The sequence below is a fragment of the Asterias amurensis genome, chromosome 22 (genome assembly GCF_032118995.1).
Source record: "Asterias amurensis chromosome 22, ASM3211899v1".
Lineage (NCBI taxonomy): Eukaryota > Metazoa > Echinodermata > Asteroidea > Forcipulatida > Asteriidae > Asterias > Asterias amurensis.
In genome coordinates this window covers 13,083,517-13,227,695 of record NC_092669.1, presented here as the reverse complement: position 1 = coordinate 13,227,695, position 144,179 = coordinate 13,083,517, and the positions used below count along the sequence as shown (strand labels likewise).

Genomic DNA, 144,179 nt, shown 5'->3' with positions numbered 1-144,179 from the left:
AAAAAATATATTCATTGAAAAAAAAGCCCGGACTTATAAAAACCTTCAGCTATACTTTTGATTCATTCTGGAACTAAAAATGCTAGAGAAACAGAATTTGTACCTAAATCATCCTGGCATATCCCTGCATACGAATTTCAAAGTTTTAGGGCGGCTTCCAGAGTTCTTGATACCGAAAATGACAAGTATGCAGCTATGCTCCGAAACGAACTCAACAAGCCTCACTACGGGATTTTTGTGCACAAAGAAAAACAAAAGTTCGACGGATAAATTTGACCCCAAATCATTACTCATTCTTAACAAGTTTAGCACCACTTGAATGACAGTTTCAAGGGCTTTCCTCTCGTATTACACTTAGTGCTATGGTGATTTTCAAAGCGAGGCTAGAGGTCAGGGAGTGGAACCGACACACCCCCGAGATGTAAGGCATTTAAAGCATGATACACACGGCACGTGATGAACATTGGAGAAAAAAAATATATTCATTGAACAAAAAGACCGGACTTATGAAAACCTTCAGCTATACTTTTGATTCATTCTGGAACTAAAAATGCTAGAGAAACAGAATTTGTACCTAAATCATCCTGGCATATCCCTGCATACGAATTTCAAAGTTTTAGGGCGGCTTCCAGAGTTCTTGATACCGAAAATGACAAGTATGCAGCTATGCTCCGAAACGAACTCAACAAGCCTCACTACGGGATTTTTGTGCACAAAGAAAATCAAAAGTTTGACGGATAAATTTGACCCCAAATCATTACTCAATCTTAACAAGTTTAGCACCACTGGAATGACAATTTCAAGGGCTTTCCTCTCGTACTAAACTTAGTGCTATGGTGATTTTCAAAACGAAGATAGAGGTCAGGGAATGTAACCGACACACCCCCGAGATGTAAGCCATTTTAATGCATGATACACACGGCACGTGGTGAGCATTGGAAAAAAAAATATATAATCAATGAAAAAAAGCCTGGACTTATAAATACCTTCAGCTATACTTTTGATTCATTCTGGAACTAAAAATGCTAGAGAAACAGAATTTGTACCTTAATCATCCTGGCATATCCCTGCATACGAATTACAAATTTTTAGGGCGGCTTCCAGAGTTATTGATGCCGAAAACGACAAGTAGGCAGCTGTGCTCCGAAACGAACTCAACAAGCCTCACTACGGGATTTTTGTGCACAAAGAAAATCAAAAGTTCGACGGAAAAATGTGATGCAAAATCATCACTCAAACTTAACAAGTTTAGCACCACTGGAATGACAATTTCAAGGGCTTTCCTCTCGTACTAAACTTAGTGCTCTGGTGATTTTCAAAGCGAGGCTAGAGGTCAGGGAGTGGAACCGACACACCCCCGATATGTAAGGCAATTAATGCATGATACACACGGCACGTGGTGAACATTGGAGAAAAAAAATATATTTATTGAACAAAAAGCCTGGACTTATAAAAACCTTCAGCTATACTTTTGATTAATTCTGGAACTAAAAATGCTAGAAAAACAAAAATTTTACCTAAATCATCCTGGCATGTCCCTGCATACGAATTTCACAGTACTAGGGCGGCTTCCAGAGGTCTTGATGCCGAAAATGACAAGTAGGCAGCTGTGCTCCGAAACAAACTCAACAAGCCTCACTGCGGGATTTCTGTGCACAAAGAAAATCAAAAGTTCGAAGGATAAATTTGACCCCAAATCATTACTCAATCTTAACAAGTTTAGCACCACTGGAATGACAATTTCAAGGGCTTTGCTCTCGTACTAAACTTAGTGCTATGGTGATTTTTAAAGCGAGACTAGAGGTCAGGGAGTGGAACCGACACACCCCCGAGATGTAAGGCATTTAATGCATGATACACACGGCACGTGGTGAACATTGGAGAAAAAAATATATTCAATGAAAAAAAGCCCGGACTTATAAAAACCTTCAGCTATACTTTTGATTCATTCTGGAACTAAAAATGCTAGAGAAACGGAATTTGTACCTAAATCATCCTGGCATATCCCTGCATACGAATTTCAAAGTTTTAGGGCGGCTTCCAGAGTTCTTGATACCGAAAATGACAAGTATGCAGCTATGCTCCAAAACAAACTCAACAAGCCTCACTACGGGATTTTTGTGTACAAAGAAAATGAAAAGTTCGACGTACAATTTTGACCCCAAATCATTACTCAATCTTAACAAGTTTAGCACCACTGGAAAGACAATTTCACGGGCTTTCCTCTCGTACTAAACTTAGTGCTATGGTGATTTTCAAAACGAAGCTAGAGGTCAGGGAATGTAACCGACACACCCCCGAGATGTAAGGCAATTAATGCATGATACACACGGCATGTGATGAACATTGGAGAAAAAAAACCTATTCAATAAAAAAAAGCCCGGACTTATAAAAACCTTCAGCTATACTTTTGATTCATTCTGGAACTAAAAATGCTAGAGAAACAGAATTTGTACCTAAATCATCCTGGCATATCCCTGCATACGAATTTCAAAGTTTTAGGGCGGCTTCCCGAGTTCTTGATGCCGAAAATGACAAGTATGCAGCTATACTCCGAAACGAACTCAAAAAGCCTCACTACGGGATTTTTGTGCACAAAGAAAAACAAAAGTTCGACGGATAAATTTGACCCCAAATCATTACTCAATCTTAACAAGTTTAGCACCACTGGAATGACAATTTCAAGGGCTTTCCTCTCGTACTAAACTTACTGCTATGGAGATTTTCAAAGCGAGGCTAGAGGTCAGGGAGTGGAACCGACACACCCCCGATATGTAAGGCAATTAATGCATGATACACACGGCACGTGGTGAACATTGGCGAAAAAAATATATTCATTGAAAAAAAAGCCCGGACTTATAAAAACCTTCAGCTATACTTTTGATTCATTCTGGAACTAAAAATGCTAGAGAAACAGAATTTGTACCTAAATCATCCTGGCATATCCCTGCATACGAATTTCAAAGTTCTAGGGCGGCTTCCAGAGTTCTTGATGCCGAAAATGACAAGTATGCAGCTATGCTCCGAAACGAACTCAACAAGCCTCACTACGGGATTTTTGTGCACAAAGAAAATCAAACGTTCGACGGATAAATTTAACCCCAAATCATTACTCAATCTTAACAAGTTTAGCACCAGTGGAATGAAAATTTCACGGGCTTTCCTCTCGTACTAAACTTAGTGCTATGGTGATTTTCAAAACGAAGCTAGAGGTCAGGGAATGTAACCGACACACCCCCGAGATGTAAGGCAATTAATGCATGTTACACACGGCACGTGATGAACATTGGAGAAAAAAAACATATTCAATGAAAAAAAGCCCGGACTTATAAAAACCTTCAGCTATACTTTTGATTCATTCTGGATTAAAAATGCTAGAGAAACAGAATTTGTACCTAAATCATCCTGGCATATCCCTGCATACGAATTTCAAAGTTTTAGGGCGGCTTCCAGAAGTCTTGATACCGAAAATGACAAGTAGGCAGCTATGCTCCGAAACGAACTCAACAAGCCTAACTACGGGATTTTTGTGCACAAAGAAAAACAAACGTTCGACGGATAAATTTGACCCCAAATCATTACTCAATCTTGACAAGTTTAGCACCACTGGAATGACAATTTCAAGGGCTTTCCTCTCGTACTAAACTTAGTGCTATGGTGATTTTCAAAGCGAGACTAGAGGTCAGGGAGTGGAACCGACACACCCCCGAGATGTAAGCCATTTTAATGCATGATACACACGGCACGTGGTGAACATTGGAGAAAAAAAATATATTCAATGAAAAAAAAGCCCGGACTTATAAAAACCTTCAGCTATACTTTTGATTCATTCTGGAACTAAAAATGCTAGAGAAACATAATTTGTACCTAAATCATCCTGGCATATCCATGCATACGAATTTCACAGTTTTAGGGCGGCTTCCAGAGTTCTTGATGCCGAAAATGACAAGTAGGCAGCTATGCTCCGAAACGAACTCAACAAGCCTCACTACGGGATTTTTGTGCACAAAGAAAAACAAAAGTTCGACGGATAAATTTGACCCCAAATCATTACTCAATCTTAATAAGTTTAGCACCACTGGAATGACAATTTCAAGGGCTTTCCTCTCGTACTAAACTTAGTGCTATGGTGATTTTCAAAGCGAGGCTAGAGGTCAGGGAGTGGAACCGACACACCCCCGAAATGTAAGGCATTTAATGCATGATACACACGGCACGTGGTGAACATTGGAGAAAAAAAAAAATATTCATTGAAAAAAAAGCCCGGACTTATTAAAACCTTTAGCTATACTTTTGATTCTTTCTGGAACTAAAAATGCTAGAGAAACAGAATTTGTACCTAAATCATCCTGGCATATCCCTGCATACGAATTTCAAAGTTTTAGGGCGGCTTCCAGAGTTCTTGATACCGAAAAGGACAAGTAGGCAGCTGTGCTCCGAAACGAACTCAAAAAGCCTCACTACGGGATTTTTGTGCACAAAGACAGTCAAAAGTTTGACGGATAAATTTGACCCCAAATCATTACTCAATCTTAACAAGTTTAGCACCACTGGAATGACAATTTCAAGGGCTTTCCTCTCGTACTAAACTTACTGCTATGGAGATTTTCAAAGCGAGGCTAGAGGTCAGGGAGTGGAACCGACACACCCCCGCGATGTAAGGCATTTAATGCATGATACACACGGCACGAGGTGAACATTGGAGAGAAACAAATATATTCATTGAAAAAAAGCCTGGACTCATATTCCTTCGAGGACGAGCGTGGGGTAATTGTGTGCCCACGTTCGTCCTGGAAAACAAATAAAATACGCAACATCGGGGTCGACCCAGGGAAGCTAAAACGAACGCAACCTTAATTTGCACTAGGTACGTCACAATGCTAACTTAAAACGAGGCGATGGGCGCAGCCACTGCTAGTGATCGGGAACGTGCGCCCATAGCCTAATTTTGGGTAAGATTTATGGCGTCATGGGATGAGTAAGTATTAAGAGAGGCGTATTGCGGATGTGACAGGAGTGTACTGTTGCGAATAAAAACAGGGGCCCAGTCTAACTGATAGCTATGGGTGCGTTCGCAGCTTCCCTGGGTCGACCCCGGTGTGTTGCGTTTTTTTTTTTCCAGGACGAATGTGGGTAATTATCTGCACACGTTCGTCCTGGGAAAAAATACGCCAAACCCCGGGGTCGACCGGGGGAAGCTAAACGAACGCACCCTATTGTATCAAATTGATCACAGCAGACAGGCAGTAGACCACGTACAAAGCTTTACGCGCTCGCCCGAGTATGCGGAAGGTTAATGAGCAGCGCCCTCCGACGGTCGCCCTCCTTTAGGATTAAGCGATTAATGTCTTGTTCCTGGTATCGTTGTTGTAGATTTCCCGACCAGAATGTAAAAGTCTGCAGACTATTTAGAAGGAGATAGAGTCTGCTGCACGGTGACTATTGATAATGATGTTGACGATTAACTTCGTTTCCATGGGTGAATGATTTCTTGTAAAACACAAACAGTTATCAATTGTATGTTTTGATTTATTTAAATTTATAAAATGGAGGCCAGAAAGAAAGCAACATATGGAGGTTATAAATCGAACAAAAAACATGAGAATCATGTGATTGGAAACACACGTGAAGGTGAGTCCGCCCCGCCGGCCACGAACTCAGACCGAGTCAGACTGAGTAGTGAGTCAAGTCAAGTGAGCACTGACCATGACAGTGACACTAGTGACATCCCTAGTGACAGTGACACTGACTCACTGAGTGACATCCCTAGTGACAGTGACACTGACTCACTGAGTGACTGATACTGTTTGTTACAATTACATGTACAAGGATAGTAGTAGCTCTCTATTATAACTTAAGTAACTGAGTGATAATGACTATTTAGTTCAGTTTGTGCAAGTATTAATAATATTGGTAAGTATTAGTATACACATATCCAAATTGACTGGCAATGACTCATGAGGTAACTAGTGTACGTCTATTCCCGAGCCGAGGGACTTTGTTGAGTGACCAGAACTTCCGAAGAGCGACCTATTTCCCGAGGCCCCTCTTCTGGATCTGGTCACTCGCATGCCTGAGAGGGAATAGAGGTACACTAGTTAATACCGAATTATTATACCAGTCAATATGTGTTTTATAACAGAGCTCGAAGTTTTGTAGTTGCTGTTCACGGTTCAAGTCAAGAGAGGGCGCTGTAACCGGGCACTATTTTCAAAGAGTAGTGCCCGCTAGTTCCCACAAAACACGCACGCGCGATTAATAGACTATTAGTTCATCCCACGTGACCGTGTTTCAGCTGACCAGAATACAGAACGAGCAAGAGGTGTGTTTTAATTAGATTTAGGTTGACATTTCTCACGACAAAACCAAGTCATGCTTTTTTTCTGCAGAACTTCAGAAGGGTAGCCTACCTTTTTTGTATTTAAGAACAACCTTTTTTCTAACTATTTTTTTTTAAGGGGAGGGGGCATGGTGGCCCTTGATGATCTTATTCTCAATCAAGTATTGTTTGAACCTTTGCATGATCATGATGGTGTCGATAAATAGGAAGAAAATGTCTAAATATTATGTCAACCACACTCAACTATTTCTTGTATTGCATTTTTAGTATTCAATGTTCCGACTTCTTTAAATTGTTCCATGTTTGCCACTTTGTAATGTATTTCGTTTTTGATTGAATCACAGGGCAAGGTTATGCAGATAAAAGGAAACGTAAAATTGTGAGCTGTTATAAAAAACTGATGCGTAAAACAAGACTGAGTGAAGCACATGTTGATAATGAACACCCATCGAAGCAACCTTCCATGAACCAAACAGAGGAGAAAGATAAAGAGAAAACAACCCATTACAGAAAGTGAGTACGGCTTTTGTCTTGAGTTAGTTTTACTTTAATGTGTGACAATACATTTTTTTTCTTCTATTATTTTGTATATGGTGCTGTCAGCGACAGAGTTTGGGTTCAAATCCCAGTCATGACGCTTGTGTCCTTGAGCAAGGCATCCAATCATAACTGCCTTGTACAAAGTTGGGAAGGTAGTAGTGCATTCTGCTCTACCAGCCAGGCTCCTAGTGGATGATACCAAAGCCTTCATCATTACAGACTGTGAAGGGGGTTACCCTGTTTCAGCCCCAGGAGTAGGTGGCAACATGCCCCTGGTGGCAGTAGCCCTCTCCTAGTGCATTCTGCTCTACCAGCCAGCCTCCATAGTGTTAGCCAGAGGGGTGTCTGGGTGTCTTTTGGACACCCTGTTTTTAATTTGGACACCCTGTTTCATCTGTCATTTACATGTAAATTTATTGTAGGTGAACAATTTGGACACCCAGTTTTAAAATTTCCAGCAAATTTGGACACCCTTTTACCAAATCCTGGCTAAAACCTTGCCAGCCTCCTAGTGGATGATACCCATGCCTACATCCTTACGGGCTGTGACAGAAGTAACCCTGTTTCAGCTCCATTATTTGTGTTGTGCCCCCAGCACAGTTGATTTGGGTTGGTAGCCCAAATCAGTTTTTAAAAGTGAAGCCTAATTAGCACTCACCTTATGTGCCTGTTGGGAATAATATTATAATAAAAGAAAAGAAAAAAAAATGAGCATCAGGACCAGAGTTTCATCTTTGAAAGGGCAAGGTTAGTTTCATTTTGCAAAGGGCACTTCCATTATAAAAAATCTAAAAGTCTATGGGACAACAAGGCCAAGACCGGGGGCATCGCAGGCCATGGCCTGATGGCCTCCATATGGCCTCCATGTAATTCCAGGCCTGAAGCATTCTGATTGATATTGTGTCTGTTTTGTTTTATGTTTCAAGAAGCGAACAGAGAAGGAACACACAAAGCGTTTATAACAAAGACAAGATGCAGAGAGGAGGACGCAGGAAACAAAGTGAAGAAATAAAGAAAGGATTCAATCGCTACAGTGATACAGAGAGAATACGACAGAAACAAGTTCAAGAACATCATAAACAATTACAAGTAAGCTCAAACTGTTTAGGCAAAGGTTTCGCCAATCTACAATCTAAAAAAGACGTCTGGGTACTGCACGTCGGCAAACGATGCATTATCACACGGTGCCGTTTCTAGTCAAACTAAGACAAATCATGCGATACACTCTAAACCAATGAAAAGGCAGAATATTAATTGTATGGGGTGTTAGAAATGTGAATATTCTTTTGTCAATATATTTTATTTATTTTATTTTTTTTTTTTCAGGAGAAGGCTGCAAGACGGAAATCGCGGGAGGAAGCTTTAAAGAAACATAGAGAGAAAAAGGAAGCAACGCACAAGAAGTTGAGTAAACGGACAGCGAGAGGCCAGCCTGTTATCAAATATCAAATGGAATACTTATTACAAAAGATACAATCACAAAGTCAATGATACCAAAATACTAGATACCTATGGGCCTATTTTCTAAATACCAATATTTCACTGCAGGCCTATAGCTTATTTATTGGGTCATATTCTGGCATCATAGGGACCTACTGCATCTTAAAGCATAAAATCACAACCCAAAGATTGTCCAAATTTAGATTTCAGTTTCGGGCCTATTCAAATATAAATATTACCCAAAATAGAGCTTATTTATTGGTTGAAGTTATATCAAAGGCATCAGCAGGCCTATTATGTGTCATTTTAGAGCAAGAAACAGCATCTCAAAAATTTATCAAAATTTTGATTAAACTGAACATTTTACACAGAATATAACTTGCGAACCACAGAAAATATTTACTTAGCAGAAATTTGATAGAACAACTTGTAACCGGTTTTCAGTAGAAAAGTGATAATCAAATTCTACGCAAAAAGAATGTGATCAAATAATGATTAACTGTGAAATATGTTTGTTGTGGATGTATTTTTCGAGTATTGTTTATAATGATACATTTGCCTATTATTTTTGATTGGTCTTTTCTGTAGACTTGGAACTGGATCGGAACATACAGAGACCCAATTAAAACCACATCAGTAATTTACAAGTTTCAATAATATGGAGGTTGATAATAGTTTATTTTAATTATTTCAAAAAAATGATAAATAAAAGTCATAAAATCTGCCTCAGAATCCATCCAATTGAAGTGTTTATTAATTTTGTGTGGTTTTGAACTTGTTTTTGTTTCAACTTGTAATAATTCTTGTTACTATGTAGAAAAATGCAATGGGTCTTGCACTTTGAATCAAAATTCATTCAAAATCATTTACAAAAATTGTTTGTATTTTTATGTTGTCATCATGAATTTGAAAGAATAGGACATTGGTAAACCCTTGCATTTTATCTCGAAATTCATCCAAAAAATAAATAGTTTGGTTTTCTTTCATAAAGCACAATCGCAGTATTAAAGGCTTGAGATAACACTGTCTAAGTGGTTGTTTTTAATAACTAAGGCATCTCAAAAGTTGAATCCAGCTATTATTTTAATATATAACTCTTGAAGTTTGAAAATTCTGACACAAAAATGAAAACATTCCGGTGCAGTGTCACCCTTTTTAATGAGGGTCACATGATCGACTTATCCCAACCTATTACCCTACCCCATCTTAGACACCTTTAAGATAAATGAATGCAAATGGTTAACCCTTTTTGAGGGGAGAATGGTCATCAAAATTCATCGAAAATTATACTTCACTCGAGACATAAGCCTTCAAAATATATTGAATGTTTGAAAACAAAAATTTAGAGTTAAAAAAAAACACTTAAAACTTGCACAATATGGGCGTACAACTTTTTCTTTTTTAATTGTGTCCTACAAACTCAACGCTGCGGGCGCTGTCTTCAATTTATGTCAATATTATTGTCCAACGCTTCGACCACACAACACTGGTAATTGCTGTTCTCAACATGTGCATTAAATAAACCTGTGAAAATAATTTGAGCTCAACCGGTCGTCGAAGTTGCGAGGTAATAATAAAAGAATTAAAACCCTTGAAACACGAAGTTTTGTGCTTTCAGATGCTTCATTTCGAGACCTCAAATTCTAAATCTGAGGTCACGAAATCAAATTTTGTGGAAATTCTTTATCGAAAACTACGTTCCTTCAGAGGGAACCTCTCCCCACTAATCGTTTACCAACAAAGATTTTATGCCAATAATTATTTTGAGTAATTACCAATAGTGTCCACTGCCTTTAAATAACTTCCCATTAATATTACGGCATCCATTTTACTTCTGCTGAAGAATTTATTGGTTGTATATTTTGTAAATAAAATGTTTTTAATACACATTTATTTCAGTCAATAAGTTTATATATTGGCCTATGTATCGGTTACAAAAACTATCTCAATGCAGTGGTTTGTGGCCAACCTGTTTTTCTCCACAGCCTCCATTATACCTATTTTGAAAACATCTTACCTTTGGTCTTGTATTCTTTAAATGCCCGTAATTAGTTGCATCATGCGAATTGCTCTCTAATCCTACGCGTTTCCCTGCATCCTGCATTATAATGCATTACGAGTGCCACTTTTACGGTCCGGTTATCCATCCTTTTATAAAACATCTTCTGTCCTCATACTCGGTTTATAGTGCCTGCCCATACTACAACCACAATCTTTGGTTCATAGCCACCTTGGCCCTAGAGCTGCTAAGTACAAAACTTTTGCTTAGCATACATTTTTTCCCTTGCTAACAGGAGTTCCAACCAAATTTCCACGTGGTTTTCAGGCGTGTGGTTTCAACTTTGACCTCATTCATTTCACATAGACATACGCTGTCAAATTCTATTGCGGACTTGACAGTAGTGACTATATTTTGGGCATCTACACGTTTATCATTAATGATTATCATTGTATCAAATGCAATTACTCGATCTAGCGGCAGGTCAGACTGCATTGAGCTGCTATATTATATTATAAGCACAAATTTTGGTGCTTAGCAGCTCTATGAAACTGGGCCATGTCCTTGCGGATAAGACAGGCGCCCGACGGGGTGCTGTCTTCATTTTCGTGTAAATTATTTCTTTCACTTTTAATGTGTGAGTTTCATTGATAAATATTGTTAATAATTATTGTAAAATATATTTGTTTTATTTGATGTATTTTTCGGGTTAACCTGATGACCTATCTCCAAGCTTTTAGTAAAAAGAACAACAAACTAACAAAGTTTGGTCATTAATTTTAGGAGAACTTATTATTACAGTTTGTTTATTACAATTTGTTATTTTTCCTAATATTTTGATCGGTAATTTTCTGTAGGAACTGGATCTGTAACAGCTAGACAGATACCAAAATAAAATCACAACGGTATTATAGCAATTTCAATTGAGGTGTACTTTAAAATATTTACCGAAAATAAAAGTTAAAAGTTATGCCTCAAAATCCATCCAATTGTAGTGTTCATTTGATCGGTGTGACTTGGTATTTTTATCATTTCGTATGCCCCATTTATCAATGGTCTCAGCAACTTAGCTTAACTAAGACAAATTCACTCCTAAGCCTTGCATTTTGAATCGGTATCTACCAAAATTAAATTACAAAAATGCTATTTTGTCATCATGAATTTGAAAGGGGGCACAAGGGTTTAAAGTGGCCGAAAACTAGTTTTCTATAGATCCTAAATAATTGCCTCCTAAATAATTGCCTCGAGTTCACTCTAGCTAAAAATCGTTACTTTCCCCCAGGGTTCATTATTGTTTTTCTTTCTTTCCCTTTTTTTTGGGGGGGGGGGGGAGGGGGGGGCATGGATGTTTCCCAAAAATATTTGTTAAACCCCGTTTCAAAGACCACAAGGAATATTATTTTAAAGGGTGATTTTTATTAAGATTCAATAATATGTTTTAGAGATCCAAACTTTCATTGATTAAAAAGGGCATTCAATTTTTCTCAGAAAGTCATAGGTTTTTGTTTTAGTTTTCCAGCTGTTTTAATTCACTGCATCGAATTACTTTCAAAGTCTTTAAACAATTTCCCCACTCGGATTCATGTTGTATGGATAACACGTAGCCCTTTTTAAGGGGAGGGGTGATTAAAGTTCATCAAGAATCCTTTAAAATTACTTTTAGTTTCTTTAAACAAAAATTTGAGTCATTAAAACACTTTAAAATTCACAATAATATTATGGGCGAACAACTTTTTTTCTTTTGCCAACCACAAACTGAATTATTTGTTCAACGCTGGGGGCGCTGTCTTTAATTAGTGGTCAACATTTTGTCCAACTCTGATGGTGCTGTCTTAGGAACACGTTGCCTCGTATCGGTCGAGTTGGCCTTTGAAAAGCGTTTGTAACTATTTGTTATAAAATTCATACTCTCTTAATGTAAACGAGTGAAAAAGCACTCTTTGAAGAGCCATGAATGACAACTCTTTCTCGAGTGGTCTTCCACTCTTTTAGATTGAAGTTTGCATCTTCTTGAGTGATTTTTCACTCTGTCTTGAGTGAAACCTCTCTAAAAGAGTGAAATAACCACCACTCTTTTTGAAGAGCCATATAAGGGACAGCTCGAAATGCAAAGAGTGGTGTTTTTCACTCTTTTACATTAAAAGAGTATGGTTATAAAGATGTTGTAAAAGTAGAATACAATGATCTACAAAAAATATATACCTCAAAATTTTACCTCGACGACTTACACGGTCGACATGGCCGACCGTGTTAGTTCGCAAAGTTAAAGGAAAACCACGCAGTTTCGAGGCAACCTTGTGTGGATCATTGTATTCTACTTTTACAACATCTTTATAACCAAAATGCATTTTATAGACCAACTCGTCCGATCCAAGGCAACGTGTGTTCCTTTAATTTTCGTGACATTAGCCTATTATTATTCTTTCACTCTAAAAGTGTGAGTTTTCATTGATTAAATGACTATTAATTGTGAATTCATTTCACCTGCGGCACATTAACTTTTGAAGCTAGAAGTCCAAACTGAAACACACCAAAAATTAGCCTTGCGCCGACGAATGCGGATAGTGTACGGGGGCATCGTGTCGTGCGATGAAGATACACACATTTTTATACAGCGGCGGTCTTCGGAGTGAATAATTCGACTGCCTTGAGCAAGGCTATCTAGAAATCAGAATTTTGTGAGGGAAAGGGTAAACCAAATAGTTTTACCCGCCGGCTCCCCCGCCTTCCCCACTCTCCAAAAAAAATCGACTTACTTCAAAAGTAAATTTAAATAATTTCCCACTCGGTAACCCTTTCTGGAGACTGGAGAGGGTGGTCAAAATTCATACGAAAATCATACATTTTTGTATCTTTCTTACCAGTTCTGTAGTGTTCCTTTATTCTGTCGCATCCGATCCGTCACAAGCTGCTCTCCTTGAATAATTCCCTTCCTATGTCGAGTTTCTGTTTAGAGGCAATCTTGATATTGTCCAACACGATTTCGATTTGGCGGCAGAGTAAAAACTGCTCGATATTACCAGCTTTTGATTAACTCATGTGCGTTATCTGATTCATCTTTCGCCCGAGTTTCGTTGCAAAATGTTCTCAAACTTCTAGTCAATATTCTGTTGGAACTTTTGAAAAAGAATTTCCACTTGTGTCTTGTATTTGAATGTCATACCGTTTTACTTCACTTGTGTAAAAAAAAAATGAACGGCTCAGTGGTGAACAAATCTGGCCTGAATAATTCTTTGCTACAGCACACTTGAGTAAACAAGAATGGATCAAACCAATGGAATGTGCGCGAAAATGCACTGGGATTTTTAACAACCGCCCAACCAACATACCAAGCAATGACGAAAGCGTATTGATTTATTTATTAAGTACATCTGGGTTGTTGATAATCGTGAATTAAAAGATTTGTTTTTACAATGTTTAGTAGTTTCTAAAAAAGTTCCTAGCTTATAGGTTATGTAGGTAACCGTCTACAGAACTTTGGATTTGTTTAAACGAATATTTTAATTCACACTGCTTTATATAGTTGTCCTCCCAAAAAGAACAACACAAAATAATAATAATATCCAGGGTAAAAGACATTTTGTCGTTATTTTTTGACAAAAATGTTGAGTATAGGGAATGATAAAACCCACAATAACGGCTTGAACTACACGAATGTCGGCGTATTTCAGTACAAAATTAGTCACCTTTTAATCAGCATTGTTTGAACAATCAAAACATTTTGTATTGGTTTTACTTGCCGTTTTTTTTATGGCACTGCAATTTTTTATTTTTGTGTTATGAGTTTTTACTCTTTTTATAAGCAAGGTCTGGGAGGGCACATTTTTTTTTATAAACTTTTTTTTATAAACTTTATTTCACTTTTTCCTTTCGGAGGACGGCCTCCTTGTTAACATAATAACTATATTGTCCGAAGAATTAAAACAAATAAACAAATAAATAACAGACAAATAAATGAAAAACTCCAGATACATCTAATTTCTTTTCCTTATATTATTTGCCAATAAAATAGCTTTTTTATTGAAATGTCCCTATTACCCACACACCATAACGAGTGGCACCTCTACTTTAAATCGGTATGCATACATAACACTACGAACTGAAGCACAAATCAGTTACTTAAATCACTTTGAAAGAATGTTATGGCACATAGTCTACACCTCAAGAAGTTACATACAGGATTTGGAATTACTGCATTACTACCAAACTCAACTACCAACTGCTGCGTAAAATATCCACTAATGGTTCTCACAACTTCATGACATATAGGAGTAATACGTACCAACTTATTCTATAAAAGAACGAATCAATTAAAGAAATACTCGTCATAATTGTTTTGGGTCATTTTAAAGTGCAAATTATTGCTTTGAATTTGCTTAGCTAAAATACAATAGCCGACAATGCCTTCTGGATAGTAGTTGACAAACGTTGCTAAAGCACCCTTTTTTTACACTAATTTAATATTAAGCGATGCCAAACCCATTAAATGATGGGTTGGGATGGTACTTCATTTATTTAGTGATTCAATTAAGAATTTAGTGATTCAATTAAGAATTCTTAATTGTACTTTAATTCAAGAAAATGTGGTTGTTTTCTCCAACTAATGAGAAGTTAATAATGAGAAATTACATGAAAGTTTCAACATAAACCAGCCGAATGTTGGTTTCTTGTTTTGTATAGGTGTGACTTGGTTAACTGTTTTTTAATTAAGGTGGTTCGACCAATTACAATACTGATTAAAAATCACACATTCTCGATCTATCTCATGAAAACAATAACAAACGACTTGAAATTGCAAAATATTGAAGTAATTATTCGAGAAAGGTTTGATTTTAAAATAGCAACAACCTTGTTCATTTTCTAGAGATATACAAGTTACAATCACAATATCTGCAACAAACTTATTGTTCATTCACAAAACAACATTTATGGCAGGAAAACTCAATAACTCAAATTAGCAAAACTATAATCTATCAGTTCTATTACATATTGCACGCACACCAAAATATTGAACAAAAAAACTAAAATAACAAACTGTGCTAGATTAATATTACTGTTAATACAAATCAAAATCAAAATCCAAGACGATGTGAGTGAAATGAGTCAATAGAAATCAGGGCTCAATTTATAGAGTTGCTTAAGCAGAAAAAGTAGCTAAGCACAACAGTTTATTACCAGAACAAGGTTACCGGCCAAACTACCATGTCACATGTACAATTTGTGATTGGTATCCTGTTCATTTATGCTTAGTAAGCAGTAAGCATAATTTTCTGGCTGGTAACTGTATTCTGGTAAGCATGATATTGTTCTGCTTAGCTATTTTTTATGCTTAAGCAACTCTATGAAATTGGGCAAAGTAAAGAGGACAGCATGTATAAGACCTCATAGTGGATACGAGTGGGTAAAGTAAGGTTGTGATGAACTAACTGTGCGCTTGTAAAACAAACACAACTAGCATGTCTGTATCTGACATTTTAAAACTTTTCATAATTTTATCCAGATTGTAATGCCCGTAAGTCAAAGGTTGAATGTTGTATAAATCAACAAGGATTTCAAAAGTTGTGCTTTGTCTTGATTATGGTCCATAATGAGCACAAACAAGCAAAACAAAACAACATTTTGAACAGTTGGGTAGAGACTTCTACTTGAGACATCAACCCAACATGAGAGGCATGAGGATCTTTACATAATCAATAATGCTATGATTTGACATCAGGGCCGAATTCCATAGACCTGCCTAGGCAAACAAAAATATTGCTTACACATTATTTTTTTTGAGCAAACATTAGCCAGATAATAGTAACAGATTTTACATGAGAAATTGCATCTTGGCTGGTACACTTTTTTCCTGTAAGCATATTTTTGTTGTGCTTAGCTATTTTTCGTGTTACTAACAGCTATATGAAATTGGGCCAGTTCACCTTAGTGTACAACGTGAGTTTCTGATTGTAATAACTATACACTGTATTATCTCAGTATTCAACTTCTGTATCTCTATATATTCAAGTTCAATTTAGAAAATGAAAGAAAAGTAAAAGCAGATTGTTAAGAACAACATTAGTTGCTTTTCTTTAAGCATTGCAATAAAATATTAAAATATTAAAATCAACCACTAAGATAAATTAAAAGCAAACACAAATCTATTAAAAACAAAACGACTCTACAAATTATCTATTCATCAAATAAAAAGAAAACAAAATACACTCTCACTAGTCATATCAATTACCAGCCAATTTTAGGAAATCCTAGAACACTTCAAAGCTTTGAGGAGAAACATACATGGGTTACTCAAGTGCACAAAATGATTGTCAGCCAATAAGTACTGCATAATAATTAACAGAAGTGCCATAAATCAACAAAACATTTCATTGAATTTCAGTCAATTGAGGACCATGGATTTCAAAAAACCTGTGCACAAATATCTGTGAAATGTTCTATTAATTATTTAAAAATTGGCGGATAACTGATAAGAATGTTATTGGTAAATATTTCAAAATTTTAGCTACATATAAATGCTTTGATAAACTATAATCTAGCCAATTTATAACTATGTTATCATACAATATGTGCAGAAAGAAAAAAACTTAACCAAAAGGCTAACCACACACGTCCTAACAAATTGACATTTATGCCAATGAACAGCACTGCATAATTAAATGTACTGATACATATTAATAGGAATTATGACCTAGGCTTAAACGCTTTATGAAAGAGTAACTAAACATGGTTAATACTGGTATCACATAATCCAAAGAAAAACAAAACTGGTTAAATATATCTCAAAACAATCAAATTAAAAACTCACAAATGAAAGTAAAAAAAAACAAAAACACTGCAGACTAACTTTTAAAAAACCCAAACCATTTTTGAATGTTAATGTTAATGATTAACCAACCAGACATTTCATATAAACATCATGTGCGCGTTTAGTGTTTGTTTCTATTAGTGCCACAACGCAAATTACAAGACAAGTCAACCTAGAATCGGAGACTTTTGGACAGTCCTTTTTAGCAGTTTTCCCACAACTAAGAGCCGCAAAAAAAAAACTTATGCCTGCCGTTGCCAGCGCCTCAAAATTCTCTAATGAATTCTTAATCCTACCCATTCTAGCTTACAATTAGCTGCATTTTATTGCCATACAGTAAACATCAAGTCAGGCTGAATGCCCATAACCTACATGTTGTACTAATAAGCAAAACATAACTTTAAAAACTATTGTGAGTTTAAGTGAGTAAATATGCAAATATTTTGGCCTTTAAACTGTATTTACGTTACTCTACATTATAAACATGTATAAGTACACTTCACGGCACAGTGTGCAATCTATTGCTAAATTATTTTCCTTCTGAATCAAAATTGTGTCACATTTGAAAATAAAGCACATACTTCACAATGTAGCTCTTTGGTTTTGAATTTAGAGGTATTTTAAAGTTACGTCGAAGCAGAAATAACTGCACCTGTCAGAGAGTTGATCAAACTGACTGAATGATTCAACTATTTCGAAAAGTATTTGGGTTAAACTGATGGACACATTTCTAAGAAGGAAAATAATGCTTATGAAGGATGTTTAACATGTATCTATGGAAACTGTTATAAAGGCATCTAAACTAAAACCATTGATAAATAGTCAACACATAGATAAACACACAAATTGAAGTTAAAACACAGGAATTAAGTCCATTTTAAAGTGTGATAATATTAGGTGGTTATAAAGAGTAGTTGCAACAATCCTTTGAATAAAACATAAACTCAAAGCACATTAGTTAGGCTCGGCTTTTAAAACATCATTCACCGTAGGCAAAACACTAAATCAACATTATAATACACCTATAACGCCCACTTCACTAACGCTCATAACCTGACACCTCAAATGCCCAGTCAGTCCAAACTACAAAATCATCTAAAACTCACTCAAAAACAAAACTGATATCAAAAGCATGGAATGAAAATATTGTTATAATAATTGGTAAATTACACCACTTCAGAGTCAAAATATTAAATAATTAGTTTATGAAATAATAATACCAACACTTCACTACCCTGATCTCTTTAAATAGTATCCATATTTAGACATACATCTATAGTGGACATTTATAGTAAAGCTTTGGATTAATTCATGCATATTAAAAACTGTTCCAACCTTCTTCAACAGAATTGAGATGAAACAAAACAGGTTTCAGGAAACTGGGGGGGGGGTGGATGTCATCAAAGAGCAAGTTCAAGTACGCACATTAAGTGGCACTCACTCGAACGACTCGTTTGGAAGCCAAGTCAACCGTCGGTACCATGGTACTCAACACTCCTTTGCTTTCCGCAATTTCGCTAGTCACTGGTTCCCCACTGCGCTTTACACATGTTACAACGGAACAGACTATTGGAACCAGTGACGAAACCATGGGCTCGAGGCTGGTTCCAAATGGTCGACCACAGTAGTCAACCAACGGACGACCAGCCTGGGTTTGAGTCAAGATAGTCAAACTTTAGTTAACCATGGTGCACACAGGAACTTACTCAAAGTATGTATGGACCATTCCTTGAATAAGAACGAGTGTTACTTACTACTATTTGACTGGGGGAGGTACAAGATCATTATGGCATATGAAGTAACAGCCATTTAGAATTTATGAATGATAGGTGTTGCTACCCTCAGAGATGGGGAGGGAGGGGGGGGGGTAAGATATCAGAGGTATAAAGGATCGTCCATAAAGAGGAGTAACAAGTTTCACCTCCATCTGAACAATCTCACAAGACTTCATCAGATACAAAGATCTTCATTCAATCTAAAATCCTAAAATCTATAAAATACTGTTCATAAAATATTCCATTAATGGTAGAAGCACCAACCAACGTTTATGAAATGTGCAGACTTATTAAAAAAAAACTTCCTCTAAAGTTAACTCTAATTATTAGATATTTATAAATCAAGATGACCATGTACTGCATATCATTCTACACTCTAGATACTTAGTGTATGTACATTTGCCTCAGATTAGTATATCGGACGGCACTAGACTAGGATGGACTTGGCTACCCTGTATGCCATCTTGGATTCAAAGTCAACATTCTGATGTCAAAATCAACACTAGCGTGTCCGAAACAGCGACTTTGGCTACAGCTAGATCAGCGAGTCTCCAAGTGTTGAAGAATAGGCAGACACGCGTGACTTAGCCGTAGCTGTAGCCGTAGTCCTGTTTTCGGAAACAACCCTAGCCAGAAAAGGGGGCAGCTATGACTAGATCAGTTCGTCTGTCTATGTTGAAGAATAGCCAGATGCACATGATCTAGCCGTAGCTGTAGCCGCTGTTTAGACACAGCCTTAGATCAGCCACAACTGATTTGACCTGTGCCTCACTTTGAATAAAATGCGGCAGCCATGGCGGGAAAGACACTGAGAGTCGGGAACCAAGAAAGTTTCTATCATTTCCAAATCTAGAAGAGACAGCAAAAAACATCAAAGTGTCTAGCAAAAATAGTCCATCTCTATACAACCAATCTTAATATTAACTTTATACGATCACAGCTTTAGAATTTACTTGTTAACATTAATAAAGCTATGTACTTAAATGTATCACTGCACTACTGAGTTTGGGTGCCGTATATTGCACTAACTGGCTACAGTTAGTCTATTATTAGAACAAGTCTTGCATACTTCAATCCAAAACCACTATGCTATCAGCAGAATCTAAAACGTTGCATGGTGCTAGTAAACTAAAGCAGAATCTCTTTTGAGAAGTGTTGGTTCTGAAATAAAACCGGTGGTTGGTGACTCACCTGAAGACGATCAGAGCATACTGATCAAAACATTGAGTCGGTAACTACTGGTTCTATTCAGAATCAACAGTAATCAAATAATAAGAGATTTACACATGACGCTACTGCAAATCTTACCTAAACAATGGTATCTCAATATCAAACAGAATTATAACCTGTAAGAGAATTTTACCCAGTATTTTTTTTAATTTTGTCTATTAGTTTTTGCTCAATAGGCCTATTGCAATGCAAAACCCGCAGCGCAACTGCACGCGCCTCTGCTGTCTGCCATTTTGGGTGTCAAAAACGTGAACAAAAGGATGGTACATGTGTTTACACACCTCCGAACAATGCGCGTCTGCCTTTTGGGGGAAGTCCATTCCTTTTGTGCATTTTTTGACAGCAAAATGGCGGACAGAAGACATGCGTGTATGTGCGCTGCGGTTGTGCATAGGGTCTTTACAGGGGGATGTTTATTGTGATTTGTAGTCGATTGAGGATTGAAGCATGAAGGTACGACACATTATGATATATTTTACACTAAACTCAAATAGTTGCATCACTCCAAAAGGGAGATCACAAACATTCAGCACACATTGCTGGACAAATGACACATCTAAATTTAGCTAAACACACAGCGCTTAAAGGCAACCAACCTCAAACCACAAACGATTCATTGCAATTATACCATTATCAAGTCCTTTGTCATAAAAATAGTATTTTTTTTTTCATCTACAAATGTACAATGCTCTAGTGTCACCACTGGATAAATTTACTTAGCAAGATCTACAAGTATTTGTCTTTGTATCAATTCACTATTCATTGGTTAATTCTACATCTGATATTATTATACAAGGGGAAGTAGTTTATAACAACTGGTCCCCAAAATACCAGTACTTATATACTGTACATTATTCCATTCTCTACAAGTCAAGTATATTACAACTGGGGTGGTTACGATAGAACTTTACAAAAAATCCATTGGTATTGATACGTATTGACAATTAGATACAAGACAAGTACAATCACCATGTATATAATGCTGACATGGAACTAAAATATCAGTCATAAAACAGGATTAAAATCAAAGCAACTACAACTTTAAAACCTACTAGGGACTACACAGGCACAGTATTATTCTTGGATTATTATAACTTCAAACATGCAACACCAAATTGTACCAATAAAACAAGTTTAAACAATAACTTGTCCAATGCACATCAACCTTTATATACTGTTTAAATATGAAACATTTAAAATGGAAACAAAGTCTTCAATGCTAATGTGAATTAACCTTGTGTACATCAAACACATCAAATTCATATTCAAAAAGCTCAGACAACAACTAAAAATACACCACATGCAGTAAAGTTAAAGTCTAGGTACAACATAACCTAAGATTACAAACAGTTAGCAAATCTTTCTGTCTTCAAATTTCTGTTCTTCAAACAATAAGATATTATTCCTCCGTGGAAATACATCTCATAGAATCCATAAAAACATCAACCATCAATAAACTATCTACTAGAAACACCGTACATGGTTTCTATCCTTAACATCGGACTGATTTTTACTTCACACAAAACGGTATCCACTGTAGCCATTATAAAAAATTACGCACACAATTACATATCGGACACAACATGCATTTTCCCAATCGATTTACTGGGAAAACTGCGAGGCAAACTCCCTCAACTTAAAATATGAACAAAATGTGGCAGATTTGACTGCTTTTAGTGATTTTGTATCATGCCTCTTTATTCATCATAAAAAGTATTGCAGATTTACACGGGACACGAACGTAGTATTTAAGAATCTTCCTCGTGTGTCAATATTTCTCATATCATTCAATAATGACATGAGAATTATATAAACCCATTCATATCATGTCACCCAAGTAAGAATGACTTTGTTTAAACTCCAATATCAACTAATTATAGCTACACCTGCTTCACCCTTTAATTGATTGGTTTTTAGAGACCCTCTTACCATGACACACTGACCAGTAATTGCCTTTAAAGACTATTAGGGAAATTCATAATGTATACGAAGTTGATTTACATTAATGCATAGTTTGCATATCACCCGTTTTTGCATCTATCAGTCCATTTTACGCCCTCAACGCTGAGGGGACATTCCTACATATGGAGTTGAGCAAATTTGTCTCGCAAGGCAACAAGTCAATCGGCAGAGAACCCTTGGTACAAGTACTGGTACGGATGTGTCTTGGTTGGGCTTAAGGGATACGTACTGTAAATGTTACCAGATGGTGAGCGTAGGTAGACAGGTCTGTTGTACTGAGGGTGGTAATGAGCTGGGGGCGGGGCCATACCAGCAGGGTGGTAGGTGGTTGAAGCTGATGGGATCGTTGGTGAATGAAGAACAGCTTGATGTGGAATATGAGAAGGTAAGGAAGATTTATAATGAATATGTGGGCCTGGGGGTGGGAGAGTTGTAGTCACTGGGGAATTAATCCCCGGTGTAGAGCCATAAGAGTAGATATATTGACCGTTAGATTGAGCCGTACCAACATGATGGGATTGAGTCGTCTTAGGTTTATGACTGGGACTACTATGCTGTTGGAAATACGGTGGAAGGGTTACTGTAGGTGATGTATAGACAGGGATACCACCATGTAAATCAACTCTCTCATGCTGTGACCTCTGTACCTGTGATACCATTGGCTCAGCCCGCGTTGACCTTTGACTTCTTGATGTTTGTTGCTGGGCTGATAACGTCAAGGTACTCGGTCGTTGGCGATGGTGTGCCGGGCTCCGATGTAACGCTGGAAGAGTCGTACCACCGACGTTCTTATTACAACTCTTCTGTGGTTGCATTGTGGGTAACGCATCAACTTCCAGGGGAGGAAGATTAATAAAAGCAATAGCTGAATCTGAACAATGATGAGCCGGTCGTTCTTTCTTTAAAGCCGAGACTAAATCTCTACCTTGAGCTTTCCTTAATGGATGTAAGACTTCTTCTTGACTGTCACTGTGTACTTCTTTCTTTACTCGTTCTTGAAACCTAACAGTCCCACTTTCAGGTATGTTTACAATAACTTGAGGTTCCTTTCTACTACTTAAACCCTCTGACGTATCTCTATGATATAGATTCTTTCTACCATACCCTGTCTCTGTATTACCATTAGTAGACGCCGGATGGGGGCTCCCGTCCGGTGTGTCTCCAATAGTCACACAGCTCACCACGTTCTGTCTCTGTAGCTTCTCCAAGTCAATCTTGAGTGGCGAGACTCCGAGTGATGAATCACATGATGATGAGGAAGAGGAGGCGTAGGGATGAGGTTGCTGAGGAGATGGACTTAAGATGCTATTGGTGCTACTTAAAGAGCAGGAGTGTGTGATAGTGTTATCATTGCAGGCTTTACACATCTTATCTTCACATCTAAGACAAGGAAAGCAGTTTAGAAACAATTAGACTTCATGGTTACTTAGTAAGTAGGAGTGTGTGATAGTGTTATCATTGCAGGCTTTACACATCTTATCTTCAAATCTAAGACAAGACTTCATGGTTACTTTCATGGATTTAAAAGGGGCGTTTTTTTTTACCACATCCCTTATCTCATGCCTTACATACTATTTAAAGAGGACTGGGACCAATTTCATAGAGCTGCTTTAACACAAAAAGTAGCTAAGTACTTACCAAGATAAGGTTACCAGCCAAACTGGTGTGTCACATGTACAATTTGTAACTGGTATCCTACTCATTTCTGCTAAGCAGAAAATTCTTAAGCAATGTTTTCTGCTTAAGCAGCTTTATGAAATTGGGCAGTGAAAAGTTTGTTACATACCATTTAGCAATATCTAGAGAGAAGTGAAAATCTGAATACATACCCTTTAGTCAGCTTCTCTGGTTCATCTTCACTATCGCTACTTATTGTAATAACACTAGGTACCGGACTAGGAGAGTCTGGTATTACTATCGGTTCACGCTTAGCAGAATAAGAATCATCTGTCTTGAGGTTAGCAGCCTCCTGTTTAGTACTGCGATTGAACCTTGTACTTTCTTGGGTTGTTGAGGCTTTAGTTGATGTAGATGGAGGTTGGGTGATAGTTGAAGGAGGGGAACTACCTCGGACTCGCTTTGACTTCTGAGGGGATAAACTGCTGCTAAATGCTGCAGTATGTGTCCTATAATCAGAAAACAAACAATCAAGGAATAAGCTTGAGGGGATAAACTGCTGCTAAATGCTGCAGTATGTGTCCTATAATCAGAAAACAAACAATCAAAGAATAAGCTTCAAGTCCATTTTAATATCAAGTAGGATTTGAACCATTGCATGGTGGAAATACGATAGAGTAAAGGTTGTGGTCAAGATTATCATTACATGGTGTTACCGCAAACTTTTACTATAATATCAACCATTGGATTCAACTCGATGTTTCAGAGCATACTGATCCAGTTGAAGCCAATGGTTCTTTTTAGAACCACCCCAACTAATTTAGAGTTTATCTTTACAAGGTAATACCGCTATAAACCTTTACTATATTGTTTTAATATTGTTTTCTCAACACAGTAATATGGGAAGATTAACTAGACTCCTACACAGTGCCTCAGGTTCAAAACTAACATCAACTGTGTAAATAAAAACTCATCATATAGGAATTACGATGCAGTTATACCATATTTGATATACAAAGATTGTATAATTCCAGTTGAACGGCTGGAGAGAGAGACTACATCTGACTCATACACCATATGCTGATCCAAATAGTTATTTATAGCCACACTAACTTCTTCTGGTTCAAATCTAAAGGAAGTCGGTAATTTCTCACCGTCATGAAACGGCAGAAGTCATGTAAAAACTTAATTTATTTGTAAAAAGTCATACCTCTATAAATTGTGGTTTTTTAGCTTTGGAACTTGAGAAGCCTGTCTTAAAGATGCAATCTTAATTTTTTTCAGGCAATGTGATTTCCCTAAGGTCCACACTATGCATGGACGACTTGTGCCGTAATCTTGACTATTGATTGCTATAGTCGAGTCACGACTGACTTGTGCCGTAATCTCGACTATTGATTGCTATAGTCGAGTCACGACTGACTTGTGCCGTAATCTTGACTATTGATTGCTAGAGTCGAGTCACGACTGACTTGTGCCGTAATCTTGACTATTGATTGCTATAGTCGAGTCACGACTGACTTGTGCCGTAATCTTGACTATTGATTGCTATAGTCGAGTCGCGACTACCTTTTCAACTACTCAGTTAATCGTACCGCCACAACTACTACAACAAATAGTTGCGACTACTAAAAAATGGTCACGACTACCTGCTTGGTGAACCAGTTGTGTCGCTCATGACTATTTACGACAACATAATTTACATACAAAACACTATCAGACATCAGTGACACAATCCTTCAATCCTTTTAGCTTGAATTTTTCTATATTACACCTGCGGCAAACATTGCCACAATGCATCTTGAGAATGATAAATTACTTGTGACTAGTGTAAGACTAGTGGATTAGTAAATAGTAAATTTCACTAGTCGCGCTCAGGCCAAGTTCACACTTACTTCTGCCCTCCCTGCTTGCGAGCCAATCTGGTATGTGAGCTCCTCGCTGTGGATTGCGGTAGATTAGAACTCCACTGGGATTGTTGCAAAGCATGCTGGGGAGTCAAGGGCATTATGGGATGGAAATGACCTCCATATTGTGACCTCTGTAAAACAAAGATAGAAACAACAGAGATTAAGGTCATTGTTTTTATTAACGTTGCACAACAGACATGATATCATGTCCTGCAGCTGATTTCACAAAACGCTTGGATTAACCCGCTATCGTTAGAACGATTAACCTTTCCTATTTTAGGATGGGTTCAATACGTAGTTCAGCAAAAGAAGTACGCAACAAAACAAAAAACAACTGAACTGTGGATGCTGATGCTGAACCGGGATGCTATGAAGACGAGCATCAGAGTTTCCCGAGATGGTGTTGGCTGAAGACAACGTCTCGCTCAACTAATACTACATTGTGTCCAAAGGTCTATGGATAAGGAACTTAAGCCGTCCCAAGTCCTAAGATTAATTAATCCTAAGTTAGGAAGAGTTTGGTGAAATTGCATCTTACCTCAACTACATGATCATAAATGCCTTCTACATCCATATGAAACATAGCAGGACTTGGTTCGGCTGATATAAAGGTAGGATCATCAGAAGGTCTCCATGACATTGCTGCTGCTGGCACATACTGCCGTCTGTTAACAAAGAAAACATTGTCACATTGTCACAACTGTCATTCACAATGATAGAAGACTTTCCACTATAGCCAAGTTCATGCAAGAACTATTGCTGACCATAGTTTGACTTACATTGCCCTGAATTCTGTCTATCAATGCTAGTAAACTATTTGGAACCAACCTACGGGGTAGTCGCATCGCTGGTTACCAACAGCCGTTTTCATAGCACAGCCCAGAGTAGACCAGGTATAACAAAGTTATCACGTGCGATAAGTCAAAAGTTGTGTTCATGACATGACTACAGTAGCTTGCACTTCAACTTCTGTGCGCAGTAGAAATTTGAAAATGACTCATAGGGTGCCCTTTACCAAGGAGAAAATGAAAATGCCTTGATGCCCTTGCCCTTTTAAAAACGAAGCATACAGGCATGTGACTCAAATAATTGTTGAGTTCAAGAGGATAATTGACTGACCTCCAAGTTTCTGCAAGAGGTTGTGTCTCCGGAATGACAGGCTGTTGTGCTATAGCGGTTGCCCCTTGTTGCCATGGTGATAGAAACATCTGCCCACTGGAGGGCCATGATTGGACAGGACCATTCTGAGAGAGAAAAAAAAACATTAGGTGATGAGACCCAAATCGTTAGCAAAGAAACATTGATATGACACACACACTGCAATCAAAGCCTACATCTCTTTTGATTTTGTAATTTACTATAAATTAATCTTTGTAATGGCCTTTTGACTATGTTCTTTCTCTGTGACGTTTGATACTCCCTATCATCAGCTGTGTCTCAGATCAACGCACAGTGGATTATATGTTGATTTATTATGGGGGAAAGCTGTGCTGGGCCGCACAATGTATTTTGCTCAGAGTACTGGGCAAAAATTGCGAGTCCTTGGCAGGACCGCCAACCGCGGCTACGCCACCGATAGTGTGATAAGAGTTTTAGAAAGCTATATAGTAGACCTACCCTGAGTAGAACAGTTTGATTCTGAGCGACTCCAGCTGGTCCAGGCCATCCTGGCTGTGCTGTTCCATTATTCATTGACATTGGTAATGCAATGGGCTGTAAAGAGTGAGTAGGACCACCGGCTTGATGATGCTGACCAACGACTACTGATCCGTTGTGATGACCATTCAAACCAGAGTTCTAAATCAAAATAAATACATCATTAGTGTGTATTGCATAATAACAGAGTTACAACATTAAATACAGATTTACTTTCAGTCAAAAAGCTTTGTTTATTTTTAGTCTTTAAACATTGATTTTATCCATGAAACAAATTTGTGCACAGTTGACTCTTGATGAGAAGTACAGTGCCCAATTTCAAGGCTCTGCTAATACTGCAAAGAATGGGTCTTTATGTCAAGCAGACGTTATGTGTTAGCACGGAGTTCTTGCTTGTGGGCATACGTACTCCACGTTACTAGGCATTCTGGGCAGACATTCGGTACTCGACAGTAAGGGAGACAGGTGACCATAAATGAAACGGGCCCCCAGGTCAGTTTGGGGACCTGGTATCGAAAGACAGTTGTATTTTTGTTTGTACAAAGAATCAAATGATCACAATACAATGGTTAAGACTGATGGCTATTGTTGGATTGCTTTAATATCAAACTCAACAGTTGCCATGACAATTTGTGGTCTTACCTGTGTAAACACTTGATGTTGTATTGTTAGTGACTGATGTTGTGGAGTTTGTGTTACTATGGGAACACTATTCTCAACTCTCAAAGGGTACATCTGTAACGACTAAAAAAAGAAATGAAACTAGATTAAAGCCATTGGACCCTTTCGGTAAACAGTGTTGTCCAAGGCCCAGACTTTGTGTACCACAACTTCTACATCAAATAACAAACCTGTGAAACTTTAGGCTCAATCGGTCATCGGAGTCAGAGAAAACAACGGAAAAACCCGCCCTAGTTTCCGAGCGTTTCGCCGTGTCATGACATGTGTTTAAAATAAATCCGTAATTCTCGTTAACGAGAATTTATATTGTTTTGCTGTTTCCTCAAAAAGTAAAGCATTTCATGGAATAATATTTCAAGAGAAGTCTTTCACCATTGCCTTCTGTAAAGTTATGTGTAAATCTGTGAACTTTTATTTTTTTTTTCTGAACCGAACAGGTCCAATGGCTTTAATATGGAATTCACCTAAGGAAGGTTAGCTTTTTGTTGTATACAGCTACCTTTAAAGGAATATTACAGAATTGGTAAGAAAACAAATTGTGAAGATCAAAGATTCACATAAAACTTACACGCTCTAATGATGACATAGTAGAAAATATCCCTTGAAATATTTCAGTCTGAAATGTCATATTTGATGAGAAATAAATAATCTAGTTTTGTGTTTGGAGTTCATCGCTCAGCGAGCGTTTTATTCATGTGTTTTTTTGGCATAGATGCAATGCAAAACGTGTAATCAGTTGTTCACTATTCTCTGGTGACCCAGAGGGCCGATCGATCACAAACTGCTACAGGTTTGTCAGTTTATGTATAAATAAATAAAGTGACTTGTTAGCAAAAACCAATTCTGTAATGTTCCTTTAAACAAATCCTGTTTTACTTTGTGTTCCATATTTGGAAGTTTGCCCTAGATTCTAGAATGTTCTAGTTTGAACATTAACTCTATGACTAATTCAGGAAGTATGTGTAAGTGTAATGTAAGATAAATCACAATCATGTACATGTGACATTGATAAGAACTAGGGGCTACATCGGTCATGGATTTACCTGGTATCAAAATGTATACAAGAGGGCTAAAGTTAAGAGCATCGAATTCAAACTCTGGTGTTTCTGATCAGCAGAGTGTGGATTGGAGTCTTAGTCATGACATGTGTATCCTTAAGCAAGACACTTAACCATTGCTTTGTCCTTGGGATTGGTCCTGTGTGTTGTGCACCGTACGTAAAACAACCCAGTGCAGTTATGGCAAAGAGAATGGGTTAGTCCCAGTGTTCCTGGTTTGATTGGCAGCATATTGCACCACAGCACCTTGTAAACCATTACATGGTTCTATGTAAAAGGAGTAGGTCTCATAATGCTGGAAATAACTGTATGCTAAAGCGCCTCGAGCGTCAATGAGTGATTGATAACAAGCTAAACAACAAGCCACTATTATTATTATTATTATAGCAAACTCTTGTCACCATAGTGGATTGTACACGTTACGTAACTTACATGACTTTGTGTCAAGGCAATCAGTATTGCTTCCACATGTTTGACAGTAATTAATATAAAGATTGTAGCACAGACTGTAGCAGTGAAGTGTAGTGAGATTGGAAAGAGTAATTTTATCTGTCGTTTCCTTCTAAGTGTGACTTTCCTCAACATCACACTCTTAGATTCAGTCATTGGAAATTTAATTAGCTCAGTTTTAATTACTTTACTCTTTAGAGAGGCAATCATTTTCACATACATTTTTCGATAGACACCTTTTTTTAATGTATCTATTTTTAGTACAGTAGCGGAACTGCAGCAACTGGACGAGACTGAAAAAAGCTCTGAGCGTAGCTTTGTTTATTGCATGCTACATGTAGCCCGCTGCATACAGTCTGATAACCACATTGCCATCAGTGCAAACAAGACAAGGTACCATACAATTTGCGCGTATTCAGTTTATAGTTGTGACGTATACATGAAGTGGTGTTGTTATAGCATTCACATTGGACTTTTAGCGGCAATGATAAGTTACCATGGCTGCAAGGAAGTTTTCCGCAACCTCTTTCGACCTGTTAGTTTTACATCACGGTCACGGTAAATTGACAGGGAGGTCAGTTTACCATGCGTCCCCATTGGATTTAATCTTATAATTCTACAGAAAAGTTACGATATTCTAAAAAAAGTGTAATGGATACACAAATTTAGCTGCATTTGAGAGGGTCAAACTGTTTAACAGTAGAGGTAGCTAGCTATGACACCAATGACCTCTAAACAGGAAGTCCATCTTACAACTTACATCAAAATAACTGCCACCTGGGAATAACTTGACACACTATTGACACCTCAAAGTACACACCACCCCTATCTAGTAATGGATAATCCCTATCTCACTAGGAAAGTATAGGTGTTTGGGGCTATGGACTGATTAAGTAGGACTTGTTTTGGGGGTGGCTGTTTTAAAGGATTTGGGTGTTGTGTTTAAAGCGGATATGTGCAACAGCCCCTAAAAGCAGATGGCTTTCTAAGTCAAAGTTGAGTCATTGGAAGGAAGTGCAGAAAGTTCAGCACAACTCACTTTTTCAGATCTAGTTTGGGAATATTCAAAGCGTCTCCTTTCTACATTTCAGAACTACAGCAAGGTTTCCTTGGCAATAAGCCATTTGCAAGTTAGATTTGAATATTGTCCAATACATTGATGTGCTTGATCACAAGTCACCCTTAAGTTACATTTGTATTACTCAGACTATCCAGACAGTTGCTATGTCACATGATTTGAGGCAAGCTTTTGCTTTTTAATTAAGACATGGTGAACACTTATCAGGATTCTGAATGGGTGTATGAAGCAATGGAACCATGGTTGCTGTACAAACTCTTGCCCCGAACCATTTGAGATAGCAACTGTCTTGACAGTCTTAAGGAATTCAAATATAAGTGGAATATTGAAACTAAGCAAGTCCTTGCACATGACATTATTCAAATCTAACATGCAAATTGCTTTCATGTTGTTTATGAATGCTATATCTAGGTATGTCTCTTTTGTACATCCAAGAGCTATAGCAAGGCTTACTTAACAATTATTTTACAATGACCTTTGACCTCCTTACCTGTTGAAATGGATCTGGTCTGGGGTACTGACTCCCTCCTTGTTGCTGCTGTACATTTTGTGATACTCTCTGTGCAATTTGTGGTGGCTGATACGGAATGTAAGGACCAGACTGAAGATGATATTGAAGAAATGGGAACTCATTTCCTTGAGGTCTTACAGACGTCGTAATTGTCTGAGATGTACCCTATTTAAAGGAAATTATTTAATGTGGTTAAAGGAAATTAATCAATGTGGTTAAATGAGATAGAAATAATGATGACAGGGTACGACAAAAAGGTAGTTGCAGGAATACGAAGAAAGTACAAAAGTAAGACCAGATTAAAGGCAAAGAATACTTTTGATTTCTGGAACTGATTTTTTTTATTATGAACAAATGTAGATGTATAAAACAAAACTTACATTGCGTTTTTGAGATAAGGCCGAAAAATTTGGGACATAAAAATTGATATATTTTTACAACAAAAAACGTAACTTTGGAGTGAAATGTTTCTAAGAATGCTTTATGCTATCGAAAGTTGCTGTAGGCTTCAAACAAGAAGTTGTTATTGCCATTAAGTTTAAGAGTGATTACCAAGCGTATACAATGTCAGGACATAAATGCTCATTCGAAGACTTAAGCCCGGTTCATACTTTCTACGATTGCAAAGCAAATTTTAGCGTCACATTGCTGTTTTCGCTGCAAATTTTTCGCAAAAGAGTTGAACACATTTCAACTGCTGCAAATTATTTTTTGCAAATCTTTTGCGTCAATATTCGCTTCGCATTCGAGGGAAGTATGAAACAGAAGTAAGAAAGATGTGAAGAGTTACCTGATTCTGCAGAGCAGCATTAAGCTGATTGTTGAATGCAATATTCAAATTGCCTGTACTAGATGTAACTGGCATCACACCAGCGAAGCTGGCTGGAATACCTGATGTATTCGCATCGTAGATCTGACCTGGTCTCTTACAAACCTCCATGCTACGAACACTCGACTTCACACTAAATCGGGGGAAAAACACAAAAAAATTGTTAGGTTTGACAAACCTGATAATGATATTTGAATAAAGGAATAAAAGATTAGGCAATGAGGTGTTAAGCGGCCGTTTAAAACAGCAGGGTCTTGGCCATGAAGGGGAGGTCCTTTATCAACAGCCACGACCCTGCAAGGTCTTAAACGAAAGATAAAGACTGAGTCACCACTCTTTTATTCTCATTCATAATAAAGTAGGAAAATCTGTAAAACAAATCAAGCAATTTCCAATTAATAGGATTGGGTTTTTACATTAAGTACTGGCATGTATTCAGGCCTGATACTTCACGGAGGCAACGGAGACAATTGCCTCCGTTGCCCCTTGTCATTGCCTTGGTGCCCTTGAAATGCTCCAGTAGAAATTTACAATTTCCTCATAGGGTGCCCTTTTCCAGAGAGAAATTGCCTTACTGCCCTTGCCCTTTCAAAAACGAAGCATACAGCCCTATGTATTGATTGTGTTAGGTGTAGAATAACCCCATGCGTAAGCTCCCGGGTCATGCCTATATTCAAACACTTTTTTCTGCATTTATATCATCTGTTTAAACACCCCATATGATGCCCCCTCGACCAATCAGAATGAATAAACTGTCTCGGGTTATTATGAATACAGAATGATGACTGAATGTAGAATTTTATGCATTCCTTGATAGACTGCATTTTCAACAGCTTATTTTCTTTCAAAAAATTTGTAGGAAAATAAGTGCAAAAAAAACCCAGAATTGATGTGTTGCTTACTTTCTGCAGTGAGCATACTCAGCAAGATGTCCAAGTGTTACAAACGCATGATTGATTGCTTCTAATGGTGTGATCCTCTTATCAGGATCAATCGTCAACATCTTCTTTAATAGGTCCACAAATTCACGTCTGCAGAAGATAAATGTCAATAACACATTAGTAAATTAATGCTGAATGTAACCAAAGGCATAAAATGAAATATTTTATCTACAAGAGAGCAGGACCCAGATTCATGGCTCTGCTTACCGTCAGCAAAGAATCGGCGCTTGTGGAAGCAGGGAATTCTGTGTATTCGTCAAGTGTGTTTCAATGGTTAGCAGGTAATTTTGTCTTGTGCGCATGCCTACTCCACGTTACTAGGCATTCTACTCACACAAGGCTAGCTCAGAAATGCTTGCACATAAGCGGAGAATGGTGAATGATTGTAAGCGCATAATTAGGCAGTATGCAGAGCCATGAACTTGTGCAACAAGATGTTTAATCTTAGAAGAGTTTGCGGTCATGGTGTTACCGCAAACTCTTCTATATCTTATCTCCACCATGCAAAGTTTCAAATCCTACTTATGTTTAATCTTAGATGAACAGGTCTGATACTTCACTGAGGCAACAAAGGTCATTGCCTCTACGCCCCCCTGGTCATTGCCTTGGTGCCCTTGAAATGCTCCAGTAGAAACTGATACTTCATGGAGGCAACGAAGGCGATTGCCTCCATGCCCCCCTGGTCATTGCGTTGGTGCCCTTGAAATGCTCCAGTAGAAACTGATACTTCATGGAGGCAACGAAGGCGATTGCCTCCATGCCCCCCTGGTCATTGCGTTGGTGCCCTTGAAATGCTCCAGTAGAAACTGATACTTCATAGAGGCAACAAAGGCGATTGCCTCCATGCCCCCCTGGTCATTGTCTTGGTGCCCTTGAAATGCTCAAGTAGAAACTGATACTTCACAGAGGCAACGAAGGCGATTGCCTCCATGCCCCCCTGGTCATTGTCTTGGTGCCCTTGAAATGCTCAAGTAGAAACTGATACTTCACAGAGGCAACGAAAGCAATTGCCTCCATACCCCCTGGTCATTGCCTTGGTGCCCTTGATATGCTCAAGTAGAAATGTAAAGTTTCCTCATAGAAGAGAATGCCAGTGCTCTTGTACATTCAAAAACGAAGCAAACTGGTGTGTAACAATTTGATTTATTTTAATCTCAGATGAACATACGCAAGATGTGTACCTACCTATCAGCCTTTTCAGCTAGTAATTCCGTTCCTTCAAGATCGGATGGGAAGTTAACAGCAGCAATATCATCCAGACAGTTGAACATGTACTTCCTCGCTTCCTTTGCTTTAGTCCCAGTTTCAGATTCATGCTCATTGGTTTCCTAAGGAAATAAAACCAGAATCAACAAAAATGGTTAACGTTACAAAAGTACAAAAGCAGATGTGAAAAAAGAATTTGCCTTCATGCCCCCTGGTCAATGCCTTGGTGCCCTTGAAATGCTCCAGTAGAAGTTAAAAATTTTCTCATAGGGTGCCTTTACCATGGAGAAAATGCCTTGGTGCCCTTGCCCTTTCAAAAACAAATCATGCAGGCCTGTACATATGTTGCATAGAAAACCATGACAACATCCCCTAAATAAGTAATTGATGACACCATTTTGAGGCATCCCTGATGAACCTGGTAAAACATCTGGAATTCTCAACTCTAGTTGATGAACTTGATTGAAGGAAGATGTGACTGACAGACAAGATAGCCATAAACCCCCGTCCCATACAACTCACTTTATTGAACCAATACGGATATCTTTAGCTTTAACCTGGACTTCACAAACTAACGTAATTATGAATAGATGAAGGTTGCAGTATGCATAATGCTATGGTTTCTAGCTCGTTACTGGGCATATGTCTGAGTTTGCACTTGGATATGTTGATTAATGTTGACAAGATAAGATGACTGTAATTTGTGTCAAGGCATTGGCAATATCCTGCTACTATCTTATCTTAATAGACACTCAGTAAAATGAGAAAACAACAAATGGCTACCTACTGCTTTGAAAAGCGAGTACCAGGGGTCAATTCCCCTTATGTAGGAGAGCAAAATGCTACACAAAATGTATCAGTTGCTATTCAAAAACCACCATTTGCTACTCAGCATTAGCATTTAGTGTGCACAAAAATAAGTTCAGTGTATATTTTTTTTCTGCTATTCAATTTTGCTCGCCACCATCCAAACCTGGAGTACCATTGACACTTGTTTATCCTACCAGTGGTTATTTAATTATGCATTGACAATGAAATCGACACTACTTGACCTTTGACCAGAACAATCCTTGGGTCAGATACACAATTGTACTTCCCAAATTTCAAGTTTGTAAGATCAACGATGGTAGGTAGGGAACGATTTATTCCAGCATATTTGCACAGCAAAATATTCAGACAACAAATTTAGGGCACGCTGAATGGTATTGAGAAGCAAATGATGATTTTTGAGCAGTTACTCAAACATTTTGTCTACATTTAGCATTTTGATCTGCTATACAAGGAAGATTGTTGGCGTAGGGCTAGAGAACTATAGTACTTTCTTATTTTGGTTTGCAGTTCAAATCTATAGCCAAATAATTTAGGAAGAGATAGTTCCTTTAAAGCTTTGCACTATTAGCTACATAACGACATGAAAGACACACAACCTAAATACCAAAAGGAACAGATAGTTCCTTTAAAGCTATGGACTTTTAGCTACATGTTGATGAGTCATAACACACAGGATGGATGTGGCAGGTTATAAATGGATCATACGATCCATAAGAACATGTACATTACAGTCAACCCACAACTAACCACTAGTAAACTGACTTTGACAACTCAACAGTTTGTACACCATACAAGCATGAAATTGTTATCAACTGGCCTCCTGGTAATTACAGTCCTGAAACAATACATATTAAATAATTTCATAGACCCTATTCACAATGCCAAGAGCACATACACGCATGTCTCCTGTATGTAATTTTGGGTGTCAAAACATGCACAAAAGGATGGTACACAGGTGCACGCACCTCAGCACAATGCGCGTCTACCAGTCCTACCTTTTTGGGAGAGTCCATTCCATTTGAGCATGTTTTGACATAGAAAATGGCTGACAAGAGATAACAATAATAATAAGACTTGTAATGCGCACGTATCCACCCTGCTGGGTGTACAAGGCATATGTGCGCTGCGTGTTGTGCAAGTGGGTCTATTAGACTGTTTAATTGTAGAGGAATAAGACTTCTTGATGTACCTTAATCCTCCAGAGAGGGAAGTTTGTATCATGATCTCTCTTGAAGAATCGAGATGTTTTAGTTGCAGAACTCAGAAGATTCTCAGCTGGTAGGCCCTGGGTTTGTGTAATGTATCGAATCTGAAAAAAGAAAGAAAAAAGTTTGGGTTGTTATATATTCTACACTCAATCTACTTACAGTAATTAACCATTAAGTGATCTTTGTTAACCTCTGGTGAACTTTATTTTAACACCTGTTGAGATTAATTGAAATGAGTAAGTTCCTGTGGGAATGTATTTAACTACAAAAGTTATGTACTGAGTAAACAAGTGTGCTTCAAAGAAGTAGTCAAATTGTATTCAAATATGTAATTGGCAGTGAATCTAAGTGCCAAGAATATGTCCCAATTTCATGGCTCTGCTTCTCTGCTTACCTTAAGCAAAGAAACTGCGCTTACGGAAGCTGGGGATTCTGTGCTTACGTCAAGCGCATTTCACGGGTAAGCAAGAAATTTGGCTTGTGCGTACTCCACGTTTCTAGGCATTCTCTGCTTACACAACTAGCGCAGAAATTCAGCCCTTGCACGTAAGCAGAGAATGGTGATTGTAAGCGCAGAACTCATCAGTAAGCAGAGCAATGAAATCGCTGGGCCCTGATTGTTGATGAGAGTATGTCTAGCTGACATTGTGTATGATGTCATCATTACCTAGCACTTACTAAATTCTACGAGATGATGTTGTTGTTGTTGTTGTTCTTTTATCTAAGCTTGACACTAGATATAAATGCACTGAATGTGCAGATATTGATGCTAATTTCAGCCTGTTAGGATGTAAAGCTAAGTAGGATTTGAAACTTTGCATGGTTGAGATAAGATATAGAAGATGTAAAGCTACTTTAATCTCATCATTCTTACTGTCCTTGGAGCAGGAAAAGGAAGCAATTTGCAAACGACCTGCATAGCCTCAAAGAAAACACAAACCTTGCAAATTCAGCTATTCCTATACTAACTAAAAGCTTCCCATCACATAAAAGGCCAGCCATGCAATTCAGAGAACTAGAATTATTATAGGGTCAAAGTTTTACTGTCCATTTACAACTTAAGTCCTTTTTGAACCATGGCTTCAGCTTTGACATCGGTTTCGGACTCGGCTTGTTTATTGACCTTACACCTAAAACAAGTCAGTCTTGTGTGATAATGAATTCATTACAGACAAGATTTCACTGAAAGCCACATAGCTTGTCAAAAAACATGACAAAAGTAGTTTCAAAATACTAAGTAAATGCATTATATTGGATATTAATCAAAATTCTGGTTTAGCAGGCACAATTTCAACCAGTTTGTCTCATACAGTGAAACATAACAAACAGTCGACTACAGAAACAAGAAATGTTTAAAGGGCTTTTGGTCAATCCCATGACATTTCAAGTCCTACAAATTGTCTAACCACAAACCACCAGGCTACGCATTGTCTCTCCGTTGAACAATGGTCTGATCCTTAGGTAACCTATGACCCTGATAAGAACAACAAACAATTCAGATAATAATAACCCTGGTCCCAAGGACAGGATCAATGCTTGCAGATGAACTGTTCAACATACACACTATAGCCTACTTGAACTGTTATACCATACACACTATAACCTACTTACAATGGGTTTAAAACAGTCAAAACTTCGGCATTGTACCAGATCAAGAGATGACCAGAAGTTCAGCATAAACTCCATCAGTTTACAACATCTCTAATTGTGTTTGGGGTGTTTTTTAAACTTAATAGCATCTTCGTTGATCGGTGATGGTATGTTTTATTAAAAACTACAGAATGAAAATGAAATCAACAAGAAGTTACTATAAATACTAAATAGTAAACCAAGAAGGTACAACTGAAGCATATAGGCCGGCTGTCAGATAATACAACATAAAGCCAATAAGCATTGAAGTACAATAGGGAGTAGACACTACACCTCCAGCCCCCCCCCCCTTCCCATAATCCAGGGGTGTCAATCAATAATGGTATGACAATGAGATCAACACTCCATGCTTAATATGTGGACTCACTGGTTACCAACCATTGTAATACCATTATAGCTCCATTATAATGCACTGGTAACCAACACCATGCATGTACCTCATAGGTGTATTAGACCGTATCCGAATTGACATCTACAGCTAGGGCTATGGCTGTTGTTAAGGGTGTTGCTAAGGACGTCTTATCCATCAAAGCTGTAGCCTTAGGTGTAGCAGGCAATTTGGATACGGCAATATTATAAAAATGAAATGTTCAGTGTATTACCTGATCATATTCCGATGCTCCAGGGTATAATGGCCAACCTAAGAACAATTCTGCCACAACGCAACCCAATGACCACATATCAATAGCTTCACAGAATGGTAGACCAAGAATAATCTCTGGAGCTCTGAAGACAAAATTAGAATACAAATGAAAAGAATTAAAATTAAGAAATTGACAAAATTAAATCATTGCGCAGCTCAAATAGCACTGAGAACATCAGGAACAAATATTAGAGGCTGGATAAAAATGATTAAAAGATACACAACAAAGAAAACAACTTGAATCAAAAGTAAGAAATTAACAAAACAAAATTTACATCTTTTTAATTCATTTTCCATCTACACATTTCTTTTATAAGAAAACTGGCATTGGCTGACAGTTCATAATGCTTCATGTTGCCAAGCAAATTACCTTTTTAAATTTATTGTTTAAGTTTTATCAATGTTTGTTCACAAATCTTGTGCTTGTGAAGCTGGTATTTTTATAACTCTCAGGCCTGATACTTCACGGAGGCAATGAAGGTGATTGCCTTCATGCCCCCTGGTCATTGCCTTGATGCCCTTGAAATGCTGCAGAAGAAATTTACAATTTCCTCACAGGTGCCCTTTACCAAGGACAAAATGCCTTGATGCCCTTGCCCTTTCATAACGAAGCATACAGGCCTGAACTCTTGTACATGTATGACACCCCAAAAAAATGTTTCTCAAAAGCCCAGTGTAGTGTCTAGCCTGCCAGAAAGGCACTGGAATAAGAAAGGCCACTCCATTTCCTAACAAAGGTTACATGCAAGGTTACATGGTCTACACATTGTATGTACATATACAACAGTTTGTTATTGGATTCTAAACAGCCAAAGGGAAGGTCATAAGTGGCTGCAGAGAGAGACTAGCCTTGTTCATTAACATATCCCATAATAAGAGCAGGATACACTGTTAGCATCCTAGGTCGATCAACATAGACCCCTATCAATTACAATATCCTTCCTTTGTGTTTCTCAGCCCCTGGGACCGTTGTTATCCACTCCATGACAAGGTTATTATTGTTGTAAAGTTGCCCATTTTTACAGGTGTGTATTGTCTTCAATACAGCAGGTGATCGGAGAACCAATTAGCTTCAATTCAATGGTTACAAATGTTGTTTTTATGTCTGGAACTTCATTCACAATTCACCAAAGTCTCTAGTTTGAGTCTATTTTGTAACCTAGTCTGACCAAAGTTTTAGCCAAATTTGCTAGAAATTCAAAAACTGGGTGTCTCAAATTGTTCACCTACAATACTGTTCATGTAAATGACAGATAAAACAAGGTGTCCAAATATATAAACAGAGCACAGCCAGACACTCCCTCTCTGGCTAAGGCTGTGTCTGAAACGGCGACTTCGGCTAAAGCTACGGCTAGATCGTGCATGTCTGCCTATTCTTCAACACAAAGTTCCTAACAGACGTACTGATCTAGGCGTAGATATAGCTGAAGTTGCCGTTTCGGACACAGCCATAGAGATGTACATGAAAGTAACTAACCTGTAATATCTGCTTTGTAGGTAGGTAGAACAAACAGCTTTCGATACATGACTTGCAGAACCAAAATCAATGACTTTAACTCTGTATGGTTGTCTTGCTGGATCTAACAGCATTATATTCTCAGGTTTCAAATCAGCATGGATCAATCCTAGCGTCTTTAACTTCAGTAATGCTACCAGAACTTGTTGTAGTACAGGACGGATGTGCTTCAAAGGGAGCGGTCGAAACTTACTCTGTTTCAAGAAGTCATACAGGTTCTGTTCAAGAAGCTCGAAAACTAAACATGTATGATTCTTATGTTGGAAACACTCATAAGCACGGACAAAGTTAAATTCATCAGCGTTCTCTGCACTTAATCTGGAGAGAATACTAACTTCAATCTGTCCTTGCCGTGCATAGGATGGGTGGTTCTTTAGAATCTTAATCGCTACGATCTCATTAGTACCACGCTTCCAACATTTGACGACTTGACCAAATGTACCTCGGCCGAGAAACTCCAAGACTTCATAGCGATTGGTCAAGGAGCAGAGGACCTCATGTTGAACTAACTGATAATCGCCCTCTCCTCCTGACGAACTCTTAGATGTTGTTGACTTCACTTTGTTATTGTTATTCTTACTGGTATTAACATGTTGTTGTCTTGTTTGTTTCTGCTCATGGCCGTGGTGGTTATCCAACTGCTCGTCACTTTTCCTCTTCATTCTGCACTTCTGATAGGTATCCAATAACTTAATAGTGGATGCCCTGATGACGTTCTGTGTTCTACTGGCGTTGTTGTTATTTACCAGCGTATAGTTGACTCCATTAGGGACAATGGAATGGGTTAATGGTACCGTACACAGTGTACTAGTAGACAAACCAGTGTGTGAATTGGTCAGGATCACGTCATTGTTGTTGAGATTATTTGTATTCTCCACAACGGATTTCTTGATGGAGTAAAATGCACTGATCTGAGAACCAAACTGTAACCTTGCATTCGATGTCATACCTATGAAGATAAACAAACAAACAAACAAACACTAATTAGGAAAGACAGTATCAATATATTGGGGGCACAACCATGTCTTTTGTGGGAGTGTTGGCTCTGAAAAGAGCAAGTGTGGTTTCGTCGATTCAAACAGTATACTCTGCTCGTCTTCAGAAGAAAAGCACTAATTAGTTGAATGTAATGAATTGCCGTCCAGAGAATTCTGTTTACAATCTGTTGTGATCAATACACGTTGGAAACAATGAGGCAATTACCACTTTAGTTGGATGACATGTTTAATCTGCCTGAATATTGTGTACCTCTGTGATGTGCAACTTCATAACAATAGAACTTGCTGCTATTTATGTAGGCAAACAAACAAACAAACAAACAAAATAGTCAACAGTCCGAGTCATCAGAGTCCAAATGAACAAATCAGTTTGGAAAACTTCTAATAAGAGGAAGTTCAGGTCATGTCAAGGTAACTTGTGGATAGGGATTGTTTAAGAAACTGTGTAAAGCATTGTAAGTTGAGTGTATAGTTTAGTTCTGATGTAGGGTGAGTTGATATGAATAAGGAAGCTAAACGTGACTCATGCTGGCCACATGGTGCATACATTAGGGACAAGATTCTACCAATTCTTTTACTCTTATACTACAAAGACCTGTCGTCTTCATTTTTGAAAGGGCAAGGGCACAAAAGCATTTTCTCATCGCTTAGGGAGGAAATTGTAAATTTCTACTGGAGCATTTCAAGGGCACCAAGGCAATGACAACGGAGCATCAACTGGGGGGCATGGAAACAATCGCCTTCGTTGCCTCTGTGTATAAGGCCTGATGTACATGTTAGCTGATGTATACAAACATCTTTTAGTACTGTACAGCAACTTTGAAGTATTCACAAAATCAGTCATTGGATTTATAAACAAAATCTATGTTCTACAACTTTAACCAAATACACTGAACAGCTTTGGCTATTGTAACCAGTGCACAGTTAGCACACTTAACATTTACCATTAAATTTGAATATAGTTTGTAAGTGTGTTCAGTGTGCAACTTTCCACCATTGGCAACTTGAACTAATTATGATGTTATGGTTTACAAAGCATCAGTACACAAACAGAAAGACAGTTAGGCCTACACATATAAACGCTCAACAACCATTTGATTCTCAATGTACATGTATACCTTTTGTATCTACATGTATTTGTACATCTGTACAGCACTGCTGCTATGCATTGCTGACTCAATTGTCTGTAGGGAGTTCCCACATTGACCCATATACAGAAGGTTGCACCGCTACATGTATGACAACAAACTGTCTACAATTAAAACTAATAAACAGAATCAACAGTAATCATTTATGAATGATGCAATTAGTTTTTTTTTAGACTTCTGGTGACAATGACTGTATGACTGTTATTGTTTCATGAAGTGCAAAAGCATCTGATGCAATTAAGATCTGAAATTACCATCAACTTCTTACTCAAGTAAACCTATGAAGGGAATCACATTTCATAATGCCACATTAAAGGGCCTTTTATCAAGGCCCCAAGTCATTGATTCTCTAACATTTAACATGGCAAATGTACATGTACTATACAGTATCATGCATTTGCAAGGTGAATGGTAAGCTTCTAAAAGAAGAAATGATGTGTTGTTTCTTATTTTTAAATTCCTTTCTCATTTTCTTATTTTGCATCAAGATGAATAACATCACTACAGCAACCAATCTTGTTTCTAGACAAAAACAATATAATCCATACAATGGCACCTCAAGTTGGTTTGGGCCTCCGCCTACCAAATGACTGGCAGGCAAACTATTAACAATTGACTGGCAGGGTGGCCATGGCAACAGCTATAGATGATTCCTGCTTCATGATGTCTTATATAGCAACCATACTAAAAGTAAACAACTGATGACCACTTCCGACAACATGTTTTAAATACCTTGAAAATCTGAGGGGTAAATCTTTAAAAAACTATTGATCTGGCTATAATCCTCTAATTTCCATTAGATTGAAGGTGACTTGGATAGTTAGCATTTTTATGTCATCCATGATTTGTCATTTTGTGACCCATCCAAAATGTAGTTCTGTTGGACGCAAACTTCAATCCTCGCGCCAACGTCAGCTTCTACTGATCATGGTAACTTGATAGCCTGATTTCAATTTGTGCTCCCAGGTTAAAGCCTGTGCACCAGATATTTCACTCAAATTTCAAGCTTAGCGCCAATTTGTTTTTGTCATAAACATTTTGTTTCTGACCAGCTTTTACTGCATGCCCATTAATTGTCAAACCACAAATCAAAAGTCGTTCTAGCAACTTTATATTTTACATCATACTTTTTCGAAAAGAATCATTGAGAATTTAAAAGGGACCTTTATTTTTTTAATTAGGTCCGAAACAAAAGTCCATAAGGCAATGTCCAGGGACTGGGCAAGAAAGCGTGACCCTATGGGTCATTTTTATAGAGTGTAGTTCATGTAGAGTCAAGCTTGACGAAATGTAGCGCGCAAACTTCATTCGCATGCGCAAATTTGCCGCACTATTAAGTTTGCGATCCCGTCTTGAAGATTGCCCAACAGTTTCAATCAAAAGTGTATGGACATGAAGAACATATCATCCCTGATCATGAACACTCACGAGTTTCGGCTTCTTATATCAGGTAAAATTATTAACAAACATTGCTAAAATTGCGTTTGATTGTTTTAGACTAGAAGCAGAGTGAAACGAATACACAGACACATTCCCACCACTAACAGGGCTAATTTGTATCAAAAAAGTTGTTTTCATTGAATTTGTATTGCCAGCGAGTGCCACCAGATGTTGTAAATGTAACATCTTGCTTGATGGTTTTTATTTTTACAGTGCGACCCTTTCTTTTCTAAATTCTACCCTTCCTCAGCAACAACATTTTAGCAAAAGTTGTAAGCTGTAGCTACCAATTGGCAGTGAGATGGCCTTAGAAATAAAGGAATCCAGAAAGCTTGCTTTGCCCATCTATGCTCTGCCATTGTATGTTAAGTCTGGTCACAACATAACAGCATACTAAACATTACATGTACATGTACGCACACACGTAGTTAACGTACACAGTGATGTGTACATGATAATCTATTTAATTTTACATTTTTATAAAAATAATAACAAGTAATTCACAATGCGTTTTCATGTTAATATTTATCAAATTAATCAATGATTCATAAGAATTGAGGTAGTTTAATTCATCCAGATATATAAAGTGTTTCAATACCTTTGATTTGTCCCAGATTTAAAGCATTTTTGTTGCATTTTCCTGGTGGAGATAGAGTTCCAATTCACAGTCACGAGGGTTCAGGAATTCAGCAACACACAGCACTCAGCCAACAATCAGACAATGAACCTCACCACACGTTTATCATGTCCTCCAAAATGATCAAGGCGGTTTCTCTCTTAAAATTCACCAAATCACCGAAAATTTGCCCCGGCTTGGTGGTTCAATATCTAAATAGTTCTCCAGGCGTAGATTGTCGGGGGAGGTGGAGTATTTCGGGGCATTTTGTGTTGTTTTTTCTCCCCATGTCGCGCCATTTTCTTTAACGATCTTCTTTCATCATGTCTCGTAATCAGCAGACAAAAATGCAACATCGCCACAGCTGCGCAATGACGTCATGGAATGATCCATTTGCATTTATAGGGATATCCAAACACCATTCACCTACTTCTGCCATCGTTGTTTATCACGACGGGGATGGTAGACTACCCCGTGTTTGGGGGAAGAAAATAGAAGTTTAATGTGATTAATTTGCTGTCTCGACAAAAATTAAAATAAAAAAATCCTTTCTGCAGTTCCTTAATCAATAACCAATAAATGTACAACAACTCGTAAACAAGACCGAGGCCTAGCGCCACCCATGGACGCCAACAAAAGCTACAAACACTGGTTGTATTAGTACTAGGTTATTAAATTTGTGTCCATTAAAAGGACCACATATTTAAATAACAGGTGAAAAGAGTTTAAAAAACAGCAGAAAAACATGGACAATCAAAGGAACGTAATAAAATTAATATTTAGATTATTTCCTATGATAATACTTTTTTGCAAAATAATTTAATATTGCGTCATTTGTACGGTGCTTTATTTACAAAAATGTTTTAAATCTGATAATTAAAATTTTACCCGCTAAAAACACCAAATTACACTGAACTTCTTAACTCAGTAAAAAGCACTCAAATTTCGTTTGCCGCAAATACGGCGTATGCATTATAAATCCCCTCTGATTATTCACCCCTCCTTTAACAATGAAGGTTGCCCCGCAACAGCCTCTAAAAATACACGTGGAGCGAATTCGCGTAAAATGAATTATTCATGAGTAACAGGAAAACACAAAGAGATTTTGTTGAATATTTAGTGTTGTCGGAAACTACAAAGACAAACGGCTACTGAGAAATGATGGCTACGTCATGAATGTGTAAACTGATTTGCAAACAGGTGGGCAAGTTTGCTGTATCGGCATTTATAAAAGGGTGGCGCGTGTGATGTGGTGAGAGTGACAAAGGATTGTTACATGTGGTTTAATAACATTGTACTTCGGAAGTGAGGCGAAGTGCGAGTTCGACCGGTTCCCATTTAACAAGTTAAAATTCCAGGCAGTTGAACTTGAAAAAAAGAAAGTGGCAGGGGAAGTTTCTTTGATGCGATTCAGTCGATTTTATTTATTCTGAAACCACACAGGTTTTGTTGGTCCTTTCTCTAACAATGAGCACAGCGCCGGTTTGGCAGGGATGATGACGGGATTGACGGTGTGGCAGGGGATTCTTAGGAATTGTATCCCCAAAAAACTAATGTTCGCTTATTGGTTTTATATTATCACAATCTGCTTTTCATTATTTTGTTGAAGATGATGCCTTGGTTGAGTTTCATTCATCATTCATGTAACCGCTTCGAAATCATAAGTCTCATAACTAAGGTGATGGGGGTGGCCGATCAGACGCCCCCCCCCCCCCCCCAACCGCCCCGGGCCCCCTCCCAACAAAAAGAGTTTTGTTGTCTTTAAATCGTAATTTTAAACAGTAGGTCCATTCCATGGGATCCTTACAAAGGTTGCGATTAGGCCCCCTTAATGACAGCTCAAAATAATAAAACGAGAGATATTTATAAAAGGGAGAGAAAGAAATGGCAGAAACAGCTAGCCATGCATATTATATAATTGATAAAATTGTATATGATGGAAATTTCAACACAAGGGCGAAAACAAAGCTTCCTTTCACTCTCTTTTTGTCATTTGTTTCAGGTAAAATTAAACAAAACAAGAGGCGTAAGCTTTAGAAATATATTTGTTGTTTTTAAACTAAGTTAGAGATAAAAAAATACCTTAAAAATGCATACTTTTACGGGCGTACAACTTTTTCTTATCTCCCAAACCCTCAATTACTTGTTCAACGCGGAGGGCGCTGTCTTCAATTTATGGCACTATTTGTTTCGACCGAGAGGGCGCTGTCTTATATTTCGTGTAATTATTTGTTTCAATCGAGAGAGGGCGCTGTGTTCCCCAATCTTGTGAGTTGAAGCTAGCCGTAATTTGGGCCGTAATTTTCAGGGCCAGCTAGCCAGCTGAATATTTTTTTCCTAGCATGGATGAGGCACGTGGTTGACGGTCGTTAACGGTTGTTCTGTAGTTTCTTATCGCGATGTTGAGATAGCGCCCCCATATTAATACTAACTATACGGTGAAATTTTTATCCTAGTCGTCTGCTCGAGAAAGGTAAGAAAACTTCATTTTTTCCAGTGATTGCTCGGTTTTCGAGTCTCAAAATAACAATTATATCATAGTCAATGGATTTCCTAGTCAATACCTGTAATAATTTACTGCTGCAGCAGTACTTTTTTTACGAAAAGAAGTCATTCTGGAGCGGAAAAAAACTTTTCAAAGAATAGAACTTAGAAGTGCTCCAAAGCACAGACTACAGGCATCTTCTTTGATGGTGTGATCATGGAGGTCTATTTCTACCTCAATGCTGTGAACATTCTGTTTCTATTTCTACCTGCCATGTTGGTCTGACTAACTCGGGATCATGATATACCAAAAATAGCGTGCACAAACAATAATAATAATATAGCATGACTGTACATGGCTTCGATAGTTAATAAATGTAAGCAAATTGAGAATCCGACCATTTCATTTCAAAGTTCAAAGTATATCATGATGAAGTTATAAGACCCCTAACTGGGGCGCTAGATTCCTTTATGCAAAATTTTGACATTATCGGTCAATAATGACGTTAATGACATTTGGTATTAATGACCGTGGGGATGAGCTTTGAGGTGACACTTAGTTGTGATAATGACCCTCCTCCCCTTAGCCTTGTGTTCTATAGCAAGCACCCTTCCCTTGTTTACAGGTTTCCTTAGGCTTGCAAGCTACACTCAGTCAGTGAGTGAGTTCACTTATTAGGCATGCTTGGAGACAATTAGCCCGAAGGTCGTTGGTTCAAATCCCTCTCTAGTCAACCCCAAATCAAAATACATAAGGATAATTATTTAAATGTCACGATTTGTCCGTTTTGCAGGAGAAGCATCACAATATGGTGAGTTACAGCTGCCATTGACCGCCAGGAAACTTGGAGATGTCTTTGGTTCTTTAGAGGCAGAGAAAGACAATCTAGGAATCTAGGAGTATTCCATCTACAGACAACACTGGATCAGGTAAAACTCATTCCAACATAAATCAGTCCTACTTATCTTTAAATTGCTTATTAACAGCTTGTCAAATATATTCCCTTGTAAACAAAGAAACAAACAAACAAACAAACAAACAAACTAACAAAAAACAAACAAACAAACAAAGTATCAAACAAGCACCCAAAGAAATTTACACTTAAACACTACAGTGCATCAAACTAATACAATGTACAATTTTTGTTTTTCTCCTGGACAGGCTTGTCAATTTTGCTGATGGCTCAGAGGCAGTGAAGAGAAGAACCAAGACTTCATCAACCAAGCTTTCACAACTGACGAAGCAGACATAGCAACTGATGTTGTCTAAAGAAACATAGCAAAGTAACTCAATACAGACTAATGGCTCAGACAGCAATGAAGAGAAGAACGTAGACTTCATCAACCAAGCTTACACAACCGACGAAGCAGACATAGCAACTGATGTTGTCTAAAGAAACATAGCAAAGTAACTCAATGCAGGGTGAATAAAATCACCCTCTCCATCAAATTATTGTCAAGTGATGTTTAATTACGCAAGGTGGAAGTAAATAATTTTTTATAAAACAATCTAGAACTATATTCCAGAATTCTAAGCAAATAAAAGTGAACATTTCTGAAAAGTTATTCAAAAGATGTAGGCAACGCCATCAGCTTTGCTGCAAAAGAAATTAACTTTATATAATTATTATTTGATGTTTTTAATTATGCAAGGTAGAAGAGCAATGTATAAAAAACAAAGGTGATGGTTTTGAAGAAAATGTTATATTTTAAAGCAATTCTATGTACACAAGTTTTTATATCAATAATCTCAAACACAGTTTGGACGATACAATTTGTTAGGGTAGTACATGGTTATATAAGGTGGAATCCCTGCAAGAATGCTAAACAATGTGGCATTGGTTGATTGTAAAACACAAAATTAATGTTAAAACAATTCATTGAATACCTCACAAAAACATTTTAATAAAAATGGGAATTATGTTTAAAAAAGTAGATGTAAATAATATATGACACTATTATTCAAACAACGAAATTCATTTGAAAACAATTTATTTGAATGATTATAATTGATTTATATTGATTCTAATTGAGTATTCAAATCATCACTGTAATGTTTAGCTCCTACATTATTATTATTCTTAAACATTTCATAAGTTGTATTATAGCTTAAAAACATGTGTCTGATAGAAATAAAGATTCTTTTATGTAAAACCAAAACAACTGTCTTTTTGTTTAAAAAAAATAATAATAATTAAGCAGTGTACAGGGCATGAGATGTAAATTTATTGTTCAGATTCATAATTCGGTGACCAAAATGTACAATTCATTGACAAACAAGTGTCTAACAAACTCTCAGTTTTAATAAACACAGCCTGTTAAAGTCTTAACAACTTTTTTGCCACTCTGTCCTTTATTCTCTTATTATACTCAAACAGGGTGCTTGAAAACAATGAGGGCACTATTTATGAAGATGCACCCAATTTACGGATCCTCCAATACAATATAAAGCCCTGTGGGGGTGGGCCGGGGTGGGGGATAAGAACTAGGGGTGCTCAAGCTTACAAAGAGCAGTATACGGTTTTTATGATTTTTTTCTTTTTTTTCTTTTGTGGGACAGGAATGCCCGCATTACGGTACTTAAACAAGTAGTAACTATCTCATCTGCAATAAGTTAGCAAATAATATTTCAGATCATGCAGAAGGAAAGTATGCAGTATATCAGACTGAAAGTGCGTCAAACAACTGCCACCTGCTGAAGCTTTCTTAACAACCAAGCCTTGCTTGACGGTAGTTGATGCACTATTTGGCAGTTTCTTATGAACAGAGGGCGCTATAACACTTCAGTGGTGAATATCTAGCCGTATATTGGGCCAAAATTGTCATCTGCGGGTTTTGGGGCCAGAGAGTCGACTGTGCATATTTTTCCTAGGACAGATAAGGCACGTGTTTAAAACAACCGTCAACTGTTGCTTGGCTTTAACCATAGTAAGGAATAGTTTAACCATGGAGGAAAATCAAACCCACAAAGATCGTATAGGGACGCGTAGAGGCGCTTTACCCACCAACATAAAACCTGTAAGCAGAAACACTTGCTGAATATATCAATGGCATCTTCTTATCGATCTTGTGCTTTTATTATCAAAGAACTTAATATCAAAGAATTCAGCATTGGTTGACGGTAGTAAACGGTTGTGCTTGCTCAGTGTCTTATCGCGAAATCGATATAGCGCCCTCTATTACATACAGTTTCTTGTCGCGAAATCGATATAGCGCCCTCTAATTAGAGGGCGCTATACACCAAGCTGAAGCTAGCCGCGAATTCTCAGCCGCGAATTCCCAGCCGCGAATGCCAGCCGCGAATTCTCAATTTACGGCCGAAAAGTCCAGCCGCTAATTCGAGTCGCCGCGGCAGCCGCGCTTTTCCCGTTTCACGAAGCGACAACATTTCCTAAGCTGTTCACCCACACTTTAGCCACTGTTTGTTTAGTTTATGGTTTGGTAAATTCATGGCAATTTTGAATATTGGTTTTGTAAAATTTCGTTCATTATAACAAAATGGAGGCCAAATTAGGGTAAGATAATTGATTGTTTAATGCTTTATTCGATCCATCAATCTTTAATAGTAACGTAGTCGACTCTCTCTGCATTTGTTTTGAAAAAGAAAATCGTTAAACCAAAATACCGTACGTAATTAACAAATAATTTAATCATTAAGACCATTTCATAACACATCTAAATATTCCGTTGAGCTAATTAGAACAACAAATTTGTTCCTAGTTTTACCATTTAATATATTGTTTGGGGTTTGTCTCTTTTGAAGGGAATTTTTACTAACTAAATCAACGTACTTAGTCACTTTAAAACAAAATGTACCTCACATAATTAACAAATGGTTACTTTTTAGTGTTTAATCATTAAGACCATTTCATAACACATTGAAATATTCCGTTGCAGCTAATTACACCAATTAATTAGTTCTTAAATAAAACACTTTATATGTTGTGGGTTTTGTCTCATTTGAAGTGAGTTTTTATCAAAGAAATAACGTAAGTAGTCACTTTAAAACAAAATGTACCTTACATAATTAAAAAATAATTAATTTTGAGTGTTTAATCATTAAGACCATTTCATAACACATTGAAATATTCCGTTGCAGCTAATTAGACCATGTAATTAGTTCTTAAATAAAACACTTTATAAGTTGTGGGTTTTGTCTCATTTGAAGGGAATTTTTAATCAAAGAAATAACGTAAGTAGTCACTTTAAAACAAAATGTACCTTACATAATTAACAAATAATTAATTTTGAGTGTTTAATCATTAAGACCATTTCATAACACATTGAAATATTCCGTTGCAGCTAATTAGACCAACGAATAAGTTCTTAAATAAACCACTTTATATGTTGTGGGTTTTGTCTAATTTGAAGTGAATTTTTATCAAAGAAATAACGTAAGTAGTCACTTTAAAACAAAATGTACCTTACATAATTAACAAATAATTAATTTTGAGTGTTTAATCATTAAGACCATTTCATAACACATTGAAATATTCCGTTGCAGCTAATTAGACCATGTAATTAGTTCTTAAATAAAACACTTTATAAGTTGTGGGTTTTGTCTCATTTGAAGGGAATTTTTAATCAAAGAAATAACGTAAGTAGTCACTTTAAAACAAAATGTACCTCACATAATTAACAAATAGTTACTTTTTAGTGTTTAATCATTAAGACCATTTCATAACACATTGAAATATTCCGTTGCAGCTAATTAGACCAACGAATAAGTTCTTAAATAAACCACTTTATATGTTGTGGGTTTTGTCTAATTTGAAGTGAATTTTTATCAAAGAAATAACGTAAGTAGTCACTTTAAAACAAAATGTACCTTACATAATTAACAAATAATTAATTTTGAGTGTTTAATCATTAAGACCATTTCATAACACATTGAAATATTCCGTTGCAGCTAATTAGACCATGTAATTAGTTCTTAAATAAAACACTTTATAAGTTGTGGGTTTTGTCTCATTTGAAGGGAATTTTTAATCAAAGAAATAACGTACTTAGTCACTTTAAAACAAAATGTACCTCACATAATTAACAAATGGTTACTTTTTAGTGTTTAATCATTAAGACCATTTCATAACACATTGAAATATTCCGTTGCAGCTAATTACACCAATTAATTAGTTCTTAAATAAAACACTTTATATGTTGTGGGTTTTGTCTCATTTGAAGTGAGTTTTTATCAAAGAAATAACGTAAGTAGTCACTTTAAAACAAAATGTACCTTACATAATTAAAAAATAATTAATTTTGAGTGTTTAATCATTAAGACCATTTCATAACACATTGAAATATTCCGTTGCAGCTAATTAGACCATGTAATTAGTTCTTAAATAAAACACTTTATAAGTTGTGGGTTTTGTCTCATTTGAAGGGAATTTTTAATCAAAGAAATAACGTAAGTAGTCACTTTAAAACAAAATGTACCTTACATAATTAACAAATAATTAATTTTGAGTGTTTAATCATTAAGACCATTTCATAACACATTGAAATATTCCGTTGCAGCTAATTAGACCAACGAATAAGTTCTTAAATAAACCACTTTATATGTTGTGGGTTTTGTCTAATTTGAAGTGAATTTTTATCAAAGAAATAACGTAAGTAGTCACTTTAAAACAAAATGTACCTTACATAATTAACAAATAATTAATTTTGAGTGTTTAATCATTAAGACCATTTCATAACACATTGAAATATTCCGTTGCAGCTAATTAGACCATGTAATTAGTTCTTAAATAAAACACTTTATAAGTTGTGGGTTTTGTCTCATTTGAAGGGAATTTTTAATCAAAGAAATAACGTAAGTAGTCACTTTAAAACAAAATGTACCTCACATAATTAACAAATAGTTACTTTTTAGTGTTTAATCATTAAGACCATTTCATAACACATTGAAATATTCCGTTGCAGCTAATTAGACCAACGAATAAGTTCTTAAATAAACCACTTTATATGTTGTGGGTTTTGTCTAATTTGAAGTGAATTTTTATCAAAGAAATAACGTAAGTAGTCACTTTAAAACAAAATGTACCTTACATAATTAACAAATAATTAATTTTGAGTGTTTAATCATTAAGACCATTTCATAACACATTGAAATATTCCGTTGCAGCTAATTAGACCATGTAATTAGTTCTTAAATAAAACACTTTATAAGTTGTGGGTTTTGTCTCATTTGAAGGGAATTTTTAATCAAAGAAATAACGTAAGTAGTCACTTTAAAACAAAATGTACCTCACATAATTAACAAATAGTTACTTTTTAGTGTTTAATCATTAAGAACATTTCATAACACATTGAAATATTCCGTTGCAGCTAATTAGACCAACGAATAAGTTCTTAAATAAACCACTTTATATGTTGTGGGTTTTGTCTAATTTGAAGTGAATTTTTATCAAAGAAATAACGTAAGTAGTCACTTTAAAACAAAATGTACCTTACATAATTAACAAATAATTAATTTTGAGTGTTTAATCATTAAGACCATTTCATAACACATTGAAATATTCCGTTGCAGCTAATTAGACCAACGAATAAGTTCTTAAATAAACCACTTTATATGTTGTGGGTTTTGTCTAATTTGAAGTGTACTATGTGAGGTACATTTTGTTTTAAAGTGACTACTTACGTTATTTCTTTGATAAAAATTCCTTTCAAATGGGACAAAACCCACAACATATAAATTGGTTTAATTAGGCACCAATTAGATGGTGTAATTAGCTGCAACGGAATATTTCGATGTGTTATAAAATGGTCTTTATAATTAAACACTAAAAAGTAACAATTTGTCAATTTGTGAGGTACAATTTGTTTTAAAGTGACTACTTATTATTTTTTAGTCTAAAAATTCCCTTCAAATGAGACAAAACCCACAACATATAAAGTGGTTTAATTAGGCACCAATTAGATGGTGTAATTAGCTGCAACGGAATATTTCGATGTGTTATAACATGGTCTTAATAACTAAACACTAAAAAGTAACAATTTGTTAATTATGTGAGGTACATTTTGTTTTAAAGTGACTAGTTACGTTATTTTTTAGTCTAAAAATTCCCTTCAAATGAGACAAAACCCACAACATATAAATTGGTTTATTTAAGAACTAATTAGATGTGTTATGAAATGGTCTTAATAATTAAACACTGTTCTTAATAATTTAACACTAAAAAGTAACAATTTGTCAATTATGTGAGGTACAATTTGTTTTAAAGTGACTACTTATTATTTTTTAGTCTAAAAATTCCCTTCAAATGGGACAAAACCCACAACATATAAATTGGTTTAATTAGGCACCAATTAGATGGTGTAATTAGCTGCAACGGAATATTTCGATGTGTTATAAAATGGTCTTAAAGATTAAACACTAAAAATAAACTATTTGTTAATTATGTGAGGTACATTTTGTTTTAAAGTGACTACTTACGTTATTTCTTTGATAAAAATTCCTTTCAAATGAGACAAAACCCACAACATATAAAGAGGTTTAATTATGCACCAATTAGATGGTGTAATAAGCTGCAACGGAATATTTTAATGTGTTATGAAATGGTCTTGATGATTAAACACTAAAAAGTAACCATTTGTTAATTATGTGAGGTACATTTTGTTTTAAAGTGACTACTTATTATTTTTTAGTCTAAAAATTCCCTTCAAATGGGACAAAACCCTCAACATATAAATTGGTTTAATTAGGCACCAATTAGATGGTGTAATTAGCTGCAACGGAATATTTCGATGTGTTATAAAATGGTCTTAAAGATTAAACACTAAAAATAAACTATTTGTTAATTATGTGAGGTACATTTTGTTTTAAAGTGACTACTTACGTTATTTCTTTGATAAAAATTCCCTTCAAATGAGACAAAACCCACAACATATAAAGAGGTTTAATTATGCACCAATTAGATGGTGTAATAAGCTGCAACGGAATATTTTAATGTGTTATGAAATGGTCTTGATGATTAAACACTAAAAAGTAACCATTTGTTAATTATGTGAGGTACATTTTGTTTTAAAGTGACTACTTACGTTATTTCTTTGATAAAAATTCCCTTCAAATGAGACAAAACCCACAACATATAAAGAGGTTTAATTATGCACCAATTAGATAGTGTAATAAGCTGCAACGGAATATTTTAATGTGTTATGAAATGGTCTTGATGATTAAACACTAAAAAGTAACCATTTGTTAATTATGTGAGGTACATTTTGTTTTAAAGTGACTACTTATTATTTTTTAGTCTAAAAATTCCCTTCAAATGGGACAAAACCCTCAACATATAAATTGGTTTAATTAGGCACCAATTAGATGGTGTAATTAGCTGCAACGGAGTATTTCGATGTGTTATGAAATGGTCTTAATAATTAAACACTAAAAAGTAACAATTTGTCAATTATGTGAGGTACAATTTGTTTTAAAGTGACTACTTATTATTTTTTAGTTTAAAAATTTCCTTCAAATGGGACGAAACCCACAACATATAAATTGGTTTATTTAGGCACCAATTAGATGGTGTAATTAGCTGCAACGGAATATTTCGACGTGTTATAAAATGTTCTTAATAATTAAACACTAAAAATAAACTATTTGTTATTAATGAGAGGTACATTTTGTTTTAAAGTGACTACTTACGTTATTTTTTAGTCTAAAAATTCCCTTCAAATGAGACAAAACCCACAACATATAAAGTGGTTTAATTAGGCACCAATTAGATGGTGTAATTAGCTGCAACGGACTATTTCGATGTGTTATGTAATGGTCTTAATGATTAAACACTAAAAAGTAACTATTTGTTAATTATGTGAGGTACATTTTGTTGTAAAGTAACTACTTACGTTATTTCGTTGATAAAAAGCAAATGAGACAAAACCCACAGCATATAAAGTGGTTTAATTAGGCACCAATTAGTTGGTGTAATTAGCTGCAACGAAATATTTCGATGTGTTATGAAAGGGTCTTAATGATTAAGCAAAACAAAATTAACAATTTCGTTAACTATGTGAGGTATAATTTGTTTCAAAGTGACTACTTATGTTGTTGTTTTTTTGTGATAGTCCTATTCAAAAGAGACAAAACCCATACCCTTTAAATGGGTGTCATTATGATTAATTAGATGGTGTAATTAGCTGCAACGGAATATTTCGGTGTGTTATGAAATGGTCTTAATGATTAAACACTAAAATTTAATTTTTTGTTAATTATGCGAGGTAAATTGCGTTTTAAAGTGACTACTTTTGCTATTAACAAAAAACACAAAATAAATGTAATTAGGAACTAATTAGATGGCCTAGTAAAGCTGCAATGGAATATTAATTTAGTGTCTAAAAGATTTAACACTAAATTTATTATCTGTGGATCATATTAGGTAGATTTTGTTCAATGCAATGTTTATTATTTTATTTTATTTTCAAAACAACTGATATTCAGAAAGTCGATATGTAACCAATATAGTTTGATGGATCGACTAAAGCATTAAAAATTCAATTAGCTTAACCTAATTTGGCCTACATTTTGTTATTATGACCAAAATTTTACAAAACCAACGTTCAAAATTGCCATGATTTTACAAAATTTAAGAAATAGTGGCTTATGTGGATGAACAACTTAGGAAATCCTGTCGCTTCGTGAAACTACTTTGGTAATGAAATTCGCGGCTGGCGTGGAGGCTCGAATTAGCGGCTGGACTTTTCGGCCGTAAATTGAGAATTCGCGGCTGGTATTCGCGGCTGGGAATTCGCGGCTGAGAATTCGCGGCTAGCTTCAGCTTGGTCGCTATACAGTCGACGACGGAAGAATGTAGTCTGGTTCCCAGACCCCAAAATGTCCGACTAGTAACAAGAGACGTTAAAGAATCTTTGGTCAGGGAACCAGACTACGAAGAATAATGTTTTGGTAATCTTCGGCAATAGAGGGCGGTCTAACAAAATGGCGGGTACACCAAAAAAATTAGCACTGTAAGAATAATAAGAAAACGAAAAACGATCGGAATTTGGCTCCCTTAACTCATTGATTTCTACATCATTTTACCATATTATTATTATTGACAAGATAGTTGCTTTGTTGTTGACTTTGATGAATGAAAGTGGACCTTGATTGGACAGCATGTAAATGGCATGTTTGCAGACTTACTTCGTTCGAGATTCGTGGTAAGATAGTTTTAAAGTTTTTAACTTTGCAACAAATCATCATTTTGTGCATCTGAATTCACTTTTCAGTGATCATGCCTTAACTTGTTTTGTACAAAATTGTAGTGTGGGATATGCTATACTATAATCTATATATGTAACAATTAAATAAAATAGCAAAATTGCAAAAGTTGTGCTCTTTTTCATTGGATGGATGGATTGAATTGATGGATGCAAAAGTTGAAAATGAAAGTCCTGCTGCTGGCTACTGTGCAGTTGGCGCAGTGTGGACTGTGGGACTGGGATTGAATTGATATTTAAAAAGGAAAGTCTATAGTATGGTAAACATAGACAGTTCCTAAAGATCCCCTTTTTGTAAAAATGAGTGAAAAAGTGGTGGCGCCATAATAGGGAAAGTTATCCAAGTTTAATTTAAATTAACCAATCAGAACTTCACTCAGCAGGGTTGTCCAGTATGTCCAGAGTCAGAGAGACGGACATATTCAAGCAAGAGATGTAAAAACACAGCCAGAGAGATTCATTTTAACTTCAAGACGTCTCATCAAAGAGAGCAAGCACAAGAAATGTGATGTTGGCTGTGTACACTGAATGTGATCGTCCAGCAAGCCAAGCATAAGGAAATCAGCAACATGCATCTAACCTTGCTTGTGATGTCACTGGTGGTGACATCATGGACGTGGGTTGTCATGGTTACTGGTACCTCAGCATCAGGTAGGTTATGTTAACAAAATATTGTTGTCCTTTGTTATTGTGATGGTTATGCATATTATTTACTCTTAGAACTCTATGAGGTTTGTTTTGCTATCCTCTCCACGAACGATTCATGGAGACGAGACAAGAACGAAGCTCATAGGAGTACAATGTACTTTTGTTTATTCTACTTCAATTCAAATTTATAATCTCATCTCATTTGATATTCTCATTTTGATTTTGTAAACTTTTTTTGATGTAACAAAACAAATTCAGCTTTTTTTACAACCAGGTTCTCAAAAAAACAGAATCTATCCAGCAGTATTAAGTACTACTACGTACTAGATACACACATGGTGTAACTGTAAACCAAATTATACATTGATACCTCACCATGCAATGCCTTTAATCCCATACAGGTAATTGAAGTTTAAAATAAAATAAAACATTGATTGTGATTATTTCTTGTTCTACAGATTTGCTTGAAGTCGTTCCGTCATCAATCTCTGTGAATTCAGATCATGAGATGATCATCTCACAAAGTTTGGCGTCGTCCAAAGGTTCGTCAACTCCAGCTTTAATTCCTAGCAACGCAGCTTTCTTGCCTACTCAATCATCTGCTATGCTTTATAGTAAATCAGTACTTTCATCTATTAATCCTACCATGTCATCAAAGATGATGACATCATCATTATCAGCCCCACCAGGAACAGACCGCTCATCTTTTAGCCGCCAACCAAAGAACTTGGCACAGTTTTTAAGTACAGAACTTGGTTCTGTTCAGTCGTCAGAAATTAATATATTTGCAACGCCAATGGAATCGGTTATGAACACAGTTACTATGAGCACAACGCATTCAAGTATTCAGCTCAATGATCCATTAACACCAAACCCAACTCCATCTCTGAAAGCGTTCACGTCCAATGAGTTTCATCATCAGGACCCGTCACTTTTTCAAACTGATGGCCTTTTTCCAAGTTTCTCAGACTTTACATCAACTTCTAGGATGGGTTTGAGCTTAGATCACGCCAGTGAATCTCAAATGATCTCCAGTCCCAACTTCAAAACACCAAGTTTGTTTACTTCAGTCATTGATGATCAAATGCAGACTTTGTCGTCAGATATTAGAGTCACGCTTGATAACAGCTTGTTATACAACCAATCAAGTACAATTCTTAAGACTACTGAATATCTCAGCTCAGGTTTGTCTCAACCACCAACGTTAATGACCCAAGTTGATGATGTAGTTGCTATGGCAACAGACATACAGTCATTGATGACTCGTACCATAGAGCAAAGTTTATATGAGACTCTAGTCTCAAGCATGATGAACCAAATTGCAAGTACCGAATCGTTTCTTTATTTATCAACAAACCAAGCATGGCGTGTTTCTGAAATGAGCAAAGTTATGGAAACTACACAGTCTGTGTTGTTTTCATCACAACTAAATGCAAGTAGGGGAATCCCCTCATTAGATACAATGACATCATTGAATCATTTGAAGACTCCTTCATTAAGTCTTTTAACGGAGGGCAGCATTGTTGCATCCCTCCCAACAGAGTTCAATAGTTTGCCAACCCATACTCCATCATCCTCTTTCATTGCTCAAAGTGCTACTAATCAAAGCTTTATTTCATTGCTTTCAGCTAGTAATGCAATAACACAGACCCCATTGCTAACTTCATTGAGTTTATCTAGTAGTATGCAAGTAACAACTTCTTCCCAATATGCTTTGTATCAATTCAATCTTTCTCAATCAAGCAGTTCATTTCAATCTGGCGCTGTAGATGCATCGTTTGTTAGTTCATTAATCACTAATCCCTCTGGTATACAATCCTCGATAATGACCCCTATCCAGTCTCTTATATCCCACCATTATTCAACTGGAACCACGACCCCATCAATTCACTTTGGAACCCAATCCAACCAGCTTTATTCAACATTCTTACCTAATGAACCATCTATGATGCATGTCACAAGAACTGAATCCATAACGCCATCAGAACACTTTGGAACCCATACCAACCAGCTTTATTCAACATTCTTACCTAATGAACCATCTATGACGCATGTCACAAGAACTGAAACAATAACACCATCAGAACACTTTGGAACCCATACCAACCAGCTTTATTCAACATTCTTACCTAATGAACCGTCTATGATGCATGTCACAAGAACTGAATCCATAACGCCATCAGAACACTTTGGAACCCAGTCCAACCAGCTTTATTCAACATTCTTGGCCAATGAACCGTCAATCACACAAATGAAAAGAACTGAATCCATAACGCCATCAGAACACTTTGGATCTTCAGTATTTCAACCAAGCCCCAGTTTGACACCAAGCTACATCTCTGAGAGTCAATTTATAAATGATGGGGTTTTTTCGACGCCAGTCTTCATACAATCATTCTCTAGTTCACCAATTAATAATAATCCATCCAGTTCATATGTTGCTGATGATAGAAGAAGTTCTAGTCATTCCATGCAATTTCAGCTCGCTTCATCTTCAGAAATGCTTCAACTTTCTGCTTTGCTGTCGCTACATAACAGTTATACTTCGACCATGTCAAACGTTATTCAAATATCACAAACAGATCAACGACAATCTTCAAGTAGAAAGCTTTTAAGTAATGGATCATCCGGAGTAGTCATGGCAACAAAGACATCAACAGTTCTGATGTCAACTTTGTCCGGTACAACTTCTCTGACAACATTGACTGGTACAACTTCTCTGACAACATTGTCTGGTTCAGCTAATCCGACGACATTGTCTGGAACAACTTCTCCAACACCACGGACTGTTACAACTTATCCAACGACATTGTCTGGTACAACTTCTCCAACAACATTGTCTGGTACAACTTCTCCAACGACATTGTCCGGTACAACTTCTCCAACAACGTTGTCTGGTTCAGCTAATCCTATGTCTACAACATTGTCTGGAACAACTTCTCCAACACTTGACGAGTCTTATTCAACGAGACCATTCCGGCTTACTATGGGTGAGTTAATATAAAGTTAATTATTCTAACATTAGTTCTCACACAAGAGAGTGGAATTATAGAAAAGTATATCGCTTCCTGGCGCCTAATTTCCGACAAGGCCAAAGGCTGAGTTGGTATATGGCAGGGCTCAAATTCGGGGGAAATGCACAAGACCGACACTAATATAATCACAATTTTGAGGCCTGTATGGGATGCAGACGTGCTTTGTTTTTCATTTCCAGGAGTGCATGTGTGAAGCAAACTTGACATGCAGGAAACACAGTACGCAGTGATTGATTGGAACAGCTGTATCTTTTTGCGTGTAATTAGCTCCTTTTTTCTTCTTTTGCGTATCGGCCCAAAATTTCACGTGCATGGCAAAAATCCTGCAACATGAATTAATTTGTTGTGGGATTTTCAAACTATTAGAAATAATAAGCCAGACCAACAAATATATAAATTTAAATACAAATGACCCATTAATTGTCTTCTTTGCAGATGTCATTGTTCCCGAAGTCACAGACATCACGACTGATGATTTCATTTCTACTCTAGAGTTAAATCTAGCTCTTGCCTATACCGAGGGAAAGACTCGACGAGACGACAGAGAAGCCGAAATTCAGAATCTTCTTGACAAACTCAACCCTGATAATGACCCACTGCTTTATAGACGCAAGAAAAGAGCTATGACAGTCGATGGCAATACTGCCCAGGTAAAACATACTGCCGAGTTAAAGAATACTGCCCAGTTAAAGAATACTGTCCCAAAAGTCCCCCATTATTATAGAGAAAAAAAAAATGACGTTTCCCGAAACAGATATAAGCCAAACTCAAAACTGTGTTTTCTAACCCACCTTTTGATGTTGTCATCTTGTTAAATAATAATAATAACAACTGCATTTCTAAAGCACCTTCACCTCCAAAAGAAAGTCTCTAAGCGCTCAGAGGATCGAAAGAATAATTATGTATACGATGAATTGAACATAAATGTTTTGAGAAGAGTCTTGAAACTTCAGATAGTGGTAGCTTGTTTGATATGTAGAGGAAACTACGTTGAGATAGTGGTAGCTTGTTTGATATGTAGAGGAAACTACGTTGAGATAGTGGTAGCTTGTTTGATATGTAGAGGAAACTACGTTGAGATAGTGGTAGCTTGTTTGATATGTAGAGGAAACTACGTTGAGATAGTGGTAGCTTGTTTGATATGTAGAGGAAACTACGTTGAGATAGTGGTAGCTTGTTTGATGTGTAGAGGGAGATTGTTCCATAAATAAGGTGCAGCAACTTTAAAACAACAATGACCGTATGTTTTGGTGGGTGCAATATTAGGGATTACTGCATTGTGTAGCTGACCGGAGGTTTCTAGTAAGAATGTATGTTAACCCCCCTTTCCCCTCAACCCTTTTTTAGATTGTTGAGATCGCTCGGGACCCCACCTATGCAGTAAATGTTGTCATCGTATTTTACATTGCCGTGGAAAGTGGAAGTATACAAGCGACGGAGTCCAAAGCAATATTTGATGAATTAACGCTTACAGAGTTAACGTTTTATCTTGGAGTTGTGGTGGAGACAAATCCTATTGGTGAGTCATTCATTTCAAGTCTGGGATGAGTTCGAATTCCACCCGAATAATTTGCCTGTGATTTTTTTCACAGAACTTGGGAAAGTACTGACTAGTGCCGGTGCTAACACACATCGGTGTATATGGGTAAAATAAAAAAATGAATATTATTTATCCCTGATGCAAATTTAATGTTTGAACTGCCTCTAGCTACCGGGCAATCTTGGTAGTCTATAGTTGGTAAGACCATGCTCTAGAAATGCAAAGGTTGTCAATGTGAATCCCACTTGAGTAATATGCCTGTGATTTTTTCACAGAGCTGGGGAAAGTACTGAGTATACAGTGCTAACACACATCGGTACAATTTGTGTAGGGTAAAACTACAACTAATATTCTTTATCCCTGATCCAAATTTAACATCTAAATAAACCTTTCTTTTCTATACAGAAGTAATTCCGCCTGATGTTGTCATGACAACTCCTCCAGCTTCAGGGAGTAGCTATGTTTGGATCATCCTTCTAGTTATTGGTCTGAGTGGTTTCTTCTTTCTTGCATGTTGCTGTTGTTTCTGTATCTGTTGCCGTCATCCAGTGAAGACGTCTCGAGATGGTACGATGGACATGGATACATTAAAGATGCTACAACATCAACAGAAGGTGAGAAGAAACTCAGTCTGGAAGACATAATTGAACCATGCAAGAATATCTGAATGAGGGGGCTTTGATGTTGGGCCTTAAATTAACCCACTGCACCCAAAGCAATTGCTGTGTGTTGCCCCGTGCTTTTGATGTGGTGCCCTCTGCAAGGTTTCAATACAATTTAAAATTTGTCCTCGTAGAGGTGCCCCTTACCAAGTTGCTGTGCCCTTCAAGGGCAGAGTTCAAAGCATGCAAGTTGCTGTGCCCTTCAAGGGCAGAGTTCAAGGCATGCAAGTTGCTGTGCCCTTCAAGGGCAGAGTTCAAAGCATGCAAGTTGCTGTGCCCTTCAAGGGCAGAGTTCAAAGCATGCAAGTTGCTGTGCCCTTCAAGGGCAGAGTTCAAAGCATGCAAGTTGCTGTGCCCTTCAAGGGCAGAGTTCAAAGCATGCAAGTTGCTGTGCCCTTCAAGGGCAGAGTTCAAAGCATGCAAGTTGCTGTGCCCTTCAAGGGCAGAGTTCAAAGCATGCAAGTTGCTGTGCCCTTCAAGGGCAGAGTTCAAAGCATGCAAGTTGCTGTGCCCTTCAAGGGCAGAGTTCAAAGCATGCAAGTTGCTGTGCCCTTCAAGGGCAGAGTTCAAAGCATGCAAGTTGCTGTGCCCTTCAAGGGCAGAGTTCAAAGCATGCAAGTTGCTGTGCCCTTCAAGGGCAGAGTTCAAAGCATGCAAGTTGCTGTGCCCTTCAAGGGCAGAGTTCAAAGCATGCAAGTTGCTGTGCCCTTCAAGGGCAGAGTTCAAAGCATGCAAGTTGCTGTGCCCTTCAAGGGCAGAGTTCAAAGCATGCAAGTTGCTGTGCCCTTCAAGGGCAGAGTTCAAAGCATGCAAGTTGCTGTGCCCTTCAAGGGCAGAGTTCAAAGCATGCAAGTTGCTGTGCCCTTCAAGGGCAGAGTTCAAAGCAGGCAAGTTGCTGTGCCCTTCAAGGGCAGAGTTCAAAGCATGCAATGTCATATTCATTTTATTTACGCATTTTTGTTTTTATAGAAAGATTGCTCATGAAAGTTATGAAAGTTGGGGGAAAATTTAGAGTGTTTAAACTCACGTTAAAACCGTGTTAAAGGATTTGGGTACTTTTTCAAAATGTCCATAGATTTACATTAAACTTACAGGGTTTGAAGATAATGATAGTGGAAAGCTTCACTTCAAATCTTACTTACTGAGGTGCTGTAGTTTTTGAAAAATGAGTCAAACAATGTCATGAAAATACGTTTGTAAATGATTAAAATAATTTTCGTCTCATGAGACGAAAATTATTTTCATGACATTGTTTTAATCATTTCCCCAAAATTACAGCACCTCAGCACGTAGTATTTTCAGGGAAGCTTTCTACTATCATTATCTTCAAACTGTGTAAGTTTAGTGTAAACCTGTGGACATTGTGGTTTTTGTCCTACAAAAGTTACATAGACCCTTTAAATGTGATTCTATTTTCATTTCAGTATCCATATAAACCTTACAAGACACCAAACCAAACTCCAAGAGGTTTTGATGTTGCCAAGGAAACAGATACAAACAATGATGCAGCAGATGGATTGGAGGCTGGTGCTGGTAGTTCTGGAATGAAACTTCAGCACAGCAGTACAGCATCAGCATTAAGGGACCAGATGAGGGATACAAGGTACCAGACCAATATTAGAATAATTTCATCAAGTCAAATTGAACATTCTTTATCCCCGATGCAAATTTAACATCTATTAAATTGTTGCAGTCGGATTCCAACTGCCTCTAGCTACTGGGCAATCTCGTTGGTCTACTTGGTAGGACACTGCTCTAAAATTGCAAAGGTCGTACGTTCGAATCCAACCCGAGTAATATGCCTGTGAGTTTTTCTTTTAACAGAAATAGAGAAAGTACTGAGTATACAGTGCTTACACACATCGAAGTTAAGGGGTTAAACCAAAATGAATATTCTTTATCCCCGATGCATATTTGACATCTATTAAATCGTTGATTCTCGTTTCTCCTTTATTCAGGTTAGATATGGAGGCCCTATCCTCATCATCAGAATCCCTTTCTTCACCTGTCCATGGAGGACCAGTAGTACCCCCTCTACAGCTTCAAAATGTCCAGGATCAATCCCCAAAGAAATCAACTGAAGATGAGGAAGACGTTTTTCATAAGACTGTGTCATCGTTAGAGATGAGTAGTCGTTCCAGACCGAGCTCAAGGAATCATGGAGGGAGAGCTCAGCCGAGATTATTACCTCTAAGAACAAGGATGGTAAATACAGTCATCATTATTTATTTAGTTTATTTATTTTGATTACACATCCATCGGATGAGGAGGCTTAAGGCCCGGTCACACAGGCCCCGATAACGAGAACGAAAACGAGAACGATAAAAATGCACGCCCTCGATTGGTTGAATGGGCATGGGCGTATTCTGCGTGGAGCATTTCAACCAATCGAGGGCCTGCATTTTTATCGTTCTTGTTATCGTTCTCGTTATCGGGGCCTGTGTGACCGGGCCTTTAGGCTTTTTGAGAAAGAAATCAAGCATCTGAAAGCACACAACTTCATGCGTCAAGGGTGTTTTTCTTTCATTATTATCTCGCAACTTCAACGACCAATTGAGTTCACATTCTCACAGGTTTGTTATTTTATGCATGTGGTGAGATACACCAAGTAAACAATGATTCTAATAAATATATCTGTTCTATTTTTAGACTCAAGATGTTGACCAAAGGAGTGCAACATCTTCACCAAGATCACCCCTCACCACATCAAGTGAGTATGAACCATTCCGCTCATAATAGATGGATTGCAATACGCGTAATCAGACGCCATCTTTGATCAATTGTGCACGCTTCATTGGCTGAGAGTCGGCCGTAGTGCATACACATGTCCATTGTTTAACATCAAAGATGGCAGTCAATGACGCATATTGCAATCTGTATTTTGTATTCTATATTGCAATCCATCTTCTGTTTCTTTAGAGATGTCTTTGGAGTATTCTACTTCTTTTTGTTTCAATTTCTAGATTTTGTAGTTTTGTGTCACTTAGAAGTTTTAGGATGTTTTTAGGTTTGTGTTACTTAAATGCTATGTTTGTTTGTTTATTTGTTTGTCGGGTTGTTTGTTTATTAAGGTGTTTGTTGATTTTTGTCTTGTTTGATAGTAGGGTGTGCTTCTAAATTTTATTTTCTGATTTTTGGTTTTGGAAACAAAATTATTGTATATTGCTTTTAAATTGTGTAATGTTCCTATAGTGTATATATTTTGCTGTACTTTTATATCTTTATTGTAAATAAGTATTACAATTCAGCCTGCCGGCTACGTCAAGCAGCTTTAAATAAAAAAGTAATAATTCAATGTAGAACTGGGTTTGAACAAAGAACAATTGACTAGAGCAATATTTGAACCAAAACCTCCAGATAAACGTATCTGCGCTCTACCAACTGAGTTATCTAGCCTTATTTGGTGGTCTCCATATTAGTCAATTTTTTTTTTGGGGGTGTGCACATCAGTATTTGAAACACAGTTTATAGATTGGTACATGACATTTGACTCTTTTGTTATATTTGATTTGTTAAAGGGGAAGGAGCAGAATTAAAGCGACTCTACCAAGCAGCCCAGAATGAAATTTCACAAATCTTGAATCCTGACGCAACTTCCAACCCACCAGACTTGATTTATATTTCACCGGACAAACGGAGATCGTAAGTTGAATGTTTTGTGGGCCCTGTTTTTGAGTTTATGTGTATTCAGTTCGCGTTAACACCATGTGTACATATCTTCTTAACTTGCCCCAACTTCATTAATACTGTAAATGCACAAACTTGCTAAGCACAGAATAATATTGCTTAGCAGAAACAGCTTACCAGCAGAAATTACATTAAGTATTCCTTAATGTGGATGGTGCTTCCCACTCAATTTTCGGCTTAGCAAATAAAGTTTTCAAGCAGTATTTTCTGCTGTACAGCTGTATGAAATTAGACTCTGTGTAGAGTTTTTCTTTGAGAAATTGTCTGCTATTAGTTCTTCTACTGCACAGTAGTTTCAGAATTTGGGAGACTTCTCAGTTCTGAAAAAAACTATCCTGCTTATTAAATTCTACCCAGTGGAAAGGTAGAAAAGCGGCGGGGACTTCTACCTTCGCTTAGTGTATTGAGGGAACGTATCATGATTGACTTTTGTGTCTGGAATCTTTTGATGAAATCCCTACCCCCTTAAAAATTATGTGAGTTTCTCGAGTTCAGTTGGGTTTACTCTCATTTTTCTATTTCAGAAAGAAAGGAAAATCCAGTAAGAGAAAACGTGTTGAGAAGGAGACTAAGTTTGATAGCGAGGAGAGAGGTCAAATCTTGCCTGATACACATTATGCCAGGAGGTCAACCAAGCAGCAGGTATGTAGTCTTCATTTCAGCAGTCTGTATTCTTAAAGGTAGCCCTTTCAAACATTACATCAGTTTATCTGAACTTAGCTCACTTCACAAAATCGGCACAAAACATAAACTGAATGAAGGGGACTTGTCACAAATGTATCAAGAAATAACTTTTTTTATTTAAGCAAAATATATGTTGTGCTTACTAAATAACAGCAATATAATATTATTTCATGTAATTTATACAATTTATGAATGTACATTTTCCTCATTCTATTTTTGTAATCATGTGTGACATAATGTCACGGTGCTCTTCCCCAAATATTGTGAAATATCAAACAAGAAGGGAGACTGCACCCCATTAATTAACCCAACCTCATTTATTGACCACGCCCTGGTCATTAACCCCATTATTGACCCAGCCTTGAGAATTGTATTAAGTAAGGCTCGATGCATTTTTTAAAGATCATCTTCTCATGCGATAGTAAAGATTTAGTGTCAGAGGTCGCAACCGAGGTCGCAACCGAGGTCGCATCCTCTGCCTCGAGAAAGATGAGATGAAAGAGATATTTATTTACAAAAATAGAGTTTTATTTGGATGGACTTAGGGAGCTATAAATGGACATGATACAAAACTATGAATATTGATGACTCTAATGTACAGAGTAAATGAAAGGAATCTTAATGGTAAGATGACAAGGTACATAGATAACTGAGCTTATTAGGTACAGGTGCATGTGTTTTATATTTAAACTACTGAATGTTGTGTACTGCACTGGCTACGATCCAATTTAGCTAAGCTGCTTTAAGAAGAAATTATTGCTTCAATATTTTTCTGTTAAGCAAAAATAAGCATGTTACCAGTCACAGATTGTATATGTGTGGTTGTATTTTGGCTGGTAATATTATTCTAGTAAGCACCTTTTGGTTAAGCTTAGGCTCCTTGTTGTGCTTTAAAGGCAGTGGACAGTATTGGTAATTACTCAAAATAATTATTATCATAAAACCTTTCTTAATTCTGAGTAATGGGGAGAGGTTGATAGTATAAACAGCTCCCTCTGAAGTGACGTAGTTTTCGAGAAAGAAGTGATTTTCCACAAATTTGATTTCAAGACCTCACTTTTTAGTCTTGAAATCAAGCATCAGAAAGCACACAACCTCGTGTGACAAGGGTGTTTTTTTCTTTCATTATTATATTGCAACTTCAACGACCGATTGAGCTCAAATTTTCACAGGTTTTTTATTTTGTGCATAATACATGTAATATGTTGAGATACACCAACTGTGAAGACTAGTCTTTGACAATTACCAATAGTGTCCACTGCCTTTAAGCTGTAGGCTCCTTGTGCTTTAAAGCAGCTGTTTCAATATGGCCCCATGGCAAGCCACTGCTTACCACTTAATTGAAAACTCATCTTAAAGGCACTGGATATGTGTGGTTATTACTCAAAAAATATATTAGCATAAAAACTTACTTGATAACAAGCATCGGAGAGAGCTGTTGATAGTATGAAATGTTGAGGGAAACTTCTCCCTTTTCACTGTCATTTTTTTCCATTTGTAATTTCATGCATATTGGGATACTCTTAAGTGAGAATACTGCTCTTAGCCAGTCTTGTTATAATAACATGCTTTTATATTGATGAATAGTTTCTGGTTATATTCGTTTAAAATCAAAGTGAATTGGAACACAACAGTTGGCCTTGAAAGTTTAAATAGTATCAATCAGACGTAACCGGAGAGGCATGAAGGATAAAATAAAGTCCTCAGCCAGTCTTGGCAACAACTTGCTTATTGATGAATAGTTTCTGGTTATATTTGTGTAAGACCAAAGTGAACTGGAACACAACGGTTGGCCTTGAACGTTTAGATAGTCTCAATACATATCAGACATAACCAGAGCACTTGAAGGATAAACCATACAAAAATGAAGTCGTAGCCAGTCTTGATATAAGAACATGCTTTTATGTTGATGAAAAGTTTCTGGTAATATTTGTGTAAGACCAAAGTGAATCGAAACAACGGCCGGTTGGCCTTGAAAGTTCAAATATTCTCAATACATATCCGACATAACTGGAGAGGCTTGCAGAATAACCATAACCTCTTCAACATCATTCTCATACGGTTTAGAGTCATTCTTTGCTTCTGTGTTCTGCACCGTCTCTAAGATGGTCTGCAAGGCTCCTCTGCAGTTAGTATCGCTAAGCAACTGCCTCCTCTTGCATAAATCAGTCATAAGTTGCCCGAGCATCATCACCAGTAAAGCCAGGTCGTGTTTGTCCAAGTTGGAATCGCGAGATAACTTGAGTAAGTTATCATGGACTTCGTGGTGGGTTCCACTTCTGAAGAACATGTAGAAGTCGTTGGCGCGAGTGTCAAGAATATCTTGTTGGTTATTGCTGCTGGTCTCCATCTTTGGTAGTGTGTCTCCGAAGATGTTGAATTCAAACCGTCTTGTTTGTCAGCAACGGTTGGGTAGCTGCAATTACTGAGTTCAAACAGGTGTGTTTATCGCCAATGGTTTGGTGACTGAGATCGCTGAATTATAACTGTCTTGTTTATCGGCAACGGTCAGAGATGCAGACAGTCGTGTTTTTCCTGTGATGGTAGTCAGCAAATGATGTTCAAACTCTTGTTTTGGTGACGTCTTAAAGAAATCTGTAATTGAAAAAAGTGAAAAGTATATAAAATATATAAAATTGAATGCGAGAAATAGAAATAGCTGATGTAAGTTTCTTATCACGACAGGACCTGTGGAAATGCAAAGATAAAGTAAACAGCCTGACGTTATTTCTGTGATGGTAGTTGGCAAATGATGTTCAAACTCTTGTTTTGATGAGGTCTGGAGAGAGAAAGTGAACATTTTTTTATGAGACCGATTTTGGAAATAGAGTGAGCTGCTTACCAACCAACAGGACCTGTTGAAATGCAAAGAGATAGTTAGCGGCCTGACGCTGTGACCCTAGCTGAGTCTCTCTTGAAGTCTGAATGACCACTCAACCCACATAACCAAGTACAGTCGACTCTTGGTATAACAAGGTTGCTTGGACTGGTCAAAGACCTCTTTATAACATGAACATTGTTATAAGAGGGCAGCTAAACCAAGGAACACAAAGTAGAAATGAGATTTGAGACTTCAGAATGTACTCTTTATAAGCAGAACCTCTTCTTAACAGTGTTTTTTATAAGGAGGCTATACACTGGTTTAACCATGGAGGAAGAAACATTGTTAAACAGAAGCAGTCAAGTAGAAAGAGATGAAAAGAGAAGGGTGCAGAAAGCACTTTAGAGAAAGATGGAGAAAGCAAGGGATGAACAATAGAGGACAGAGGGTGTGGGGGTAGGGGGTTTGACATCAAGAACAAAAGACAAAATCAAAGATAGATGGTTGGGGCACAAAGCACTTCCAGAAAGCAAGTGATGAACAGTGAGGGAGAGAGGGTTTGGGGACTGGGGTTTGATTACAAGAGGTTGGAAACACAAAAGACAAAGTCAAAGGTGGGTGGAAGGGAGAACAAATGATTGATTAGTGAATGAGACTCAGTGGAAGAAAGCAGAAAGAAAAGATAAGTTGTCTTATAATCCCCTTCTAGGAAATTTAGAACATGGGGTTGAATGGTCTTAAAGGCATTGACACTGTTGGTAGTTACTCAAAATAATTATTAGCATAAATCCTTACTTGGTTACGAGTAATTGGGAGAGGTTGATAGTAAGAAAACATTGTGAGAAACAACTCCCTCTGAAGTAACAGAGTTTTTGAAAAAGAAGAGATTGTCCATGCATTTGATTTTGAGTCCTCAGAATTAGATTTTGAGGTCTCGTAATCAAGCATCTGAAAGCACACAACATCGTGTGACAAGGTGTTTTTTCTTTCATTATTATCTCGCAACTTTGATGACCAACTCGGCTCAAATTTTCACAGGTTGTTTATTTTATGCATATGTTGAGATACACCAAGTGAGAAGACTGTCCTTTGACAATAACCAATTGTGTCCAGTATCTTTAAATGTACTTTATCCACAGCTTCTCCTCAATAAGTATCTAGTCAGTAAATAAAGGTTTGCGTTGACTCCTTGTAAATAACCTTGGTGTGAGTAGTGGTGGCTCTGAGAAGAGCTGGTTCGTACTGCTCCACGTTACGATCAGCGTGCTCTGATCAGCTTCCGGAGAATGCTGGACTGTGCTGTGTGTATGATCTTTTTGTAGCGTTGTTTGGCAAGAGTATCAGGGCCCAGCAGAAAATATTGCTTAACAATTGTCTGCTACGCAGAAATTGGCAGGTTACCTATCACAATTTGTACATGTGACATAGTAGCTTGGCTGGTAACCTTATTCTGGTAAGCATAATGTTGTTGTGCTTAGCTACTTTTTGTGTTTCAAGCAGCTCTATGAATTTTGGCCTATGTTATAAACCCATACTATGTGAAGTTATTCATGCAAGTTGAAAATACATGCAATGGTCGTACCTACCTTTATTATATGCCACGTCACACTGGTATTAATGATGCACACATTTAAACGGCAACAATCTGAAAATTCTACTCCGCGGTAGTAGAATAGCAAGACAGTTCTCCAAATAACAAAATCTACCTGGCAAGTAGATGGTGTTACTACAAACCAAATATATGTTGATACCTCACCATGCAACGCCTCAAATCCTACTGACAAATTTGTCATCAGTTTCCATAATGCACTATTCCAGCATAGAGCTAAAGACCAGACCAGACAGCTTGCCTTTGATGTTTGAATTATTCATAATATGTAAATTAGATGTCAGAATATTAAGCACATGAATCAATTCATCATAGCACCAGATGGAAGTCTCCACATTATAAATCGTACTATTTTGTAATTGATGCACATTAGCCTTTTGGTTGGCAACTAGTTTGCAACATCCGATGATATTTTCACAATAAGTGGATGCCATGGGACTTATTTTTAATTTGGTCCACCCATTTAACCTAACCTTCCAAAATAGCGACAGCCTCATCTATGTATAATAGAGCGACCTTGCAATGATGTTTTATCTAGTTGAATGGGTTTGGTCAAGGCTGTGTATAAATCCAATAAGAAGTTTGTATTAGTAGAACAACAACCCCGTAAAAGGCTAGGTTTGGTAGTGGTTTAGGTCAACCTGAATGCAGTATTGGGGGTGTGTCTAAATCAACTGAATGGTGTTGTTTGTTGGTAGGCATGTTATACAACGTCCTGGTAGGCAATTATGCGCCAAAGCTTGAAGCAGTTCTCTAATACGTCACAGCTCTAGTAGCAAGACAGTTCTCTAATGAACAAACCCTACCTGGCAAGTAGATACACACATAGTAATACAGCAAACCAAATATATATTGATACCTCACCATGCAATGCCTTAAATCCCAGAGTCAAAGCTCAGCTGTAAAAAATTGTATGTAGTGTACACGAACCCTTTATTGTTGTGGTATATATATATACAAGGTTGACTGGGTTTTATGAAGGGCGTCCAAGGCTGCGTATTACATGTACCCAGCAAAAATGTGCAAGGCCAGGTGTTGTTGATGCTTATTGGTCGTTTCCATGGACCATGCTAAATGGTTTGTTGGGGTGTTTGTTTGTTTGTTTGTAAAGATGGTTTCCCTGTCAAGGAAACTCAGCAAACTCCCAGAAGGGGATATAGCCTACAAGCCAAGCTGGCAATAACCAATCTCTCTTTCATACAAACATTGGTTGAACGTCTATGATTATGAATTGCACACCAATCAAGAAATTGTGAGCCAGTAACTAGAGGACCATTCTTTTATTCTACATGTAGTAGTTTTGAAATCAGCGGTTTGCTTGGGAGGATTTGAATGCACAAACTTGGAATTGAGAGTCATGCAGTCTAGATATTAAAGTTGAACAAACAAATGTTAATGGCTCGAAGTTTCGAACCAAGCCGAGTATTTCTCAAAGGCTAATGACAACACAACAAACCTGAACAGGTAACTCAATTGGTTTATATTGATATATAGGTAACTAAAGTGTAACATGAATGGAGAGAGAGAGTCGTGGGATAAGCACATGTGAAAAAGCAAGGGGGTAAACAATGAATATGGAGACAAAAGGGGGTGGGGTGGAGGGAAGGGGGCTGGTTTAACCACAAGAGGATGGGAACATGAAGGACAGTATCAAGGGTGGGAAGAGGGGAAAAGGTAATTAATTACAAATTAGGCAGACTGAAAAGGGTTATTACTCCCTTCCTTCTTGGAGGTTCCATGTTTAGACCATGGGGTTGAATAATCTGAAGGCGCCTAATCCACAGATTCTCCCTACTCAACTTGGCGATTACCTAGTGCCTCATCATCTTTCCCTTGGTCAATGTCAGAAATTAAAGTTCTTAAAATAGCAATCAAATCGAGAAAGAGCTTATTTAATCATTGATTGGTTGATAATTGTGTGAGGATGTTCCTTGCCCTTGGTATTAAACCGCTTTAATAATAATAATAATAATAATAATAATAATAGCTAATTCTTATATAGCGCATTTCATAACTGAAAGAAATACCAATGCGCTTAACAAAAAAAAAAAGGCAAACAATAAAGCAACCAATAACAAAAAATACGCTAACAAAATGCAAACGAAAGGATTAAACTGAACAGAAGGCAATAGAAAACAAATGGGATTTGAGCAGAGTTTTGAATTTTGCTGATGATAAACAAATAATGATAAACATATATATGATAAACAAATATGATAAACAAATATTTGATAAACAAATAATGAACTTTGCTCTGCACGATAGTAGACCTCAGTCTATAGATGGTTGACATGCATTTTGTCCTATTTATTGCGATTGGGTTTTAATCATTAACGTCTCAAGTATTTACTTCAGCTGGGTTTTTTTTTCAGAGGAAAAAACCCCAAATAGAACAGTCTATTTTACCATGGCACAGAGCCAATCATTATAAGAAGTGAAACGTTTTTATGATGTTGGTATTATGAACCCAAACAAACGTGACAAATTTATCTGATAAAAAAACCCCCAAAGCTGGTTTAAAGCCATTATACACTTTCGGTAAACAGTATTGTCCAAGTCCCACACTTCCTGTATCACAACTTATATATAAAATAACAATCCTGTGGAAATTTAGGCTCAATCGGACATCGGAGTCGGGAGAAAATAACGGGAAACCCCACTCCTGTTTTCGCGCATTTCGCTGTGTCATGACATGTGTTTATAACAAATCCGTAATTCTCGCTAACGAGAATTTATATTGTTTTACCGTTTTCTCAAAAAGTAAAGCATTTCATGGACTAATATTTCAAGAGAAGTCTTTCACCATTACCTTCTGTAAACCCTGTAAATTATTTGTAAATCTGTGAACTTTTTTTTTTTTTCTGTACCGAAAGGGTCCAATGGCTTTAACAGTTATTTATGTTCTTGAGCATTTGTTGAATCAGGCCTGGAATTCACGCATGCCCTGGTGGCCATAGTCTCTGTTGCCCCCGGTCTTGGCCTTGGTGCTCCTTCAAATGTTTCTCATTGACTTTCCAACTATTGAAATTTCAGGTTTGTTGAATCATCCTCATTATAAGACAATGAGCATCTTGTGAGTTTCGTAAGACCAACATGACCAAATGGGAATTTGATGATGTGATGATAAATGTTACATGTTTCATGAATATTCAAATATTTCATGACTCATTTGCATAGGATGTAGGCTACCAGGGTCAGATAACTTGAATCATGAATTAAATGAATATCGAGCTGCAACTTTAACACAAAACCATAAAAAGTTCCTTCCGCGCACTGAATCTGAAAGTCAATAAATGTTCAGGATATAATAACCACATTACACAAGTTTTGAATTGAGGCTGCAGCATTCCATGGCATCTCCAGGCAGGCAAGATACTGCTTTATACTGCAAGATACACTTTGGTCACAAAGAGAAAGTGTACTGTATACAATAATCATATAAACAAGTTTGTATCCATACAGAAAAGACACAAGTGTCACAACCAGGACTCTAACTGCTGATCAGAAACACCAGGGGCCAATTTCATAGAGCTGCTAAGCACACAAATTTGCTTAGCATGAAATTTCTTCCTTGATAAACACAGGATTACCAACAAAATGTCCATTTGTTGCATATTGTTTGTTCTGCTATCCAGCTGTTGTTTGCTTATCCTGAAAATCGTATGGAAATTTGGTTGGCATTCATGTTTTTATCAAGGAAGAAATTTCATGCTAAGCAAATTGTTTGTGCTTAGCAGAGCCTCTATGAAATTGGGCTCAGCCACGTCCCTTTAAGATAATAATATACAAACATGCAGCCATATAAACAAACAATCTTAATGTGCAAAGTGACAAACTGACTTACTATGATAGTGTGGAAGTTGTTCCCAGATCAGAAGAAATACAGCACAGAGTTGTTGATCAAAGCTCTCCTTCATCCAACAATGCTGTGTGTTGCGTTCGTACTTGTATTTAAAGCCCACTATTTCACATTGTCGTTAAAAACCCACTCAGCATTATTGTGATTGAGCAATACTCTTGCATCCAAATATGGACATTGTCAATCCTTATTTGGACTTTGTTGTGATCTGTGGAATATTCTTAGCTGTGAGTAGTAAATGGATTTCTCATTGGGGAAACCCCCTCATTGCATCAGTTTGTTTAGATGTCCAAGGGACTAGGTCTAGTTGAGCAATATCCTACTGTATACCATAAAGATACAGTCTAAAGCCCTTTTCACACAACAGTTATTTTAGCAGGGTTCCCTTGTTTAATTCTAGCATGGTTGTAAAAATTGACAATGCACTTCTTGTGAAAGGACAATGTTTGGACTGTCTCTTGGTCCCTAGTGAAATCTCTCGCCTTGGTGCCCTTACCCTTTCAAAACAAACCAAAGCATACATTTTTGCTCTGTGTGCCCATGGTACAAAGTATAGTGGAGGCCTTTGAAATAACACATGGACCGTATATCATGGTTGTCCTTCCACACGAGGTACTCTTCTCAACCTTGTTAAGTTTATGCAAGGTACCCTTGCTAAATTGCTGCCGTGTGAAAAGGGTTATAGATTGGTAAATCGTCGAAAATTCCATGACCATACAAATTTACTTGGTGAGAAACACGATGGTATCAACTATTTTTGAAAAGTACATGGTTTGGTGAAATGTTTGACAAAGAGAAATGATTCATGCTTTTGAATCTTGTCTCAATATTTCTGAGAGTTTGCCCCCCTTTGGGAATGCTGTGGCCAGAGATGCGGTTGTAACGTTCTATCCAGACTCACACAAACCAAGATAATAACTGTTTTAAACCCAATTTAAAAGGTTTTCATTTTCATACAATAATATTAATAACACCGTTTTTATATGATTATACTCTTCCTAAAAAGCAATGTTGTTCTCCCTTTAAAATTCAAGTACATTATCAACTATAAGTATTGCATGGGGTTGACAGTTCATGCGAGTTTTATTCTCCTCTTGCAAAATAACTTCATGGTCTGTGACTGTAGACATCATTCATATGACACGACTATGGATTTCCCTAATGAGCAAGAAAGAACTCGTAATGTTCACTGATGATCCATCAATGCTAATGTGAGCCAACGTCATTGAGGTTGACCCATTATTATTAGCCTCACATTAATTGCAGACAATAGACTGTGCAAGTCTCGCGCGCACCGGAGCGAGAAAACACGACAACTGAAGAACTTAATTTTTTTATGAATCAAATCTTTGCTTTAATTTTTTCTTAATGCCGAATCTGAACAAAAAAAATACCCATAAGAGCTTGTTTAAATTAGTATAGCTTTTTAACCAAATACACAATTATCGGTTAAAGTCTATGTATAGACAAAAGTAAAACTCTGGGACAAGGATGTTTGTTTGATCTGAAATGTTTTGAAACCCCTTTTGTAAATCTACGCCCGAATGTGAAACTACTGAAAGCTGGTTTATATGCGGACGCACGATGGTCGCAATGGCGTTAGATAAACACGTGACGCATTTTAAAGAGGAAGCCGACGCCTAAGCGACCAATGAAAAGGCTTTCCACCCAGCGCGGCCAAAACAAGCGTCTGCGTAAGTTTCGAGATCGGAGATGGGCAAAAATTCTTAATTTTTTACAAGTAACCTGACCTGAGGTCAAGTTTAAATATCGGTTTTTCTTCGTTATTTTGTTGACTTTATTTTTACTTTTATATATGTTGTTAATTAGTATTACATTTTTAACAACATATGTCATTTTTATGGTCATAAACTATATTAAACTAAAGTAATGGACGAAACAAAATCTCCCCAACGTAAAACTCCATAAGGTTGGGACCACAATGGTCCCGGAAGTTCAAATCTGCGCGAGACTTGCACAGTCTATTACTTTATGAAGTACACAGGCCTGGTACTTCATGTCGGGCAACGAAGGTGATTGCCTCCATGCCCCCTGGTCATTGCCTTAGTGCCCTTGAAATGCTCCAGTAGAAATTTAAAATGTCCTCATAGGGTAACCTTTACCAAGGAGAAAAGGCCTTGGTGCCCTTTCAAAATGAAGCATATAGGCCTGAGTACACACACAGTTTCTCGTGTGACCATGGTAACAAAGTATAATGCAGGCCTTTGAAATAACACAAATTGACATTTTCCTCGTAGAATGTCCCCTTATTACCATAATACCAGAGGGAAATTGCTGTGCCTCTTCAACAGTGAAGTTCAAGGCCTGACCAGGGGCCAATTTGCTTTTAAAAGCATGAAAACAGCTCGCTTATTTTTCGCATGTTACTGGCAAAAATTTCATGCCATATACATTGCTTGTGACTAGTATTTAGCTGTTGTTTACTTAGCATAACAATTAAGTGGAGTCTTGGCCAGTAATCTGATTTTACTAAGCAAGGATTTTTTTGCTTTTAAGCAAACATTTTTGAAACTCTATGAAATTGGGCCATGGACTCAAACCATAATACTGTCAGGTTGTTTTTTGAGGTATGGCGGGCACTATAGGGGTGCTTGCTGTTTGGTTTGGGTGTATACAAACAAATTTACCCAAAGCTAGTGCCATATGAGTGTGTTCATGGTTCACCGTATCTCCATTGACTTATAAAGCAAGCTTACATAAGGGTTATTGCACATACTTTTTCTGTGCTTTGCACTATTTCCTAAACATAAAATACAAGTATGCGACCGTTTAAATGAAAACAGTACAACAAAACTACAAACTCAAATATCAAATAGTACCTTTGGCACGTAGCAAACATTCAAACTGCAGCCGAAATAAACATTGATGGTATCTATAGAGCAGACTACCTTTGTCTGCTGCAACTGTTGACGTGACATTTAAAGACCTTGAAAAATGTTATGTTGGCAGGGAGTGCACTTTGAACTTGAGCTGAACAGTGGTTGTCATAGCTATGTCATGAAAATGCTATATTGGCAGAGAGTGCACTTTGAACTTGAGCTTCTGGTTACTTATTGGAACAGTGGTTGTAAGGCTAGTTACTTGTTGGAACAATGGTTGTCAGGCTAGTTACTTGTTGGAACAGTGGTTGTCAGGCTAGTTACTTGTTGGAACAATGGTTGTCATGCCAGTTATTTATTGGAGTTATGGTTGGTAGGATAGTTACTTATTGGAACAATGGTTGTCATTCCAGTTACTTATTGGAACAGTGGTTGCCATGCTAGTTACTTATTGGAACAGTGGTTGTCATTCCAGTTACTTATTGGAACAGTGGTTGCCATGCTAGTTACTTATTGGAACATTGGAATTGTCATGCCCGTTACATTTGAATGACCTAAATTCAACAGTGTACACTGCCTTGGTCTCTAGTGCAATATTGAACTGTTATTGTTGACTACAGCTGTTGGGTTAGTTCTAGAGACAGGATGTAATGCAACAATGCACCACTTGGTTTAAGTTTATTCAATATTGGATTTAATTGATTCTTCTTTTGTGAACTAATTAATCTCATTAGGCCGTGGAGGTTGCATTATTTGGATTAATAGCAAAGTGTGAATGTTGGTCAAATTAAAGTAACAATACTTGAGAAAACTGTCACAATCCTTGAGAACATTGTCACAACCCTTGAGAAAACTGTCACAATCCTTGAGAACATTGTCACAACCCTTGAGAGTTAAATGCATATTTTTTGTTGATACCAACAAAAACTTACAAACATAGCAAACTTATGTCCCCCGTGTGAACTGTGTTTAAAATCAAGTATTTGGAATGTGGAATTTTTAGCCATTTTATGATTGGTTTAAGTTGACTTTTATTTAAACAAGTTTGTAAAAAATGTTGAAAGAAATATGGAAAGAAATATGTATAGGTAAAAACTAAATGAATAAGATCACTGATGTTGTTTTTATTTACCGTGTTTATATTTAGATGACATCATCAAAGCGTCATCCAGAAGCATTAAACGAAGCTAGAAGGAGAGTTCATCATCTGATAGATGAAGCCTTTTCATTGGTCGGTTTATCTAAGAACGCCGTCTCACCCTTAGCAACAGATGAAGCGACATCAACAGCAGACGATAAGGTAGGAAGTAGTAGTCAGGCCTTGTGTTTATTACTTCAGTTTATTTAAAGGACTCAAACTTGTGGGGGGGGGGTGGGGGGATCCACCAAACTGCAGGGTATTGAGACCTCAAATGTTTATTAATAAAGTAATTTTAAAGGCTCCAACTTGGGAGAGGAGGGGGGGTCCACAAAAAATAGCTACATGTTATAGAAGATAACATAAGAAGATCTCATAAATGTGTCTTTAAGCCTATGTGTAGATTCGTAAAATCAATTGAAATGCCATTTTATCCGAGTCGTCATCATGTAAACATAACTTGTTTCAGTTCAATATATTGCAGAGTGAAGTAATGTTATCCAAAAAACCAAACCCATCTAGACTCGTCTGATCATGAGTTTACTGCCCTGACCCAGAAGTCATTGCCCTAAGGCCAGTCGTACCGTGTACAATTTGAGCTCTGATTGTGATAGGAATGAAGGGCTTCTGAATGAATGTTCCTATGGATCCAAACAACAATACAATGTATGCCTGCTTATAATATTTTCATGCTTTGTTCTTTTCAGCTATTTGTGATGAATAAAGATGCAGCATTGGGCGGAGGTTCACACTCAACATTGTAAGTATATGTCTCAAGCTGTCACAAACCCAGTGTCCCTTCTTCTTAGTAGATCAACATAGGTTAGGTAACCTCAACCTCTTTGAGCTTGACCTTGCATTAAAGGCTCCCAGAGGATAAGCTTACTGGCTGGAATCTCAGGGTGGCGATAGCAAACTTCACTCTTCTTGCGCAGACGTTGGCTCTTAGCTTGGGGAACTTTGGTTCTTAGCTTGGAGATAGAGATCTGAGTTGGATATATGTGTTCTTCAGGAAAAAAAGTGAATGCTGAAGCAGATTGAGTGTCACTGAGTGACGGATATGTGCGCTATATTATAAGAAGCCACTATTATTGGGTGCGTTTGATTAGCTTACGAGTTGTTTGATTAGCCATCATGTGATACTCGTGCCCCGGTGGTGGCCCTCGGTGTCAGCCTTTGCAGACCCAGCTCTAGAGCGGGTCTCTGGTGGCTACCACTAGTGTAAGCCCCCGGTACACACAGGGAAGCTAATCAAATGCATTCAGTATTATTATTTTATTGAAGTCAAATTTAAATTTTGTTACTCTTAAATTTCAGGAGAGACAGCAGGACGTTCATCACGGAACATGAAGACAGAAAACAACCCAAGAAGAAGGAGGAGGAGGTTGCTGATGGAGGAACTCGTGTCCTTGTAGTACCAGTAACTCATATACCTGATAAGACGTCTGATGTTGTATGGAATCCGTATCATGCAGAGGATGAGCTTAATCAACTTCAACAATCACAGCAGCTAGTAAGGATTCTAATTCTTCAGTTATTATATTATTGATGGTTTATTAAAATTGAACTTGCAGCCAATGGCTAAATTGCGTCAATATATACATGCTATACAGTAAAACATTGGGGAATGCACAAAAGACGAATTGCAACATGTGTCATCGGCCACCATCCTTGATGAATGTGTACGCGTGAAGAGCCATCACAGGCCGAGAGTCGTGCGTAGCACGTACACACTTTGAAATCCATTGTTACATCAAAGATGGCGGCCAACGACGCGCATCGCAATCCGTCTATATATTAAAAAGGAAATGTTTAACCGACCGCAACAACACACAAGAACAACAACAAAAACATTAAAATACCGGAGAACTCTACATACATGCAAGAAATTTAAATAACATTAATCCACTGCTTATCCACTCCATTTGAATAACATGAGTCCACTGCTGTTCAAAGTTTCAATCAAGCAACTTTTCAGTGCTGGTCATTATTATGCGGTTATTCTTTATTTGTGCATTACATCAGGCCTCAAGTTGACTCATCCACAGCAACTGTCATGGTGTCATCAGGCCTCAAGTTGATTCATCCACAGCAATTGTCATGGTGTCCTGTGCTTTTGCTGTAGTGACTTTTGCAAAGTTCAAATAGAAATTCTAATTGATATCTTAGAAGTGCCCATTACCAGCGGAAAATTGCTGTTCCCCTAAAAGAGTAACGTTCAAGGCCTGTAACTTGAACATAATCTTTGAACATATATTAAAGAGATGATAAATTGAGGGCACATTTGGTTTTGAACATAACGTTTGTGTCACTCTGTTGTTTTTTGCATGCGCCTTTATCGGTTTCAAGAGATGTGTGCATTTACAAGTCCATATTATTATTGGTTTTTTGCATGCGCCTTTATCGGTTTCAAGAGATGTGTGCATTTACAAGTCCATATTATTATTGGTATTATTTTTATGTGTTAGGTTTACCATGGTATTTCTTGAAGTGGTTGAAGACTTTGTTAAATTTCAAAATATCAAAAAACAGCAGGGGGTCCGATAATTGATGATGGTCCTATCCGGTTATGATTTCCATCTTGCTTCTCCTGGTGCACAAGTCTTCATCTAGCTTCAAGCCTAATGCTATCAATAATCATTCTTAATATTGGAATTGTGTTTCGTGTATTTTTCAGACCTCATCGGTTGCTGGCAGAGTGGATAGGAAACCCCAACCCGATGAAGCACGTCATCTACATATGCCTGATCCAGTAAGTGTCACAACACACACTCCTGAACCATGGATGAAAAGACTGACGAGAAAGACTGACCAAGAACAAACACTAAACCAAAGAACAACGTCCGATGGACGCAACATTGAGCCATTCATGGAGCAAAGCTCTAGACGACACGTACCCGATCTGGACACGTCTCAAGTTGATGATCCATATCTGGATCCCTACCTTAAGAAGAGTTCTCATAACGATTTGACCGCGAGTCATAACTTACTTGAGTATCCTAACGCTGCTTCGGAGGAAGACCCTTATACGATGAGAATGTCCAGAGATAAGAAAGATGCTGTGGCGTCAGACCCAGATCCTAAACAAGGTGATATGTTATCAACCATCGCAATGGAGCGTAGAGTTGGTAAACCGATTAAGGATGGGTATGATGAGATTGATGTGTCAAGAGGGGCAGAGTCAACTAATCTAGTAGCTGCAATAAGAGATGAGTTAATACGATTAGCTAAGAAGACTGATCACTCATAAATCAAGAGGGGCAAAGTCGACTAATCTAGTAGCGGCAATAAGAGATGAGTTAATACGATTAGCTAAGAAGACTGATCACTCTTAAATCAAGAGGGGCAGAGTCGACTAATCTAGTAGCTGCAATAAGAGATGAGTTAATACGATTAGCTAAGAAGACTGATCACTCTTAAATCAAGAGGGGCAGAGTCGACTAATCTAGTAGCGGCAATAAGAGATGAGTTAATACGATTAGCTAAGAAGACTGATCACTCTTAAATCAAGAGGGGCAGAGTCGACTAATCTATTAGCTGCAATAAGAGATGAGTTAATACAATTAGCTAAGAAGACTGATCACTCATAAATCAAGAGGGGTAGAGTCGACTAATCTAGTAGCTGCAATAAGAGATGAGTTAATACGATTAGCTAAGAAGACTGATCACTCTTAAATCTTATACAAGTAATGATTGTTTATGAGTGCAATGGTTCGAATATGTTCATGAGTTGAAAGATGGAATGTTCTGTTCAACAAGGCGGAGCCGAGTTGAAAGGAACATTCCATCGTTCTTTTAGGATGCCTTGCCGACTCAATAACTCAGATTGAGACAATTTAGATTCAGATGTTGGTATTTGGACATTACTTCTGATTGAATTGCATGATTGTAAATAATTGCCGTTGTTTGGTTTGTCACCTTGCCATGTGAATAGACTTGATGTTTTTTAAATGAAGAATTTACAGTAGTCCCACAGTTTTAGTTTTAACTGTACTGTGAATAATTTATATGCAAATTATAAATAACCTTTTTCATTCTTTTAAAGGTACTGGACACTATTGGTAATTGCTCAAAACAATACTTATAAACACTAAAGCTGAACAGACCCAAAGCGCAGGTTAAAATGTGAAACTTGCATCTCTTCTTGAGGGTTTAAATGAAGTCAAATGAACACAGAATGTAATCTTTAGCTTATTGGACCAACCTTAATTTGTGAGAAGCATGGACTATTCAAATTTATATTCAATTTATGAGTCAATTTTCAGATTCTTTATTTCTACTGTTTTCAATTTAAGTGTGCTTTTGAACTTGAAATTTATTGCTGCAATTACAAAAATTATCTTCTTTACAAAATTATAAGTTTAATATCTTTGTGTTGTTTTTTTTAGAGTTAACACTCTTTTAAAACTTCTAAAAAAATAATTCTCAAAATATTTGCAAATTTTGTACTTAAATTTCTGCTTGTAAATATAGTTTAGAGAGGTACATTTTTCATCCATTTTCGGAACATTGTTTGAAATGGTTTGTGGTTATGTAGTTGTTTATTTATTATTTTTGTTTAATATTTAATGGTGAGGGTTTGAAGTATAAGCTGACATGCCTGGTACTTATTAATATTTGAGCAGCTGCTAAATTGTGAACCCAAACTATCCTAAACAGGGTATACATAACATTTTATACTGCCGTCCAATTTTTAGTTTCATTTTGTTCTGTCTATTTACTATCAAAGATAAAGGGCATGCTTGCCATTGCCATTATGAGATAAAGTCACCACAGAACCAAAGAGAAATAGATGATGTCATCTTTTGTTTTGATCAAATTGGGAATGAATTTGAGATAGACAACAAGTTTAACAACATATCATTTAAATTGATCCATTATTTCTTGTATAATAATATAAAAAAAGCTACACACCAATGACTAGGAATTATACCCAAAGTACTGTGAGAATTATTACATTTAATTACTTTGGTAATTAACAATCTAGTTTACTTTATTCACCAGTACTATAATCAAATGTGGAAATAATCCATTAACATTTAGTGAAAAATTGACATTATCAAGAACAAACTTATTTTTTATTTTTATTTATTTCATTTATTTTATTCGATTTTATTTATTTGTTTACTTATTTATTTATTTATTTGTTCATTTATTTATTTATGTTTTGAGTTGGTTTTTTTTTTACAAAAACACAATTATTTTTGACCAGGACTTTGATTGTTTGCAATATGATTGTTTGTATTCATATCAATTAATGTGTCTAGATTGTAGTCAATTTAAAGATGCGTGGATTGTATTCACAAAATGCCTGGCCGAAACAAAATCCATTAAAATCAATCAATTTATGACTTAAAAGTAAACAGAAATCCCTGTAACATTCATTGACCCGCAAGAATGTATTGATTCTTAAAAACCTTACTTGAAATATTAAATGATTAGTCAATTCGAATCTAAATGACACTAATGAATCTAAAGTGTTGTCTTTAATCATTCTTGTTTAAATAAAACCAGTTTACTGATGTTATCCTTATCTCACACTTATCTGTCACACCCCACCCCGCCCAATACATAGCTTCTTTTATCCTGTCCCAATCCTTGTGATAAATCTTTCTTTATGACCCACTTGTTCCACTTACTGATTTGGAACAAAAATTAAATTTTGTGGCAAAGTGATTTGATTACATAAACGTTTGTTTATCATTCTTTCTTTTGACTAGTTTCTCCCTTCATTTCTTTATTTGTGAAACAAATCGCAAGTAAAAACCCTACTCTTTCGTTCCAACAACTTTACCCCACAAAACTCACACAAAATGATCTTTAATTCATCCTTTCCTTTCCTGGCCCTTTAAAAAAAACGCCCACAGATTAGTTATCATGCGCTCCATCCAACTCGCAGGCTGATGACGGAGGTTAATCTAACAAGAGGGCGCTATTTCATTATAATATTGGCTATAGGGTAGACTCAAGCCACGATCGCAGACTTGGAACCAAGTCTAGAGATTATAGAGAGCGCCGATAGGGTTGCATCAAATGAGTCGATCGCTGACAGGGCGTCCTGCGCATTGCAATACAGACAGTTCGAGTTACCCATCTTGCACCTTCGGCGCTCTATAATCTACTAACTTTCAGCGAACGGTACGGTCGAGTTGGACATGAAGGTCGAGCTGGGCAGGAAGGCCTCGTACACTGTGTGTGGAGGGGAGGTCGAGTTTGGCAGGAAGGCCTCGCACACTGTGTGTGGAGGGGAGGTCGAGTTTGGCAGGAAGGCCTCGTACAGTGTGTATGTGGAGGAATAGGTCGAGTTGTACAGGAAAGCCTATCGTATGTGGAGGGGGAAGTCGAGTTGGGCCATGAAGGCTTCGTACTGTGTCATGGACCTATACAGCAAGAACTTGATTCCCCCATGGATTTATTGACCGATTTGAAGCTTCAATTATGGACTGTGAACCTTCTTCATTTATTCAACAAGGATCGTGTTTGCATAGAGACCTAGAATACGGCATGGATTGGACGTTATTACAGGTGACATGTGCTCATTGATCTGCCTGACCCATCCGAGTTTGTTGTGCTTTACAGCGCCCTCTGTCGTTTGGAATCATGCGAAGACTAATCATGAACGTCAAGTTGGAACCAAAGTGAGTATACGCTAAAAAACATATTAATAAACTTGTTTATTAGTTGCGGAAAACTGTCCTTATCCTAACACCACCACTGTTCACTCATTTTTATAATTAGGACAATTTATTTTTTGAGTATAAAATTATTGGATACTATTTTATTTCATAACGAGTGAAACAACTTTTTTTCAGAAACCACTCAATCAAAAAATCTACTGCCAGCTCTGGAATTAATACGATCATCGTACTTTTGTTATGTACATAAACACACAACTAACAAGTTCTAGAAATTACTCTAATGTTAAATTTGGAGCGCAGTGTAATTAGTTCTAATTAAATCCTACTTCAATCCATCAAAAACTAGATTGTTAATTATAATTTTCTGTAGTCGTTACTTTTTTTAGCCACCATAGTACCTTCCTTAAGCGATGGCGATGACAATTAAAAGTCATGACAATTGTATTCGCTTAATATTTTCGTCATTTTTACCCGGTATATATACCCCCCCCCCCCCCCCGTATTTGATTTATAAGTAAATAAAGCGACGAAAGGTTTTGTTTGTAAATAACTCAAAACTTTGACGAGGAGTTTTTCACACATCACAAAGTAAAACTTTTTTCTCCGTGTTCTACAATAGCGCCCTCTAGCGCCCTCACAGGCAAGTTTTTTACACTTACTTATTACTCGTGGTTATAACGTGATGTCGCATTCCTACTAAGGCCTTGTGTCTTGCCGCCATATAGTTTTGCTTAAAATACTTTCTAGTCCACAAAATGATCTCAGAGAAAGTTATGCTAAATAAGATTAGGAAAAGAAATAACCTTCACAGGAACTGTAAATTGTAGATCTAAAATTTTGTAATAAAACGAATTTAGACTGTGTACATTTTCATGTAAGATACATTCAAACGGCATGGTTTGATAAATTACATTGTTTTAAATCACTTATCTTGTTTGTTGATAATGAAATAACATTATTTTAAATAATTCAAAATACATAAATATGAGCAACATTAACTTTACATTAATCTAGCAATCTACAAACACGAAGAAAGCGAAAATGTTTGTTTCCTGCAACAATGAAAACGGTCGAATCTTTAGACTTTCCAGGACTCAAATCGAACCGTTTCTGTCGGCAAAAACTCCCCATCTGGTGAGAAGTCCTCTCTCGTCATTACCATATCTTAAGATTCAGACAAAAATACATTGTGAAAAATTAGTATAGGTTTCAGGCCCACCAGGCTATAAAGTCATCAATATTATAGAGTAAAGGTTTGCGGCAACACTGCTAATCTCCAAGAAAAGAACCGTTGGTTTCAACTCGACTTTTCTCCAAACTTTTCTGCAAAGATCTAAATTGTCAAATCCCCCAAGCTAACCGCGGGTCTCACTGGACTAGAATGAGTATTGTCGTGTAGTTACTGAACAACAATTTCTTGATTTTGTGCACTTCCTAACCAAAACTGTAAAACCAATTTGTGTATATGAGAGATCGGCTGTTGCAAGCTTCACAAACAAATAAACAAACAAACAAACAAACAAACAAACAAACAAACAAACAAACAAACAAACAAACAAACAAACAAACAAACAAACAAACAAACAAACAAACAAACAAAAAACAAACAAACAAACAATCAAAAAAAAATACAAACAAACAAACAAACAAACAAACAAACAAACAAACAAACACACAAACTGTTTTTAGTTCATCTCTTACGTGTGGTTGTGTGAGTGGTAGTCCTTGTCTTAATCTTGAAGGTGGTGAGTGGAATTTTCTCTGGCTCTGAAGATGTTGCCATTGGAACAATCCGATTTCCCTTCTCAGAACTCCTCTTCTAGATTTTACAAAGAAGAGAATTAATAATGAAAAAGTTCTTGCATTAGAAACAAAAACTAAATTGCAGTGTTTATCTTTGAATAAGTGTCACAGTGCATGGCAAGACAGCCTTAAAGCCATTGGACCCTTTCGGTTCAGAAAAAAACAAAAAAAAGTTCACAGATTTACAAATAACTTACAGAAGGCAATGGTGAAAGACTTCTCTTGAAATATTATTCCATGAAATGCTTTACTTTTTGAGAAAACAGCAAAACAATATAAATTCTCGTTAACGAGAATTACGGATTTATTTTAAACACATGTCATGACACGGCTAAACGCGCGGAAACAAGGGTGGGTTTTTCCGCTGTTTTCTCCCGACTCCGATGACCGATTGAGCCTAAATTTTCACAGGTTTGTTATTTGATATAGAAGTTGTGGTACACAAAGTGTGGGCCTTGGACAACACTGTTTACCGAAAGGGTCCAATGGCTTTAATCAAACAATGATTTTGAGAAAAGTAACTACTATAGATCAGCCGTTTTGCCCGACTGAAGTGTGAAGCGAGGCTGAGACAACTGGATAATGTTATAATAACAATTCACATCCATACCCAGCTTGCCCTAGAATCTTAAAACAAGCAAAAACAAACAACAAACTGCCCTCAATTACACATAAAATATCTTGTAATACAAAATCAAAACCCCCCGAAAAAACATTGGGCCATGGAGGAAGGGCGGATGGTGCAGCAGTATACTGCGTGATGAGACAAACAAAGAACAGAGTTTATTTAATGGGTCACCGTTATTCTTAAAGTAAATCTTTGTTTATTTAATAAACTTGAAGTAATTAGTAACTATTTAAATACAAACCGTAGAGTAGTTATCAGTCGATAGTTGGGATGAATCACCGCGTGTCAAGGCCCACTTCTCTCTGCTTCGCTGAATGGCGTTACGAACCTTTTAATATCAAACACAACCAATTTTGTTTTATAAGAATCATGCGTTAAAGGCATTGGTAATTTGGTAATTACTCAAAATAATTGTTAGCATAAACAATTACTTGGTAACGAGCAATGGAGAGCTGTTGATAGTATAAAACATTGCAAGAAACGGCTCCCTCTGAAGTAACCAAAATTTGAATCAATCAAAATCAAGGGAAAAACAAAAGCTTGTATAATTTTAAATAATGTTTGATTTTCATTATTCTTGTTTGTCCTTACCTCCTTATTCAATGCACAGTAGGCTAGAAAGATAAAAACTCCCTGGAAATAATGTCAACGAAAGTTAATAATTAGTTAAAAATTCACACTTTTTATATATTTAAAACTTTAAAACCATTGAAATAAAACTTTCTCACATCAATTGAAAGTTTAACAAGATGGCTCACATAAAAATTACTGGGCTTTTAGAGTGTGGGTTGTCTTTGCTCTTGTATTGTTATAATAAAGAAATCAATATTTGTTTTTTAGATTTTTTTAAAAGTATTTTCCCCCAAACAAATCAAAGAATGTCTTTAAAGAATTTGTGCACTAGAACGGTACCTGGGCCCTTGTTCACAGTCAAAGGAGATATTACAAAGGCAAGTCTTGAAGTTAGGACGAGTAACTCGTCTTGACTCGAGAAGACAAGTGTAAACTCTTTGTGAAAATCATCCCTCAACTATTATTATAAGTGTGTGAATTTAATGTATTTCAATTCTGTGACGCTAGATAGACGTACCTGCATTGCGTTGAAAATAACAAAGAGATATTGAAAAACCAAAGTCGCTGCGTTCTGCGCCAAGATACCAAAGATCCACGTCAGTCCAAGAATGGGCAGCAAGAACAGCGCCCCCTTTAGTCCAGCTCTGTAAAGGGATTAGATGCAAACAATTTCATAGAGAGAAATAAAACAATAAAGTATCATTTTATTAGGAACCATAATCGGGCTCCACATAAAAAAATAATTGCAAAGACATCACATAAACTATAAACCAACAATTAACTTATTTTACAAACATTGTAGCTGAGGTTAGAAAAGGAAAAATCAGTATTCGAAAAGACATATTAAAAGATAAAGATGGATTCTATCAGTCAAAATTTTAAAAATGTTTTTATAACCGACAGACAAAAACATTTAACAAACAATTTTATAAGACTATGGGATGACTTACTTAACATGGTCGAATTCTTTGTCTTTCTTGGCTGCTGCTGAAGAAACAATGATCCTTACCACCGAGACAAGAACAACCAAATTCACCTGAATAAGATCAAAATGAAAAGGAATTAAACGATCATAAAATGATTTGTTTTATTTTTTATTTTATGTATAGATTGTAAAACTAAGCAGAATGCACAAGGCCCTGGGCTCAGTTTTATAAAGTTGTTCAGCAGAAAACATGACTTTGCAAATTTTTTTTGCCAAGCAAAAATTGATTTGGTAACTAGTCACAACAAGGTCAACTTAATTTAGTTTTGGCTGGTAACATACTTGTCTTGGCTGAGCAAGTTTTTGTGTTTACATGCTTTACGAAAATGCGCCAAATAAATCCTAAATATTAGAAACTTACCAGCATGACAGTCAATGCAGGACCAATAAACGCCCAAATCACATTGCTCTCCATTGATAACCAGCAACTGTTAAAAAACAAACAAACCAATAAATGAAAAAAATAATAATAACAATGATTGAGAAGCATACAGAATGTACCATTATTGGGATCGCTAAAAACAAAACCCATTCAAACTTGTATGACTGGCCCACTGCTGCAAAATATAACAACGTCTTCAAGCATTCGCAGGATGTAATACATGTTAAAAAAAAAAAAAAAATTATATATAGAAAAAAGAGAAAAATGAAAATAACGACCCAGAATTGTGAGTACGAGAAGAACCAGAGACAACAAATTCAGCTAGATCGAGTTATTGTATTAAAATCATTGTTATTATTTTGTTTTTTAACAAAATACAAGACAATATATACCCTTGACGGACATAGGACAACAAAAGCAAAAATACAATACAATGATCTGTAGATCTGTTGCCCCACATCTGGGGGCACACAATGATATAGAATATAGACAAACATATAGTACAAACATAAATTATAGTACACAAATCAATAAAAAACAGATAATTATTATACAATACTTAAATTAAATAACTATAGTAGGACTGAACTGAAAGTAAATTAAAAAAATAAAGGTAAAGATAAACAAACAAACACACAAATAAGTAAACAAAAGAAAAATAAACAAACCACTAAATAAATAATGTTTTTTGTATCTTATTCAATTGAGTGTTTATCCGGACTAACCAAGTTAAATAATTTAAATTACTTGAATATTATTTAAAATCGTTCTCTACTGTTGTACCTTTCATAGTTGACGTAATGTTCCCACCTCAAACCGGCCGCAATGACAACAACAACAGCTGGTGTCCCTAGATAAAATTAGTATGAGGGTGTAAGAAATTTAATGACAGTAACACCCACTTTGAAAACGAAACAAAATTAAACAAAGTTAACATCCTTCCAAATAGCGCCCACTCATTGTTTTGCTTATCAAAGAAACTTACCAGGCAGCATTTTCTGCTTAACAGATTCATGAAAATGGTCTTAGGCCCGTAACCAGATTTTACGGGCCTGATGGTTAATAACATTGTTGCGTCTTTTATGTTTGCAGACACTGTCTTCTCGAAGCTGACTTCAGTTCAGAGGGACATGTTGCACAGATCATATTATATTTAACATAATATTCATGTACAAATATTTTTGATGTAATTTGTTTGTAAACCAAATTCCATTATAGTCTGTGACTTTTTATTTGGTGATGTATTTTTTGTAAAATAAACCAATTTTGAATCGAATTGAATAGAGGGACGGTTTCTATAACATGCTTCATTTCAATAAGCTGTCAGCCTAAAATCAAACTTTATCCTTACCGATCCTGTATTAAAGCCATTGGACCCTTTCGGTACAGGAAAAAAAGAAAAAAGTTCACAGATTTACAAATAATTTACAGGGTTTACAGAAGGTAATGGTGAAAGACTTCTCTTGAAATATTAGTCCATGAAATGCTTTACTTTTTGAGAAAACGGTAAAACAATATAAATTCTCGTTAACGAGAATTACGGACTTGTTATAAACACATGTCATGGCACGGCGAAACGCGCGAAAACAGGAGTGGGTTTTCCCGTTATTTTCTCCCGACTCCGATGTCCGATTGAGCCTAAATTACCACAGGATTGTTATTTTATATATAAGTTGTGATACACGAAGTGTGGGACTTGGACAATACTGTTTACCGAAAGTGTATAATGGCTTTAATGAAAAGCAAATTGTGTATTTATTTGAATTCTCACCCCATCCTATGAGCATATAAAGCATCTTCCGGTCCATTCCATTATTGAAAACTCTTACAATCTGAAGATAAAGATGGACTCCTTCAACCAACATCCAACAAAACATCGCTAAGAAGAAATAATGCATCAGTAGAGCAAACACACGGCACACGATCTGCAAGAAAACGTCTTGACTTTAATTAACAACCTTAAAGGTGTAATCACCTCGCAGTAAGCACAAAAACTTGTTTACCACAAAAACGGTTGCTCAGCAAAAATAGGTTACCAGCCAAATACCATTCAGATACCATTGCTGCGACTCGTTCCCCTGTCATTTATTGCTTATAGCTACTAGGAATTTTGCTGAGCAGGATTTTCTCGCTTTAAGCGAGAAAATAAGCAGGACCCAATTTCATGACATTGGGTCCTACTTATTTCTGCTTAGTTAAGCTATATTTATGCCTAATAATATAGTGGGAGCTCTTATGCAATCGGGCAAAGGCTTCGACACACCGGTGTAGTTAAAACACAGTGCATGATAATTGATTCAATTCAAACTCACATTTATTTCCATACTCCAAGAAAACAGTACAAAGCCATAACAATAATTTATAAAGAAGTAACCAATAAACAAGACTCTTAGAGGCAGAGAATAATTAATTAAGTATGGAGGCATCATCTAAGCCGAGGCTTATGGTGAGATGCCTGATGGGCAGTGAAACATAACATAAACATGAACAAGAACGAACAGACAGGCAATAGAACAAAGACATAAATGATTGGGGATATTACCTGATTTTTAGTTGCTAAACCAGACAATAATAATAGCATCTGGGCAACCATCATTGATATAGATAGATTAATGTGGATGATAACACGATCAGACCTCAAGATCGATCTGTGGGAAACAAGAACATAATTAACCGACTTAAATTGCAACTGTTAATTGGAAATTATAATATTGTAGAGAATTGTAACGTACATTATATTTCATAGAATTGCATCTTAAATTTGCACCTTTAAGATGACACCTTTAACATGACATAACAAAACAATTAAAATGGCGCTATTCCAACAAGATCATAGTGCACTAGAAAAAAAATTAACATGAAAAGGTGAGTCTTAAGGACTTTAAATCTCCATCTTGGAGTATGGAAATAAATGTGAGTTTGAATTGAATCAATTATCATGCACTGTGTTTTAACTACACCGGTGTGTCGAAGCCTTTGCCCGATTGCATAAGAGCTCCCACTATATTATTAGGCATAAAATATAGCTTAACTAAGCAGAAATAAGTAGGACCCAATGTCATGAAATTGGGTCCTTTAGATTCCCTATTAGGGTGGCAGTAGGGACATTGTTCAAAATCATTGGCCGGCCACACTGAAAACATGTTTTTACCTAGAACTTTGTTTGCTCGGGGAACATTCAAGCGAGTGATGTCAAGTGTGGACCGAAGAAATCGTGGAGGATTGTAAAAATGTGATTTTCGAGGAGTAGTTTTGTTCAAGCATTTAAGAACAAGAAGAGCAATTTTAAAATGGCTGCATCTTGAGACTTACCGTACAGTAAGGAACACTGCGAGTGTAGCCATTAAACCAACGATAGAGAATCCGCATAAGATGTACGTCAGATTCTTCAAGATATTCTTATCTGCATCTGAAATCTTGACATCGAATAGAAGAGGTTTTGTGCAAGTAATGGTATTTTTCATTTTTTTCTTAATATCTTTAATAATTATTTGAAAGAGCAAATTTATTAGTATTCTCTATTATTGGTTTGTAAGTCATCAATTTACAAGTCACATCTGAACGAAATGAGAGATTATTGATTTGTTTTAAAGTTCTTAATGCCCTTATTTGTATTGCCATTTAAATCAAAATAACCAACGGGTATTATGATGAGTTAAATTATATTTTCTTGATCAATTTACCTTGAAAGATCGAAGTTGCATTAGAATTCCGAAACTAGTCGTGTGGTTACAAAAGCAACTAACAGAAAATGGTGTGACGTCACTCAAAGAACATCCGTAACTATCCCAATACATGTTACTGTGTCAAAAATAACATTTAGTTAGCAGGATTAATGTAATAAATAGAGTATTGGGGCTGTTTGATAAGCAGAAGCTTGTAACACACAGCCAGACAAACAAAGAAACAAAACAAACAGACAGACACGCAAACAAAAAGATGGACGAACAAGACATGACAACTTCTTTGACACAAGATCAGAGGACATACAACGAGTTCATAAATAATAGCGACAAGATGACAGAACAGTTTAAAGGAACACGTTGCCTTGGATCGGACGAGTTGGTCAAAACAAAAGCGTTTGTAACCGTTTTTTATAAAATGCATATGGTTGGAAAGATGTTTTAAAAGTAGAATACAATGATCCACACAAGTTTGCCTCGAAATTGCGTGGTTTTCCTTCTACTGTGCAAACTAACATGGTCGGCCATTTATGGGAGTCAAAATTTTGACCCCCATAAATGGCCGACGTGTTAGTCGACAAGGTAAAAGGAAAACCACGCAATTTCGAGGCATGTTTGTGTGGATCATTGTATTCTACTTTTACAACATCTTTCTACCCATATGCATTTTATAAAAAACGGTTACAAACGCTTTTCAAAGACCAACTCGACCGATCCAAGGCAACGTGTTCCTTTAAGCAGAAGCAATACAAACCAATAATATTATGAAAGAAGGAGTGAAATAGTTTGGGAAATGTCATTAAAAGTTCAATACGTTTGATCAACTCAAATTCCTACCTTTTATTATTTATATTCAGGAATGAACAAACAGGTTCATATTCTGCTGTTTCTTTCTATAAATAACACGAACAAAATTAAAATTATTAAATTCAACACAATAAAAAAATGCGCATCAATGACGTTTAAAAACTATCTGATAAATAACAAGGTAATCGAATATACTTATCGTATCTCGAATCCCTACTTTGCTAGACTTGACTCAAATCCCAAGCCCGTGAGAGTGTTTTTATTTTCAGTCCCATCTCCTTTGCATAACATCAGAAGACTTGTCTCGAGACCACAATACATTTTGACGGTGAGGGCGCACTTTGGCTTGTTTGCTTGTTGGCGCGATATGCTTGGACCTCTCGCACGAGAACGGGACTTGAGTCAAGTCTACTACTTTGTCAGAGGACATGGTTATAATTCCGTTAATTACCTGGAGTAGATTAATTGTCAAGCTGACTGGAACAGAGACTAGCTTGCCTCCAACTTGTAATGAATGAACAATCACGTGACTATTCGGTGATTTCAAAGACGAACTGAAAAACATCAAAATACAAAGTTCGATGTATAATATTGTTGCAGAAAACTATAATGTATTGGTATTCAGATACAGTAGTTGTACCAGGATTTGCGTTGCGTCAGCGTAAAAATAAATAATGTTATTTTAAAGTGGTGGCAGGTTAAAATTCTTTATTAAATAAACATCAATCAGTTTTACATAAAATGCCCAATTTGTCATTTTAAAGTTAGCCTAACGTTTTCACAAATTTGTGGTGGTAGTTCTGAACGATAAGGGTCGAATTCAAAAGTTGTTTTACCTCTCCTGTATGAAACTTCCTTTCTTCATTATTATGGTCGTCAATGCCATATCCTCATCATCTATTAACATTAAAATCACATCAATAAAATCAAAATGTGATATGATTAATGATTTACTCCAAATCAAGATAATTTGAATGATTTGACAATAATGTTGATTTTACTCGAATTCAAGATGATCTCAATGTTTGCCAATACAGCGAATTATCAAATCAAAGTTTGATGTAACTTTATTGTGAACCAAATTCCCTTAGTCTTTGACATTTTAGTTGGTGATGTAAAATAAACCAGTATCGAATTGAATTGATTGATACATCAATGTTTATTATTTTAAAAAGTTGTATATTTAATTATTTAATATAATTATTGTTTTTACCTGTTTTCAGAGCATCTAGCGTTTCTGGATCAAGGACTATTGATGTTGCCGACCTATCAATGACGTCATCAGACGGAGCAGTTTCTTCTTGGAACTTGTAAGTTGAAAGATTCTTTACTTTTAAAACTCCAAATTCTAAATAACAATCATAATAATGACGTCAGTCGATATGATTGAGACAAAACAAACTTTAACAGTCAGAGTAACTATAAATATAAATATGAACACTAATAGTAAACTTGCGGGTACAATCATGAGTAAAATCTCTTTTGAAGGAGTGGTGGCTCTGAAGCCGATTTGGTCTCGACGTTTCGAGCAGTATACTCTGCTCGTCTTCAGGAGAATGTAACAGGCAGGTTGTCTCAGTGGTTTTTGTCCCTGTCTTTCACCTCTGTGGACCTCAGTTCGAATCCCACCTCAGACCGAAGCTGAAGAAGTTAATGTGATGTTTCTTTTATGATGCTTTGCAAACTATGTGTATACATCAGATTTAGAGTTACCAAGTTCAGTGTCAACCACACTCAGATGTGGACTGGGTTTTTAAGCCCCTACCTGTCATGGATGTGTGGTTTTTTTTCCTACCACATCTAAAACTAAAATGTTTTCTCTGGTGTTTTTTTTCGTTACACAAAATTGGTGTGATGTTTCCATAGGTTGCTGTGTAATTCAGATACGGAGTAACTAAATTTCAGTTTAGACTCTAATAGCAAATTTAAAAACACGCTAAGGTTCTTACCCATGTTTGCCATCCTGTTACTCTGTTTGAAGCCAAGTGGAGCATTTCTTACTAAATCTTCAAGTAAATGTTGTGACTCAGCCAAGAGATTTGTTGCAAAAAGTGGAATCTATTCGGAGAGAGTAGTAAAGTACAACCATGTGTAAATCTCTTTTATATTAGGAGTGTTGGCTCTGAAAAGAGCCCGTGTGCTCTCGACGTTTCGAACAGTATACTCTGCTCGTCTTCATGAGAAGTAATGTTGTGATGTTTGGAGTTTTGCGTTGTGTGTAAAATATAGGACACTAAACTAGTAAACTTAATTGTGGGTTCAAACCACGTATAAATCTCTTTTATATGAGTGTTTTAGTTGTTTGAAAAGAGCCGTGTGCTCTCGACGTTTCGAACAGTATACTCTGCTCGTCTTTAGAGGAAATAATTTAAAAATGATTCATGAAAAGTTTATAATTCATGCCTCAATGAATTGGTATCGACTTACCCCATCTGGTTTATTCCATGCTGGAACCAGTCCATCGTCCATCAAGTTGTCAATGGACCTCACGTACTCCTAAGTACAAACAATTATTGGTATATTTCAGTTCTTGAAAGATTGTTGTAAATTTTCAAATACTGACGTACTCTCCTCTAGATTTCAAACATGGAGAAGTTTTCCTAGAAGATTTGGAGAAGACTATAAAGAGGATTGTGTTCGTATGGACTGTAAAAGGGAGTAACCTTGTTCCAGCCCCAGGAGTAGGTGGCAACGGCCACTGGAAAAGCAGTTGATTTGTAGCCCACACCTTGAAGTGGCCATCGGGCCTTGTGCGTCCATGTCGACTTGCATAAAAAACCTCATTGTAATCTAAGTTCATGATAATTACTTACATTTGCATAAAGTGTTGCATCAGTAACATTTTCAGGGATGTTATTATTTTCCATTAACCAACTCATTATGGCAAGTAGATCAACAACTGTCATGTCATCCTTCGTTGACGACATCTCCAGCACTTCTGCAACTGTTGTACTCTCGGGTAAACATCCAAACTTGTCAAACGAAAAAGAGAGAAAAATTTGAGACAAATCAGTAAATAAAAGGAATTATTTTCAGTAGGGACAGAATTCGTTAAAAGTTACTTGAAAATTGTTGCACTCACTTCTTCATGTCCGGGGATGCATTTCTCTGGAATTCCTGCCGAATCTAAATAGGTAGCTGAAGATTTAGTTGATACATTCTCATTTCCAATAATGTCTGCATCTGTAGGGGCGTGGCTTACATGTTGATTAGATGTTGGTTGGGTTAAGGGAACATTAGTAGGGGGTGTAGTGGTAAGAAGCTGTGAAGAGATGTAGTCAGTTGTAGGCACACTGGTCACTGGCGCGCTGGTGTGTGACACACTGGTCTGTGACGCAGTGGTTTGTGACGCACTGGTCACTGGTGCGTTGGTGTGTGACGCACTGGTCTGTGATGCAGTGGTTTGTGACGGACTGGTCTGTGATGCACTGGTCTGTGACGCAGTGGTTTGTGATGGACTGGTCTGTGATGCACTGGTCTGTGACGCAGTGGTCTGTGATGGACTGGTGTGTGACGCAGTGGTCTGTGACGGACTGGTCTGTGACACACTGGTCTGGTGTGCAGTGGTTTGAGACGGACTGGTCTGTGACACAGTGGTTTGTGACGGACTGGTCTGTGATGCACTGGTTGGTGACGCAGTGGTCTGTGACGGACTGGTGTGTGACGCATTGGTTTGCGCTGGACTTGTCTGTGACACAGTGGTTTGTGACGGACTGGTCTGTGATTCACTGGTTGGTGACGCAGTGGTTTGAGACGCACTGGTTTGTGACGTAGTGATTATTTGAGAAGTAGGTTGGCTCGTTGATTGCGTTGTAGGGATTTCAGTTGAAGACGTGGTAGTTGATGGGGGCATTTCTGATGACGTCATACCTCTTGATGGTTGTTCGGTTGTTGGGATTTGAGTTGAATGTACAGTTGATATCGTTGAGGAGATAGTACTTGCAGACAGAGTGGTTGTTGAGTTTGTAGCTGGCGAGTCAGTGGTTAAACTGGGTAGAACTGTTGGTATAGATCAATCATTCAGTAATAGTGAAATGTTTACATTTAAATTTGCATTCGACCATATAAATTATTGTGTACGAAATAATGACACTGTTCACACCATTTATACACATTAAACAGATAGTGACTGCGCGTTGCGTGCAATACGCGCGATTGCTCGTTATGCTGCGCAAAAGGGGAGAGTTAGCTGGGGAATGTATAAGAACACACCAAATAAAACAAGAAGTTAAACGTTAAAATAATATTTAAACAAGGCAACATTGGCACAGTGGTACTGATTTAAACATATCTTTGTTCCTTATGGTATTTCCTCTTGATTTTAATTTCCGTCTTAGTGGAGTTCGTCTTGCGATGACCTACTGAATGAATGACAAAAAACAATCGATAAAACTGTAAAATCACCAATGTTACATCAAAACAAAACGCGGTAATATATAGTTGTTATTGAGTTACTGACAATTGTTTGTCGTGTAACTTTGTGGTTCAATCATTTTGATTTGAGGGCGTTGGATCTCTTAAGTGAGAGTTATTGGTAAAAGGCTTGGGTCGCAAATTGTTTCTTAATGTTTGTCTATAATAATAAATGTACATTTCGTAATAGTGAATGGAAAGTACACATTGTTGATAAATATGAACTGTTGTGCGATGACTGCGAGTGATACAAACTAGTTCTTATGTAACAACCGATAACTGTTCTAGGAGCATAATGAACAAGTCTGGCTTGTATGGCACACTAAAAAAACTGATAATTTAATAAATAATGTGCAATACATTCGAATAGCATTTACTTACCTTTATGGCCAGTGGATGAAAGTACAAATACAGCTCCTGAATTGAAAGGTGTCTGCCTGCCTGAAGATTTGTAATAATCAGCATAGCCCGTCATAGACACTGGCCAAAACTAGTCCTTACCTTCAATATGGCAACGCCCCTTTATCGGACATCTCTCTGATACGGACACCAGTAGTCTTTGATCAAGATGGTCGTACCCTTCATTGGTACCATTGTGACGTCACCTCTGACACCACTCTTACGTCCATCACTGACCAGTCTGTCCGACCGGTCCCCATTTCCAACGGTACCATTGGAACTGCCGTGGTCTAGCGGTTAAGAGCACCGAGTTCAAACTCTTGTGTTTCTGATCATCAGAGGTTCGAGTCCCATTCGTGACACTTGTGCTGTCCTTAAGCAAGCCACTTAACCGAGTCGTCCTTCGGACGGGACGTAAAGCCGTTGGTCCCGGGTGTTGTGTAACGCACGTAAAAGAAACCAGTGCACTTATCGAAAGGAGAAGGAGTTCTCCTTGGTGTTCCTGGCTGGATTTGCTGCATATTGCGCCACAGCACCTTGTAAACCATTACATGGTGCTATGTAGAGGAGTAGGTCTCATAATTCAAACATAATCCCACATCCTTGCAGGAAAATACTGTATGTTGCAGCCCCTTTAGCGTCACTGAGTGTCGGATAGGTGCGTTATATACAAAACCACTATTATTATTGTGCCTATTATACAGACATCACTCTTGCAGTATACAGTTCGCTACCGTCCTTCCAACTGCCTTGTAATCAAAGCGCGTACGAATTTTCATAAAGTAATACAAGATTTACAGACCATTTATATAGTCCACAAAGTGTCACGTGATTTTGATCGTCCAATAACTATGCTTTGGTTGTGTAACGTAATTGTATTGTAGCCTTAGTTACGTTACAACAAGGGTTATGAAAAGTGAACAAATTAAACCTTGTATTGTAAGCAGAATGGCATTGATAATAATTATCTGAAATATTGAGGGAATATTTTGAAATGATTATTAATATTAGGCCGCAGGTAGAGATCTGAGGTTCCTATATTACATGTATATTCACTACCTAATAGTATAAAATAAAGCTCCTCTCTAGAACGGTTTATGTCTCATTTGAAGACACATCTTTCTACAAAAATACACTTGTATATTTTATTGTCTGCATTTCAAGTTCTTCTTTTTCTGTAAATTTTGTATTCAATAGTGCTGGTTTTCACTCTTTCACTTTCCAAATTAAGCGCTTTGAGACTTTCATTATTATTTTTATTTTTATTATAAGAACTGTGTTTTATTCTATGAATCTCGATATTAAAAGAATCCTCAATTGATGCTTGAAGTAATTGGATGAAAGATGCAAGGAGATTTTAATTTCCCTCGGCTAACATCAAGTACCTGAATAATTGTCCTCAGAGGGGGTCTACTTCAACGTGGGTCAATAGTGATATCCGGTGATCAATATAAAGCGAGATTGCAACCCCCACTTCTAGGACATAATAACCACTTAAAGGCACTGGACACTACTGGTAATTACTCAATATAATTGTAGCATAAAACTGACTTTGTAACGAGCAATGGAGAGCTGTTGATTGTATAAAACATTGTGAGAAACGGCTCCCTCTGTCGTTGGTTTTATTATAAAACTGTCATTTGAAGAAACACCAACTTGTTTCAAATTCAAATATTGTTCAGTCTTTAGGGTTAAAGGCGTTTTACTGTAGACCAATAATTAGACTTGCCTAGTCGGCTCTAGTGTTTGATATCGACTTGTAACCCTGATAAAAACTGGATAAAGTCTAATTACATCAATGGATTATAAATTAAGTTGGCAATGGGCATCGTGATTCAGAATTATTTATACATTTCTGCCAAGGAAACCAATGATGCCTCATTGAAGTTAATCACGGTAGCTCACAAGCCTAAGGAATATAAACAAGGGTGCTTGTTATGTGAACCATGCAGAAACACCAGGGTTAACCCCTACTCTTCAATGAAGTATGTATTCTGGGTTTTTTATTTTTATTTTTTACATATCTGGCAATGAAACCAATGATGCCTCATAAGTGAACTTAATCAGCTCACAAGCCTGAGGAAATCCAGGGCCCTTGCAATTTTATAGAGCTGCTATTAAGCACAACCACATTTGTCTTACCAAAATAAGGAAACCAGCCAAATTACCATTGCACATGTTTGAAATGTGACTGGTATCCTGCTCATTTATGCTAAGCAGAACATGGTTAAGCAATATTTGTTGCTTAAGCAGCTCCATGAACTTGGGCCCTGTAAACCAGGGTTTTGTAAACTAGAAACACTGGGGTTAACCCCTACTCTTCCATGATATTCTGGGTTTTGTTACGTGCACACCGATCGAAGTGAATTCATCCTAAGTTTGGCAACTGCTGTATTTTTGCTGTCTCGTTTCAAGATGCCGTTTAGAATAATTCTAGAAGTAAAACGAATGTTTGTTCTGTAAAGTAAACCTGTCACAATGGTTTGTACAGCAGTCAGTGTCCATAGAAGGGAGTGTGGTCTGCACGCAGGCGTCAATATTGACCGTGATGCTACGTCGACGAACAGACACTTTGTGGTCCTATAGCTAGTTATTGAAGTCCAAATTTAGTTGTGTGCCTATAGATATCAAACTGGATAGTGGTTTGGAAGAGCATATATTAAATCCATTGTAGCATGGGGTCTTCTGCGCTTAAAAATGAATCTATATAGTAATCAGCCTAAATTATTCATGATCACTTCATGAAAATGCAGCAGTATTGATGTGTATGATTTGACATCACTCAATAAAGTACCGTATAGTTCCTTTAAATTAATAGTCAATATGTTTTAGTAATATGTGTTTGAAAAAAACAAAACAAAATAAAACAGCAGTTGGGTTGCTCAACTATGGTAAACATTGTTGTTACACGATAAAACAACGTTTTATTTAACTTTGTTTATAACACGAGTTTATAGATAAATTACAACATTGGCGTAACCAAGTAATTTACAAGTAAAGACAAATGTTTCAAACATGTTTTAAGCAATTCTTTAAATAATATTTACATCGGACGGGTCCTTTTTTAATGAGCTTTTAAAACTTAACGACAAACAAAATAACATAATATTAATAAGCAAACAAATAATTTGAAAACAAATTAGGACCAAACCTATGCCCTCCCCACACACCACGCACAGACACAAACCGTTGCCGAAAAAAATCATATTCATCAATAATTTGGACACCCCTATTATATGTATACATAGTCGAAAAGTACATGCATTTGGACAAGTTCAACCAATATTTATGTTGTTAAGAGGTTGATATGGTTACATCTAGGATACACAGAGTCAAAATAAACCTGATGTACATACATTGGGGACAAGTCCATCTAATGTTGGCATTTACCTTGTACCCAAACTATGACATTAGATGCAAAAGTACAATTCTTGTGCTTGTGTTTGTTTTTGAAGTAAATGAAATGACTAATGTACCAACATTGTCAACAGAGGGCGCTCTTCGTCATACTTTAACGAATCGACATGACTTTCGCCTGTCCCTACTGTCAATTAAGCCTTACTTAAAATGCATTGGCTACTAAAACCGAGCGTAATAGATGACTCTTTGGTCTTTCCATTCTGTTTAATCCGTGTTACTGTAAATGGAGATATACTGCCTTGTTTTTATGCTAGCAAAGGAACAATAGTTGACAGTTCAGAAAGTACATAATAAAATATTGTCACTTGCGTAGTATTGTCTTTATAATAAATGTTAAATTTGCATCGGTGATAAAGAATATTCATTTTGGTTTTTACCCATATACACCGAGGTGTGTTAGCAGTAGCACTGTATACTCAGTACTTTCCCGAGTTTTGTAAAAAACAAGTATTTTCTTGTCCAAAATCCAACCCATCAGTCAGTGAGTGAATTACTAAACACCAACGTTGTCAAACAGTAAACTTTACAAACAGTAAACTTAACAAGGAATACCATGAGTTAGGTCCCGGTTCTCTGATACCAGAGGGCATCTTGTCATGGTAAAGAGACGTATGAAAGCCTCCTCCTCCCCCCCCCCCCCCGGATTATGTGCCCTCAGACGGCGAACTGTGTACGAACTTCTTGTGATAGCGCCCTCTTTTGAAACATCCTCCTCCAGTCCGTGTTTATTTCCGAGGGGAACAGAATTCACTGGGACACCTTTACGTAACTTAACAATCAGGGACCATGTTCATAAAGCCTGTAAGCAGAAACAAACTTGCTAAGCACAGAAAGGTATGATGTTATTCTTAGCAACTTTGTCTGATTAAGCAGCTCTATGAAAGTGTGCCCATGTGTAGACGTTATTCATTTGTCACCAGTAATCGATGTACCACATTCAGCCGTAGTAGCCTACGTCAGTTCGCGCATGTCCAATGAATTTAGATTTCAAATACTGCGTAACATCATTATATTGTCATTATTTGTCAAAACACTTGGTGGTCAGACTCAGTCTGAAATACTGATAAAAAGCTGCAACAAGTTGATTCAACTGCAGTTGACATTGTTCATTGTCTATTGTTGATCTTAGTGAATGTTTTATTAAGTACTTGTTTCATCTGCTGGATGGAGCTTCGTCTTCTGTTTTGTTTGGATCCTTCCATAGCTTTACGTCTTCTTACTTCACGGCAAAGTTCATGAAAGGCTTCTTCAATACTCTCATCCCCTCTACAAGCCGATACCTCATAAAAAGCACACGCCAAATCTTGAGCCAATCTCTCACCATCTTCAGTCGATACAGTGCGTAGATGATCCAAGTCACACTTGTTAGCAACAATCACCATGGTAACATTCCTGGCCTTTTTGATTTCATCTAAATAGTTTTTGATTTGCATAATATCTTCAAAGCTCTTGCGATCAGTCACACTGTATAAAAGTAGAAAGCCTTCTCCCCACCTCACGTGACCTTCTCTGTTGTTCAAAGTGTCTTCCTGAAAGAGTCAACATAGATTATAGAGTCAGTTTAGAATTCTCAGCTACTAAACAATTAAACAACTAAATGATAAACAACTAAAATTGCAATTATGTGATGAAACTTTTTCATGGGAAGGCCAGTCTCTCTAAGCGACCAGAGCTCAATTGCATAAAGCCTGTAAGAACAAAACCTGTAAGCACACACGTTGCTAAGCACAGAAAACCAACTTACAGTGGAAAGTGTGACTCTTGCTGTTGTGAATCTAGTGTATAGCCCCCATTGAGCCCCCCCCCCCCTATTGCTGTATTATGCTGCAGAGTAGTCCCCCTACTGTTGTCTGTTGCTGTTGTGAGATAATACTGCAGCACAGACTGACCCCCCCCCCCCCCCACCCACCCTACTGTTATATGTTTCTGTTGTGAGATGTAGTGTAGGCCCCCTACTGTTAAAACTTGTAGTTCTTCAGAAGATCCCATTAGTGTATTACGGAGTGAGTTTGTTTGTAGACCTATTAGTAAGCGTGAAGGTATTGCTTAGCAAGTATTGTAAGCACTTTAATTTGAAGGATTCTGCGAGATCTTGTATCTTCACGGAGGCAACGAAGAAGCCCTTGGTCATTGCCTTGGTGCCCTTAAAATGATCCAGTAGAAATTTACAATTTCCCCATGGGGTAGGGTGCCCTTTGCCGAGGGGGAAATAAATGCCTTGGTGCCCTTATCCTTTCAAAAGCGAAGCCTACTGGCCTGTATCGATTATTTTTGTTATTAGAACTCAAGAGTAAACTTTGAATGCGAATCACAGATAGGGCGCCCCCTTTCCTCACTTTCAAAAGATTGTATTCTTGTCTTGACGAAGATCAAGGATATTGTGACGTAAATAGGCGAGGCCCCTCATTGTTCCAATAATTTGGATTAATGAGATGTTTTAGAGTTAGGTTTGTTGCGAGCAGGGTTTGGTAACATGGCGAGTTTCTTGAGAAGCGTCTTGAGTGAGTGGAATGTACGTCTTGGAGTGTCTTTATCCAAACCTAATGGCACGGGAGGAGCCGAGGGGCATAGAGTAATACGACGTCTTTGATTGTAACAACAAGAGGTGAATGCCCTCTGTGTGTTTCTTAAGATTGTATAATCCCCTTTAGGAACATGAACAATACCCAGTGATGTGAACAGTCAATGTATAAGAGGTTTCATTTATCCAGCTATTCATTAACGTTGTTTAGTCATTGGAAATCCAATGGTTACAAAACACAAATTATATGTAGAGACATGTCCATCAAAAACAAGAGAAGGTTCTGGATGGGTGTAGCGTGACACGCAAAGGTAGTCAGCAGCAAGCAAACAAGAAACAAAACAAAACAAGAAACTCTAAAATTTCCAATTATTGAATGAGATATGCAACATGTTTTCAAAACAAGCTCAAATTAAACAAGAGACTCTAAAATATCCCAGCAATGAATGAGCAGAAGATTGGAAAACAAGCTAAAATTAAACAAGAAACCCTTAATCCCCGATTTAATGAGCAGGAAGTTAATGGAAAACTAGTTAAATAGTATTTAAAAACCACTAAAAAATCCCCGGAAAAAAACTAAAATTGAACAAGAAACACTAAAATATCTCATTATTGAATGAAAAACAGAGCCAGGTGGCACGCTAAAATTGAAATAGAAACACTAAAATATATCATTATTGGATTAAACTCCCTAATAAGTTGGCAAATAAGCTAAAATTAAACAAGAAACACAAACATTTCTCACTATTTAATGAAATACAAAGACAGATGGCAAGTAAGCAAACAGAAAAAGAAAAAAACCCTCTAAAATATAATTATTGAACACGAACCTGATGACCAGCTGTATCTAATATCTCCATGGTAACAGTTTCATCATCAATTATCGTCTGATGTCGATAGGTAAATTCTGAAAGAAATTACAATATAAAATAGTTTGCATAATTTTTATTACAACGGCAACAACACTGCGTAAAGAAACACGGATTTTCAAAGTATGGTCAGGGTTATCGAATACTAATATTTCGGGAAAACACATTTTAAGACGCAGAATGCCTTGAAAAGGCCACTCCTTGCAGAATTATAAAACAACCCGAACAAGGTGTCATACACAATACTGTTTAGTTATTTAATCTGTTGTATTTTGTGTAAATTCAAACTTGTCAATTTATTCATGGAAAATGCAAATGGTGAGAAGCAGAAAATGTCCTTGCAACATGTTGACACGTTGCTTCTATTAGTTTAATATCAAGAGATGTTCGGTTAAAGGAACATTACAGAATTGGTTTTTGCTAACAAAACAGTTGCTGACAGTAGCACTTTATGTAATCCACCATATATCAACTGACAAACCTGTAGAAGTTTGAGATCGATCGTCTATCTGGGCCATGAGAAATTAGTGAAAACCAAATACATGTACACGCAAAATTAGATAATTTATTTTAACGTCAAATAATGACATTTCAGACAGAAATATTTCAAGGGATGTTTTCTTCCATCATCATTAGACCGTGTAAGTTCTTGCAAGTTCGATGACCAATTGATTCCAAACTTTCACAGATTTTTTTTAACTTTTGCATTATGTTGTTGGGATATACCAAGTGAGAATACTTGTCTTTGACAATAACTAGACGTGACCAGTGCCTTTAAAGTGAAGGTACAGACCTGTATCACGCTGTCACCATCTTGGTCATGTTCCCTGTTTCCAATAACAGTAACGAATGCTAACATTCATTGCGCGTGGCAGCAGACCATTATTTCGTTTGGTTAAGAGTTGAATGGAGTAAAATCAAGATGACCACATCACCGTGATAAAGGTATATAGACCTACGTTTGGTAGTCGCTCTTAAAATCAATGACAACCTTTGTTTATAGAGGCATATTGCATGCAGCGTTCTATAGTTTAACTTATCTTGAGAAACATTTCACTTCAAAGTAATTTGGTTATGTAAACAGATAAAAGTATTTCGAATCTGAGAAGCATTACTGCAGCAACGCTTCCCGGGTTGTGTATTCCTGAATGCGAAACTGTCCATCCAGTGCCTTTAAAACCATTATACTATTATATACTTTCGGAACAGAAAAGTTGAGTAAAAGTTCACAGATTTACAAATAACTTACAGGGTTTACAGAAGGCAATGGTGAAAGACTTCCCTTGAAATATTAGTCCATGAAATGCTTTACTTTTTGAGAAAACATTAAAATAATTATAAATCCTCGACATCGAGAATTACGGATTTATTTTAAACACATGTCATGACACGGCGAAACGTGCGGAAACACTATAGGGTGGGTTTTCCCGTTATTATCTCCCGACTCCGATGACCGATTGAGCCTAAATTTTCACAGGTTTGTTATTTAATGATGTTGTAATACACGAAGTGTGGGCCTTTGGACAATATTGTCTACCGAAAGTGTCTAATGGCTTTAACTTCCCACGGTATTGAATACTTACCTAATGTAGGGTCGTACTCCCATATAAATCGACGAGTAAGAAACCGAACTACTGTAGCTGAAATAAAAAAAAAAAATAAATAATGCACAATATGAGAAACAATCTTCTTGAAATCCACTCGAAGTTTGCCGAGTTGTATAATACAGAAGGATTTATTGCAATATTCCTGTTTGGTTCTTCGATAATGGCATTCGCAATCAAGTAAATCAGTCAAAACCACGCATAAGACACCCGCTCTATGTGAAACACAACCCCCCTTAATGCTTTCTCCAGAAGACGATCAGAGCATACTGATCGAAACGTCGAGTTGAAACCAACGGTTCTTTTCAGAACCACCCTAACTCATTTGAGGTAGTCATTACATGGTGTTACCGCAAACCTTTCTATACCCCTTAATATTGCGATGATTCAACACAACCCCATAGCGAAGATTAAATCTATGCGAAATTTTAGCGCCCTCCCGTCCTCATCGATTGATTTATTGATTGAATTTATTCGGATTAAAAAAACAGCAAGAACAAGTCAAAAATACATACACGACAACATGAGAAAAGACAATGAAATAAGACAAATACAAATAGCACACAAGAAAGAAATACTGCACAAAATTAACCATAGCCCCCGAAGCCAAAACTTAGACTAATTTCCATCGGGGTCCCATTAATTCCTGACGCAGCTGCAATTCTTGTTGACATCATAATTTATTTAACATTGTACAGGCAATTATTCTCACTATTGATTCATCAACATTAACCTCATCATCATCATCATCAGAATGGAAGGTTAGATTAACATACCTGGAGCTAAAGCCTTCAGATTGGCAAAGTCTCAATCATATCTTTAGAAATGCAAATATTTATTTTGATTAGCTCTTCGCTTCGTGTTATTAGCTTGTCAACGTCCTCCGACATTGCACCTAACTTACTGGTTACATAAAGAGCATGATTAAAGGCACAGGGGTAGATTTCATGAAGAACTTGGGACTAGTCCTAGGAGATATTAAAAACTTAAGGCTAGTCCAAAGTTAGGACGAGTAACTCGACCTAACTCGAGATAAGACGAGTCTTAACCCTTTGTGAAATGGTGAAATCGACCCTGGACACGGTTGGGTAACATGACCAGTCTTCTCGCCTAAATGTATCCCATCACAGCATGCACAAAATAAACCTTTGGGCTCAATTGGTCGGACGTGGGAAAAACAATTTTTTTTTTTCAATGTCTGAAGTAAATTGAATGAATATTTGACATCAGTTCATAATGCAAAATTCTCTCCATACAAAAATATGCATTTGAAATCTATCCACGTAATGTGAGATACGGCTTGAATGTACGCTGGAATACATAGACCCAAAACACAATGTTGACACTGAACAGCATATAACATAGTTACACGTATACCCCATAGGTATCTACCTGGGTGCGTGGTATGGACATCACGCTGAGTGGGAAATGGGAATCGCAACCAGACATAGGAAATATAACCCAACCACATCACACCATGTCAATAATGAGAAAACTGCACCTGCGATTTGATAACACTTCTTTCTAGACTATTAGAAACAAAAAGAACGATCTTATAAGCTAAAGTAGCAGTTCTAGCCGATTGTCTACTTTCCGCCCAGGTAGTAGTTAATACTAAGGCAAAGGACAGTTCTTGAAATGAGAAATCTCCCGGATTCCGAAAAGCTACTTCGCGGTAGTAGAATATTTAGCAAGACAGTATTTCTCTAAGAACAAACTCTACCTGGCAAGTAGATACACACATGCGTTACCGCAAACCAAATAATAATAGAAAATAGAAGTTAAGCAAATAGGAACCAAATTTCATGGACCTGCTTAAGCACATAAAGTAGCTAAGCATAAGCAAATTATGCTTACCAGACCAGCCAAACAACCATGTCACAAGTACAATTTTTGACTGGTATCCTGCTCAGTTTTGCTTAGCAAAAAATTGTTAAGCAGCACTTGCTGCTTTTATAAGCAACTTTACTAAATTGGGCCGTGAAGTTTAGCAAAGAATATACCTTCCGCCGCATGGCTTGCCCACTAAGCCCAGTTTCATAGAGCTGCTTAAGCAGAACATTTTGCTTATTTTTTTGCTAAGCAGAAATGAGAAGGATAACATTCACACGGTACACATGACAAGGTAGTTTGGATGTTAACCCTATTTTGGTAAGCACTTTTTTGTTTTCGCTTAACTTATTTCCTGCTTAAGCAGCTGTAGAAATTGGGCCCTGTTGGCAAAATTTCATAAAGCTGTTTAGCAGACAAAACTACTGCTTGACAAATTTCTCTGCTAAGCACAAAATGAGTGGGGCACCAGTTGCAACATTGTGAACTTTATGGGTTGTTGGCTGGTAACCTGGTTTTGCTAAGCAAGATTTTCCCGTGCTTAGCCGGTTTTTGTGCTTATAAAATAGAGCCCGGCTGTCACGCTGTTTCTCACAATGTTTTATACTATCAACAGCTTTACATATTGCTCGTTGCCAACTACGTTTTATGTTAACAATTATTTTGAGTAATTACCGATAGTGTCCATTGCCTTTAAAGATGTCAACTTGTCAAATTTAATTATTTTCAAGGGGAGAATTCCTTCACCAGAAACAGTTGTGAACTCAAAACTCGTACTGGTCACTGGTTGTGTCTATGGATGGTCAGATCTGGTATGTCTAGCTCAACAATATGACCTCAATTTATTTGAACAAGGAGAGTGATGGGGCATGGTTTGTGATGGGATTATGTTTTTAACCATTCTAGACAAGCATGATTTCAATTCATACTTCAATGTTTATTTGTATTGAGGTATGTTGTATTTTGATAATCTGTGTTTACTCCAAACGCCACATGTCAAAAGAATTTCAGTAGTTATGAATTATTTAAGCAATTTTATTGACTACCAGATATTATGACACTAGACCTTGTATCACTTCTAATAGATATTAAACTTGCATCGGGGATAAAGAATATTAAAATTTTTTTTTGGTTTTTACCCATATACACCGATGTGTGTAGCACTGTATACTCAGTACTTTCCCGAGTCCTGTGAAAAAAAAAACACAGGCATTTTTACTCGGGTGTGATTCGAACCCACGACCTTTGCAATTCTAGAGCAGTGTCATACCAACTAAACAACCGAGATTGCCCGGTAGCTAGAGGCAGCTACCGGGCCTCTAGCCTCTAGCTACCGGGCAATCTCGGTCTAGTTGGTATGACACTGCTCTAGAATTGCAAAGGTCGTGGGTTCGAATCCCACCCGAGTAAAAATGCCTGTGATTTTTTTTCACAGGACTCGGGAAAGTACTGAGTATACAGTGCTACACACATCGGTGTATATGGGTAAAAACCAAAAATTAATATTCTTGTATCACTTGTTTAGACTACGCACTGACTGTAATATAGGCCTATTCTCACGTCAGTGTTTTAAGTCCCTTTCACACGAGAGCATTAGCAGGGGTCACTTGCTAATTGTTACATAGTATACCTCGTGTGAAAGGACATTAATTTATGGACATGTCAAAGGTCTCTTGTTAATTCTTGTCAAACAAGTGCCACATTTTTAACCATGCTAAAGTTAAGCAAGGGATTCCTGTTAAATTACTGTCGTGTGAAAAGCGCTTGTGATTCTTCTTGTTTTTTAATTCTACAAAACATTAGTATGTATAACTCAAAATGAATTAAACATTATACATTTGAACATAACACAATGAACGGACATACGTGAAAGATTTGTTTATATCGAATGAACCATCCATTCTAAATCACATCGAATACATAGTTATCCTTGTTATTTTGCTCTATTAAGATAAACGTTTATTTCAATATTGCATAAATTACAATAATGCACAAAATTTTATATAATTAAAATGACAGTACATATTTTACAAATCTTATATGAAATTGAACTTTAAACAAAAATGTCAACATCAAGGTTCGGGTGAAGCAACGGATTTTGTTTCCCAGCCTAAGGACGGACAGACACAATGGCAGTGATACATGAACATAACTTGTTCCTACCAATGTTCCTACAATTTGCAAAGGTCCTGGGTCCGAATCCCACACGAGTAATATGCCTGTGATTTTTTTCACTGAACTCGGGAAAGTACTGAGTAAACAGTGCTAACACACATCAGTGTATATGGGTAAAACCAAAATTCATATTCTTTATCCCTGATGCAAATTTAACATCTATGTTCCTACAGTTGATGTAAACCTACATTCCTTCTTAATGGCAGTGAATGATATGATTCGATTAGCCATATGAAATACATCCCCAAGCTGTATTTACAGCGCTGCATAACATTCAACCATGAGGAAGGAAAGCCTCTATGATTCAACATAACATTTTCTTGTAAGTTGAGAAGCTTCAAGATTCTGCATGAATACATTCAAGAACTCGAGACTGGTGGGAAGTGGTCTGTCGCTCGTTATATTCCTCTGCAATTGAGTTAAAGATTGTAATCATTTCTGACTAACTCCTGGCGTGGCTAACTCAAGTTGCGGTGTTTTGTTGTTTGTACAAGACTCTAATATCAGAGCCTGAGGCAGAGTCAATGAAAGGTTCGACAATCACAGAATTCCAACCAGAATAATTCAGTCGCTCATACCGTAATAAGACAACAACACTAGCTGAGACAGTAGCAACACTTAGGATGTAACTACCCTTATGCACTTATGCAGCTACATAGGCCCACTTAACTTTGTTCATACCTTCCGCCCAGGTAGTAGTTAAGATCTAGCAGGATGATTCTTTTATGAACTGAGAAGTGTCCCGAATTTCCGAAAAATCTACTCCGCGGTAGTAGAATAAAGAAAGACGGTTCTCTATCAGAACAAACTCTACCTGGCAAGGAGAGTCACACATGGTGATACCGCAAACTAAATTAAGAGACCTTTTCACAACTTGTCATTAGGCTAAACCACAAGGGTGTATAAGTAAATGCAAGTATGTGGTCAAGAAAGCATTACGATAACACTTCTGCAGTTTACAGTTAAGTCATATCAGAAATCATGCCTCAAACGCATTAAAAATTGCTATATTATTTGATTAGTTGAGTTATGAAGTATTAATAAAAGTAATTTTCTTTTTTACTATAAACTTACCTGATTTCCCAACTCCTGGTCGCCCAAGAACAACTATTCTCGTTTCCACAGTCTTAGCTTGTGGTCCCGTACGACTCATGGTTTAAAGTCCTCCGTCAAATGATGATGATTATCTGAAAAGTAAACACAAATTAGTTTGAATTCTCTCCAAATCCTTGTCCAGTCAAATCTGAAAAGGAATCGTGTTGATTGATGTCAAAAAGTGTCTATTGTGGTTCAGGGCAAGCTTGTGGCGATGAGGAATAAAGAAGGCGTCTACGAGACATCATTACCTATTGATGGTCAACCCCCTGTGGTGATGCTTCAAAACTGCTCAAGAAAAAACACCTCTGCTCTAAGACTCGTATATGAATTCAAAGTTAGATAGACCATTTTCTGTTTGGTTTAGTTATGGTATTACTGCAAGCAGTTTCCACCATGTCTTACCTCAGCTACTCTCACCTTGAGTTATGATGCATCGGTATGCAAGACGCAGGTGACTTCAGTTTAACAGCTGGAGACGATTCACAATTTGATGAGATGATTTCAGCCGGAGCAGCCGGGGCTAGCTAGGGTAGACTAACGGAGCGTTTCCCCCCACGAAGAATCACTAATTTCCTGTTCTCCGTCGTAACGCCTCAACACGATCGTTGCGTCCTATACCTATCAGTAGTTCACGCTAGTTGATAAGTTCATCTAAATGTTTGCCAACTTGTAAATTTATGGATTTAATCAATTCCATGGAACTTGAAAGCAAATTCCAAGTTTTTAGGAATGCCTGGTGAAGACGCGATTGTATACTGTAGGCTGCTTTAGTCTGTGCTCCTGTGTTGTACACTGCGCCGATACTTGACAGCCCTGGGTCGTCCTCGCATGAATACAGTAGTCAATGCTTGCGGGGTACTTTACGCATTTAATAACTCATGGAAATTCCACAAACTACAGGGAGTAAACACTCGTGCTAGTTTGACTCATGGAGGAAGGGAACTTTACTTGATATGCAGAATTTATGAAACTGAGTCTTGGCAGTATAGAGACTGACACTGTAATAGTTACTAAGTCAAATTTGTTTTTACGATTACTAGGAATTTAAAATAACAAAGTCAATCATAGTTTTAAGGGGTTATGTGGATAAACGTCCAGATTACAAAGTGGCTGACTTTGCTTACGTGCTTAATATCACGAATGGTGCTCTGAGGTATGCTAATACCAACTTGATAGACGCATGATCAGTAAATAGTAGATTAACCCTCAAAGATAACCAGGTCCCGTGATGTTTCAGACGCATGCGCAATCACCACTACAGACTAAGTCTATTTTAGCGTGAGGGTTGGGTTTGTTGATGAGTTAAATATAGCTCTCTAAGTCCGCTAACTATGACTTCTTTGTGTTCTGTATCTACCTTGTTACTAATAATAGGCTAATCAACCTAAATATAGACTTGGAAAAATGCCAGCCTGGGGGTGTAACTAATAATAGACTATATTAACCTAAATATAGACCTCCGAAAATGCCAGACTGATCACCTTTTTTCTAATCAATTTAAAATAACCACAGTGTTAATAATTCCTACACAAAACTCTTGGTAAAATATCGACAAACAACAACTGACTCCTGGTATCTGAGAACTACATGACGTCATGGTTGTCGTTAAAAAGTTCGAAAGTAGGATTTTAAACTTTAACCAAGAGAGGTTTGCGGCAGCACGATGTGAAGTATCTCTTTTTAGAACCAACACTTTACTCAAAACAGATATTCACATGGTGTTCCGCAAACCAGCGCATTGTTCGAATTTCCCATCAAATCAGTGCGCCTTGGGCGATACAAGAGAACCTTCGAACATGTCATGGTTTGATCAGACTAATAGACTGACATTGTATCTCGCCCGGGGGAGTCAAGGTACACGACATGTCTCTCTCTCTCTCTATATGCCTTGTATTATATATCGCCTCGGGGAGTCAAGGTACACGACATGTCTGTCTTTCTATGCCTGGTATCGCCTCTGGGAGTCAAGGTACACGACATGTCTGTCTTTCTATGCCTTGGGGCACTCATCTTGTTGCAATCTCATGCACTATTTACAAGCAACGTATCTCGGCCAATACTTTACCCAAACTGCACTATAAGTGCATCTCTAAGTGTTTTCCACTGTCTGTTACTACAAATAAATGCATGGATTTGCAAGCTCAGAGTGCAGCATGCGGATGGAGCGATCAGGTTTCTAACTAAGACGCTCATGTATGCATTAAAGGAATATTACAGAGTTAGTAAGAAAACAAATGGTCTAAGATCACAGACTAATTACATAGAAAACATTCCTTGAAGTATTTCTGTCTGAAATGTCATAATTATTTGATGAGAAATAAATATTTAAATTGGTTTCCCGTTTGGAGTTTATCGCACAGTGAGCGTTTTATTCAAGCTGTTTATCATCGATTTCATACGAAATATGTAATCACTATTTTCTCGTGACCCGGATGGCCGTTTGATCTAAAACTTTTACAGGTTTGTCAGTTTATTTATCTGGTGGATTACATAAAGTGCTTACACTGACAGCAACTGTTTTGTTAGCAAAAAAACACAATTCTGTAATGTTCCTTTAATGCTTTCCGTTGCTTATGGGGTCAGGTTGATATTCACTTTACTCTTTAGTAAAAACAATTGACTTTCAAGAGATGGGTCTCGTTACGGCCGAGAATGTCAGGTGCTTTTCACTAATGGTTTACACAACATGCCAATCTCGTTCAGAGGTGGACCACTCAAATCTTGAATCTTGAATCTTCAATCTTGAAATGTTGTACTCTCCTAAAAGCAATGCTGCTGTCCTGGAGAGGGTGGGTTGCAAAATCCATTTGTGCTTTGTGATTATGCTAGTCAATGTTGTGCTTATTAGTTGCAAGTCTTATTCTTGAAGTTACCAGCGCCAAATTTCAGAAAGCCTGTAAGCACACAAGTTTGCTTAGCATGAAATTTCTTCATTAATAAAAACAGGATTAGCAACCAAATTTCCACGTGATTTTCAGGATAAGCCAACAACAGCTGAATACCAGTAACAAGCAACTTGCAACACATTCACGGAAATGAGTTCCAAAGAGATGCAGTACGAGGGGAAAAGCTACTGGAGTAGCTCTTTGTTCTACATCTCGGCACAGCGTCAGTATAAGGATGAGGACAAGTACTACCCAAGGCCGTCTAGTAAACGTCTTAATATGTAACTCAGTAAAGCGTACAAAGCCAGTCAGTATTGAATCAGACTTTCTGAATACTGAGTCTGTTTAGTGAAGGCGTTAATCTATACCCACTATCTTTCTGAATCAAACTGCTACATTTACAGATTGACTTTTCTTCAATGAGTCTCTTTAGACACCCTTTACTGCCCTACCAGCTTTTACTGGTGCCTAATGATCCAATGCGAAGCTATTTAACATGGGAAGTACCTTTAGAATCAAAGACTGCATTATATCAAATAGATTGTGATTAAAGGAACATTACCGTTTCTTACGATGTTTTATGCTATCAACAGCTCTCCACATACCAAGTAAGGTTTTATGCTAATAATTTTTTTTGAGTAATGACCAATAGTGTCCAATGTCTTTAAACGTAATATACTGAGAAATTACTTCTTTCTCAAAGCTATACGTTACTTCAGAAGGAGCCGTTTCTCACAATGTTTTATACCACCAACCTCTCCCGTATACTCGTTACCAAGTAATGTTTTATGCTAATAATTATTTTGAGTAATTACTCAAAGTGTCCAGTGCCTTTAAGCTAAGATGAGTCCAACCCTTTGTTGAACATACTCCTTTGAATGAACCTCGAGATTGCAATCCAGACCACTACCGGGCAAACAACGTACACAGAATAATAAAACATGAGTTTTATTGCCCCTACCGTTATAAAAGCCTGATGCATCCCATATACAAACATAGAGAAATATTGCCCCTACCGTTATAAAAGACTGATGCATCCCATATACAAACATAGAGAAATAACAGTTAACTTTAAGGTAATAAAAGTCAGTAGGAGTTGACTTTTTAAGCTGGAGACACAGGAAAATGCATTTAAGTTTATTCGACAATGATTCGACTGAAGCTACTACTTTCTCCTATTTTGAGAGACCCTTAAAGCGGGAATGCTTAAAGCTTTGCGATAATCTGTCTACCAAATGTTTTTTCAAGCTTTCTGTACAGAACTATAGAAACACAAAAGAACTCATGTGATTACGTAATCTAAAAAATAATGGTTCTCAATATACTATCTCCAAGGAGGCCGGGATTCCCTGCTCGAGTCATATAACTGTTGTTGAATTGAAAGACCGTCTTCTTTTCAATTAACTTATGGTCTTAACGTCTATAGCCCTTTTCTTACGACAGCAGTTTAACAGGAGTCCCTTGATTAATCTAAGCATGGTTGTAAAATTTTGCAAGATTCACTTCGTGTGAAACAGCAATGTTTGGAATCGTAGTGACATCTTCTCAATAATTTGCCATCCTTTATGGAAACATATTTTTGTCCTTTCATACGAGGTGCATTTGGTACAACTTAAATACAACCACGCTAAAATTAAGTAAGGAACCCTTGTTAATTGCCGTCGTGTGAAATGGCCCATTGGAGATTTGGACTAAATATCTTGAAGAAAAAAAAATGAGCATCCGTGGACCTTCTTTGTTTTCCGTACAAATTGTATTATTTATTGTTCTACTTTGTAAGTTGAAACGACTTTTATTTGAGTTTGTTGAAGAGATTTACTTATTGGTAAATCACTGCCATTTTATGAGCTAAGGAAGTCATTAATTGAGTTGATGTAATTATTTTAGAGGTTGGTTACACTTCACCTAGTAACGGTTCAGATAAAAACCAAGTTAACATCCTGGTAACTATAATGATTACTCACCCTAAGTACGTTATCAATTGTATCAAACAAGCTTTAGTCAATTCACGCTATCTTATAGATAATATATAGCACTTTGAATTGACATTTGCTATGATACTGATCATGTTGTTGATGTTATAGATGGGGATAAAGAATATCTATTTTGGTTTTTACCCAGTGTACACCGATGATTGTTATTACTGTATGCTCAGTACTTTCCCGAGTATAGTGTGACAAAAACATCACAGGCATATTACTCGGATGGGATTCGAACCCACGACCTTTGCAATTCTAGTTTTTCATCAACTAGACCACCGAGATTGCCCGGTTTAGCTAGAGGCAGTTCGAATTCTATGGTTTTGCTTTTTCAGTGGGGAACCGCCATGACAGTTGTTTTTCCTTTGTAAGAGCGCCATATTTTTGTTTAAGCCAGACACCCAATCCACCATTCCACACATCACAACCGGAGTCCGGACCCCAATCTAATACCACTCCAAACCATGTATACAGACGACTCATTGAAAACACAATTAACGAACCATCTCCCTCCCCCCGCATCATCTTGTCAAAACCCCCACCCTCCCCGCCTCGCCCCCTCTCTGTCACAGTCTTTTTGTGAGACTTTTAAAGAGCCCTCATCACCATTATTGTTCATTGATTGTCTATTTAGACGGGTGTGTTTTTTCTCCCTCTTTTTCATTTTGTTCTTTGTATTTGTTGACATTTCCCTTTTTCAAGAAACTGTGTATGTTAATCTTTGTCAGCCTCAGTATAAATGCTCGGAGAGTATTACGTTATGCATGACTAACTGTTTTAATCCAGTGTTTAATGGAACAAGAAATGCACAGTCGTACTCCCAATGTATCCGGTTGTTACGTAATGATCAGTCAGGCACTTTCACAGCACTGCGCAACTGACGTCACTCTCTTCATCGTGTGTGTCTTTGAAGGATCACGATTTCACAAAGTGTCCCTGATAATAATGTATAGTTTCTGATAGACTTGTTGATTTCAAACCTTTCTCCGAAGTCTTGTAAAAACCTTGCTTTGAAATCAATTGTTTTGTGGCACGCCAAGAAACCTCCTCGAACTTTGCACCATATTCGCCCATTACATGTTTTGTTTATTATAACCTACACTTCGTGCGATTCATAGACCTTAAACCAATGATAGTTGTATGAGAGAGATTAACTTTTGCCAGCTTGGGAGTTTGCCGAGTTCCCTTGAAGGAAAGATCACCTCAAAAAGCAAACAAACAAACAAACAAACAAACAAACAAACAAACAAACAAAAGTGTAAACTGCCAACGTCTCAAATGTAAAAAAAAAAAAAAAAAAAAAGGGTTAAACTTTGTAACCAATGTGATGGCACATGGACATGTTAAATCGTGAAAGACTTGTCACCCAACTAATCTTCAGTAAAAGTTAACTTGAAAATAACCAGCCCCCAATTAAAATATACTTACACATGCTGCATAGAACTTACCGCTATTTCCTAAAGATGGATTAAACATCGTCTTTTGTTGTATCTCCCTACCCTAAATCCATGGTTGAATCTTAATAATGGGCACAGTAAGCAGTAACTAAATCCGGTAACCAAACAAAATCAGTTTAAGCTGTTGTCAACAACTCATTCCCAGCAACCCTCAGACTCATCTTTACTGAATAGAAAACTTAAACAATCCATCCAACATGGAGTCAACTTCTTGACATGGTCTTCTAAAGCCCCTTCCACACAAGAGCAATTTAGCAAGGGTCCCTTGTTAAATTGTAGCATGGTTGTTAAATGTTACAAAATGTACCTTGATGTGTGAAAGGACATCAATTGTTTCTACTGTCCCACGTTCTCATGCCTTGTCAAACATTGCTACATTTACAACCGTGCTAACATTTAAGCAAGGCACCCATGTTTAAATTGTTGTCGTGTGAATGGCACTTTGAGAACCCTGTTCAGACTGCTTCTTAGCAGGCATCCCTTGCTTAACTTTAACTTGGGTGTTAAGTTTTACCAAATGCAGAAAGGATACTAATGTTCGGATTTTGCAGGGACCCTATGGTGAAATATTATTCTCAAACATTGCTGTGATCATGATCATATTCTACCACCGCGGAGTAGATTTTCGGATTTTCGGGAAAAATCTCGAAAAACTTCTTTGAAGAACTAGTTTTACTTCTCAACTTGTTACCAGTTCGATCTGCTTGAGGTCAATTAAGGGTTGGTTTTATAATATGAAGCGCCATGTCTGACATGTTGGAAATGAAGGGTTTCTTTCTGGCTTTATACCTTTAAGGATTACGAACACCCACTGGCTTCTTATCATTAAGATGCTTAGAAATACCTCCTACTCTATGGACTTAAAGACAGACTAGTTGACTTTTTAGTCCTCTTCACGATTGTAGTGGTTCTTACTGCAGTTGAGATTACAGGGGTAAGACTTTAGCCAAGGACATACAGATTGTGTTCATCTCACAGTGATAAGAAGTTACAGAAATCTTGTAGTTTCTAATTCAGATCCCCACAACAACCTTGCTTAAGTTTATTCCGGTACCGGCCTATACTCAAAAGCTTCACTCCTTATTTCAATCATCATGGGTAAGACGACTGGATTAAACTGAACACTAAAGACAATCTTAAAGACATCTTGTAGTTAACTTAGATCCCCTGTAATAGCCTTGCTAAATAGGTCCATGATCCAACGCTCAGTTCGATCATCATGTTCGAGACGACTGGGCCTCCGGCACTAAAGACAATCTTAAAGACATCTTGAAGTTAACTTATAGATCCCCTGTAAGAACCTTGCTAAATAGGTCCATGATCCAACGCTCAGTTCGATCATCATGTTCGAGACGACTGGGCCTCCGGCACTAAAGACAATCTTAAAGACATCTTGAAGTTAACTACGATCCCCTGTAAGAACCTGCTAAATAGGTCCATACTCAAAAGCTTTAGTCCCCAGTTCGATCACCATGTTTGAGATTACTGGGCCTACGGCACTTTCAAGAAACCGTAAAGAGTTCCTGTCGGTTTTAAACTACAAAACAAGCTTTGCTATTATGTAGCTCCATGTACCGATACTCAAAACTTTCATTTCTTATTTCGTCATCATTTTGAGACGACTAGATACGGCACTAGAAACAATCTTTAAGAAATCTTGTAGGTTTTAACTTACAAAAGAATATACCTTGTTATTATACAAATCCATGTACCTATACTCAAAAGCTTCAAACTTTATTTCAGTCACCATCTTTGAGACGACAGTGTAAATAAGCCCTCAGCACAATCTTAAAGACTTCGTGTAGGTTATTAACTTACTGAAAACCCTTGCTATTCTGCTCCATGTACCAATACTCAAAACTCAAAAATACTCAAACTGTATTCAGGTCATCATTTTTGAGGCGACTAAAATAAGGCACTATTAAAGACATCTTAAAGGAATCTTGTAGGTTGTTAACTTACTGAAAACCCTTGCTAGTATTATAGCTTAATAATACCGGTACTAACATCAAAGATTCAAACCTTATTTCGATGATTGAGCTGACAAAAAGTTATGCACCACCGAAAAAAATAATTGAAAGTTGCATGTTTCCTCTAATAGTAGCAACCTAAATTAGAAAAGAATTTACGTGTCTTGAATAATGTTATTGTAAACTCAGTGAAAGGGGCTTCTGTTGTTGTGTGTTCCGTTTTAGACGTTACAATCGCTTGAGGAAACTTTGATTGACTTTTAAAGTGTGTTTATATTGAACATAATGGTGTCATGTTTGTTTGTAATTGACATGCAATGTTGTTATATTAGTTCATCTTGTCTTTACGATGAAGTGATCTAATTAAGGAGTCATCCTAACATTCCTCAACACAGTGGCGTGTCCTTCCTTTTGTAGTAGCCGCGAATACTGGAACAGTTTGGTCTATTTCACGAGTTGAACAAGCCATCATTTCGAATCAAATCAAAGTGTATTTCTGACTTTAATTTCCCATTAAATTCACATAAAGGGAATGCTAAGCTTGAGTCCTCGAATTTCCATTCGACCTTGTAATACACTTGACTGCGCTCTCAATAACGTAGTCTTCTTTCATGTCGGTAATTAGGAAAGACAGCTCAAACGTGTTCGTCATTCATTGTACTTAACTTTAGTTACCATAATATCCCGAGGGGAGGTTTTTTCGAACTTTCGGGTTTACTCTGATGTTAGACAAATCTTTCAAGTAGAATTCTCCGAAAAAAAAAACCAAGCTGGCGTCAGAACCAAAGCCGGGGAGGCAGAACCCAAGCCGGTACCGGAGTGCAAGGCAAGGTTTAATAGCCCCCCCCCCCTATTTAAAGCGACCGTAAATACATTACTCAATGGTCATCGGCTTACAGACCGAGTGGTCAAAATGTTATCAAGACTAAAAAAATATCTTTAGAAAACCCTGTAATAATTCTTATTAATTTTTGTTTAAGCCATTATACCGATGTGTGTTATTTTTTTATATTTGCTTTTAATTCTTCGGACAAAACAAAAACAAGTACAGGCCGTCCACGGAAGGGCAAAAGTATAAAATAAAATACAATGAAAAATAAACTGTCATCAAAAAACATTGTGCCCTCCCAGACCTAAAAATCATTGACACTCAGTACTTTTCCAAGTTTCTTTGAAAAAATCACAGGCATAATAATACTCTGGTGGGATTCAAACCCACGACTTTTGCATTTCTAGAGCAGTGTCATACATAATCTTGTTCATCTTATGAAATTAATTGTCATCAAATTGTCGCTTAAGGGCACTGGTTATGGTAATTGTCAGAGACCAGCATTCTCACTTGGTGGATCCCTACATAAGCAAAACGGAAGTTTTGGCTCAATTGGTCATCGAAGTTGCAAGATAATATCGAATGAAAAAACACTCTTGTTGCACAATTTTAATGTGCTTCCATTTTTTTGTTATGCCCAAAATATAGGCTTCAAAACTTAAGTCTTTCTCAGATTCAAAATGAGTGAGAAATTAAACTCTTTCTCAAAAACTACGTTACTTCAAATGAGTTGTTTCTCACGATGTGGTATACTACCAACAGCTCTCCGTTGCTCGTTTCCAAGGAAGTTATTATGCTAATTGAGTAATACTAAACTTGTCTGATGCCGGAGAAAATCCACAGGCTACGGTTTCAGACGCTTTTATGTGAACCACTAGACCATATAACCACTGCAGTTCAATGCTTTATTAGTCATTGGCTATCACGCCGTAAAAGTCGATTAGCAAAACCAACAAACAAGCTAACAATTCTGAACAAAGTCGCGAAACTATTATCAATCTAAACAGTGAAGTGTCAATTCGATATTTGTATAGGGTCTAAGCATCTAGAATAATGCAACAAACAACAATGGTCGGTCTTCCTATTTTATTTCATCGGATATTTACAAAAGACTGCGGATGGTCTTTCACCCCTTAAATAAACACATGGAAAATGCGACAACTCTGATTTACTGCTTCAAGAAACAAATCATGTTCAATTATTGGTACGAACAACCAATTTAAATTATTGTGCATGCCTTCGGGTATTTTGAGAGAAACGGATTCAAGGAAATCGAACGTTCAATAGCCGCCTGGCTGGGTTGAAGCACGAACCCGACAGTAAACACAGAGTAGTATGTACCTACTCCATCTATTGTGCTGCTCACACGACAGCAATTTAACTGGGGTCCCGTGTTAATTTTAGCATGGTTGTAAAATGTAGCAATGTTTGAAAAGATTTTGCAAGAGAACTTGGACAGTAATAGGACTCCTTTCACACAACTATTTTTAACAACAGTGCTAAAAATTTCCGAGAAACGGCTCCCTCTGTAACGTTATTTTCAAGAAAGAAGTAGTTACTCACTAAAATAATATTCGAATTTGATTTCGAGACCTCCCAATTATAGATTCTGGAAAGCATACAACTTCGTGTGGCAAGGGTGTTTTTCTTCCATTTTTATCTCGCACGGTAACAATAATTTTATTCCTGAAATCCAAATTCACTCAACCTGTGGAAAACAATGTTAATAAGTGAAGTCACGTGATATGTGGAAAGGCCGGATGAAGATATTGATTTGATGTTATCCTTGGGTTCTGCCAGTAGCCCCCCCCCCCCCCAGTCAACCTGAGTGACAGGGTAGCTGAGCACAGCTGAGTTTCAACGGATGTTACGCTTGCTCTTAATCATAGAGTAAGGACAGTACTCTATGTCTTAATCAATTGAATTGATCGCTAAACAAAATAACTGTACATGCTTAATACCATCTTGCTCTAGTAACGACAAACTGAGTAGATATAATAAGACTAGTCTTAATTTGTGAAATCCACCCTTGTCGTAACTGTTTCTTCCCATTATGACCAGTGCAGTTTCTTGCCTGCCAGAAAGGAGAGACAATATACAAACTCACTCATCTTGTCAATAAAGGTCATCACATGATCGATAAATCCCAACCCAAGCTCTTACCCAAATCCACAGACAACTTTACAATTGGGTAATGAAAACAAGGGATAAACCTTCTTCTTTTGGGGGAAGGTGGGTCAAAATTCTTCGAAAACTAAACAAAACAAGAAACATTAGCCTTTGAAACTATTTGACGTCTTCAAACAAAATTGGAGTTATACAAAATACCCTAAAAATGCAAGTTTTTCTTGTAATACCTCCCAAAACCTCATTATTTGCTCGACGCAGAGGGCGCTGTCTTCAATTTAAGTCAATATATTTTTTCGTCGAAGAGGGCGCTGTCATAAATTTTGTGTAATTATTTTTCAAATCAAGAGAGGGCGCTGTCTTCAAAAATGTATTAATCTTCGTAAACATGTCGTCTGCTCTCGATGGTTTTAAAATCAAAATGTTTTCATCTCAAAACATCGGTAAGTAACTATTTGTTGTAATTGGGGCGTCTGGAAGTAGCTGGTAGATTCTGTAGATGCCGTGGGGCACAGGTAGCACCCTTTTCTAGTGGGATTCAAAGTAAAACTTGTTGAATTAGTTTGGACACGTTCAAACAAAACGAACGGTTGGTGTTGGTTTGCATTTGGAGTTTGTGTACATTGCTTGAAGTTACTTTACATGATATTGTAAAGTCATGGTAAAGTCATGGGGGCACGGTCCGTCATGAAGTTACTTTGCCTAGATCTATTGGATCTATTCTATCTCTATGGACAAGTTGGACAACTGTATCTGTTTCTGTATGCTACTGTGCAAACTCCATCTGGTGGATATCCAGTACATATGATGAATGGGACAGTCCAGTCGCAATTGTGATAGTAAAGTCATGGGTACTATTTGTTAGCCCCCAACAGGGACCATGAATGAGATTCATAACAACTTAGCGTGGTGAACCCTACTTCTTGTAAAATGTAATAAACCGATCACATAAAAACTAGTTTAAAAACTGATAATGATGGCAACAGACCGATTAAGCTACCAATGTTTACATTTTGATCACGTGACCTATAATTGGTATAGAAAAACAAAGCTACACAGTAAAGACAAGGGAAAACTCAGACCGATGCTAGTAAAAACCAAGCCCTTTTTATAAAGTTGAACGTTGTGACATTGATTTAAATCACATGCTGTTTGACATTTCCAGTACTATACTGCAAAAGAGGTTTCTTTTGAGAGTATGGTTAGACTACGTAAATTACTGAGGTTTGAGCAAGCTCACGTGCCGTGGATTTTGCACTGTGCATGGCGTAAAGTTGGGCTGTGCCAAGGAGACCGCGAAGTTGTCCGACTCTAGCTGACAGCTACCCCTTCTAATCAAATAATTTGAGGTTGAAACTAAAGCGATTTGCAGCTTCTTCAGGAGGTTTTTATTGAAATTATTGGCAGCAAAATCATTTCAATGAGGGCAATGTAAAACCACGCTTTCCGTGCACAAACACATTAGGCCTACATCGTGGAATTTCCTAGTTGGTGGAACTGTGTTTACCCATTACTGGCATTGTTCAGCCACCGGTAAGGTCTCATGTTACAAACTCTGGAATATTCTTCATTGATTTCTAGAATTGAGCCTTTATTGAACAACAATAAACAGTAATCATGTCTTTTTAACGCATGTAGTTTGCAGTACTCTGTGTTGTTTACATTTAACACACACTAGAGGTCACCCGAACCACAGAGCGCAATCGGTCTATTGTTGATATTATTGGCTTTGACTGACTGAGTCATTGCATTTGACACTAAAACTTTCCTTCTGTGTGACCCCTTTGCTTTACATCAAACATTGAAAGTGTGTGTGTGTGCCAACCCCAAGGTTTGTGTCCACTTCTAAATGAAAGATATTTAATTTCAGGCCTTGAAATGTTCCGTTTGGCGCGGTGCCCTGTGCTTTTGCTGTCATTTTTTTTTTGCAATGTTTCAAAACGAATCTACATTTTCCTCCTAGAAGTGACCCTCACCAGAGGATTGATGTGCCCCCTTCAAGAGTAAAGTTAAAGGCCTGTAATTTGTTGATTGCTGAATGGATCACCCAATTGAAATTGAAATCAATAATAGACCCTTAATAATAATAAAATGTATGATCACAAACAACCATTTTTTCACTCAATTGTTGTTGCATGTTTTCCCCTCTGCAGGAATCCTTGAAGAAACCTCACTGTACCGTACATCATTTCATCAGACACGGTTTAAGTTATCACCAACCATCAGCACATCACAAGGAGTCCTCAGCAGATGAAAGTTTAACTAAACGCTCCACCTCTCAAAATTACCGCAAATACTCATGGTGAGTTTTTGACCCTCGAAGGGACCCTTTTAAGAAGAAAACTGCTGTACAAGCAAAGTTCATCTATAAAAGCCTGTAATGTATCTCTGCACTTGCTTCAAGGACCCATAAGACCTGTGGTTACTACATGGGCCACCCTGTTTGAAATGTGGAATCAATAATGGGCCCTAATTAATAAAATGAAAGGTTCCAAACTACCAATAATCTCTCAATTGTTGTTGCATGTTTTCCCCTCTGCAGGAATCCTTGAAGTAACCTCGCTGTCTTACATCATTTCAACAGACACGGTTTAAGTCATCACCAACCATCAGCACATCACAAGGAGCCCTCAGCAGATGAAAGTTTTAATTACACGCTCCAACTCAGGAAATTACCACAAATGCTGGTGAGTTACAACTTAATTTTCTTCTTGTGATAAATTTGATTGTCAGTGTGTGGATCATGAATCCAAGTGCTTCCCTCAGTCACACTGCCTTGTACTTCCATCTTTTTGTTCTTTTTTGAACCGCCCCCAAGATATACCCCTTCTATTGCCTTGCCCAACCTCCCCCTTTTCGTTCTTTCTTGAAACTGCCCCCAAGATATAACCCTTCTACTATTAGCCTTGCCCAACCTCCCCCTTTTCGTTCTTTCTTGAAACTGCCCCAAGATATAACCCTTCTACTATTAGCCTTGCCCAACCTCCCCCTTTTCGTTCTTTCTTGAAACTGCCCCCAAGATATAACCCTTCTACTATTAGCCTTGCCCAACCTCCCCCTTTTCGTTCTTTCTTGAAACTGCCCCCAAGATATAACCCTTCTACTATTAGCCTTGCCCAACCTCCCCTTTTTGTTCTTTCTTGAAACTGCCCCCAAGATATAACCCTTCTACTATTAGCCTTGCCCAACCTCCCCCTTTTCGTTCTTTCTTGAAACTGCCCCCAAGATATAACCCTTCTACTATTAGCCTTGCCCAACCTCCCCCTTTTCGTTCTTTCTTGAAACTGCCCCCAAGATATAACCCTTCTACTATTAGCCTTGCCCAACCTCCCCCTTTTCGTTCTTTCTTGAAACTGCCCCCAAGATATAACCCTTCTACTATTAGCCTTGCCCAACCTCCCCTTTTTGTTCTTTCTTGAAACTGCCCCCAAGATATAACCCTTCTACTATTAGCCTTGCCCAACCTCCCCTTTTTGTTCTTTTTTGAACCGCGCCCAAGAGGTAATCCAACGGTTCTTTTCAGAACCACCCCAACTCATTTAGAGATTGTTATTACATGGTGTTACCACAAACTCTTCTAATATATCTTATTTCCACCATGCAAAGTTTCAAATCCTACTCAAGATATACCCCTTCTATTAGCCTTGCCCAACCTCCCCCTTTTCTATCTTTCTTGAACCGCCCCCAAGACTTAAACCCTTCTATTATTTGCCCTGTACTTCAATCCCAACCTCCCCTTTTTGTTCTTTCTTGAACCGCCCCCAAGACTTAAACCCTTCTATTATTAGCCCTGTACTTCAATCCCAACCTCCCCTTTTTGTTCTTTCTTGAACCGCCCCCAAGACTTAAACCCTTCTATTATTTGCCCTGTACTTCAATCCCAACCTCCCCTTTTTGTTCTTTCTTGAACCGCCCCCAAGACTTAAACCCTTCTATTATTAGCCCTGTACTTCAATCCCAACCTCCCCTTTTCTATCTTTCTTGAACCGCCCCCAAGACTTAAACCCTTCTATTATTAGCCCTGTACTTCAATCCCAACCTCCCCTTTTCTATCTTTCTTGAACCGCCCCCAAGACTTAAACCCTTCTATTATTAGCCCTGTACTTCAATCCCAACCTCCCCTTTTCTATCTTTCTTGAACCGCCCCCAAGATTTAAACCCTTCTATATTATTAGCCCTGTACCCCCTAAGATGTTTCCCCTCCCATTTAATCTTGATCTACCTGCATTTCAAGTAATATTGAAAACAAAACAAAGCTCATTTTTTTCTATTCCATTCAATTTAAGTTTTATTTAATTTCTTCTCCAATAAAAAATCAAAGAACAAGTTGGAACAAAACAATTATCAGCATAAAACCTCACTTGGTAACGAGTAATGGGGAGAGGTTGATAGTATAAAACATTGTGAGAAACAGCTCCCTCTGAAGTGATGTAGTTTTCGTGAAAGAAGTAATTTTCCAGGAATTTGATTTCGAGACCTCAAGTTTAGAACTTTAGGTCTCGAAATCAACCATCTAAACGCACACAACTGTGTGTGACAAGGTGTTGTTTTTTATTTATTAGTATCTCGCAACTTCGACGACCAATTGAGCTCAAATTTTCACAGGTGTGTTATTTCATGCATATGTTGAGATACACCAAGTGAGAAGACTGGTCTTTGACAATTACCAATAGTGTCCACTGTCTTTAAAAAAGAAAAACTGACACATGTGAACAATGTATCAATACCTGATCTGACATATTTTTGTTAATGATTATTAATAAATCATGTAATTTATATTCCAAGGCATTTTTACACGAAAAGGGCTCTACGCTATTAAGGTTACATTTGAAAACAAACTGTCAAGTTTGATCAATGGCTCTTTTAATTCATACAATTCTTGATTCTTTATTTTTGTTTACAGGTTCATTAAGATGATGAGGAGCAGCAGTTTCCTCACAAGAGATTGTACCTGGGCTTTGATGAGAACTTTTAAGATTGCAGCTTCATCATGACTTCAAACACTTCATCATCTCTCTACGCCAAGCTTCTCGTACCTCAACTTTGTAAACCTCATACTTTTCAATACTAGGATATTAAGGTAGGCTTTTTGTTTTGTGTATGAATTGTAAAAAGGTCTGTTTACAAATAAACGCTGTGACAGGGCAGCACTGTGACTTCATCATCAATGTACTTAAAGGGCCTGGTCACACAAGTCAATTTTGAGTCAACTGCTCCAGTGCACACAAACAAAAAAACACTTTGATATCAAAGTACTTTTTCAATCATGGCCTCACTATGTACCTCTAATGAATTTCTGTGAAAATTCAGATGGCAATGTTGTTTTCTTAGTGGTTATTGCCTGAAAGTGGTTGCCTATAAATTGCCTCATGGGACATGGATATTTTGCATTTATTGCAGTCCAGTCCCCCAACCTGTGAGGCAGTAGCGGGGCATGGCTATTGGCTTGGAATAACACCCAAGGTCAATTTGCCTCTGAAATCTTTTTACAATCCAAATAAATTGTTCAAAAATGAGATGAAGCACAATTGATGAAGTCCTACATTTTGTAAACAGACCTTTAGTAATATACAGTCCATTTATTGTGACTGTTGATGTAAGGTTCTATCGATTGGTGCTGGCAGAAGAGTATTTAAAGTTACATATTTGTGCCATTTTGTTGGCAACGCTTAGTACAACAATCAACTCATAAGCAGAAAGCACACTATGATTTGCAATTGCCACATTTCTGCTAAGCTGAAAAATAAACATGTGTTGCTACATGTAGAATTTGTCTTATCCAGTCGTTCCTAATTCATTCTCTTGGAGAGTGCTGTCCTACAAAGACCAATAAATGTTTTGGTTTATCGAACTCTCCAGCTCAGCTTTTTCATAGCGTTGCCAATTAAAGTTGAATCATGCTGAGGGGTTTATGCCGGGAGTACTTCTCCTGGAGTTCTTCTGCCAGCACATATCTATAAAATAATGGAAAGAAAATTAATTAGTATGAGTAGTATACAATCATGAATCTATGTGATGCTTAAGTGGCTCAAAGATAGGGGTGTGTGACGTAGCTTTGTCAAAGATCACATCAAGTTTGTCTAATAGATTTACACACCAACCCTGCTCAATTGTTAAAATTCTAACAAATTATGTTCAGTTCTAATATTTTGTACCATTCATACTTTCATTTCAATGGCACTTCTAGAAAGACAAAAGTTGAATTACAACGGTATCAATTGGTGGTTTTAAGTTTTGATTTTAGATTCTATTAAGTAGTAAATGTTTTGGGGTTGAACAAAACGTCAAACTGACTACAGCAGGGTGTGAACCAATGCGTATTTAATTATGCCGGCGCACAACTTAGTCAGCCGGCCCTATGTTGGTAGTCTCCCTATTTTGTCAATGTTTGCTTCGGGTGCCAGTTCTTGTTTCAAGCCAAATTTAGTTTAAGTTATTAGATGATAAGTCTTTTTTATCCCAAGTACCAGTAAGCATGTATCCTATTTATTCTGTAACATTTATAAGCAGAGACTGTGATACTTATTTAGTAATCGTATAAACGGATTGATCACCAATGTCAAGTTGTTGAAACAACAATGGTTCGTTCAGAACAAACATTTGCATTTGGGTAAGAGTTTTACTTGTGACAATTACAACTTCATTGTTTTGGGAATCAGTGAATTCATTCACATCATCTTGTTTCAGTAAACACACCAAATTACCAACTTTGAATTGGAATGACCCATAAATGCTAACATAACAGGGGTGCGTCAATCAACACACTTGTAAGCAAGAATGATTTATATCAAAGGAAGGTAACAATCTGAAACTTATTACCCTTGAACTTTCAGATTAAAACGAATTCCTCAGTTTTGTTGTTGATGTTGATACATTGTAGTCGAGCGAATAAGAACAACGGACTCAAGCTCTATTGATGTTTCTATATACAGCAGAGCATGGGTTCGAGTCCAAGTTGTGACACTTGTGTTCTAAAGCAAGACACTTAACCGTTATTGACACGTAGTTGAATGGATTTAAGAATACGGACTCAAGCTCTGTCGCTGTTTCTATTCAGCAGAGTGTGGGTTCGAGTCCCGGTCGAGACACTTGTGTTCTAAAGCAAAACACTTAACCATTATTAATACGTAGTTGAATGGATAAGAACACCAGACTCAAGCTCTGTCGCTGTTTCTATTGAGCAGAGTGTGGGTTGGAGTCCCGGTCAAGACACTTGTGTTCTAAAGCAAGACACTTAACCATTATTGATACGTAGTTGAATGGATAAGAACCCCAGACTCAAGCTCTGTTGCTGTTTTTATTCAGCAGAGTGTGGGTTCGAGTCCAAGTTGTGACACTTGTGTCCTAAAGCAAAACACTTAACCATTATTGATACGTAGTTGAATGGATTTAAGAATACGGACTCAAGCTCTGTCGCTGTTTCTATTCAGCAGAGTGTGGGTACGAGTGCCGGTCAAGACACTTGTGTTCTAAAGCAAGACACTTAACCATTATTGAAACATAGTTGAATAGATAAGAACCCCAGACTCAAGCTCTGTCGCTGTTTTTATTCAGCAGAGTGTGGGTACGAGTCCCGGTCAAGACACTTATGTTCTAAAGCAAGACACTTAACCATTATTGATACGTAGTCGAGTTGATACATATAAAAATACCAGAGCATGGGTTCGAGTCCTGGTCGAGACACTTGTGTTCTAAAGCAAAACACTTAACCATTTTTAGTACGTAGTTGAATGGATAAGAATACCGAACTCGAGCTCTGTCGCTGTTTCTATTCAGCAGAGCATGGGTTCGAGTCCCGGTCAAGACACTTGTGTCCTAAAGCAAAACACTTTTAAACCTTAATGATACGTAGTTGAATGGATTTAAGAATAAGGACTCGAGCTCTGTCGCTGTTTCTATTCAGCAGTCCTTAGGTTGAGTTTTAGATGCTCAAAGATCGTGTTAAAATGATGTCTTTGACCCCACTTGCCACCCCTCCCCCTCCCTCCCCCTCCCTCCCCAATCTCTGGTTACACCACAAACGTTGTAAACAACTTGGCTACTCAATATTGTTATGAATCTTGTAAATTACTCACAGTTAAAAGTCCTTTGGTTGAGTTTTAGATGCTCAAAGATCGTGTAAAATGATGTCTTTGCCCCAAGATCGTGTAACTGTAAAATGATATCTTTGCCCCCACTTGCCACCCCTCCCCCCTCCCTCCCCAATCGCTGGTTACTCCACAAACGATGTAAACAACTTGGCTACTCAATATTGTTATGAATCTTGTAAATTACTCACAGTTAGAGATCCTTTGGTAGAGTTTTAGATGCTCAAAGATCGTGTACTTTGTACTCAAATGCTCAAGACATGATGTTTACATATGGCAACCGTCTATGTCTAGTTCCCAGTCTCTAAGAAGTGGTAATACAGGTAGTGATGGGTGTCTGACTATTTTTTCCTTTGATATTTACTAGGAAAATATACGTAAATAAGTGTTCGTTTTCAGAGTTTTTTTGTTGAAAATGCGTTGTTTTTGACTCGCAATGTATGTAAAGTGTTCTAATTGTCTTAGAATTGGTTAAAAAAGGTACAATAATTGTAAATATCGATGTACGAAAATGCGTTAGGTGTAGTATGCATGTTATTGTAAGTTGAACCGTAGGGCTGTACGCCTATACACATTGTTAAAGCCAATTAAGATGCATTTAAAGGCCGTTTTTTGAGTGAAGTTGTATATTTTGAATGAATTTTGAAGAGGAAAAGGTTTGGATTGCTGTAATAGAACGGTGTAAGCAGTGTGAAGGTGTTTAGAAGTATTTTGGGGACGTTTTAGAGATGTAAATCGTAACTTTTTTGTGAGTTTCATGACTTTTACACTTTGAATTTTTTTTTTTTTTCACCGATTTTGACCAAAATTAACGAGCGTACGTTTCAAGCGATTTTAAGAAAATGATTTTCCAAAAATGCGTAAAAAATACAAGTTTTTGGTAAAAAAATCTTTTCTACCAACTTTTTTCACCAAAATTAACGAGCGTGCGTTTCAGGCGATTTTAAAATTTTGAATCACCGTTAAAAAAAAAATTAACGGTGATTTTTTTTTTTTTTTTCCCAAAAATGAGATTTTATTGAAAAAATCTTGCCTCCCTCTCCCCCTCTCTTCCCGGTGCCGCCTCCCCCTCTCTCTCTGGTCCCGGTGTGGTCCCCTCCTCGTGGTGCCGCCTCCGTGTTGACTCCTGCTGCTGCGTCTCCTGTCCGGGCGTCGGGTACCTATCATGTTCCTGTGGAAGAAACGTGGGTTATTTCTTTATTTCGCTTACCTCATGGTCCGTGCCGGGGCTCGAACCTCTCACCTTGTCCTCGCGAAACTGTAACCTTAACCACTAGGCCACAACGATGACTGTACAGATCATACATTTTTTGGAGTGATGAATATAACACAACCACCTATGTATAGCATTGCGCTATATACTTACGGGAATAAATAATTAAATAGCCCCCTCTGTTGGTCAAAAATAAATTAAACAACCCCCTCTGTTGGTCAAAATTGTCCAGTGTGAAATAAAAAAACTTGTTACTGTTATAAAAAAATAAAAAAACGTTTTTGCCAATCAGTTATTTAAGGAGTCCAATTTCGCGTAAATAAAGTTTACCCTTATAATTAAACTCAAATATTTTAACCCACCATTTTAAAATATAATATTTAGAAAAAAGACGATTATTAAAAAAAAACACATGGCACACTTTCTTTTATTAAATTCATACTCCATATTTTATTTGAACAATTATAAATAATAGGCAAATTATAACACAAATTATTAGTCGAGTTATGCTACAACGGTTTAACAATTTGTGACAAATAAGTTCTTCACAAGAAAAATAGCTCTATTTTCTACACTGGTGATGAAAACTCACAATAAAAGTGAAAGAAATAAAAAGACTGTAAATTTAGATAAATTATTGATATTATATCTATCCTCTCGGTAGAGTATCTGTTTTTGAATTACACAAACTTAAGTACTCAGATTTCTAATTACAACATTACAGAAGTGATTGGTAGAGCTGACAATGTCAAACTTGCGAAAGGAGAAATTATAGTTTCTAAAATGAGAATAATCATGAATTGTGATCGTAACAACTGAAATCAGCTATCCAGACTTTTTCCAGATTTCTTCAAAATAATAAATTTCTAAATATTAAATTTTAATCCTGCCCAATCCTGTATAATACCTTGTGAGACACTGGACACATTTGTTAATTATTGTCAAAGACCAGTCTTCTCACTTGATGTACCTCAACTTATGCATAAAATAAGTGGCGAGAGAATAATGAAAGGAAAAACGCCCTTGTTGCGCATTAGTTGTGTTCTTTCAGATGCATGATTTCGGGACCTCAAAATTGAATTCTGAGGGTCTCAAAATCAAATTCAAATATTTTAGTCGAAAGAAAACTATGTACTTCAGAGGGAGCTTAACAATTATTTTGAGTAATTACCAATAGTGTCCAGTGCCTTTAACTTTCAGTTTATTGAAAGATTACTTTTAACATAATTTATTGGTGGTCACAGCCCAGCCAAACAAAATCAAAGTTATGTTTCCTTTAACATGTACACTTGAAATAAATTGGTAGTTTTCAGTTGGGCCACACAGAAATATAATCACGTTTCCTATCACACTGAATTTAGTTAAAATTTGGGCAACATTTGTCTTTATAGTTTGGCCAAACAAAAATTACGTCATGTTTTCTTTTCCCATAAAAATGAAAAATTTGTAGCCAGGTAGTCTGGGCCAATTGAAAATATAGTCATGTTTCCACTGAAAAGGGGGAAGTGCACAGGTGGGCAATGCTTTTAGAATTTTTATCCTGTAACACTGAAAACAAGGCATGTGCCACAACATGCTAGGTGTTGCTCAAGGGGTCGACAAGTAGGGTGGATAGGCTCGCGATATTTCCATTTGCAATCTTTGTCAGCCACAAATGTCAGATTTGACTGACAGTCCGTCTGAGTTCCTTTAGTTTTTGCACTCAATTTTATAAGTCAATGAATGACAAAATAAATAAAAATTGCATAATAATTCCAATCAGCAGTTATTTTGCATTAATTTTGCATTATTTTGTTTGGCCCATCTAAACTTTTCCTTACTCCAAAAATAATCCTTCAATTTTACAAATATTGTTTGAAGCTTTTACAAAATAGGTTTCTTACTCAGCCTTGATTTCTACACCCTTGATAGCATCAACGAAGCCTTGATGGTTGTCCACTCAATCAAACTTGGAGTAGTATTTAGCAATGAAGATGTCACCGAGGATCCAAAGAGCGCCCAGGGGGTAGGGGTTTATGGAAGTCCATTCTGATGAATCCACTCAAGCAAAGTGTCTGTCTCCCCTCTCGGTTTCCTAAAATGCAAGACAAGGAGAATATCATTTACATCAGTTATACTCAAGACGTTAACCCAAGAGGGTCAAAGTAAAAACCAGCTCTTTTCAGAGCCACTAACTTGGGTACTCAAACAAATTTATAAAATCTCACCACCAAAATTTATTAGTTTCTTCAGACATCTGTGAAAGAATACAAAATGTCATCAGCCAACAAAAATTAATCAACAGTTTCTTCAGTTTGGCCAAACAAACATGTAATAATGTTTTACTATTACATTGATTTTAGATAACAGGTGGGCAATATTTCTTTTATAAATTTGGCCAAACAAAAATTAAGTTATGTTTCCCAGTATAGAAAATTGGTAGGTGTTAGGGCCAACAAAAATATAGGATTGTTTTCAAAGTTATGTCATCATCAGCTAAACAAATTAATCAACAGTTTCTTGGGGTAAAAGTATACACTTTAAAGGTAGAGGTGATGGTTACACAACTAACCCTTATCCTAACCCTATCCCTAGGAAACGGGTTTGGGATAGGGTTAAACCAGTTTTGCAGGATGCTAACTATACTAACATTGCCACCAACTTTATCAGCCATACAAAAAAGTAGACTTTCAGATGCAAAATACAACTTTATAAGGTCAAGTATTAGTCTACCATTGAAACTGTTTTTTGGGGATGGTATGAATTGTTTGGGTCAATCTGAGAAAGGCATTAGGCCTGAAGTCTTTCTCAAATTCAAATATTTTACTGAGAAATTCCCTCTTTCTCAAAAACTATGTTACTTCAGAGGGAGTTGTTTCTCAGCTCCTGAGTTGCTCATTTCCAAGTAAGTTGTTATGCCAATACATATTTTGAGGTCCATAACCAATAGTAAGAAATTAAGGAAAAAAAAAAGTCTGCTCCAAAATAAAAACATGAACAAAACCATAACCCCCCCCCCAATTATTCATTTTTTTTCTCCCCCCCCCCTCAAAGAAAAGTCACCCCAAAAGGGCCCTTATTTTGTTAAATGAAAAAAAGAAAAAAGGCTGCCCCCCTCAAACCAAAATGCACCAAAAAAATTCAAACACAATCTGCCACCTAAAAAAAGGGGGTCTGCCCCCTAAACAAAAAGTTACAAAAAGAAACTAAATAAAAAGTAAATAAAAAAAAAAGGGGGGAAAATCGTCCACCCCAAAATAAAAACACGAAAACAAAAACATAACCCCCCCCCCCCAAAAAAAAACCCATCCCCCTCAAAGAAAGTCCTCCCAAAAAGGATGAATGGATAAAAAGGAAAACAATCGTCCACTGCCAAAAAAAAAAATACTAATCTGCCCTCAAAGAAACAGTCCCTCAATTTTTAATGAAAACAAGGCAGCCCCCCTCAAACAAAGCCCACAACAATTTTTAAAAAGTCCACCAAAACGCCCCTTAACTTAAAAATAAAAAAGGCCCCCCCCCCCCTTAAACAAAACCCACAAAAAATTAAAAAATATTCTGCCACCCTACAAAAAGAGGTCCACCCCGAAGAAAAGAAATATTTAGAAAAAGGGGAAAAAGTCCGTCCCCAACATAAAAACACAGAAAAAAACAAAACAAAACAAATCACAGAGCTTACAAAAAATGAAAAATGCACAATAAAACAACAAAAACTTATCGAAAAAGCTACATACACAAAACAAAGAACAATTCAAACCAACAATCTGCCCCAAAAACAAAAATGTGAAAAAAAAATAATAATTCCGCCCCCAAATAAAAGCACAAAAAACATCCACCGTCCCCCCCCCCTAAAAAAAAGTCCCCCAAAACATCCTAAAAAAAATTTGATGAAAAGAAAGCTGCCCCCCTCAAACGAAACCCACAAACAAATTTAAAATACAATCTGCCCCCTAAAAACATGGACAAAACATAACCCAAAACACCCCCCCCCCCCCCCGCCCCTCAAAGAATAAGTCCCCAATTTTTTTCATTTTTTTTAAAAGGCTGCCCCCACCTCAAACAAAACCCACAAACAAATTTAAAATACAATCTGCCTCTAAAATAAAAATGTAAAAAAAAAAAGAAAAAAGGCTGCCTCCTCAAACAACCCCCCACCACCCTCCCCCACTCTCAAAAAATACAATCTTCCCCTAAATAAAGAAATGCATCCTTAAACAAATAACAAGTCCCCCCCAAAGAAAAAATAAAAAATAAAAAAAATATATATATATATTTAAAAATTCCTAGTTATGGGCCTGTGAGTATTACCAAATGTGTCCAGTGCCGTTAACAAGCAAGTTCTAGTGCTCTGGTAAATAGCACTCTTGTCTGCATAGCTCTACCTAGTGTCCTGAAAGTCTCCATTTGACCTACCTGTACTTTGACGAGATTGACAACTTGGAGGTGCAGCTCCCATCAAGCTTAGAAATATGTTCCTCGTCGGCTGTTGGCCAAAACAGAGGTCCCTGTGTCACAGATTGCTTGGCAACCTCCATCGTAGAACTTTCCTAGTGGAGATTTTCTCTATTAGCAGTAGACCCTGAAATGGTAAGAAAAATACAAACTTTGACTCCACATTGGGGTTGCAAATTATCAGCATTTATAATTATCAGTTAAATTTACAATACAAATTTCTGACATGAACTTGAAGGGGGATTAAGCTATTAAGGGGTCATTCGGAATAGTCAATGTTGAAAAATAGATATGTTTTAATAATTGGTGCGCAATAAAAATAAAGCCATGATTCCAAAACACTTTAAAAAAATTTGTAAGTGGGCAACAAGTTTCCTATACTTACACCAATGCCAAACAAAATATATGCCATGTTTATTGTTACACGACCTACCCCTAAAATTACACTGTGAATTTCTTGACCCTTAACTTTTTAATTGTCCTTCATGAACATACAACGAAATTAATGTTCATTTCCGTAAAATCTATGATCAAAGAGCAAGTTTGCATGTGTAGCTCATGCGTGGGTGGGTCAGTAGTTAATTACTTTTACCCATTACACCATGATGTGTGTACACACAGCATACCCAGAACTTTCCCAAGTAATGTGTAACAGTCAAAGGGCTATCACTCCGGAAGGATTCTAACCCAGTACCATAGAAAATAATTCCAGGATAGTTACTAATAAATGTCATCAAATTTTAACATCTCACAGTGCAAGATGATAAAGTCGATTAACACATACCAACATTAAAGCAATAACCTCTACCCAACCCTTTACTGTATACATTGTACCTATGGTGGGGTAAAAGTCTGAGCCTATTACTAAACACACATTTGAAGTGTCTACTGCACATGACAGACTTTTCTAATGTGTGCATAATTAATTAAATCCTGCCCATTCTAGTTGTCCAATGAGCATCCATAATACACATGAGGGTGACTACCTTGTTCCCAACCATACCTGATGATCATACTCTTGTATGTGGACTAAACATTGTGGGGATGAGCACGCCACCTCTTGCATATTGCATGAGGGCCTTTGTGTTATTCCTTGTTATTGTCAAGCTTACCAGGTCCATCTTTCCCAAGTTTAGGTTTGGTGAGTCCATTGTACTCTCTCAGTCTTAGTCTCTCTGAAGCATTACAAGTCAGATAAGCTCTGGATGGATCTGTGCGTAGCTCCTTGATCTCGTTGAAGGCCTGAAGTAGCAAGTTCTCCTTTGAACACAAATAATAAATACATTTGATCAAATAATCAATTAGTATGTGCCACCAGTGGAGCCAATCTGGTTCCTCAAATATCAGGGTCTATGACTCACAAAGTTTTTAAAGGGACATAAAGTCTGAAAACTGGTTAACATCAATGAAAAAAAAAAATCAAAAACATGAAAATATGTAGAAATTTTTTAAGCAAGGGATATTAAAAGAGAAAAGTTATGGCCTATTGAAATTGCAAATAGGGCTATAAATGAACTTTGATTATAAATACAAATGAGGCTCGATCAAAGAGGCATATTTTGGATTACGTAAACAAATGGTAAAACAAAATTATAAAAGGTATTTGGATGAAAATTGAATTGCAAAGCAAGAAATAAGGGAAGAAGAACTGTTATTATTATACAACAAATATATTCACATAATGAAATTCTTTAAAAACACAAGATTTAGGCAAGAAATAAGGGAATAAACTGTTGTTATTATTATAAAACAAAAAAATAGTCACAAAATGAAATTATTGTATAATACAACATTTAAGCAAGAAATAAGGGAAGAAACTGTTGTTATTATACAACAAAAATATTCAGAAAATGAAATTCTTTAAAAATACAACATTTCAGCAAGAAATAAGGGAACAAACTGTTGTTATTATTATACAACAAAAATATTCACAAAATGAAACTATTTTAAAATACAACATTTCAGCAAGAAATAAGGGAAGAAACTGTTGTTATTATTATACAACAAAAATATTCACAAAATGAAATTATTTTAAAACACAAGATTTAAGCAAGAAATAAGGGAAGAAACTGTTGTTATTATTATACAACAAAAATATTCACAAAATGAAATCATTTTAAAATACAAGATTTAAGCAAGAAATAAGGGAAGAAACTGTTGTTATTATTATACAACAAAAATGTTCTCATAATGAAATTCTTTAAAAACACAAGATTTAAGCAAGAAATAAGGGAAGAAACTGTTGTTATTATTATACAACAAAAATATTCACATAATGAAATTCTTTAAAAACACAAGATTTAGGCAAGCAATAAGGGAATAAACTGTTGTTATTATTATACAACAAAAATATTCACAAAATGAAATTCTTTAAAAACACAAGATTTAAGCAAGAAATAAGGGAAGAAACTGTTGTTATTATTATACAACAAAAATATTCACAAAATGAAATAATTTAAAAAACAAGATTCAAGCAAGAAATAAGGGGAAAAAACTGTTGTTATTATTATAGAACAAAAATAATCACAAAATGAAATTATTTTAAAACACAAGAAATAAGGGAAGAAATTGCAAAGGTACTGTACCAATTATGTATAAAAACAAAAATACTAAAAATAAATAAATTATTCAACAATGAAAGATAATTAGACATAACTTTTTTTAAACAGACACAAGAAGCAAGAAATATTATTTTAATTATCATTATTATTATTGGTCTATTAAAATTGCAAATAATGGCTTTTAAGACCATAAGCCAAATTTGGAATGTTTTTTAGTGAAAACATTTAAATTTAAAGTGGAAGGTTATAAAATGTACACTAGTGTACGTAGGTACACCAACAACACAAAAATATTTGAAAAAGTGATATAATTAAAAATACAAGATAAGAAGCAAGAGATAAGGGAAGGAAATAAGGGATAAACAAGAGAAAAGTTATTATTATTGATTTTTGGTAAATTCATATTGCAAATAAGGCTTGACCAAAAAGCAGAATTGCGGATACATTGTAAATGTTTGTAATAAATACAGATGCGCTTGGTTATTTGGTAAAAATTTTTTAAAGAGGAAATGTTAAAACTTAAAGAAGAGATATAAAATATGTACGAAAAACCTACAAAGACAGTAATAATTCAATTATGTCAGGCGAAATGTTGACACAATATTCACCGTGTGTGGGCCGGGGGGGTGGGGGGGGGGATGGGGAGCACACATCAGTCCTGCGGCTGTAGTACACTCATACATACACATGACACACACACTCACACTGGCACAAACCAATGTCAGTGGCAACAATCGACAGTCATGACTCGTAGAATAGTGGTACTGTACAAGAACTTAGAAGAACATCGTTATCAATCATTCATTTCAATTGAATCATTGTTATTGTTATTGTTATGCAATTGGCAGACAGGGATACAAGATACACATGAGTCTGACCACCATGAGCCCATCATGACACTAACTGATGTCGATGACAGCTTGCGTTCGTTCATTCATTTAAGATTCAAACAAAACTTACTCAAAATGTCTGGTGGTCTCTGCCTGAAATTTACTCCCATTCTCCGGCTTGCTGTTCTCTGTGATTTGATGTGAATTCCCATGGTGACACTGGCATTCGCAGACGACGGATAGCAAACAGAATATTGATTTAAAAAGAACTGTTTCCAACACAACAACCCTGCAACAGGAAGCGTTTTTCGTTGCAGAAGACAATAACAACAAGCAGTCTTAGTCCCCCATTCGTGCTCGTTTCTTCGTACTAATATCTACGTAATAAAAATAGTAAAGGGACCACACTAATTCCGTTACTTCTCAAATGAGGGCGCTGTTTACATTTTTAATTTTTTGTCGAAAGTTTTTGTCGACATCTACCTGCGTCGGGAATTCAACCCACAATAATTAAAACAAATTGTAAGAAAAATTGTTTTTAAATTAAAACGGCAAAACCCTATGAATTCATCGTCATGAAATGGGCTAGCGTTTACTGGTCCCCTACGTTTATAATGGAAACAAGAAAAAAAGGAAAGAAAAAGAAACTAAACAGATTTTTGGGGGGCTTTTATTTTTTTATTTTTTGGTGATCGCAAATTCCGGGTCCCTGGCCGGGGCCTCAAAATGTGCAACCTTGGCCATGGACCTGTTTAGCAGATTAAACAAAAACAACAAATTGGGTGGGTGGGACACCGGTCACAACAATGTAAGTTGGCTGGTAACCCGTTTCTATAAAGGAATTGTTTTGCTGTGCTTAGCTGAGGTTTTATGCTTACCGGTTTTATGACATTGAGCCCTGGTGTCAGTGACTCAGTGTCAATATCATGACCCAGGCATGCTGGGGCAAACTCACGCATGGATCCACGGGGCCTACAGAAGAGCGCAAGTTTTCCAAAGTCGAAAGAAATCAAACGATGGTTCGATGGAGCCTTCTTCCAACTCTTACACAAGATGTTCCAAAGTGGGTTGGTTTTTCGCCTTCATTGAGAGCTAAAACTCATCACTTAAAAGTTGCACTCAGCATGCAACATAGCCCTATATAGGACTCTTCCTCTGTGCACAGATACAGTCACTGTAGTACAATACGAAAGTGTAAGGCCGCCAGGGCTATCAGCAACAGAAACTTTGCCAAAATATGACTAAATTGACTGGGTTTTTTTCTATTGTCATTCGTTGGTATAATAGACTTCGGTTGGTGCGATGTTGGGCTCAACATAACGTGTAACAATGCCTTGCAGCTCAAAGTCAATCTTTCTTTTGTCACATAGACACATCGGCCCTTTTCGAAACGACGGCTTCGGCTTTTGGATTCGGCTTCCGGCTAGCTTGGCCCCGCGGTTGTTTTGACAATATTTGCGCGTGCTGTATGCGCTCATCTTCAGATTAGAGGACGGATCATGAAGCCGAATCCCTATCCGAAGCCGTGGTTTCGAAAGGGCTATGATTGTATCATGACGACACATAACAGTCCCCCACTGATGAGGTTAAAGGCAGTGGACACTATTGGTAATTACTCAAAATAATTATTAGCATAAAAACCTTTCTTGGTGACAAGTAATGGGGAGAGGTTGGTGGTATAAAACATTGTGAGAACAGCTCCCTCTGAAGTGCCATAATTTTGGAGAAAGAAGTAATTTTCCACGAATTAATGATTTCGAGACCTCAAGTTTAGAACTTGAGGTCTCGAAATCAACCATCTAAACGCACACAACTTCGTGTGACAAGGGTGTTTTCTTCTTTCATTATTATCTCGCAACTTTGATGACCGATTGAGCTAAATTTTTCACAGGATTGTTTTTTTATGCATATGTTGAGATACACCAACTGTGAAGGCTAGTCTTTGACAATTACCAATAGTGTCCACTGCCTTTAATACGAAGAGCTATCATTTGACTGAGAGTTTTGCGCAGTGCGTGCACGTGTCCATTGTTTGAACTCAACGATGGCGGTTAATGCAAGGGTGGATCTTGTTGCTATGGGTTGACCGGGCATACTTAAAAACCCTCTACTGACGTGAAAAATGAACAGCAACTTAACAAGGCGTACTGGGACACCAAAAAGCAATCCTAGCTTGAACGAAAACAGTAAAAAGTCATATTTCCAGAAATTCTTTTGCAATAGTTTATTTCCTGTACCCCCCGAGCAAATAAAGTCAATATTAATTTTTAGTTTTAACCCATAAACACCGATATGTGTTACTGTTTACTCGGTACTGTCCCGAGTCCTGTGAAACAGTACCACATGCATAGAGCTCGGGTGGGGTTAGAACCCACGACCCTTCATTTCTAATGCAGTGTCTGACCAACCAACTAGACTGCCGAGATTACCGGTAGGTAGAGGTTGGGTTAAAGAAATGCAATAACAATGTTATTTCACTATGGGCCATGGATGGGACGTGTCATCTCCCACCGGAGATGTATGTATAATAATGCTGCTAATTGTGAACGTTTCTCTTACGTTTATTGGTAATCTATTTTGCATAATGTCAGAGTTCAGTGACCTCAACCAATCCCCTGCTGGCATCTAAGGAATTTTGTTTAGGGTGTGGCAGACCCATATCCCCATATGCATCATCAC

General features: G+C 37.1%; 5 protein-coding genes and 2 long non-coding RNA genes across 10 annotated transcripts; 3 read left to right on the top strand and 4 right to left on the bottom strand.

Annotated features, from left to right (window-relative positions):
* Positions 1 to 5,388: 5,388 nt before the first annotated feature.
* Positions 5,389 to 9,052, top strand: LOC139953779 (thyroid transcription factor 1-associated protein 26-like). The gene is made up of 4 exons (XM_071953347.1): positions 5,389 to 5,631; positions 6,685 to 6,853; positions 7,807 to 7,969; positions 8,207 to 9,052. Exons 1-4 carry the CDS (start codon positions 5,547 to 5,549, stop codon positions 8,369 to 8,371), a joined length of 582 nt encoding a protein of 193 aa, XP_071809448.1. The 5' UTR covers positions 5,389 to 5,546; the 3' UTR covers positions 8,372 to 9,052.
* A 5,245-nt stretch (positions 9,053 to 14,297) lies between these two features.
* LOC139953549 (homeodomain-interacting protein kinase 1-like) lies at positions 14,298 to 44,404 on the bottom strand. Its single transcript, XM_071952986.1, has 15 exons — positions 44,061 to 44,404; positions 39,838 to 40,825; positions 38,320 to 38,443; positions 36,049 to 36,168; positions 34,008 to 34,150; positions 32,784 to 32,912; positions 31,843 to 32,014; positions 31,032 to 31,217; positions 27,917 to 28,018; positions 27,236 to 27,415; positions 26,738 to 26,862; positions 26,157 to 26,283; positions 25,604 to 25,749; positions 23,921 to 24,217; positions 14,298 to 23,471 (listed from the first exon to the last, which is right to left on the bottom strand). The coding sequence occupies exons 2-15, from the start codon at positions 40,821 to 40,823 to the stop codon at positions 22,250 to 22,252; spliced, it is 4,059 nt and encodes a 1,352-aa protein (XP_071809087.1). The 5' UTR covers positions 40,824 to 40,825; positions 44,061 to 44,404; the 3' UTR covers positions 14,298 to 22,249.
* A 2,068-nt stretch (positions 44,405 to 46,472) lies between these two features.
* LOC139953852 (uncharacterized) lies at positions 46,473 to 48,767 on the top strand. The gene is made up of 3 exons (XR_011788017.1): positions 46,473 to 46,551; positions 47,357 to 47,492; positions 47,725 to 48,767. It is a non-coding gene; the product is annotated as an uncharacterized lncRNA (long non-coding RNA).
* Positions 48,768 to 56,490: 7,723 nt separating this feature from the next.
* Positions 56,491 to 126,573, top strand: LOC139953550 (uncharacterized). 3 transcript variants are annotated; one of them, XR_011787992.1, is made up of 18 exons: positions 56,491 to 56,720; positions 57,164 to 57,431; positions 57,887 to 57,970; positions 60,011 to 60,418; positions 60,899 to 61,113; positions 61,811 to 61,982; positions 62,409 to 62,617; positions 64,090 to 64,268; positions 64,624 to 64,870; positions 65,315 to 65,375; positions 66,184 to 66,307; positions 66,877 to 66,994; positions 79,313 to 79,465; positions 80,011 to 80,063; positions 80,621 to 80,816; positions 81,981 to 85,941; positions 96,026 to 96,112; positions 126,532 to 126,573. XR_011787992.1 is itself a non-coding variant. In XM_071952987.1 (16 exons), the coding sequence occupies exons 2-16, from the start codon at positions 57,350 to 57,352 to the stop codon at positions 82,551 to 82,553; spliced, it is 2,874 nt and encodes a 957-aa protein (XP_071809088.1). In that variant the 5' UTR covers positions 56,491 to 56,720; positions 57,164 to 57,349; the 3' UTR covers positions 82,554 to 86,946. The 3 variants fall into 3 exon arrangements, 1 of the variants encoding a protein (XP_071809088.1); XR_011787993.1 differs by having other exon boundaries at positions 57,161 to 57,431; XM_071952987.1 differs by lacking the exons at positions 96,026 to 96,112; positions 126,532 to 126,573 and having other exon boundaries at positions 81,981 to 86,946.
* Positions 87,011 to 99,690, bottom strand: LOC139954085 (adhesion G protein-coupled receptor L4-like). The gene is made up of 21 exons (XM_071953746.1): positions 99,597 to 99,690; positions 97,885 to 98,801; positions 97,616 to 97,774; positions 97,230 to 97,298; positions 96,752 to 96,860; positions 96,016 to 96,150; positions 95,639 to 95,699; positions 95,254 to 95,356; positions 94,833 to 94,888; positions 93,996 to 94,113; positions 93,625 to 93,728; positions 92,855 to 92,960; positions 92,084 to 92,237; positions 91,096 to 91,162; positions 90,292 to 90,358; positions 89,896 to 89,981; positions 89,463 to 89,589; positions 88,964 to 89,005; positions 88,614 to 88,700; positions 87,643 to 87,760; positions 87,011 to 87,105 (listed from the first exon to the last, which is right to left on the bottom strand). Exons 1-21 carry the CDS (start codon positions 99,688 to 99,690, stop codon positions 87,020 to 87,022), a joined length of 2,865 nt encoding a protein of 954 aa, XP_071809847.1. The 3' UTR covers positions 87,011 to 87,019.
* Positions 102,565 to 114,242, bottom strand: LOC139953728 (ras-related and estrogen-regulated growth inhibitor-like). Of its 2 annotated transcripts, none has more exons than XM_071953262.1 (5): positions 113,534 to 114,242; positions 113,108 to 113,220; positions 108,008 to 108,064; positions 106,386 to 106,462; positions 102,565 to 104,563 (listed from the first exon to the last, which is right to left on the bottom strand). In XM_071953262.1, the coding sequence occupies exons 2-5, from the start codon at positions 113,184 to 113,186 to the stop codon at positions 104,141 to 104,143; spliced, it is 636 nt and encodes a 211-aa protein (XP_071809363.1). In that variant the 5' UTR covers positions 113,187 to 113,220; positions 113,534 to 114,242; the 3' UTR covers positions 102,565 to 104,140. The 2 variants fall into 2 exon arrangements, with proteins under 2 accessions (XP_071809363.1, XP_071809362.1); XM_071953261.1 differs by having other exon boundaries at positions 113,549 to 114,242.
* Positions 126,574 to 134,186: 7,613 nt separating the features above from the next.
* Positions 134,187 to 142,074, bottom strand: LOC139953555 (uncharacterized). Its single transcript, XR_011787996.1, has 4 exons — positions 141,631 to 142,074; positions 139,222 to 139,369; positions 138,071 to 138,236; positions 134,187 to 135,752 (listed from the first exon to the last, which is right to left on the bottom strand). It is a non-coding gene; the product is annotated as an uncharacterized lncRNA (long non-coding RNA).
* Between the last annotated feature and the right edge of the window lie 2,105 nt (positions 142,075 to 144,179).

Bases quoted from the DNA above. Each gene is read 5' to 3' on its own strand.
- LOC139953779 (XM_071953347.1), top strand. From the start codon at position 5,547: ATGGAGGCCAGAAAGAAAGCAACATATGGAGGTTATAAATCGAACAAA. The intron at 5,632-6,684 runs GTGAGTCCGCCC...ATTGAATCACAG, and splicing joins GATTGGAAACACACGTGAAG to GGCAAGGTTATGCAGATAAA. The intron at 7,970-8,206 runs GTAAGCTCAAAC...TTTTTTTTTCAG, and splicing joins AACATCATAAACAATTACAA to GAGAAGGCTGCAAGACGGAA.
- LOC139953549 (XM_071952986.1), bottom strand. From the start codon at position 40,823: ATGACATCGAATGCAAGGTTACAGTTTGGTTCTCAGATCAGTGCATTT. The intron at 36,169-38,319 runs GTAATACACTGA...TTCTTTTTTCAG, and splicing joins GAGCATCGGAATATGATCAG to ATTCGATACATTACACAAAC. The intron at 32,913-34,007 runs GTAGGTACACAT...TATCTTCTGCAG, and splicing joins CTAGCTGAAAAGGCTGATAG to ACGTGAATTTGTGGACCTAT.
- LOC139953550 (XM_071952987.1), top strand. From the start codon at position 57,350: ATGCATCTAACCTTGCTTGTGATGTCACTGGTGGTGACATCATGGACG. The intron at 65,376-66,183 runs GTGAGTATGAAC...GATTTGTTAAAG, and splicing joins ATCACCCCTCACCACATCAA to GGGAAGGAGCAGAATTAAAG. The intron at 66,995-79,312 runs GTATGTAGTCTT...GTTTATATTTAG, and splicing joins GGAGGTCAACCAAGCAGCAG to ATGACATCATCAAAGCGTCA.
- LOC139954085 (XM_071953746.1), bottom strand. From the start codon at position 99,690: ATGACGGGCTATGCTGATTATTACAAATCTTCAGGCAGGCAGACACCT. The intron at 92,238-92,854 runs GTAATATCCCCA...GTTTTCTTGCAG, and splicing joins GTTTAGCAACTAAAAATCAG to ATCGTGTGCCGTGTGTTTGC. The intron at 91,163-92,083 runs GTGAGAATTCAA...AATTTTATCTAG, and splicing joins TTATATGCTCATAGGATGGG to GGACACCAGCTGTTGTTGTT.
- LOC139953728 (XM_071953262.1), bottom strand. From the start codon at position 113,186: ATGAGTCGTACGGGACCACAAGCTAAGACTGTGGAAACGAGAATAGTT. The intron at 108,065-113,107 runs GTAAGTTTATAG...TTTTTATTTCAG, and splicing joins ACCAGGAGTTGGGAAATCAG to CTACAGTAGTTCGGTTTCTT. The intron at 106,463-108,007 runs GTAAGTATTCAA...AATTTCTTTCAG, and splicing joins GGAGTACGACCCTACATTAG to AATTTACCTATCGACATCAG.